Source organism: Pipistrellus hanaki (assembly GCF_964339955.1).
Source record: "Pipistrellus hanaki genome assembly, chromosome: 7".
Taxonomy (NCBI): domain Eukaryota; kingdom Metazoa; phylum Chordata; class Mammalia; order Chiroptera; family Vespertilionidae; genus Pipistrellus; species Pipistrellus hanaki.
This window is the reverse complement of record NC_140509.1, coordinates 42,439,897-42,584,075: the sequence shown is the minus strand read 5'-3', so window position 1 is coordinate 42,584,075 and position 144,179 is coordinate 42,439,897. Positions and strand designations below refer to the sequence as shown.

Genomic DNA, 144,179 nt, shown 5'->3' with positions numbered 1-144,179 from the left:
AAAATCACTCAGTGACAACTTGATCCTTTTTATTTTTTTAATTAATAAGAGTAAAGAGGTCTTTTATCACTACTTGGGAAACAGTGGCTCTTCAGCATTTCAGAAGAACTGTCCTTCAGACAGTTGATACCAAGATCTTTTTGAGAAAAAAAAAATATTTTTATTGATTTCAGAGAGGAAAGGAGAGGGGGCGAGAGATAGAAACATCAATGGTGAGAGAATCATTGATCCCACTGGGGACTGAGCCTGCAACCCGGGCATGTGCCCTTGATCAGAATCGAACCCGGGACCCTTCAGTCCACAGGCCGATGCTCTATCTACTGAGCCAAACTGGCGAGGGCAATACCAAGATCTTTAGCAAACCTCTGCCGAGCACTGTGCACACCAGCGTTGGTATGTTAGTTACAAGATTTGGGCAGCTGCCTTATTTTAATGTCTGCTCTATTTGAGGTTTTGTGTTTTAAACTTTTGTTTCCAGTTTTCCTTTAAATCCGTCCTGTGCCTCATTTAGGCAGGTTTTCCTTGCGATTAGCCCACATTAAAGCAATTTCTGTGAATACAAATGATTTTTTTTAAACTGTTAACACAGCTGCTATTGACCCAGCGGGCTTGTAAAAGCGGAGGGAAGCCCCTGGCGCAATGTAATGACCTTGGAGGAGAGACTCCGGTCTATAATCGCGGCTCTGGCTGCTGCAGCTGCTGAGGGTCTCCGCTCTGCGGCCAGGATGTCCCCAGAGCAGCCCCTCAAGGTGTCTGGAAAGTGGTCTCTTCCCTTAGGGACCCCCAGAACAGTACTAAGTCACCCAGGAGGAAAAACCTGGAGCCCATGTTAAAGATCCGAGTCTCCTTTGAAGGCCTGGAGGATAAAATTCCGTGGAGGCTGATCACAAGACAGGCAAACACCACCGCCACCTTCCCCACGCACAGAGAGATGGCAGCTGCTTCCTCTCCAGCCCAGAAAGGAGGGGAAAGGGAATCGTAGCAATGTGCCTGTGGCCCAGAGGCATCAATTCCATTTTGTCTTGTTATTATGACAAAAGAAGGAAGGTCTCAATTCCTCTATTCTTAGTAAAAACTGCCACTTAAAGACGGTACTTAGATCTAATCAGTTGTCACAGAGCTGCTGAAGAAGGGGTTTTCCCTGCGCCTTCTCTGGGCACCCGTCCCCTGGCCTCCAGGGCCTCTCCGCGGCTCTGGTCTAGGCTTATGTCCACTTTCTTCCGATGGTGGACTGTTATTCCACGGTTCTCACGTGTCTGCCTCAGGGGTGCGGACCATCTCCCGAACCTTCTCCCAGGCCCTTTCTTTCCCTGGGAACCGAGCTGCTCGCATATGCAATGTCCCTACGTTCTGGTCCCCATGAGTCTTTCTTCTCACCCCCGTCAAAGTCCGAGTCGGAGGTGGTAAAGGAAACTCTATACACAGGCCCATCCACGTGAGAAAATTCTAGAGACACATGTTCTAGGAGATTCAAAGGACTGTGGTAGCCCAGGCCTTGGTGCTCCGAGTCTCAAGGTGACTGTCCTCGGCAGGAAGTGACCCCGTCCACATCCTGCTCAGTCTCCTGGGGCCCATCAGACATCCTGTTCCTGGCTGGTGGGGCCCTCCTGCCACAGCCTTGCTTTCTAGGCTGGATGGCCCATCGGGAGCTCCTCACCGCAATTTCTGTGTCAAGCTGTGAGGCAGATCGCCTCGGGAACGGGCACGTGCCAGGCCCAGCCTCACGCAGCCTTCCTCGCCCTTTAACAAGAACTACATGTGGGCAACCTGCATGTCCCGTGGAAATGTCCCCCACGTTCAAGTCTGGTAGGAGAGTCTATCAAAGCTGCCGGATCCTTGTACAGAGGACCCTATTCGTCCTACGGTTTTTGACACTCACTTGGGAAACAAGTTCCAGAAATTTCCCCGTGCTCTTGTCTCTAACTCTGCCACCCACCCATTTCCCTGGCCCCCTTCCAACAGGTCGGAGCAAGATGGTTCCCATGGTAGGTGGAGGCTGCAAGGATGTGCCTTGGAGTCATTTCTTAAAGGACTGAAGGGGTGATGGATTGGTGTGTGACTGATTGGTAGTTTACTATTACCAAAGGAAAAACTGATGCTCATTGCAGAAAAAGGGTTCCTGAGCTATGGGAAGGAAGGGGTGCCCAGATGCTGAAGGTAGGAATAGCAAAGGGGGGATAGCAGGGGCACTCACAATACAAAAAGAGATATGAAGACCACACTTATGAGTGCATATAAATTTACATATACATGCATATATTGAATGATATTAAGAGGTTTGGCAAATGTTCGGGGAGTGGGGGGAGGGGGCAAGGGGAAAGAAAATCTACAACTTTCCGTCTCAGAAAGCATACTCCATAACCCTCTGGTGCATGGCATCATCTCGTTGGTTTTATATCAATGGAATCTAAACTCTCAGTTTTGTAACATGTTCTCTTTCCAGTGAGTCGTACGTCCCACAGACCATTTTCATGTCTAGCAGCTGAGGGCCCGAGGCAGGGCTGAGATCCTGACGTCACCCCGTGGACGTGGGCGGGACTGCTTACGGGTTCTATGACTTATGCCGTAGCATTTGGTTTGGCCCTGGGTTCGGTGACGGACTCCCGCAGTCCTCAGATCTGCAGAATGACAGCCGGTTAGAGCTGGAAAGGACCACAGCGATCCTGGAAGTCACACCCCTCATTTCACAGATGAGAAAACTGAGGTCTGAATGGAAGCCAAACACAGCGTTCACTGCTCCTGTGTACCTTCCCCACACCACGTCCAGAGCACGAAGGAGCTCTCCTTTCAGCAAACAGCCCTCGAGAGGACTCAAGCTGGGAAGGTGTGCAGCCTCACCAGGACTTTATTTATTTTTTATTGGTTGCTTGCTTGATTGGTTGATTTTTAGAGAGAGAAAGGGGGAGAGAAAGATGCATCAATGTGAGAGAGAAACATCCATCAGCTGCCTCCTGTAGGCACTGACTGGGGATCAAACCCAAAAACGTATGCATGTGCCCTGACTGGAATCAAACCTACAACCTTTTGGTGTATGGGACAGTGCTCCAACCAACTGAGCCACTCACCCAGGGCAGGGCTTTACTGAGTGACGTTCTCTCATACTCACTCAGCGGAAGGAGAGGCCTGGCTGGGGTGCATAGAGGCGGCTGAGCCTGGGCAGGATACAGTGGATCAACAGCCCAGCAGTTCTCACACAGGCCAGAGAAGGCACCTGAGTGTTCCAGGGAATGAGGCCTTAGACATCGGAGGCACAGCTCTGCCTTCTAAATGCGGACTTGGGACACTTCTCACCACCTCCTCACTGCCACCCTAGTCAGAATCACCTTCTCTCTCCTGGATTATTGCAGTAGCTCCTTACGGGATTCCTGCTTCCACCCTGCCCACCACAACCCCACACTGCTCTCCTACAACAGCCAGTGGCACCCTTTTAAAATGTTAAAACTCTGCTCAAAACCCCAGTGGCTTTCTATCTCACTCTGGGTAAAAGCCCTTGCAATGCACAGGGCCCTTCCCTTCCACCCACGTGCCTCCCTGTCATCCTACTTTCCTCTCCACTTACTCGGTCCTCCATACTCGCCTCCTTGATCCTTCTCAAATTGTCTCAGAGCCATTGTATTTGCTGTTCCCTCTGCCTGGAATGCTTTTCCCTGCATACAATCCCCGTTGGCATGCTCCACTGCTTTGGGTTTCGGCACAAACATCACATTCTTGGGGGCCGGGCTTTCTCTGAGAATTTTAAGTGAGGGCCCCACTTGGAATTTTAAATGTTTTCCTGGAAACCCCTGCTTCCTCTTTCCTGACTTCCGTTTCCCCGGTCTTCACCCTGACGTGACGTGTTGTCTGTCTCCCTCCACTAGAATGTCAGCTCTAGGAAGCCTGGGATTTTTATCCGTCTGTGTCATTAGTCCAGGTGCTTTTGATGCAAGTCAGAGACATCAGCTGCAGCTGGCTTAAGGGGAAAGGGCAGCAATTTATTACAAGGACACAGAAACCCAAGGGCAGAAGGCAAGCCGGTACCTTCTTGGGAAGGGATTGGGACCCAGAGAGAAAGCTCTTGTTCTGTTTATCTCTCCCCATAAGCCTTCTCTCTGTACATACTAGCGTTTCCTGCTTCTAGTCTAGACCATCTATCAGCGCCCACTCATTTAGTTGGCTACTAGTTATTGGATATAATACAGTGGTGCCTCACACAACGAACTTAATTCATTCCAGGAGCAAGCTTGTTATGCGAAAAGTTCGTTATGTGAAAATCATTTTCCCATAACAATACATGTTAAAAAAATAATTCGTTCTGTAGCATAAAATATGCTAAGATGACATAAAAAAAAATATGCTAAGATGACATATTTTTATTTAGATACATCTAAAAACATAATTTTTTTTAAAAAAAACACACTTTTTTTAATTTTAAGACAGACTAAGTAGAGTCTACCGAATCTTGCACATCTTCATCCATTTTCTGCTTTTTGGCCGATGGTTTCATGAAAAACCTGTCCAAAGTTCGCTGTGCGAGGCGTTCGTTATGCGAGGCACCACTGTATGTGCCAAGTGTTGATCTGGGTGCTCGGGAGGCTTCATGAACAAAGCAGAGCCCTGCCCTCATGGAGTTTACATTATGGCAGGAGAGACAGCCTACAGCCCCAATCAATGGGCGCTCCCTGTAGCACGTTAAGGAGAAGAATATGGAGAAACTAAACTAGAGCGGAGTAAGAGGGTGGGAGGATCTGGAGCACGTGGTCGGGCAGGTAGGCTGCAAACAGGCATTCGTGTAGACCCCAGGGAGACGATCAGATAGGAGAATCATAGAGCCAGGCTCAGAAACCCACCTCTGTATCCACAGAGGAGAAATCCCACTGGGGCAGCCCAGGTGTCCGCCCAGCCTGACCAACTACCACCAGGAAGGGCGGGGCCACACAGAACAAGCCTGGTTTCTGGGGGCCTGCTCTGGGGGATGAGATGGGAAGGAAAAGTCATTCTCAGAGAAAAGGAAAATGCTTTGCACTAAGAAAACACCTCCACATAGTTCTGCTACTAGAGATATTTAGGGACCCCTCTGTTCGTGCGACCAGCATGCCCGTGTTGACTTTGTAGTTAAAAAAGAAAAAAGTCCTCATCTGACTGAGCAGTCCAGGTGACCTCACCTGTGGAGGTCTGTCTGTGGTAAAGCGGCCCCGGTTTGCCACGTTCAGGGAAAGGCGTGGCACTGCTCACTTCCTGCTGATTGCCCGAGACAAGAAGGCAGAGATGGTGATATCACCGAGAAACTTGCTGAATGCGAGCTGACTCAGAAAACAAGGCGCCACATCCCCAGCTGTCAGGCTCCTCTCTGCCTCCCTGGGGAAGGGCTGCCCATGTTGAGGACAAGGCCAGCTGCTCCTCCTTTTACCCGCTTCTCATCTCTACCCTAAGGATTCTCTCCTCAAAAGAGCAAACACTCACAAAGCATTAAGGGAGGGAAAGGGAACAGGACATGAGACATTTGGGATGATAGAATGGCAAAAGCCAGGAGATTTGGGTTATTTCCTTCTGAAGGAGACAAAAATAGAAGTGGAAAATTTGATAAACCCCAAGTCATCTGCTGCTTTGCAAGAAAAGCCTGAGAGGATTTTAAGCCTGGAGGGCTGGCTCCGAGGACCCTCCTGAGCCCCATCTGAACTGTCAAGTCTTGGAAAGGGGGATGAGTAATATTTATAAACTTATGAATTTAGAAACTCCTGGGCCCCATTATTAGAACCAAGCAATCTAGGAAGGAACCTTCTGGAATTTAAAAGCTGTGAGGTCACAGCAGAGCTGGAGGCTGGCCTTGGAATACAGAAATTGCCCACCGTGCTCCCTGCCCCAGCAGCATTCGTAGGCAGTGGAGCTGAAGCCATAACCTGGGAGACTCCATGCCACAGGTAAGGTAGAGCGATGGCAGAATGAAAGAATTTTCTTTGTTTTCGTGCCCAAAAGAAGAAGAATGTGTTATTTGTGGCTCACGGTGCCTGGGGGGGTGTTATGGGGCTGAGAGCCTAAGTCATCCAAGCCTGACAATAAACAAGTGGGTTACCTGAAAGTCCTGATGCTGGCTTGTACCAATTGAGAGGAGCCAGAGGCTACTGGGAGTGCCCTCATTAGACAGAAGGGGCATTGTCCCTGGGTCACCTTTGATGATCTGCCCCCTCGGGAGTAAGCAACCGATGCACAATCACAAGCCAAATGGAGCATTGGCAAGCGCCAAAAACAGGAAAATGTTTTCTGATTTGCCTTTGAGTCTCAAGAGAATCCTAAGCCCTGACTAGCCTGCAGACACAGGCTCTCATTGTGCTTCCCTGGGCTCCAGGGAGTGGAACAGATCCCACCGTGCCTTCCCAGGCCCTCACCTCACCTCTGATGGCTCAAGGGGCCACACAACACGAGCTCCAAAGCATGTGGGAGAACCCTGCAGGTCATTACAGGCTGGTCTTTAAAGCTTGGGAATCCTGGCTTTATAAACCCAGCAGGGGTCTGTCCATGGGCTTTCTGGAGCAGACCACCTCGCAAGGCCAGCTGCTCCTCCTTTTATAGAAAATGCCATCCAAGGAGCTGCCCGCACTCAGTTTCTCTGCTACACCTGGGCTCATCTCCTGTGGATAAAACTTCAAGAAAGGCCCCTCTGGCCGTGGCTGGTGTGTTCAGTGATTAGAGTGTTGGTTCATGCATGGAAGGGTGTTGGGTTCAATTCTTGGTCAAGGGCCCATACCTGGGTTGCAAGTTCAGTCCCCATACTGGGAGTTAGGGCACATATGGGAAGCAACCTATCAATGTTTCTCTCTCCCCATCCTCTCTCTCTCTTTAAAAAAAAAAAATTATGGAAAATAATATCCTTCTGTGAGGATTAACAAAAGAAAAAAAAAGAAAAGAAAGGTCCCTCTGCCTGGGTGGGGAGGGAAGAGGGTAAAAGAGGCAGATGTGTGAAGAGGGGGCCCTCCCGGGGCCAGCCCCCCACAGGCTTGGGCCCATAGATGGCCAAGTGGCTGTGCGGCGCTCCCCACTCATTTTACAGAGCATCACTGCCCAGTTGTGGTCTCACCAGGAATCAAGGCTGGATCTTGCAGCTGAGAAATCTTTATGTGAAAGGTAACACGACCATAGCATTTCCACTATTCAATTTGCATGCCCAGGTATTTCTCAGCGATCTTGCTGAATTCCTGGAAAGATGGCAACAGGAAGCTGCCAAGCAGCAAGCCCTGCCGGGGAGCGCAGGGAGAAGGTGCGCACGCTCACACGGGTCCAGCGAAGAATCCCAGGGGAGTGGCTGCCCCTGCCCAGTTATAGACATCACTCGGGAGATGTCTTCACATCGAGATGGCTTTTTCCCCCTAGAATGATTTCAGGGAGTTGTAAGGGAGCAGATGTGGGTAATCGATGGAGCTTGCCATAAAAAGGGTGTGTAGTGATTATGAAAATCTATATTTCTTCTTGTGTGTGCATCACGCAAGGCTATTTCTGATCCAGGGATAGAGGCAGTGCCCGCTTTGAGAAGAGCATGGGCTTTGCTTTCAATTCAGATCCCAGCCCCATCACTTCCTAATGTGTGACCTTGAGCACACCCCGCACCCGTCCTGAGCCCCGGAGGGCCTGTCTCCTCCTGCATGGGGACTGGGATTTTCACTGAAGGGAGGGTTATTGCAACTGGATTGGAGGCAAGGTAGAAAAGTCAGCTCCCACAATGCCTGGCACACAGCAAGTCCATCACTAATGGCTGCAGCCTCCATTGCCACTTTTAATAAAGACAATGACAGTAACAGTAATGAACACTGAATGATTCAGATGGGTGTATTAAGACATTTGTCCTAATGAGGAGTTAGTGGATTAGGCATATGGATATACAAAAATATGCAGTCAGTCTTGGCTGGCTATTGCTAAACCCCTTTTCTCCTTGTGCCTTCACCATGGGGACGAGAAACGCAAACCAGTCAACTTTTCAACCTCCTTGGCAGCAAAACGTTGTCATAAAACCCAGTTCTGGCCAAAGAGATGTGAACGATGATCTTTCCTGGCAAAGCCACGGCTAGTGCCTCTCTCTTCCTTTTGTTTCTCTTGCCTCGAATGTGGACGTGATGCCTGGAGTAGAGCAGCTGTACTGCAGCCACGGAGCACCAAGCCCAGGTGAAGAAGCCAGAGGAGAACAGGAGAAGTGTTTTAGGGGCTTGTTGGCATCAATGAGTTGCTGCACCAGCCCCGGGCTACTTACTTTCAGATTTCTTAGTTTTCAGAAAAATACCCTTCTGTTTGTTTAAGTGACTCATGGGTTTTCTGTTGCTTGCTGCTGAAAACATTCTTATCTGATAAACAGCTTCCTGATAAGCTGCTGCAATACCTTGCTGACCTAGCAGAAAATTCCAGTCTCTGACTTCCTAATCAGTCTCTCCAGAGCATAAGCTCTGGAGGCATTAAGTAATCCTAAATATGTTAATGAAAATGGATATATAACTATGACTGTATTGTACACACATTTGTTTATACAGTAGCTTATGAAACCTGAGAAGGTTGCTTTAGATGCAATTCTCGACCTTCAGTGTGTGCAAGTTCAGCATAATCGCAGTGGAGCTGTGTACACATGCCCATGCCTGCTCCCCAACTTTGGAGAGTCGGGTGAGGTCAGGGCACCGAAAAGTTTGAAAGCTGTACCCATCCCTGGGAGGCATAGGGCCAGTCAAGTGAAAACCCTCCTGGAGGCTTCTTAGCTGAGACCTACACCTAGGAAATCCTGTCTCCTAGGTACTAATGCTTCTCAGAATGGAACGGTCAACTGGCCTATGGGCCGTGTGGCATAGCTTTGCTACTTTAATTCAACAGAATTATTCCATACAATTACCCCCCCCCCCCAAAAAAAAAAGTTATTAGGCCTCATAAAGACTGAATTTGTATGCAATCCTCTACTGCAGATTGCATAGGCTTCCTCTGAGCATAGCACCAAGTCAGGATAAACCAGCACTCAACCCACACAGGGACCAGAAATACCAGAACTGCTGCTCTATGCCCTTATTTTAATAACTTGGATAACCATAATAGGAACTCAATAAGATAGCATGGGGCTCATTGGCTAAGCCCAACACAGTCACATATGGACAGAGGAGAGCTCTTCCGTTGAGAAGGCAGTGACTAACTCCTTGTTTTTTGACATGTGAACACAGTGGGATGTAAAGTGCCCGCACGGTAATACCAGAATCACTCACATTGCTGACCCCACATGTTTACTTCGAATTTGTAGTTTTTCATTCTATCTGTAGTTTTTCTGTCAGAGTTACATATTTGCTTATATGTCCTTTTCAATGGAATGTTTATATGTATAAATAAATATGCATACAGTTTTTTTCTTTTAGCCAATAACAAAATGATTGTTTTATGGGCCATATCAATAGCTCATCAATTAAATTTCTATTCTAGGGTAGTTAGTGACAGTTGTTGCTAAATAATCTTAAGTTTATATGTAAGAGTACTGGGTTAATTTCTTTACCAACCAACTTATCTTTGAGAAATAATTGATGGGGTTCCCATTCTAATAGCTGATGGTATAATTGACAGCAGCCCATCCTCACATTGCATTCTCAGTTTTCACTAGTAATAATAATGGGATAGCATTAATGTGCCTTAATTGATACCAGGCTTTTAATGTGTATTATTTTATTTAATTATCACCACAACCCTATATGAAAGGGTACTGTTAACATGACTGTTTTATAAATGAGTAAACTGAGTTTGGGAGGTTAATTTACTTGTCTGAAGTTAAGAAAGCACATAGTTGGTAGAGCCAAGTTTTGATCCGAAGTAATTTTTACTTCAAAAACCACCCTCTTAACCACCATGCTATCTTAGCACCATTTATCATCCACACTTATCAATCATATTCTTCTTTGTGGCATGTTGTAAGAAACTTTTAACAATTATTCTATTATGAATCACCATCAACGAGCCCCTTTAGCCGTATTCTGCTATAGCATCATCTTTAAGACATTTTAAAAATAAATTTAGTCCTGGGTCTGAGTAACCCTTCATTTCTGTGGCTGTGCTTGTTGTCTAGTCACTTCTGCAGATGCTGGTGTAATGAAATGAACACGAGGTTTGAAGTCTGATGCTTGCCTTATGTGGCCAGGATGGAAATTCAATCTCTTTAAGCTACAGTTTGCACATTTGTAAAGAAGAGGCATTCATGCTACTTTCTTACTTTTTTTAAAATTGATTTTCTAAAGAGACAAATGTTGTATTGTTCCACTTATTTATGCTTTCATTGGTTGCTTCTTCTATGTGCTCTGACTGGAGACAAACCTGTAACTTTGGCATATTGGGACTACACTCCAACCAAATGAGCTATCTGGCCAGGACTTCATGCTTTCTCTTGTTTCTCAGGATAATGTTGATGGTTAAATAAGTTAGTGCATGTGAGAAGTGCTTTGAAAGTAATGGGGTGATACACACTTGTCATCTATAATAATAAAAGCATAATATGCTAATTAGATTGGATAGTCAAACTACCTTCCAGATGTCATCCTTTCCAAAAAAAAAAGCCGTGGTAGAGGCAGTTAGGGGCAATCAGGCAGGCAGGCAAGTAATTAGGGGTGATCAGATCAGGCAGGCAAGTGGCAAGGGACGATCAGGCAGGCAGAGGGGTTAGGGGTGATCAGGCAGGCAGGTGAGTAGTTAGGTGTTATCAGGCAGGCACAGGCAGTTAGGGGTGATGAGGCAGGCAGAGGCAGTTAGGGGTGATCAAGGAAGCAGGCAGAGTGGTTAGGGGTAATCAGGCAGGCAGGCCAGCAGTGAGGAGGACTTGATCCCAGTTTACAAGTCAGACATCCCCTAAGGGATCTCATATTGCAAGAGGGTGCAGGCGGGGCTGCAGGAACCCTCCCCCCACACTTAGGTGCAAGCCTTCTCACCTCTCCTGGGAATGAATTTTGTGCACTGGGCCTCTAGTTATTTTATAACTTTCTCTTCAACATAACTTTCCTGACTAGTTTCACTCTAGTTCATGGCCACAAATCTCCAACTGACCCCAGTACTGCCTGATAACCCTACCTGCCATACTCTCCACATCTGTTAGCTCTCCCACTCTTCAAAGTGACTACTTCACATCTCTCTCAACACCACCCCTCCCCAATTTTAGCTGAGGACCTTGCCTCACACTTCCTCGAGAAAACTGAAGCAACCAAAAAGGCCTCACTTATCACATCCCCCTACATACCACCCCGTGTCTTCAACGGTTTCCTTTCTATCACCAAGGATGGGGTGTCCCACTCTCCGAAGACCAACTGCCCTCCAGCTCCCCTCTCCCCCCACCTGCCTCAGGGACTTTGTTTCTTCAATCATTCCTTCTCTTCAGCATCATACATTCACTCTCTCTACCAGAGTGTGATCTTGTACCTTCCATATTAAAAAAAATTTGAAAACAAAACCCCTCCCTTGAACCCATATTCCCACATAGCTACAACCCTGTTTCACTGCTCTCTTTCACAGTACAACTTGCTGGAATAGCTCTCATTGCCACTGCCTCCACATCCTCATCTCAGTTCTCTTCCCAGCCCACTGCTGCTAGGCTGCTGGGCCTCTGTGCTTCCTGGTGCAGAATCCTGAATGCATTCCCTACCCTCATCCTACTCAGCTTCGCAGTGGAGGGGCAACAGTTTACTAGTCTCTCCCTCCTCCTTACTGTTCACACTCTCCTAGTTCTGTTTCCCACTCACTCTGGTTTCCCAGAGCGGGTTGCCTCCTGTCTGGCGCTTTCACCAAATCCCCTTCATTTTTCTGAGCGCTGTGTGTTAGAGTGGCCCAGGGTTTGTGCCCTGCCCGCTTCTCTTCCATGCCCTCACCCATTCTCTAAATAGCCTCATCCAGTGCTAAGCCTTTGAATATCATCTCTATATCCTTGCACCAGCTATTTGGGTAATTTTGCATTGTCACATGAGTGTTAAGCAAGCTTATGGCCAATCAAAATTCTTGATTCTCCCTCCCAAAATTTCTCCAATAAAAGGGTACCAACTGGTGCTATTAAAGGGTACCGCTTGCTCATGACAAAAATCTGGAAAACTTTGTATTGCCCCCCACATCCAGTCTCTCAAGTTCGTCTCTAAAGCATAGCCTGAATCTATCCATAGCTCCCATTCCTCGGCTGGCACACTTGGGTGCAAGCCTTCTCACCTCTCCTGGGAAATATTGCAATAGCTTCCTAACTGGTCTCTTGCCCACCCCATACTTTCTCCCTTTTAACACAATAAAGGACAGAAAGGAAAGCCCTTCCCTACAGTTGGATTCCAAATAAGAAAGATGGAAGGAGTGATGGATTTAGAAATTCACCAATGGATGCTAAAACTAGTAAAAGTAAGCAAGAAGATATTTACACAGTCTCAAAGAAACTCTCCTCAAGTTAGTTACTAACTACAAAGGGAGAAATAGCAACTTTATAGAGGAGAGACCTGGGGAATGTAACCACAGCCAGGTGATCAAAGCTAACACCTCAGGGATGGGGACAAACCAAATCATATGCCTCCTGATAGCAAGCGCTGAAATGCACATAGCAATACTTCTGTGACATTCCTGCCAAAGTCACACAGCCTAAATCTAATCACAAGGGAAAATTAGACAAGTCAAGAGAGAGAGAGAGAGAGAGAGAGAGAGAGAGAGAGAGAGAGAGAGAGAGAGAGAGAGAGAGAGAGAGACTGTACAAAATAACTGGCCTGTGTGCTTCAAAAATGTCAAGATTAAGAAGGACAAAGAAACAGGCTGACAGCTGTTCCCAACTGAAGGAAGCGGAGGACACGTGGCAAAGCGCAGGCAGTACCTGATCCTCGGTTGGATCTGGGACCTGGGAAACAGGAGCTGCAATGTACATTATTGGCACAACTGATGACATTCCAATATGGACTATAATGTAGAAGAGGAGTATAATATAAATATTAAATTTTGTAATCTTTGATAGGAGCCCTGCAGTTACGTAAGGTAAGTTTTTATTAGAAATAGAGTTTTGAAGTATTTAGTGCTAAAAGAGCACGATGTCTCCACTTTATTTTCTAGTGGCTTGGGGAAATATGTATACGCACGGATAAGACTGAGAGATAATGGTAAACAAACGGGGCAGAAAATGTAAGCCCCTGGTCCATCTGGACAACCGTTTATAGGTGTTCTTTGTACTATTTTTGTGACTATTCTAGAAGTTTGAAACCAGATCAAAATAAAGTTTTCAAAATGCTTTGCACATCTGATAACATCATTTCCCCGATTAATGCTCCTCCAATAGCTTCTCAACATGTTTATAATAAATTTCAAATCCTTTCCATGGCTTACGTGGCCCTTATGTGATCTGGCCCCTGCCTGCCTCTCACCTCACACCCTATCACTCTTTCTCACTTATGCTGCTGCTCGCACCAGGCCAAGCATCTCCATTCCTGGAACATACCAAGCTCACTGACATCTTAGAACGTGGAAGCTGTCTCTCTACCTGGAATGTTCTTCCTCTCAGCTTCGCATTCTTGGCTCTTCCTTGACATTCAGATACTGGCTTCAAGATCACCTCCCTGCCTGACCACACTGCCAGACTCTCTCATCCCATCCAATATTACTTTGTGGCATAGCACTTCCTACTCCATGTTTTTCTTATTTGTTTATTATCTAATTAGAGGCCTGATGCATTAAATTCGTGCACAGATAGGGTCCCCATGCCTGGCCAGTAAACAGGGCCGATTAAGGGTCTTCCAGCTGCCAACCAGGACCTTCCTTCATTCCGTGCTGCCCCCTGGTGGTCAGCACACATCATAGCAAGCAAGCAAACTCCTGGTCTCCCAGTCGAACTCCTGTGGGGACAATTTGATATTAGGCTTTTATATATATATATAGATGCCCCCACAGAACTGTAAGACCATAAAAGGAGGTATTTTGACATTGTCACAGTTATATCCTTTGTAACTGAAATAGTGCCAGCTCAATAAATAGACTTGCTGAATGAAGTTTGGTGTTTGTTATGTATTTTGATAATGCTATACATTGCTTCCATATTGAAATAAATCTGCTAGTAATAAAGAGAACCTCCCTCTCACCAGTCATGGGTACTCTTTCCTATGTAACTTCAGGGCTTTCTGTCCTGAAGATCATGCTGGTTATATTCCGAACAATAGGTATTTAGTTTCAGTTCCTTTTTCCTAGGGAGCCAAAGCTTATTAAGCCCCTTCCTCATTAGGATCCTTGGCAGCCAAGGCAATTACTAAGAGGACAATGGCATTATGTGTGCCCATACTTCCCAGAAACGATGCCTGCATCTCATAACCGGCAGGGCCTCAGTAGACAGCGATTATTTTTATCCTCATTGTTTTGACACTGCTGACGAATGTCTTCAGATGCCAGTTCTTAAGAGCCCTACAATAGCAACAGTTGTTGTAAGTTGGGGACCAAAGGAGAAATTTGATCCTACTGTCTTCGGTCAACTCCAAGTGGGTCTCAGATTTGTCCTTTGAGTTCTCTGTGGCAGCTGCTTCCCTTTGAATTTAGAGAGTGGCTCTTTCAACTCTGTGAATGAAGCATGGGGCCTGCAGGATAGAAACCCAGGCCTCCTTCCTGCGGGTCACCCATCTTCACAATTTCCTGTATTAGTCACATTCATGAGCCACAGTGAAACTCTGTGGACAATATGTTGTCAAAGAGACGCTTGATCTAATCCATAAAATTCATACCTGTCGACATCCTTCATTCACTCCAGGAGGCCTGTCAATAGGACTGCCCATCAAAATTGTCCCCAAACGCTCAGGAATATTGTGTCTCCCTGCTGACCCATGGGGGGGGGGGGGGAGAGAGAGAGAGAGAGAGAGAGAGAGAGCGAGAGCGAGAGCGAGAGAGAGCGCTATGCCAGAGAGAATGGGAGAAATGAGTGCTGACATAAAAAACGTCTCTCGCAGAGAGATCGGTGCTGCTTGCTGCAGATTCACAGAACAGATGTGCACGGTGAGGGGGTGCTGCTGGGAGGCACCGCCGGGCAGATGGACTCATTACACCCCCTAATGAAAAGCAGTGATTTGCTGTGGCCTGAGGGAAGGAAGGTTAGCGTCATGAAGAAGACATAGGCAGCTGGCACATGTGCATACAGAGATGTGCAGGTGGGGGAAATGACAGATGGTCCAGGTGAGAAGACGCGTGTGCTTCCCTCGGCACTGCCAGGAGACCCCCGCCTGCATCGGTCCCCATCCACACCCACTGCTGCACGGGGGCCACTGTGACCAGCAGCCTCAGGTGCCGGGACCAGCAGTAATCACTGCAAATTAAACAAACCCTCTTTGAAACAATGGATGGCGATAGGCTGAAGGGTACAATGTGGTGTATCTTATCTCCTATTAACTACCAGCTGGTGACCTTGGGCATTTTAATTAATCTCTTAAGCCTCAACATACTCATCTATAAAATGGAGGTAATAATGGTACCCATCTCATGTGGTTAATGAAAAGGTTAATGTACATGAAAAACCTTTAGCACCATGCCTGGTATAGGGCAAGCCTTTAATAAGTGTTAGCTACCATTGTTATTTTCCTTTTATAATTAGGCACCCAATAATTTCTGCTTCTTTCACAAAATTAAAATCCTTTTTGTGGCTTACATAGCCCCACATGAACTAACCCCTGCCTGTCTCAGGTTTTACACTATGCCACTCCCTCTTACCCACCCTGCTTGAACAATGTCAGATGTCCTTTTGTCCCTGAAACACACCAGGCCATTCGCAGATTAGAAAACAGGCTTCTTTGCCATATTTACATGCTCGGCAAGAAGTGTTACAATCAATATAATGAAGCCTGAATCCCAACACAGGATCCAAGAGAATATATTGAAGAAAGGAAATGAACATGCGTAGTGCAACCCACCTTGGATCTCGGTGCCTGTAAGTGGGAAATCTGTTCTACAGAGTTGACAGACCAAACATGGTCCTTAGGATCTCTTAGACATAAAGAGAAATACTGGATATCCAGCTGGTTAGCCCTATTTTGCCAATAAGAAAACTGAATTTTAGAAAGGTTAAACTTGCAAGAAACAGCTCATAACCAGTGAAGCTGGGACTTGAACCCATAATTCACTTCAAGAGCTCTTCTCTTTAACTATTAACCCCTACTAGCTGAAAGTTCTTTAACATGGGTTCTCCCCTATTCTATCTTATTTCACCCACGGGAAGAGCTTTCTAGCAAAGAGGGACCCTTCAGAAAGCCAATGCTGAATGAGTGTACACGTTCTGTACACATTGGTCGAATACAACTTGCCTTCCCAGAAAAATGTCTGAGAGGACCAGCCTGGCCCATTTCTTCCCCACATGCCCCTTGCCTCATCTACCACTGGCTCTGCTTTCCAAAAATCCAACTCCCCTGATCGTCAGCAGCCTCAGGGTCCCCACCCCAACTTTCCACCCAGACTCCCTTCCTCGCTCATTTCTTAATGCACCCCTTGTACACTCTCTCAACCAAAGATCTCCTAGTAGCCATGGTTTCTCTTGTTACTTAGAGTTCTTGGCATCCCCCAGGAGCTGGTTAGAAATGCAGGATCTCAAGCCCTTCACCTTCTGAACCTGAATTTGAGTTTTAACAGATCCTTGGATGTTCCATAGCCCCTGAAGGCGTGGGAAACACTGATCTTCCCCATTTCTGGACAAAACCTCTATCATTTCCAAAGGTAATAAATTTACCCCATTATTTCTGTCACTCTGATTTCCTGGCCAATGCGCAACCTGAACATCTGCCTCCAAAAACCTAAATCAGCAATTTTTTTTTTCTTTTCAGTTCCACCTGGTCTCTGCTGCCTCCTGCCTCCACAAGCCCAATCTTTCAACCCAGAGGCAATTAATTGGATTTTATGAACAAGAACAAAGCAGTGATGAGAGACTCTCCCTGATGGCATTTAGGAGTGTTATTCACAAGTCAACTGATAGGAGTCTCAGTCCCAGCATATTGTTGTTATTGTTGAATAATGTGCCATAGCTGGATGTGAATCCAGTACTCTGTCCTAGGATAGGGGAGCACGGTGATTTCCACTTAGGAAATAGACACAGCAAGCAGGGAGCTAGGTCACAGCTTCTCCTGCATAGTCCTAATGTTTTCTTGCTAATGATGCTTAATCTTATCTCGCCCTTAAAGTTCAATGGCCAGCAGAATAATATATTTTAAATTAAAGTTAAAGTGACTTGTATTTGTTACATAAAGACATTTCCAGAAAGGTTAAATATATTATTCAAGACTGCAATTAGAATTCAGAACTTAATTTCTTAATCCAAAACCTGTACGTTTTCTAAAAATAGTATTAGTAATAACAGCAATAGCAATTCAAAGATTGAAGTCACAATTTTTAAAACAAATATTGCCAGTTATTAAGAACCAGATGTTACTTTCATTTTTACTTTCCAGAAAACTAAGTCCAGCCAATGAAATGGTGATAATAATTGAACCTCAGTAACAGCTCAACCACTCAAACCACTACCTCCCTCACCCAACACACACACCTCACACACACACACATACATACACAGCCATTGGTATTAAATTTGGATTTGTTGCTAATGGGCCAAAATAATAATAATGTCGGTCAAATACAAGCACAGCAGAGAGTTCACTGGTGTGAAGTGAACTCTTAGAAAAGGAATGCACTGAGAGCTCAGATGGAAATTTCCCCTTTCCCACCCCCAGTGTATAACTGTATATCTCTGCTATTGGGGCCAGACTCCTCAAGAAGGCAGCTGTGGGCAAGAGTGGTCACTCCTCTCTGATCTACAGAAACTGTTTTAAGAAAAGAAACATGAAAGTAAGTGCAAGGATTCATGGAGGTGGGAGTCAGGTAATTTTTCACCGTCTGAGGTCAAGTGTAGGAGACATAATTTATTTCCTACATAAATCTCAAGTTAACTTCCTAATGTAGAAAAAAATAAAATAAAAAGGAGAGTGGTTTAAACTGACTCTCTGGCCCTACACGATTTTTCTGTTCTCTTTGTTTGCATTATCTATCCAAATTAACTTGTCATCCCTCAGAAAAAGTGATGGGAAAAATTAGACAATGTCTTCACAGCCATTAATAATCAAAAAAGTCCACATTTCTCTAATGCTAATTTACTTTTTCTTGACAATTTGACTGTTAATAGAGCTCAGGCAATAAACTTGTACTTTGAGGTAAATATTAAACTAGACCAACCCACCAGTGAGCAGCTATTCCTTTCCAGGAAATGAAGTGAACAATTAGGAAAATGGAGAAACATTTTCCAAAGCCCTTGCTCCCTGCTTTCTCTTCCTTCTTTCTATTTAATTTCCTCAAAGTACTTTTTATGATGCTGGTTCTTAATGAGGAGTCCTATCTCTTGCCCTGAAATAACTGACCAGGTAAAGGGAGTTCTCTGTTTTAATTCTGTCTCTTGGAACATTGCTTTTGTCTCCTCCACTTTTTCTATTCTCTCTTTCAAAAGAATTGACTGAACATCTCAAATTTGTTTTGTTAATATAAGAACACATGTTCAAATTGTTTCACTCTGCCATCTTGAACAAAAAGCCTATCCAGTAAATGTTTTCAAATGGCCATTTATCTACAATTTAACATTAAAACCATTAAATATAAGATTAACCCAAATGAGTTCTGGGGAAGGGAGATATCAGCTTATTCATAGTAGTCTTTCCCTATTTCTTATTGCAGCTGAACATTCATTGCCTTCCCCCATCTTCCTCCTCATTTTTTCCATCTCTGCAGGATGGATATTAACTCTGAATGTGTGAGGAAACAGACTTCAGTATTTTATTTTTATAGCTTACATTAACTCAACAATGCAATGTATAGTATTTACAAGGAGCCTTCTGTGTAAGCAATTGTAGCTCTTCTGGGCGGAGTACCAGCCCCAGACAGTTTATTTCCCATGAGCCCTTGATGAACACAGCACCAGTGCCCCAAACAGAATCTGAAAAAAGCAGCCAAAGATATCAAGCTTGCTTTTTTTTTTTTTTTTTTTTTTTTTTTTTTAAATCAGCACTGACTTCAGGTTGGCCTAGCAGTAAAGAACAGATAGAAATTCCACGGAGAAGTTGGCTATCACCACATGGCTGGTTCTTGGAAACTGGTGTTCGTTTCCGGCTTTTAAGCATTGCAGATGCATCGCGATGCCTCGAAGCATTCTGTGCATGGAGCATTCTGTGCATGGCCTGAGCTCTTACAGAAGACCGGCCTTGAGCAACTTCACCTTTCCAAGTGAACCTGGATCTGGAGGTCCACGGCTGTGCTCTGGAAGACCCTGGTCTGAGGCATGTCAAGAAAGAAACTTGACCTGGTAAGAATCCCTCTTGCTGTTTCAGAATGAGGAAATGTTAGAAACCCCAATGCCATTTGATTTGGGGGCTGGAAGGCCCTGACCATAGCCAACAACACACATACAAGATAATCTGACCATTCATAACAAGCTTTGGTGAATTCAGACTCGAGCACTGCTTTTTCCATAATTCAACTTGAAATTGTTTTTTATTTGATTCCTCTTTTCAAATAAGAGTGAGATCTATCCTTCAGGCTTTACATTAAAATCTATCCTTCAGGCTTTACATTAAAGCAAAGCCACATGTTTTACTAAAAGACCATTCAAAGCTCAAGCCTTGTATCCAGGTGATAATCTCTTTTGCTTGTCTACCTGTTTCTGGGCCCAAGCTCCTTAAGGTGCCTGTGACCAAGGCACAGATGAAGAAGTATGCTTGCCTGAGGACAGAGAGGACAGGGACCACAGCCCACAGCTGGGTAAACATAAGAGTGAAGGAAAGGAAAGCTGGAAAAGACAAATGCCCAGTCTTACAGAATATTGTCATACTCAGTGTACAACCCTTATTTTTAGCACTGGGACTTAAAATAATAATGAAACCCATATCACTCCAAGTCGCAACTGCAACCCCTCCATCTATACTAAAACCAGGTCAATTGTCTGTCCGAACTCAGCAGCAGTGATGGCTGTTTTTCTGCATGACATGCTCTCCCATCGCCCTCAAAGTCTTCCCACTTCTTTCTGTGTGTCACCTTTTTTCTGTTCCAAGGCCAGCACTATTATTACTAAACATGAACTATTGCCCCAGTTTGTCTGCCTCCAGTCATTTTCTTTGTTCTCTCCATCCTATATCCCATCATCGAGCTATTTCCCTAAAACTCCATGTTTTTCATCATGTTAACTCTATGGATAAGGACAGCAATGACTTCCTACTGTCCACGGTCTTCGGTCCAGTTAGCGTTCCAGAGTCCTCTTTCATCCAGAGTCCTCTTCCATCTGGCTCTGCCCTCATTCCTACAGGATCATCCCCACCACTCCCTTTGCGGCACAGCCTCCCTCCCATAGTCCATAAGGATGTTTTTCTATTGTACATCTGTCACATTGAGATTCTGAGTGGTCTCCCTGAGGAGTGGTCTCCCTGGAAGAGGACACACCAATGGCCTGAAAAGGGCTGAGCTGGTGCATGGAGCTAGGAAAGAGCAGCCTATCCTTGGACTTAAGACCATCTGATGTCTTTGCTCTGCTAATGAGGTGAGAGTAGCGATACCTACTACATCTGAGAGTGGAAACAGGAACTCAGTGGGGCGTTCCACAGGAGAGGAAATAGCCTTTGGTTGGTAGGGCAGGGCCCAGGCAGGAGGCACATGGCTCCACTGGCCACAGGCTTCAGGGAAGGCAAGTCTGATGTCAGCTCAGCTGCCAACACAGAATCATGGGGACAGAACCAAGCATCACCACCAGAACAAGCTGTGCATGAATGCACTTCAGGTAAACTTCGCAAATGTCTCTAACCTTACGTTCTGTCTGTACGGCCTCCACTGAGCTCCTTTAGCATCCCACAGTCACCTAACGCATAGCACTTAGCTCATGGAAAGCACTTATCTGTGTCCTCACCTGTTTTCTGCGCTTTTGTGAGAGTGCATCACACAATGCCTGCTGTGCGGAGCAGCTCAACGGAGGGACCCAAGCCATCCTGAAAGAAAAAGCCAGGGGGAGAGTAAGGTGGGTTGGAAGCTTTTCTTCTGAGCAGAACTTGGCCGCACACATCTTTGGTCCACAGAGCCCGGCTCTGGACTGCACTCAAAGGAGGCAATTGCTGAGTGAGTCAGTGACTGATGAGCTAAGGCTTATTCATAGTCCAGTGTCCCTTTCTTTTCTTCCTCAGGTTAAATGTGGAAGTCCAACACTGTTACTACCAAAAAGTCTGAGGGCTTTGTTTTCAAAACGAATGGTTAAGATCACGCCAGTCACATCTTCACGTTGTACAGCTTTAGTGCCACTGTGTAGTGTGACTCTGGAGCACTCGCGAGGTTGGCTGTGACTTGACTTCCAGACGGGGCCGCAGCACCACAGCAGCTCTCCTAATTGGGCGTTCAGCTAGTGCGAGAGGGGCTCACACTGCCTTTTCGCACAGTCTGTCTCCGAGGCACGTGTGCTCTGATTTAGAGCACAGCTTAGACGGCCGTTGGGGAAACTTGGCCGGGTCTGACTTCAAACACGGAAAGAAAGAGAACTCCCATTTCTGGTTTCCACTTCGGCCCTAACTAGCTCCTATTGTGCTCCATATGGCAGGACATATGTTTCTTGCTGCACAAATGTAAAACATCTGAAAATAATATTTTCCTGATCGCACCCATTAGGGATGAGGCAGCATTTTCAGAGCAAAAGTTGAGTCAGTGGTAAACCTACGAGGCAGCATTGCAAGAACCAGGACCACCACTCCCTGTAGGAACTACCTACAACCTATGCGTCCATGGGGCAGGAAGCAGAGCAGGGTCAGCTACCACTCTACCCTCCCCGCAGGCCCACTGACACATTTCCCTGCCTGCAATATAAGCTTCAAAATAAAGAACAAGTCATTTATATTCTGTAACAAGTAGTACTGAAATATACATTTATTTTTTAAACGTTCTTACTGATTTTTAGAGAAAGAGGAATAGAGAGGGAGAGAGAGAGAAACATTGATCAAGAAACATCAATCAGCCGAAACCGGTTTGGCTCAGTGGATAGAGCGTCGGCCTGAAGACTGAAAGATCCCAGGTTAGATTCTGCTCAAGGGCATGTACCTTGGTTGTGGGCACATCCCCAGTAGGAGGGTGTGCAGGAGGCACCTGATCGATGTTTCTCTCTCATTGATGTTTCTAACTCTCTATCTCTCTCCCTTCCTCTCTGTAAAAAATTAGTAAAATATAGTTTTTAAAAAAGGAAAGAAACATCAATCAGCTGCCTCCTGCATGTCTCCTACCAGTGATTGAGCCTTTAATCCTGGCATGTGCCCTGACCAGGGATGGAACTGGCCACTTTTTGGTGCAAGGAACGACACTCAACCATACTGGCCAGGGCTAAAATATATATGTTTTACTCCATTCATGTTTGTGATCTTAACTGAGCCAAGGCAGCTGAAGTAGCATCCTCGTGACAGGCCCAGGGTGTTTTTTCATAAAATAGTTTTAGAGCCCTCCAGAGTCTCATGTACATTGTGAGGTGTGGGTGGAGGTGGAGGGTGAAAACCCCTTCCCATAAATTACCCTGAATCGGCCGGCATCAGGCCTGGCTAGAGCCTGAGAGACAGGCAGCTCAGATGAGGTAGTTTTGCTGATGGTGAGGTCATGTAATTCCCTGAGAACTAGGAAGGGAAGTTGGTTGGCAAGGAGATGGAAGGCCTTGAGCAGGAGATGTTTTGGAGATTTCTGGGCCAGGAAAAGGTAAAATGCAGAAGCAACTCTGGTAAAGCTCAAGATAGCCCAATTAACATGGACGCCGAGCCAGGGCAGCTGAAGCAGCACCCCCACGACTGGCGACAGGCCGTGTGAGGGGGGACGCTCTTGGAATTCCTCATTCAGGGGATCTGCAGGGTCAGCAGGCAGCCACCTGGAAAAGCAGTTTCAAGAAAGCCAAGAGAGCAGCCCAGCATCCACACTGGAAGAAAGAAGGGAGAAGGGAAGAGGAAAGAGGAAAGGAAGGAAGGGAGAGGAAGCGGGAGGAAGGAAGAAAGAGAAGAAGGGAGGCAGGAAGGGGGGAGGGAAGCAGGGAGGAAGGGAAGCCATACAAGGAAGGCCTGGGAGGAAGGTCAACATTCAAACCCGCTTCAGATGGTGAAGCAAGGGCACTGTGTCCTCTTCCATCGAATGTGTCCCCTGACAGTTCCCATGTCCCTGCTGTACTTTATTTCTCCTAAGGCACCACAGATTTTTCTTACTTATTTTTCCCTCCCTGACTAGAACATTAACTTCATGAAGATAGGGAATAGTATTTATTTTGCTCACTGCCCTCTAAAAATGAAGTGTCAGAAAAATTGCTCTCATTCCAGATGACTTTCCTGCCCTTGAGCTGATGGCGAAGGTGCAATCAATCAGGCGCAGGCGAGGTGGCGGAGGTGGGCAGGGGACTCCTGAGAGCCCCGACTTGTAAGAAGACTTGTAAGAAGACGCTTCTCTCCCCAGAGGAGGCGGTGACGTCAGCTCCCACCACAGCCCCACACTCAGTGGCCTCCTGGCCAAGCTCAGACGAAACACTGCACTCACATTATGTCACTCAATTCTCACAGCAACCCTATGAGGCAAGCACTATTTTTAACTTGATGTTTTACTTAAGCTAACTGAGGAGCAAAGAGGCATTGAATGAGGTTGAGCCATATGAAATTGCCATGTATGTACCTTAAAAAATGATCGAATATCGGCAATATTATATGGTTTAACTATTTTGTGTGCCCAAGACAATAGATTTCTCAAGTGGCAGAATGCAGATGCAAAAGTACGCCGGTCCATCTGACACCGGAGCCCACGTTCAAGGGCAAAGCCATTCCTGAAGAAAGAACACCACCCAGAAACCACGTCATTAGATCTTGTTAGAATATTCATACAATGAGGCCCAGGAGAGAGAAGAGAGGATTGAAAATAATTGCCTGTGTGAGCTAAAGCCATATGGTCTTCCCAAAATACTTTCATTTTAAAACGAAGGCTCCTTATTCAGCCTTAAAAGGGAATGAAATTCTGACACATGCTTCAACAGGGATGAACCTTGAAGACATTATGTTAAGTGAAACAGGCCAGACATAAAAGGGCAAACGCTGTGTGATCCCACTTATATGAATTACTTAGAGCTGTCATGTGCATACAGACAGGAAGTAGAATGGGGGTTGCCAGGGGCTGGGAAGAGAAGGGGAGAATGGGGAGTTAGTGTCAAATAGCTGTGGAATTTCAGTTTGGGAAGACAAAAAAGTCCTGGGGATGGATGGATGGCCCTGATGGTGACACAACAGTGTGGGTGTACTTAATGCCACTGAATTGTACACTTAAAAAGGTTGAAATGGAAAAATGTATGCTGTGTTATTTCACCATGATGAAAAAACACACACAAAAATGGCTTCAGTTTTGACCTACAAGCATTGTTAGATACTTCAATGCTAAAAGGCAGATATAGATTTTTTCAAATCTATGCCTTTATCACATAAAGTGGATGTTTATACAAATATATTTGTGTGTACTATATGTAAACACTAATAATAATAATAATTATAACTAACATCTATGGAGCACTCACCTCAGGCCAGACTGATGAAATGTTGTGCACATATTAACACATTCAAAGTTTACAAGTGTCCTACAGAAAGGTACTTTAGTGATCTCCATTGCGCTTCATGTGCTCCCCGCAAAGCGCATATACCTGGTAGAGTGCAGCCACCTTTCTCTCCCATCCTGTGGGGATTCCCTGGAGAGCTCCAAGAACAAAAGACTGTCTTGAAAATTATTTAGAAACAGAGGCTTGGAACAATCCCTGATTCAGGTCCTCAATAAATTTTTGTTACGTGAATAACCACATGACCCCAGAAGAATTCCTCAGGCTTTCTGGTTATATTCTTTAATGTTTGTATCACCAGAGCTTTAACTATGGGGAAGTAAAGGAAAACAACACAAAATGACATCACAGTGAAAATTGCTGCCAAAATGCATTCTGATATTTTTACTAAGTGGAAATGTGACTCACTGTAGCCCACAAAAGCTGGCTATATTGAGAATGGCTTTTTTAGTTTGCTTCGCCCAACATGTAGTATCATAAAACTGTCTCAGTCTTTTCAGATGAAGGAAATTTCATGCCACGGTTTTATGTAGTCTCACCGTTGTTTCTACGGGGGAATGTGACCTCCCCCTCTCTACTCTCAGCCCAACGTGTTAGAAGCAGAAATCTCTATAGTTTGACCACAGGATATTTTTAGTTCCTTCTGACATGACTGGAACTGGGCGTAGGATTGTCAGCTAACAGTTCTCTTTAATTGTCACACCTACTGCACGGAGGGGGGCACAGGGGGGTGATTGAAGTCCCAGTCACAATCTTCCTGGAAATGGTGTGATGTCTGTCAGCTCTTCAAAAGTTAAGCAGCATATCTTGCACTTTCAAAGCCCATTGTTTTGCAAGAAGACTTAGGTGAAAACAATGAGACAAAAGCATGCTTTGTAAAAGACAATGACATCCATTCAAATGCCTCTCATTATACTCTCCTATTTTGCAGAGCTGTTGTATCCAGAATTATCCTGTTCTATTAACTACTCTAATATAGTCTCAAAAAATGCTATTTTTCCCCCCTTAAATGTGGAGTTGGGAAGTGGAGAAAAAAATTAGAGCAGAAAGGCATCTCATTCGATTCATTCAGTCCCAGCATTTGCTGGTGGGAGAGATTGTTTCTAGTCACAGTCCCTTTCAGCTCTTTATGGGAACAGCTCAAAGCTTTCCAGAAGCTCAGATTCCCAAGTGCACACTTGAGGTTTACAATAACTCACGTCCCTAAAACTGAAGTAGCCCCCATGTTGCACATGATTTGTTGCAAAACCCTGGAAGTGGAAGGCAAACGGTTTATTGGGTATCTGGCCTACTCTGTTTCCATTTCCTTCAACACATTCCTCAGAGATTAATTCTATCACTTCTTAAATATGGTGAAGGAAGTCATGCCCACCACTTCCCAAGTAGCCAACCTCGAAATTTATGAGTTTTTGTGGTCAGGACATTTAAACTTTTGTTCTGTGGTTCACGCTTATTGCAGTTCAAGTTCACAGGGCCCTGAGCATGAGGGAGATGGATGGCAGGAAAAGCATCACATAGCGGAGCTGGCAGTGAGAGGAGCAGCCAGGATCACTGAGCTGGGGTCCTCTGTGGGGAGGACAGGACCTCTTCCACAGAAAGAAGTTCTCAATACTTGGGTAATGGGCCCTCATGCTCTTGGTTACTTCTAGTGATGGTTAATTTTATGTGTCAACTTGGCTAGACCAAGGTACCCAGATATTTGGCCAAATACCAGTGTAGATGTCATTGTGAAGTTTTGTTTTTTTTTTAGGTGAGATTAAATTTAAATCATGGACTCTGAGAAAAGTCCATTACCCTGGATTGTGTGGGTGGGCATTATCCAATCTGTGGAAGGCCTTAAGAGAAACAGACTGAGGAAGAGACAGTGCTTCCTGAAGACTACCTTCGGATTAGAGCTGCAACATCAGCTCTTCACTAGGTCTCTAGCCTGCTGGACTTGCCAGTCCCCACAAATGTGTGAGTCAACTCTAAATAAAAACTCTCTCTCTCTCTCTCTCTCTCTCTCTCTCTCTCTCTCTCTCTCTTATACACACACACACACACACACACACACACAACCTGTTGGTTCTCTGGAGAACTCTGACCAATGCACCTCTTAACCTGTGACAGATATATAGTACATCTAGAGAACAGCTAGTCCAATTGGACAGAAAGGTGAAAAGAACTATTAATGGCTTTTCAGATAAAGAATGGAAATAAAATATTATTCAAATAATTTAACCATAAGGAAACTATAGGATGTTAGAGGGAAACTAATCCATAAAGTTGAAAGAAAATGAAGCAAATGAAATTTTGAGATAATTGTATCCTAGCTAATTAAAGGGTGATATGTAAATTAACTGTCACTCCATCACAAAGATGGCGGCATCCATGGCCACAAGATGGTAGCACCCAGTCCTCTCAGCCCCGCCAGAGTAAACCAGTCCGGGGGGAGAGGGGGGCACTGAGAGTGGGCAGTGTGAGTGGCCTGGTGGAATATTTGCTTTGTCGCTGCAGCGATGAGGCAAGCGTTCTGGCCAGGCTGGGGTGCAGAAACTTGCATTGTTGCCCCAGCAATGAAGAAAGCGTTCAGCGCCTGGCTGCAGATGGGACTCTGGGCCATGGACAGCCTCTGGGAAGCGGGTACAGAGTGGCCAGGCCCCGCAGAGAGCTACTAGTCTCTAAATAAAAGAATGTAACTTCTGACTCAGCAATGAACAATAGTTACGTAGTCATAAAATAACAATATTAAATATGGATTTTACTAACACTTGTAATACAAAGATATGAAAGTCCATATAAAGCTAAAACTGTCACCTATAACAGTAAGTTAGAAGATAATTAAGTATTAAGGGGTGGCAATATCCACTTATTTTTAAAGGGTAATATACAGGTAAATACCAAAAGGAGCAGCTTAAAAAAGTATTTAATGGCTCAGCATATTTGCTGAAAAAGAAGGTAGTGTGTTCACAAGAACCCACGTTTAAAGAATTCTTAGCTAGTTCAAATCACTACCAACAGAGTTAAATTCAACAAGGGTAGAGAAAGGTTAGGAAATGTAAGTGGGAAGACTAAATCATAATGTTGTGAGATATAGAACTGGTTGCATATTAAGGACAACTGATAAGATCTTGGGTTACTTTAGAAATGCAGGGAAATAGACTGAAATAAAAAATTCAACTTCACCTTTATAAAAGAAACATGAACAAAAAACATAACATGATGGAGGAAATTGCCCGTGGTTTATGTGACAATTATGAGAAGCCAAACAGGCCTGGTATATATCAGATTCTGACACTGATGCATCACCTGTATTGAACTGTTGTCTTAGTCAACACCAGGGGAATGACTATAAATTTTGCTAGTACTTGCTACTATTTTCCTGATTCTTCTGTCTCCAATCGCACTGCCATCATTTTCTACAGTCATATTCAATTACAGTAACTGACTTAAGGAGAGTCCAGAAAATTTGAAGAAATATTCCAAAATATTGACAGTTTGGTAAATAATTCCTAAGAGAAAAATGAAAAGAGCTTGACCCAGTATGTCACAAGACAAAAAAATAAAAATAGATAAAGTTTTTTCTTCAATTTGTATCCAGACTTACAAAAGAATCTATGTGATCCTTCTGCATAAAACTAGAGGTCACTGGTTTTTAAATGTTGCTGCTTTGTCCATCTGTTAACTTCCCAGATTAGGTTCCCATGGCTTCCTAATAAATTAGTCCTAATGAAATGAAACAAATTCTAAAAGGAAACAGTGTCTCTCTCCTAGGATTATCTCTAGGTCTCTAAAGACAATTGACAGAACAAAATAATAAGGTTACTCTCAAGATTTAATCTGCACCAAAGAGCTCACATATTATTAGTTTTCAAGTATTACATTTCCTCGAGCAAATAGCGTGTACTTTCTTTCCAGTAACTTGGTGCTAAACTCCATCTTCAATTTTAGCAATATAAACATGACTTTGAATGAGACAGGGGATTTCCATATTTTCCCATCTTCTCTTTTAGAAGATTCCTCAATTTTATCTAATAGCACTTTTAAAAAAAAGTGCAGACTCCAGCTCAAAGAAATGTAGGAGTAAAGTGTTGCAGTTTCATAGAAATTTAAATGTAAAGTTTCGTAGAATTATAGGCATCATTCATAAAACTATATATGAATTTTAGAACTTAAATTAGACATAAACATTTATCAAGAAGGGAGGAGGGGTGAGTAGAAAGAAACAACTAAGGCTAGGACTATGGTGGCTTAAATTAGAATATTTAGTAGTAGAAATAAAAACTGAAAGCATTCAGTAATGTTTTGGAAGTAGGTGAATAGTAATGGGGAGGGTAGGAGATGATGGTAAGAGAAGAGACAAGGGTGATTCCTGTTTTTAGTTCAAGTGGCTGGGAGATAAGGTGCTATTAACTGGGATATAGACCAGGATACAGATGAGATGGGGCCATTTTAACTGTGGGCATTTTCATTGTGAGGTGCCTAATAGACTTCCGAATGAAGATGTCAGGTAGGATGTTAGATACATGACTTTGAAGTTTCTGAGTGAGGACCGAAGGTTTAGATGTGGGAATCATAGACAAATCGACAGTATTTAAAGCCAAAGGCCCCCGTGAAATTACTTACAGACAGAGTGTAGATGGAAGGGAAACTGGGGTGAGGATCTAACCCTCAGACATAGCACAGTTTAGAGGTTTTGCAAGAAGGAGGCAGCAAATGAAACCAAAGAGGCATGACTAGAGGGGAGGAACACAAGAGCATGGATGATGTCACAGAAACCGAGAAAAGAAACTAACACATGCTGGTAAACGATGGAGTAAAATGAGAAAAGAAGATAACCTCTAGCTTTGGCTACGCGAAGGTCAGTAGGTCACCGGTGGCATCGACAAGAACGTTGACATGAGTCAAGGGAGGAGCGGGACTGGAGCTGAATGGAAGGTGAGGAAGTGAAACCCTCTTTCAAGAGGTTGGCTTTGTTGTTGTTTTTACTTTTAACGGTGGAAACATTCCTGCTTAGCATGCACAGCACCAGAGATTAATATTACGTACCTCATAAACTCAGCCCTCCAATAATTATCATTTTTTTCATTTCACCTATTGCCCCATTTAAAATTTTTCTAAAATTAAGATATACTTCTACACCTAAATTAATGTAATATTGATATTGTATGTCAACTGTAACTGGAAGGTAAGTTAATCCTTTTTAAATTCCAAAACAAAAAAAAATTAAGCTATAATTTGCATATAGTAAAATTTATTCTTTAAATTTATGTACATGCATATAGCCATATAACCACCACCAAAATCAAGACAAAGAACACTTAGAATACCCCCCAAAACTGTCCCTCACTCCCCATTATAATCATCTCCTCCTCTCACCCACAGACCTTGGTAACTGCTGGTCCATTTCTTGTCACTATATTTGCCTTTCCAGAATGTCATATGGTAAATGGAATCATAGAGTATACCACCTGTCTGGCTTCTTTCACTAAACATAATGCATATAAAATACATCTATGCTGTTGCATGTATTAGTAGATTGTATTTTTTTTTATTGCTGAGTAGTATTCTACTGCTTATCTATCATAGTTTATCTATCCATTCAATAGTTGTAGGACATTTGACTTGTTGCTAATTTTTAGCCATTTTGAATAAAGACTCTATAAATATTTATGTAAGGTTTTGGTATGAATATATGTTTTTATTTATCTTAGTTAATTGTAGAAACTAGAGGTCCAGTGCATGAAATTCATGCATCGGGGGGTGGGAGGGGGATGTCCCTCAGCCCAGCTTGCACCCTCTCCAACTGGGACATCCCTCTCACAATTCAGGACTGCTGGCTCTCAACCACTTGCCTGACAACCTGATTGACGCCTAACTGCTCCCCTGCTGGCCTGATTGCCCCTAACTGCTCTCCCCTGCTAGCTTGGTTACTTCTAACTGCCCTCTCCTGCAGGCCTGGTTTGCCCCAACTGCCCTCTGCTCCCCACTGTCTTCCCTGCAGGCCTGGTCACCCCTAACTTCCCTCCCCTGCAGGCCTGGTCATCCCCAACTGCCCTCCCCTGCAGGCCTGGTCCCACCCAACTGTCCTCTCCTGCTGGCCATCTTGTGGCAGCCATCTTGTATCCACATAGGGGCAGCCATCTTATGTGTTGGAGTGATGGTCAATTTACAAATTACCTCCATATTATATAGAATAGGACTTGAAGGTCTTATGGTAAGTATATATTTAAATTTACAAAAACCTACTAAACTATTTTCCAAAGTGGCCCACCATTTTATGTCTACCTATAATGCAGTGTTTTTCAACCTTTTTTGGGCAAAGGCACACTTGTTTCATGAAAAAAATCACGAGGCACACCACCATTAGAAAATGTTAAAAATTTAACTCTGTGCCTATATTGACTATATATAAAGTAATTCTCTTGAATAGGAATCAAATAAACACAAAGAAAGTATTTTATAATTACTTTATTATGAAATATTAAGTAAACAAAATAGTGAAAAATTATAAAATTCTTGTCTTGTCTGCACCTACGGCACACCAGGCAACATCTCGCGGCACACTAGTGTGCCGCGGAACAGCGGTTGAAAAACGCTGCTATAATGTATGAGAGTTCTGGTGCACAGTAGCCTTGCCAACTTTTGTTTTCTTTTTAATTTTTTTTTTTTTGTCCATTTTAAAACATGTGCTTGCAATGGTATTACATTATGGTTTTAATTTGCATTTTTGTAGTAACTAATGATGTTGAGAATCTTTTTAACTGCTCTCCCCGCCCCCCATCTATATATTTCCATTGGTGACATATATGTTCAAAGCTTTTGGCCATCATTTATTTGGTTGTTTTCAATATTACTCTCAAGTTCTGAGTGGTTCTTTGTTTTGTTTTATTGTGTTTTTTGTTTGTTTGTTTGTTTGTTTGTTTTGTTTTATTTTGTTTTTGTGTGTATGTGTATGTGTATTGTTTTTTGTTTTTTGTTTTTTTTACCATATTCTGAATACAAGTCCTTTGACACATATGTTTCACTAATAATTTTCCCCGATATGTGGTAAGCATGAATGTTTACCTTTTAATTCTCTCAACATTGCCTTTTATAGAGAAAAAGTTTTAAATTGACAAAATCCAATTTATCAATATTAATTTAGTTGCCTAATTCAACCAAGATCACAAAGATTTGTTTCTATGTTTTCTTCTAGAAATTTTTTTATCTATCCTCCATTTTTGGTTAATTTTTACCCAAGGTGTGTGATATAACTCAGGTTAAAAAAAATTTTTGGCATATAATGTTGTCCCAGCACCATTTGTTGAAAAGACTATCCTTGCTCCATTAAATTATTTGTGCACCTTTATGAAAAATTAATGGACCATATAGTGTGTATTTTTTTTTCTAGTTTCCTCTTACAGTTGCATTGATTCATCTACCAATATGGCACTCTCTTGATTACTGCTGCTTTATACTAAGGTTTGAAATAGAGAAGCGTGGTTCTTCTGCATTCTTCTTCTTCTTTTTTTTATTTTTAATTGTTTTAGCAATTCTAATCCTTTGGTCTTCCTATATGGTTTTTAGAATCAACTTGTCAAATTCTAAAAAAAAAAAAAAAATAACAACAACAAAAAAAACACACACCAACCTGCAGATTTTGACAGGGATTGGAATGAATCTCTAGCAATGCTATGACCTATACTTGGGAATTTTACTGAATGATAAGGATGGTAATCCAATGAGCTATAGCTTTTCAGTGACGCTTTGGAGGTAATTATGTCCTGCATGATGCCAGGTCAGTAGAAGGCACAAAGGACTTGATCTTTTTGGTAGCCGAGTTGAAATGCAGGAGGCAATGCTTCTAGTGGAAAACTATACCAAAGTAGCTTTCAACCAGTGCTAGCCAGAATTGCCATTTGGAAAAGGAAACTAAACACTTTTAAATATTTTTTTTATTGACTTTTAGAGTGAGAGAGGCAGGAAGAGGGAGAGAGAGAACCATCCATTGGCTGCCTCCTTCACGCCCTCTATTGGGGATCGAGCCTGAAATCCAGGCATGTGGAACTGAACCAGCAATCTCTCAGTGGGATGATGCTCCATCCCTGAGCCACACCAGCCAGGGCCTGAAAAGGGAAACTATTTAAATCAGTACTGATGGGAAAAGACCACTTACTGGGAGAGAACAAAGTACATAAATTGTCCAAAATGAGAAGGAAGGAATGAAGACATGGGAAAACAAGATATCCAGGAATGTAGTAAATAGAAATACATCAGAGGACTTAAATAGAAAAAAATTATTTAGAGAAAATAGGCCAAACCACTGAAACCAACTCAGTTTGACAAGGAGAAAGTGCAGTAAAGAAAGTAGGAAAAGGAAAAGAAATCACAATGTACTTTATGGCTTTTATTGTTCGGCTTTACACAAAAATTTCCTACAAAATATTAAACACATGCAATCATAAGTGACATACTGTAATACTAAATAAAATATTCACAACCTTCCAATAAAAAGTCATTGTATTTTACTTATAATCAATGATGCCTCATGATAGAAGCATCTGGAATATCGTATTTAAACACTTCTTGAAAACCAAAAACAATGAATGTTCTTGGACATATGTAGAACAGATATTACTGCATTACTTACAAAAGCATATGACTTTAACTTTCCACTTATTTTATTCCTGGGGCATTTTCAAGTACTGTCCTTAATGCACCTCATACACGATAATAGGGAAACACAAGCTGTGTGGGAATTAATTATAAGAAATTAGAGGGAGTGGATTGCCTATTTTTAGCTTCTCAACCCAAAAACTACACATCTGATATTTAAAAATTAGAATCTTGCACAGTTCCCTTGGATGCCTGCCTCAGCAACTGCCTCGCACATGATCATTTTGGCCACAGCTCTGCTCTCAGCCTGTCTTTACATGACAGTTTTTTCTCCCTGTTTTCAAGCATCACCTACTTCCCAGTCTCTCTGGACCCCTCTAGGCATATTGTGGTCTGGCTCTCACCTCCCGGCCCTGTAATTATGTTGTGTGCGGGAAACAGGATGGGAAGGATGGCATCTGTAGACATGTCTGCCAGCAGATGAGTGAACATGTGCCTTCCCTTGCCTCATGCACTGGGAATATCTCTGACGGAAAAGAAGAAATAGACATACATAGATATGACCTCTGTCGTGCTGTCAGGGCAGGCAAACCCGGTGTGATCTGCTCGGTAGGAGTCAGCTCCCCTACTTTCTAGAGCCTGGAGGCAGATTACGGTTCAGCACTCCAATGTAACTGGAAGTCATCGCGAGGAAATGTAAGCCACATGCACCTGTTTGCCTCCTTCCTCCATTTATCAAGATTCTATATGGAAAATTTCAACTGTTTTGATTTCTATATCCTTATTCCGTATTTTATCATTTTAAAGTCTCCCCCAATCACCAGACAACAGCTCAACATACTATTGCTGAAGCTTGAACAGTCTCTCCTAACAAGATGTTGTCACATTAATGATCCTGTGACCTTTGGGAATAAGGAATATACATACACCAACTGTTTCCATTAGGAAGTGTGTTTTCTTCCACCATAAAGAAAAATATAATGCTCACATTTTGAGTGTCATGTAATGGAAGGCCCATTCTACGCTTGGAGAGAAATTGCCCTGCATTTGTTGTTATAATGTCTGAAGTTATCCAAGGAAATTATCCATAAAATTCTGTGACTGCAGTGAACTAACCATCATGATTTCTAAAAAAAAAAAAAAATTGGTATAATTTCCAGTAAATATGGTATATTTAGCTGACATACTCAGGCCAACTTCCTGCTAAAAACACCTAGAAGTGCTGAATGAGATAAAGCAAAAATGATTTATCTAATGCATAGTTGAGTTCAAATGAAAGAAAGGAACATTTCCAGGGACTGAGAAAGAAGCAGGCACCTAAACCTACAGTGGCAAGAATTGAAGTGTAGGAGGCCACACGGCAGGCAGACCCTGGCCTGGGCCTTTGGGGCTCCTGGGTGTCGATGGAAACGGATGTCTGATCATGCAGCCCACGGTCTAAGATTGGATGGGCTCTCAATAATCGATTGTAAAATGGAAGTGATATATCTGAGATCAGGCTCAAGGGGTCCAGAAGGCATATGTATGCTGCCTGATGAGGTGACCCAGGCCTTGGTGACACCTTCCTCTGTTACACTCCTGCCTCTCCCTCAGTTCACACCGATGGCATCATGCGTGTGAGGGGCCCCTTTGACCAGCTATGGAGAAGGGACAGCCTGACCTTGGTTCACAGAGGAGTGCTTTGCTATGTTGGTACAAGCTGAAAATGGAATGCTTTTGCACTTACAGCCCAGCCCAGGGTATCTGAAGGCAGTGGGTAAGAGGGAAATCCCTCTGATGAATAGACTCAGATGGTGCACTTCATCATTCATTCTGTTCGGAAAGAGAAGTAACCAAAGATAAAGATACCCATGGACTCACAGCAGTGGCAGATGACTAAGCTGATTAGTTAGGGTCCAGAAGGAGTAAGATTGAAATAATGGCATAAGGAGGACCAAGAAAGAGACGTGGGTGGACCTGTGTGAATAAGCACAAAGTGTGAGATCATCCACTTCTGTAGAGAAAGCATACCAAAGATAAAAGATAATCAAAAGGTGGAGAATATATCGCATGCAAAAACCCTTAGAAATCCTACCTTGCATGCCAAGGCTGTCAGCATTTGCCATTTTAAAATTCTTCCTTCCACTGAAGCACCAGCATTAGCATTTCTAGAAGCATCATACACAAAGCCTTCACCATTTTATCCCAAGAGATAATCCATATAAACTGCAAGCACAGAGAGACTCAAAATGGCAGCAGAGTAGGAGGATGCTGCATGGATAGGTTCCCAGGAACAAGCTAGAATTCCAACGGAAATAGAGAAAGGCTTCCGGAATAATCAACGGAAAACTCACAGGAGAGAACCCTGATACCCGAGGACCTAAGGTGGAGACTGCATAGAGACTGGTTGGAGAGGTGACCAGGTGCCCACAGATGGCAAGTGAAGTCCCAGAGAGCTATCTCAGCTCTGGGGGAAGGTGGGGTGCCACTGACAACTCTGGGATCTAATCCCAAAACTGCACCAAACTGAGGAAGGTACCCACATAACATCTAGCTGTGAAAAGTGGGGTGCTGTCTGTCAGGGAGTTGCAGCTGAAAGTTCAGGCACCTTCTTCAAGGGCCAGCACATAAAAATTCCCTGTGGAGCCACCCACCTTATGGTCTGGCAGAGGGAGTGTGAAGTGGACTGGAGCGGTGAGAGCAGAAGCCAGGACTGGGGACTTGTGGGGTTAGAGCTCAGAAGTCAGACATCCCAAGTTTTCTGGGCTGAGTCATTCCCTCATATAGTAGAGGACATCTTCCCCACATAGACAACTGCCTTGCCTGGGAATAAGAGAGTTGACATACCCTATTGGAAAACACCTTCCCCTGAGGCTACTTAAGAGGTTAAAAGTAACAATTAACCTCCAGGAAGAAGCAACTGCCCCACCTTGTTGAAAAATATTTCACCACACCTGAGAACAATTGCCTGGGGGCAATTCTAATTGGAATCTATTAGTCTGTAGACTGAGGCAGTCTCTGGAGGCTTTAAATCTTTGCCTGATCCAATTAGTCAGAAACAGCCTTTAACAATGTCCTGTGCTAGAGATTGAGAGGTGTAGAGGATCTATCTAAAACATAGTCACAACCCCAAACAGACTACCAAAATGAGGAGACAAAGAAACAACCCACAAATGAAAGAACTAGAGAATTCTCCAGAAGTGATAAATGAAGCAGAAATAAGAAATTTATCTGAAACAGAGTTCAGAGTAATGATGTTAAGAATGCTCAACAGTATGAAAAAGGAAATAGTAACTATGAAAAAAGAACAGTTTGAGACAACAAATGACATAACACAAATAAAGAACACATTGGAAGAAATACAGAGCAGATTAGAAGATGCTGAGAATTGAATCAGTGAATTAGAAGACAGAGTTGAAAATATCACTCAATTAGAGAACCAAAAAGAAAAAACAATTAAAAAACAGGAGGACAGCTTAAGGGAGCTGTGGGACAATGTGAAATGTAACAATATTATAATAGTAGATGTGCCAGAAGAGGCAGAAATGAAGAAAGGAATAGAGAAGGTGTTTGAAGAAATAATGATAGAAACTTCCCTAACCTGGTAAAGGAAAAAGTCACACAAGATCAAGCAGCACAAAGAAACCCAAACAAGAAGAACCCAAACAGATTTCTGCCCAGACAAATCATAATTAAAACGCCAAATATTAAATACAAAGAGCGAATCTTAAAGGCAGCAAAAGAAAACTGTTACATACAAAGAAATTCCCATAAGGTTGACACCTGCTTTCTCATCAGAAACTCTACAAACCAGAAGGGAATGCCATGAAGTACTTCAAGTAATGGAAAGCAAGGATCTGAGACCAAGATTACTATATTCAGCAAGGCTATCATTCAAAATAGATGGTCAAATAAAGAGCTTCACAGACAAAAACAGGCTAAAGGAGTTCATCAGCACCAAGCCAGAATTACAAGAAATGCTAATGAGATTACTGAGAAGAAGAAACAGAGAGAGAAACCTAGCCATACAGAATTAAAATGGCTATAATAAGTACCTCTCAATAATAACCCTAAATGTAAATGGATTAAATGCTCCAATAAAAAGGTGTAGGGTAGCTGAACAGATACAAAAACATGACCCAACTATATACTTTCTATTGTACAAGAGACCCACCTCAAAAAAAAAAAAAAAAAAAAAAAAAAAAGACACACATTGGACAGCTAATTTTGAATAAAAATATGATCAAAGGCAATGAGAAGCAGCTACAAAAAAGGACACTCACAGGATTAAGTGAAGAGATGGAAAAATTTTCCCCATGCAAATGGAAAAGAAAGAAAAAGTTGAAATAGCAATACTCATATCCAAGAAAATTGACTTTGAAAGCATCATGCTAAGTGAAATAATTAAGTCGGAGAAAGATAAATATCATATGATCTCACTCATTTGTGTAATATAATGAACAACATAAACTGATGAACAAAAATAGAGCCAGAGGGGGGAAATATTTTAGAATATAATAGAAGTAATCTTGTTATTTGTAGATTTTTAATATTTCCTTTCCTACAACTTTTGTGCTATCATACTACGTTAGTACAGTTTTGGTAATATTATTATACTTAAAATCCTTTTATTCTTGAAATATTAATGTTTATTGCATGTAATATTATCATATGCAAGATCATTTTTCTTGAATAATTGGTGTTTATTGCCTGTAACATTATCATATTTAAAATTGTTTTCTTGAGATATTAAGGTTTATTGCATGTAACATTATTATACAATATTTAAAATTGTTTTTCTTAAAATAAAAAAACTGAAAAAAAAATGCAAGCAGAGAAAAACTAGGGGCATGTCATTCTCACACCTCACTCTTTATTTAGAAAAATAGCAGTTTGTAGATTTGCTTCTTTATAATGTTTCTATTAAGAAAAGCTTACTTCTCAGCTCTATATTAATTTATATTTCACTGCTTTATAAAAGATCCAACTAGCCATAGCCAGATGGCTCTATTGGTTGGAGCATCATCCCATACCCCAAAAGGTTGCGGGTTTAATTTCTGGTCAGGGCACATACCTAGGTTGTGGGTTCGATTCCCAGTCAGTGCATACGAGAGGCAGCCAATCGATATTTCTCTCTGACATCAATGTTTCTCTATCTCTTCATTCTTCTCTCTCTACAACCATTTTTTTTTTTTAAAAAGAACCAACTAATTAATTTGAGCCTGACATAGAGAAGGACATCATTCGTGTTCTTGCCAAACAATCCTGAAATATCTACATAACCAACAAGTCTCACTGCCCAGAGTGCTTGAAGATCTCTCACAAATAAAGAAGATTAAGAAAACCCAAAAGAGAAAATGGGGTAACAATTCACAGAAGAGAAAAATATGCATGGTCAAAAGCACATACAGTGATCTTCACCTTTAATAATTATCAGAGACATGCAAATTAAGATAATGCAAAACGTTAGTCAGACTTCACTGAGTACTGGCAGGATGGTCGGGGAATGAGAACTCCCTGACAGAGCCGGTAGGTGTGTGATCACTCTGCAGAGCAACTTAGCACAGCCAGGAAGTTGGAGCTTTGCATGCCACACACAAATGCACAGGAAGACACACACAATAGCATTTTCAGTCACATTGCTGTCATAGGAAAAAATTGAAAGCAACCTAAATGGCCATCTATTGGGGAATAGAAACATAATTTAATGCATTCCTAGATGGGAAACGATATAGTAATTTAAAATAGGAATAAACTACTTCCACAAGCATCAAAATAGGTAAATCTTGGAAACAATGTTGAGTGCAAACAGCAAGATACTGTTTATGTAAACATTTTAAATTACCCAAACAGCACTACATGCAGTGCTGTTTGTGAATCATACATATGCCATAGATAGGAAAGCATGGGTAAGGAACAAGAACCAATTTTAAAAAGCGGTTAGTTCTGGGAGGGAGAAAGAAGCAATTTCTGTTTCTTCTACATGTAACTTTTTATAGCTTAAAAAAATCTGAAGCAAGTATAGCAAAACATCAATAGTTGTTAAGTCTGGGTGGTGGCTATTTTTATGATTATTTTGAAGTGTTTTTGTTTTGTCATTTATTAATAAAAATAATTTGATTGAATAATTAAAATAGAAGGTGAAATAAAGCAGAAGAGCCTGCAGGCCTGCACCATGGTGACGGAGCCGTTCTGGGCCCGAGGAGCCATGGTGACGGAGCCGTTCTGGGCTCAGGCAGCCACAGGCCACTCAGTGTGGGCTGAGGGCCGTGGCTGTGGACATGAGGTAGCCACGGGGCTGGTGGACTGTAAAGAGTTAAGCCCATGGGCCGGATCAGCCATCTGGGGTTGAGGAATAGGAGTTAGGCCCCCAGTTTTATTCTCTCTAGGTCTGGCTGAGTCAGGCTGGTACTGGGAAAGCATCTGGGCTGAGAGTCAAGGCCCACGGGGGAAGGTGCTAGGGCTGACTTATTAGGACCTGTTCCCCCCTTGTCTCCCCTCCAGCATCACCCCTGCCTCCTCGCCTCCCAGTCCCCCTCCACACACAGGAGACCTCTTTCCCTTTCTCCAGCTATCGGTCACGGGCACCTCTCTTTTTTCAGTGTTCATACTCATGTCTATTTTTTTTTGCTCTGTTTATTAAGAGGCTGGTCACTTAGTCTCATTATTTTTGTATCAGTAAAAATTAAAATATTTAAAAAAAAAATTTGTGGCTTCCAATAGATATTCCCTCATTCTAGCCCTGCTCAGTGGTCCCTGAGGAGAAAATGGGCTTTCCTTCTAATATAGACTTTATTTCACATATTTTCTAAAAAGAGTAAGTCATTAAACATCTACTGTGCACCAACCATTGTGTGAGTTCAGTACTTTACATGAATTGTTTTATTTAATTCTTATAAAGAGACACAAACAATCCCATGAGGTAGTTTATCCCGGTGTTACGGGTTCTTCTGTCTCATAAATGTGAAAACTAAAGTGTAAAGGGGTGAAGAAGCTTAGGTGAGTTCTAGAAAACGGTCCAGCAGACATTTAAACCCCCTCAGCTTCCAGAACTCAGGCTCTGAGGGAAGAATTGTTCCTGACAGGAAGTCTGGACAGGACTTCTGGGCATATGATTTCACTCGGTACTATCACTTTCAAGAAACCTTATTTTCTGCTAAATTTCCGGCTTTGTGTCTTCTCAGGGTAAGGTCTCAGATGTTAAATTTTCAACAACAAAACCATTTTATTATGAAGGTGTCACATCCCCCTCAAATATGAAGCTATATTATAGAATAAACATCAAACATCTAATGAATAACCCATCTCTCTCTCTCTCTCTCTCTCTCTCTCTCTCTCTCTCTCTCTCTCTCTCTCTCACACACACACACACACACACACACACACACACACACACGGAGACACCCACTCTCCCCTATCTGCTAACCTAAATCAGTAGGCTAAAGGGTTTCTCAGAGACTCCCCTCAGCATTAAGGATGCTAATTGCTACTCTAGCAGTTACTGGAAAGATCAAAGAACCGCCCACAGAGCAGAGCTGCGTTTCATCTTCCACAGACCAAACACTAGTACTGCCCATCCCCCACTGGCCGCCCCCCCCCCACACCCCCGCCCCCCTCAAGCTGCCACATGGGACCAACTCCTTCCCTCTCCCACACAAGCGTGCCCCGCCCCTCAAATAGCTCTGAGCCCAAAATAAACACTCGGAAAAAAATGTTTGGAATGAATGGAGAAAGGTGCCTTCACTATCATTATGTTTTCCTTCTAATTACCAGGGTTGTCTAATGATTTGCTTGTTTGTTTGTGGTGGTGATTCAGAGACCCATCACAGGAACGCTCCCCCCGCCTGTCTCCCTGGAGCTGGGGCAGGAATCCTGGGGCCTCGCCATGCCTGTGGCACAGCACGGGCACTGAAGGCGCTGAGCACAAACCTCATCACCACCCCATTCTCCTGCCCCCTTTCTTTGGCGCTGCAGGAAGTCCAAGGGCTTTTGCTCAGGAGAGTTCTGAATTTTGCTGGAGGGAGGGCCGGGCTATGAAAGAGGGTCCCCGTGCCCTGGCGGAAGACATCACCCTTCTAGAACCGGCACCATAACAGGAGGGGCCTTCTGACCCCGCACTGCAAAGTGGATTTGGCACGACCAGAGAGATTCGATCACGCTCATGGTGTCTGTCCTAGAGCGGATGAATCTCGCCCAGTTCTACAAAGAGGAAAAATCAGAGGAGACTAAATGGCAGTCCAAGGAGCGCCTGGGACTCAGAGAGGCGAGAAGAAATGGGGAGTCTTAGAAGAGAGGCTCCCTTGAGGGCCTGGGTCAAGGGGACAGGGAATGAGGCTCCCTGGTACACCAGGTACATCAGGGGCCCTGACCAAAGGCAGACTTCCTGGTACTGCAGGGTCTTCAGTAAGACATCATGCAGCACCCAGCTGGGTCCCACTTGTACTGGGGGCCACTTCCTCCTCTCCCCCCCCCTCCCACTGCCATCCCAGGCAGTCAGGCCCAGCTCTTCCAGTCCCAGTCACATATGGGGAGCAGGGGCCTGGCCCCACATTCACACTTGGATCCCTGACCCAGGCAGAGCCCTGTTCTCAGCCCAGCCTATTCCAGCACCATGAGGCTTCTGTGTCCTGGGGCCACATGTTTTCAGCCCTCCTCCAAAGGTGTGCTTCTAAAACCCATCCACACCTTTCCACCTGAGCCTCAGTCCCTCCGGTTCAGGGTTTGTCCCCCTGGGCCCATCACCATCTCTGGGCGGGCTTTGCTCTCCCAAATCTATTGGAAACCACTGCCAATGCAATCTTTTCCAAGGATACTCTGTGCATTGCACTCCCTGCTCAGATGGCCTCAATGACCCCCATTTAGTATGTATGCTATGTCAAGGAGCACAGAATGGAGGTGTGTAAGGGAACTATCAATTCTGAGTTCTAATTTGTAGGCTTTCTGTCTGGGCAAGTGGACTTGGCCACAGGGGTGCAAGGTGCAGAAAGGTTCTAAGAGCCCGGGAACAAGATACAGACTAAATGAACAGTTGCAGCTATCAGCCATCAAGACTCAGACCCCTGAGCTGCTGCTGAACAATAACCATTCCAAGGCAGGGTGCTGAGTGGAAGAAGAATGTACACTGACGGCTAGAGATTCTGATTGTTCTGGGAACAGTGGTTAGAGGATATCTGAATACATATATACAGGGCAGAGCTGTGTAAATTGTCTTCCATTCAAAATTCTTCATCCCAATCATCCCTTCGAGTGTCAGCTTCCCAGAATAACAAGTGAAAGGAAAGATGAGATAAGAAGTGAGTCGAGTGAAAGATGAGAAACACCCAACCTGCTGTCGTAGAGGCGATCCTCTGAGACAGGACATTCCTGCATTGCAGAGGCAAGAGGCAGAGTAGCCAAAACCTCACTGTGGAGGCGGCCACCTGAATGACAGAGGCAGCCACAAATGCTGGCATCAGCACTGCAAGCCCAGGCCACTCAGAGAGTCATAGGAAAGGCCAATGCTCAAAGGAAAAGAGAGAAAAGAGATTACTGTTGAGTTCACACATGAGCTACCCCAGGGATCTCTTGGAAGGAAAGGCAACATTATAGGCTGATCTTTTCTAGGTATGATCTCAGTCAGTTCCACTGTAGTGACAGGGATCCCTCATTTACATAATCAGGCCAATAACCTGAGGGAATATTGGTTACAGTTGAGTAACTCATAAATTGCACAAAGGAAGCCCCTTTTCATTACCCCTCTAGCCTCTCAGACCAAGTATAATCTGTTCTACTCTCAGGGAACACCCCGCAGACTCATCGCCATCATGATTTTGCTTATGCTATGATTAGTTGGGGTGCTCTTCCTTCCTCCTCTTCTCTGGCTTTAGTTTTTATAACAGTACCCATCCTTCAGTGCCTAACTTAAATGCCACCTCTTACACGAAACCTTCCTTGGTTGTCTTAGTTCTGAGTGATTTTTCTTTCATGAATTCACCTGGCCATTTCTACTTGCATTAGGATCCCTACCCCACCCCACTTTGTGATGGAGCTATCTGTGTGAGTCCAAGGTGGCTAAATCCTATGGGCATTTCTAGTTGTCATCTTACTTGATCTCTCAATAGTATTTAGCACTATGGAATGTGTTATTCTTCTTGGAATATGCATCCCTTTGACATCTGCATAGCTATCTGGGATGTTGCCTGCCTCACTTCTCTGCCTTCTTCAGGTAACAGCACTCTGATTTTCTTTTGAGGAACTTTCTGTCCACAAGGCATGGGCACGACTGATATCAACTCCCTCCCTACTCATAGGTGAGGTTATAGCCTAAGCTTTGCCAACAACAGTAATATGTGGTGTCTTATTGAAACCAACAGAAAAGAGATGTTTTACTTACCTTAGATAGGATTAAACATGAAACAGGCCACCATGTAGGATGACCCACTTAGCAAAGAAACACATTCAGAAGAAGGCAGAGCTGAGACAAAGAGAGAGGCAGGTCCCAGAGGGCCTGTTTGAACACTCGGATCTAAACAAGTCTGACTACTTCTGAGTTTAGGTTATAAGAGCCAATGAATTATTTTTTATTTATTTATTTATCTTTTTTAACCAACTGAAGATGGATTTGAAAGCCTCCATATTCAGCCTCCAGGTCGCTACACTCTCCGTCTTTCCTCCTGCCTGGTTGTCCTTTCTCAATCTTCTTCACTGGCTAAATGTGAAGGAGACTTTAAATGTCATAATCTACCCAAGACTGGTCCTTGTCTCTCTTCTCTTTTTTATTCTCTATGTTTTGCTGGGCAATCTCAGCCACACCCATGGCTTCAATCACCATCTCAAATGTTTACCTATAAACCTGGTCTCTCTTAGAACTCCAAATATACTCATTCATCTGTCTACTCAGTGTGTTTGCCTGAATGCCTCAAAGGCAGCTCGGGCTGGTTGCATCCATCTTGAATTATGACCTTTCCTCCCTAAATAGCTCCCCTCTTCTGTTCCTATTGTAACCAGCAGAACAAGACAAAAATCTAGGTTTATCTAATATATTCTCCACAAATCAGATCATGTCTGTTTTGTCTAAATGCTTCCAATCCCTTCCCATTACCCACAAGATATGTCCAGCATCAGTAACCTGGACCCAAGGCCCTGTCCAGCATGCCTCCTGCACTTCATCTCCCAGTGCTCTCCTCCTTGCTCGCTGAGCTCAGTCACTCTGCCTCTTATCGCTTCCTTGAAAGTGGCACACTCCCTCTCACCTTAAGGTCTGGGCACCTGCTGTTCCCTTTGCCTGGAACCTCTCCCCCATCTCCACCTGGTCCCCTGAAATCATCCTCAGGTTTCAGCTAGAAGGCCTAAGAAGCCTTGCCTTCCTCTTGCCACTTTCCTTCATCAAACTCACAATATCAGTGTGATTAATATCTGTTTCTTAGGAAACTAAGTTTCAGGAGGCAAACACTATGCCTGATTTTCTCATTCATGTTTCCTCAGCACTTAGGCCTACTGTATAATGGGCAGTGGGCTTCCATGATATTTGTCGGATAAAGTGAATGAATACTGGATGTCTCCTGCTAAGTGAATAGTTCTGTAGGCACGTGGAAGCGGGTGGGTATGCAGGAGCAGTGGGCCTGCCAGTGATGAGGAAAGAGAATGCAAAGAGGAACATCCAAAGGAAACAGCACCCAGTGGGTAGACAGAAGCCTGGAGACCAGCAGGGGCGAGGCCAGGCCTAAAGGAAAGTCACACTGATTAGGGGAAGTAGGATGCCCACCATCACAGGGCACTGCATTTGTAGATAGCTATGTGCTTGGCTGGGCTGTTCAGCTGAGAATGGAGTGGAAAGTCCCAGGTGATGTTTTCTAACACAGATGAAATTTGAGGATAAGCACTTATTACCTAATCAAAGAGCTTCTACCATGTGTGTGTGATGTGTATCACATATAAAATTAAAGAGTAAGATGTGGTGTGGGCTTGTTGTGTTCAGTTTAGAATTACATAATTCTGTTATGTAATCTTAAGATGGGTGATGCTCACGCTCTCATTGAGTGTCAGAACTTCAGAAGGAAACGTGACCTCGCGCTGTTGGAAAATTAATAAGGCGGGGCAGAGCGGCATCGCTTTCTGTAAACTACCTGTGCCGGGAGCTGCTCGTGTGCTACTGAGCAGTACATGCCGCCTGCACAGGGAAGTCAAGAGCAAAAAGAAAAGGTTACTTTTTTTCTAATGTCATAAGTATTTACTGGGCCCTTAAGTGATGCCATTCCTGCCACTTCCTGCCATTTGCCTTCTTTGTGTCACAGTCAGATTGGGATTTAAGGTTTGTTAGAAGGTTAAATAGATAACAATACATTGAGGGTCTTACAAACAGTACCGGGTGCAATCAAAACAATTCAAAAATTTAAGTATTATTATTTTTTATGCTTTACTGCATCCTGGGCCCTTTCTAGGAACTGAGCCTACAGTTGTGAAGAAGACAAACAAGATAGGACTCTTGTGAAGTTTCTATTCCAGTTAAGGTGGAGACGGATGAGTAAGTAAACTAATGAGCAAGATCCTTTCACAGAGGGATAGATGCCAAGAGCGGTGATGGGGTGAAGGGTTCCTGGAGGCAGAGGCCACTTTCAAAAGGGCAGTCAGGAAAGACCTCTCTAAAGAGGCAACAGCTGAGCTGAGTCCTGAAAGGTAGGAAACATGCAAAGAATCCAAGCAAGGGCATTCCAGACTAGGTGCACAGCAAGTGCAAAGGCCCTGAGGCAGAATGGAGCTGAAGTGCTAGAGGCAGGAAAATGCTGTGTGGCTGTAGTGTGGTAGAGAAGAAGAGAATGGTATGAAATGAGGTCAGCTGTGATGAGATAATGAAAACCCACTGACCAAAGAGCAAATGGTCAGAGTCCTGATGGGACATTCCTGCTGGTAGGAGACTACAGTTCAACAGTTATGACTCTTAGGTTACCAGGAATTAGGGCCCTGAGTTTAGCAGAAGGCACAGCTGGTCCTGAGGCAGAGTCTTATCACAGTGCCAGGCCTCAGAGGAACCATGGCCTCTAGAAGGCAGGACCTCTGTGGGCCATCGATCTCTCTCTCTACCTGCTATGGCAAATATAGCTGGTTGCCTATCCAGTGTCCATTTCTTCCTCCTGCATTATTAGCAGAAGATTAATATTGTTTATGGCAGTGATGGGCCATCTGCAAGTGAAACATAGTTAGTCTAACCCAATCAAAACAAGCCTGCCACCTGAAGCCAGCGGTAGAAGACGTGTCTCGGACCCCAGCCCCAGGAAAGCTTCTCTCAGGGGTGAGAACCAAAGCCATTTGCCCCACACTCAGCCTAGACACTGAGAACTGAAACTGCCCCTCACTGTCTAAACACACACGATGTTAGTGTCTCACTCTCTTCATTGGTATGACTATTCCTTTCTAGAACTGTCCCACCGGAACCTCACAAAAGACTCATCAACCCTTCGTGGGAAGTGTCAACAGACAATTTTCAGCCCAAATTCTTTGCATCCGTCCTCTCAGAATCCTTACCTTGCTGTTTCCACTGCTCTCACCTTTCTTTAACCATCTTCCAGTTCTCAATAAATTCTGATGTCACTTTTCCTGCCCTGAGACACTGCCAGGCTGTGGAGGTGGTGTCTCCAGATCCTGGTGAGCAATCACTCTGCTTTGTCTTCTCACGAGCGGCGGTTGGAAATGATTTGGGAGCCAGCCTTTGAAAGTTCTGTCTTTCAACGAAGCTGTGCCTAATGTTATCTATAAGTAACCACATACAGTTAAAGATAAATTTCGAAAGCTAAAGAGTTCTGCATGGCTAAAAGAGGCTTGACTTTAATATTTCTTCAAAATTTGTTCAAATACCTTTATAAGAAAACCAGACTATAAAGCTAGTTCAGTTTCCAGAAGTTTTAGTAGGAGACCAAATGCCATAAATTCTTTAAAAACATTTTTTTATAAAAGTTCAAAATCATTAATACTGCAGGCTCTTATCTTTCCTAAATCAGGACAAATAACAAATACTAAAAAATATAATATACTATATAATTAATTGATCGTTATTAGTTTTGATGCTATTAAGCTCAGTAAAGCATGTTAACAACCTCACCTTTAAAAATAATTTCTACATTTGGAGTTCTGGACAATGGTGTATTATTATTTTTATTATTTATATATAATTATTCTTTGGTTGATAGCCAATTCATTAAATTAGGTGTTTTTTATCAGTAGACCAGGTTCCATGATCTTGGCAGATTAAACATTTCTTTGAAGAATGAAACAAAATGTCATTTAACATCATCTAAAAACAAAAAATTCAAGAAAGAAACCTTGACAACTGCTTTTATAATGTACAACAAACTCACATCATTGAGAGTTTCACTCTGAGAGGCAGACACGTGAGTGAGAACTTGGGGTGAGGGCGAAAGCACGGAAGACTGGGGGCCAAGCTGCTGTCCTGGGCCCACTGCTCTCCAGCTGCCAGAACCCAGACATGGGGACAAGCACTTTATGTGGATGATCTGAGCATCAACACCCATGACCTAGGAACTATTTGTGTATCTTACTGAATAAAAAATGTAGGCACAGAGAAGTTAATAACGCACTGAAGATCACACAGCTAGTAGGCACTGGGGCCAGGATTCCAGCCGAGGTCATTTGTCATAGCCTCCAAGAAATAGCACCTGTTAGTGGTAGTTACGTGGCAGTCACAGAGGAGAGTGAAAGAAAGCCAAGTGAGCGAAGGCTAGGTCACTTCTGGGGAGCAGGTGCGTAGGCTGGGAGGCTCATGTTACACATTGCATCAAACCCGAGGCCAAATTCCAGGAACAGAGATATGATCCCTCCTGTTTCCAGCTGTAAGACTTGGGCCAGACCCAGAAGCTGCCGCTGTCTCCTGTAGCAGTCTCATATTGAACATGCTATGTCAAGGTGGTCTTGTTAATAATGCAGGCCCGTAACACAAGCAGGATGTCATTTTTGAAGAGACACCTGCCACCACCCAGCTCCCCTGGCTGAACACAGATAGAAGAAGGATGACAGCAAGATATCCAAGATGTTAGGTGAGCTGTAGGCAATTGGCTGCCAAGAAAGTGCTGAGGATTCCATTAGGGTGTCATGAGGAGTGAAGTCCAAGGAGACGGCAAAGCCAAGGACATCAGAATGTGGTAGAAGCCAGGAAATGGTGGGGAAATGCCAATCACAAATGGACTGCCTATTGAAATGAACTAAGAGCAAAAGGCAGATGGTAAAGAGCAGCAGGTAAACACTGGGGAAGAGTCATGGGGAAAACCGATGTGCAGGGATCACAGACATGGTTCCCTTGAGGGGATAAATAATAACTTGGAGATAGAGTCATTAGGACAGAAAAGAACCCCAACTGGGGCCTGTTGTGTGCCACATGGTTCTAAAATGACACATTCACATGATTATTGGGGACCACTCCTTATCCCACATTGGAAGTATGATTGGGTGCCTCTGCTCCCACTATCACTGACATATCTGTGAGGATGGCAATTACATGATGGCCAAGACCATGATTTTACTCACCACTGCATCTCCAGGACCCAGCATAATGCCTGACTGTGGAACATGATCAATGGATATTTTTATAATTAAAAAAGAAGAAGAAGAAGAAAAGAGAGGGAGGGAGAGGGAGGTAGGAGAGAGGAAGGGAGGGAAAGGAAGCTGTGACCCAGGGGCAGCAGGCTGTGCCCGACTAGCCAAACTGACGGGGCTACATAGCAAATGATGTCTTGCCTCTTATTTCGTCTCCACTTCTCACAACACACACACAGCAGTCCCATGCCACCTCTCAAACACAAAAGAGGGCCACACAACCCAAGGTGTGCATAGCAAAGCACTAAGGAGGCTTTGGGGAGCCTGCACCCCCACCCCTAGGCCTCCTGGGTCATCCAGAGGTGTGCTAGACCAGCCTCTGTCGTGTCTTGGGTCTCTAAGGTTCCTGCCCTGGAGTTGGGACCTCTGGACCTTGGGAGCCTTTAAAACAAAACCCAACCAGTGAGCTGTTTTAACAAATGCTCATAAGTCCTCCACTGCTCAGTGAACCCAATGCCACACCAGGGGGCTGATGGGGCCTCCCTCTCTTCAGACAAATACTGCCCCTGCTCCCCACTTTGGCATAGCCTTCCTATCGTGGTCAAGGGGAAGAGGTTGGGGAGGAAAGTTGTATCTTGTGTTTTAGTCAGGATAGGCTAGTTTATGCTGCAGTAACAACCCCAAAAGCTCACTGACTAAAAAACAAGGGGTATTTCTCATTCACACTACCCATCTTCAGCGATCACAGATTGGCTGAAGGCTGAATTCTGCATTGACCTTTCTCCGAGATCCAGGCTAAAAGCAACCACCACGTATGTATGCAGTTTTCTCTTGCAGAGGTTCTCACATTAGCATTTAAATTCTTCATGCTGGAAGTCACACACATCACTTCCATGCAGCCATTGCTAGAATAGTCGCTTGGCCCCTACAGCTGCAAGGGGTCTAGGAATACAATCCTACCACAGAGGTGGGGAAGACAGAAAGTTGGAAATGGTGACTTCAGTTTGGAACTGAGCCCAGGAGGTGTGACCTAATTAATCCCAAACCTCTTCACCTTAGCAAAGTGCTAAGGACCAGACACCTTCCACTGGGGGAGAAGTGTCTGGTGGCTTAGCCCAGAGCGATGGAGGTGCTTCCTATACAAGTCTGATGCTCAGGGGACCCTGTTCCATATGTTCATACTCAGGAGTTTTCACCTGTTCTACAGTCTCAGCTCTCCCGATACTGGGGCAGCCCTAACGAGGACATTTGTCAAGGCAGCCCTGCTGTCCTCCCAAGACCCCAGCCAGGGGAGGGTGGTCTTCTCCACAGCGGATTCCCATTGGGGTCCAGTGAGGGTAGCACTGCAGTAAACAGCTACACCAAAGTAACTGGTTTGAGGATTCATTTTCTTTAAAAAAATAATAATAATAACAGAAGTTTTCCCTTATCTTATTTTGGTAATCCAGCAACATTGTTCATAACTACTAGTAAACAGTCCACCTGTCAATGCTGACATTTGTATCACTTGCCATAATGGGTTCTAGGGGAGGCAGAGTGGGCAGGGGGAGGGGAGGCAGAAAGGCAAAGGGGTTGCTGAGGAGAGACGTGGTCAGGCAGAGGAGGGAGGATGTGGCAAGCAGATAGGCTTGGGCGGGAGAGCAGGGGATAAGGAGAAAGGGAGGGAGGGATGAAGAGACAACCTGAGGGGAGAATGTCAGAGATACACTTTCTCCAAGTCACCCCAGCTCTTTCCAAGGCCAGTGTGCTATTGAACAAATGTTTGTGTTTCTCTAAACGCGGATCAGAGAGTTTGTGATTGCTGGGGCTGTGGGCACCTGAATCAAGAGGAGGACACACATGGCCCCAAGGCTGAGGAGCCCACCTCTGAAAGGAGCCCATCATGCAGGGAAGCCACAGAGAACTGAAGGCTTCACGGGGCTGCCATAAGAGGCAGGCCTGGGAAGTCAGAGGTCACTCAGGGGGCTGGCCATGTGCACGGACTCCTCCTAGCCCAGGTGAGGCGGATAGCTGAGGAAAATCTAGAGCTATGGGTCTTCATACATCACATCCAGCTCCGTCTGGTTTTTGGTCCAGACCTCAAAAGAGTTGAACCAGGTGACTTCTGCTGGGAGTGGGAGGTAGGGAGTGGGGAAGAGAAGGGGGTATTGTTTTTACTGCATGCTTATTCTATGAAAAGCTGTGGGTCACAGGTTCTGGAACCTTCTGAAATCTGCCTAACCCTGAGGTGAATGGAGAAAGCAGAAATCTCAAAATATCTTTTATGAGAAAGACACCACCTCCTCACTGCCCACACAGAAGCCAGTCCCCAGCGCCCCGTGCCCCACGCTGCAGCTCACTAGCCAGGCCAGATTTTTCTTGGCTTGTGCTGTGCTCTCGGCCCAGGGACAGTGCTCAGAAATAATCAATCAGGCTCCGTCAAGCCCGTGCTCCCCTGGAGGACGCCTAAGGTTTTCGCTTCCCTACTGGCTTTCCTCTCTGAGCAGCTGGGACCTGGTGCAGCTGTTGCAACTCTAAGAGAAGCTCAGGAAAGGTGCTGGACTCTGGAGAGAACAGCAGCGTGTGGTTAGCCAGGAGGGGGGCGCTGGTGCAGGGCAGCCGGTAGGCTGAGGCCGCGGCTGGGTGGCTGGGTGGCTGGGTGGCGGGTGACTGGGTGGCTGGGTGCCTGAGTGGCTGAGTGGCTGGGTGGCTGGGTAGCTGGTGGCTGGGTGGCTGGGTGGCTGGGTGGCAGGGTGGCTGGATGTCTGGGTGGCTGAGTGGCTAGGGGGTTGGGTGGCTGGGAGGCTGAGTGACTGAGTGGTTGAGTGGCTAGGTGGCTGGCTGGCTGGCTGGCTGGCTGGGTGGGTGGCTGGGTGGCTGAGTGGCTAGGTGGCTGAGTGACAGGGTGGCTGGGTGGCTGGGTGGCTGGGTGGCTGGGAGGTTGGGTGACTGGGTGGTTGAGTGGCTAGGTGGCTGGGTGGCTGGGGAATGCCCGCTCCGCCACGTGAGAAATTCCGTGGCGTGGAAATCTTGATAAGGTGGCAGCGTGGCCCGCAGCAGCAGCATCCTGAGGGCTGCCTGCCGCCCACGCACCCGGCTGTCATCGCCCAGGCGCAGGCCTCGGGGACACTTCATTACCAGGGAAGCTGAATCAGTTCGCACCTTCTATGCCAGCTCCCGATTTCATTTGTGGTGTCGCTTTTTTCCTCCCTTTTCGTAACTCGGTGGGATGGATCTGAGAGATGCACAGAACCGGGTTTCCACCGGCAGGTCTCCAAAACGGATATAGAGCTGAGGACATTCATTCATTCCTCCTCTCATTGACTGAACAGCTCTGTATTGAGTGCCTGCTGCAGACCCTGTGCTTGATGGGAGGGGGATTCTCATATTTGTTTCCCAGGGAGTAGCAATTGGGTATTGGGCAGCACTTGCCGTATCTGTCCGTGTTTGTTGGGGGGGAGGAGGAGCTGTAATATTTGGACAACAGAATGGGGCAGATCCGAGGTGATCCCTGGCCAGAGGAGGCTGCCTGGCTCCTGGGGGCTGAAGGGACTGGTAAGTGTTCCCAGGTGGCTTACTCAGGCGTAGAGCTGGGCTTTTAGGTCATTTCAATGAAGGAGACATGAGGTCGTACCTCTAATCTGGGTAACCTGGGCTTGGAAATCTCCTTAAATGTGCTTGAGGAAATCTTCTCTCCTGGGGCCATTTCTCTTTTCTTTTCTTTTGAGAGCTGTTGAAAGCGAGTTTGTCCAGTGTAATGCTGGCCATCCGGTTAGCTACATCATGAAGGTAAACGACTTAAGACAATTTTCTGCAATTGGGAATCTCAAGTCAAGTCTGTGGAGTCCTTTAAAACATAGGAACTCAGACTCAAGTTAGTGGGTGTTTTTTGTTTTGTTTTGTTTTGTTTTTGGTAGAATAACGAATACAGAATTATTTAGAAAACTGGCTGGAATGGATATTCCCAAACTCTTGGTCTTCCTGGTCAGAAATGTCTTCTCAGACTGGTAAAGCCTGAGACCACAGCTCTCTCGGAGAGTTTGCACAGTGTCAAGTCCCAGAGCTGGAAGGCTCTTCCAGTTGGACCCCAGGGACCCCAGAGGAGGAGACGGCCTCAGGGGCTGCTGGGAATGGGCACTTTTCACCCTTCTCCTGCTTCACTCAACCAGAGAGGAGCCATGGTAACATCCTTTGTGTATATTAATTTTCTTTTCTTAAGAGATCTCTTAAGGGATTTGAAGGGAAGTTCCTATATTAAGAGAAAGAGAAAGAGAGGAAGGTGGGAATGAACAAATGAATGACCAAGGGAGAAGAAAGGAAGAGAATGAAGAAAAGATGAAAGGAAGGGAGGGAGGGGAGAGAGGGGCCAGACGGGAGAAAGGGAAGAATGGGAGGAAGGGAGGAAGGGAGGGAGGAAGGAAGGGAGAGAGGGAGGGATGGAAAGTCCAAACTATATAGGCACCAGAGGAGGAGACTGAGGCCCCGGAAGGTCACAAGGCTCCCCAGGCTTACAGAGCCGCACAGAGCCTCACTGGAGTGCAGGCGGACTTCCCACTGCACACCCACATTAGCTTCTCTGTTCTGCCAAAGATGACAAGACCTTTGATTCTGCTCACATGTTTTTAAGGAGCATGTAACATACTGATTTTTGCCTATTTCTCACTTAGCATTTTTCAGAATAAACTTCTATTGGACCTCTACTGCTGTCGCTTTATTTAATAGGGAGATTCTTGTGGGAGAAAGCCCTAGCTAGATATTTTTATCTGGATGAAGACAAAAACAATCTTGCTATGTCGAAGTTTAGGTGCTGTGATGAAGCCCATTCGTCATACCCCTGTTGTCACCTTGCAAAGCAGGCGGCACAGGGGAGGTGGCTGCGGCCTGGATTGAGACCCCCAGCCTCCTCCACAACGTATTGGAAGATGACCTTTGTGGGTGCGAGACGGAGACAGGTGCTTGGGCTGAGCCAACCCATATAATGACAATGTCTCATCGATACAAATGATTTCCTTTTCAACGCCCCCTTAGTAGTCAACTTTTCCATTATTGCTCAGCTTTATCTTTCTGTCAGCATAAAAAAAAATATCGTCATGAGGTAAAATGTGCAGGATATCCACATAAATGCATATTGTCAGGAGGTTTCACTGCTGTACACTTGCCCTCACATTCCCCCCACTTCCGCCCTGTCCGTGCTTGCATTCGGATGCCTGGCAACCCTGTGCATGATGCGGTCGCAAGCACAGGGGGAGGCAAGAGGTGGTAGCCCAGGGGAATCCCCGGCAAAAGGGCAGATCAGCCAAGGACCGTTATCAGATGAGGTGGAGGGATGTGTGGTGACTCAGACACTGTGAGAGGCATTATTCACTTATAACTATGCTTCATCAGAACGTGCGCCCTTGAAGTGCTGTGTGTAAGCAGAGTTCTGCAATCCAGTCCTGTGTTAAGTGGGTTGAAGAAGCTTGCTATTCAAATGATTCCTGTAAAGCAACCTTTATCTATCAAAGACTTCATTCATTCATTTGTTCTTTCGTTCAGTTGACAAACATGCATGCATTCAGGACTTTGAGCAGGGCACTGGGTTAGGCATTGGGAATACGGGAGGAAAGAAGACAACCTCCCCCCCTCCCCCGTGGCGATGAGCTTCAGAACATTCTACAACTATTGCAAGAGAAATAGAGGGATGCGAACTGATCTTTTGCAAAAAAAAAAAAAAAATGGGTCTTCAGAGAAAAATGGCATATAACAGACTGGTGACTAAATAGAAGTAGGTTCTTTGGGCAGCTGCCCTTCCTCCCTGACCCACACTCCTGCCATCATGTCAGTTTGTTCTTCCAGACCAGAATCTCCACCTCCCCTGCAAAAGATTTAGTTTTAATTTTGTGATGACCCACATTTCTTTTCCTTAGAGCCTATTTGAAGTGCAATGTGATCTGTTCAGCTTGGATCCCAAGCACACATGGGAAAATTACCCTTTGGAGAAAGAACAAGAGGTAAGAGCACCTAGTTTGGGGCAGGGGAGCGGGGATCACTAGAGACATCTCATGAACACATATGTCTCTGCCTGTGTACCATCAGGTACCTAACAGAGTGAGGAGAAAACAATTGGAGAAAGGTTGAAGGATCAAGCACCGAGGTTTATCTAGCTCCTGCTGCTGCCAGTGTCTGAGCTCTCAGCAGCAGATACCAACCAGCACTGAGGACCTGATATGGCACCATTCCCTGAGGAGACCAACCAGCCACTTGGAGGTGAGTGGTTATACCAGAATCCCCTCTCAGGGTGGGAGTGGGGCAGTCATTTGTCCTTCCTGAGATGGATATGTATTCTAGGTATGAGTATAATTTCCTACACACTTTGGTTGGCCCACCACCTGAGAGCTCCCTGAATATCTAATTTGTTGACATGAGATCACACATCGTATTGCCACAGACTTGGGGCCCATATTGCAGCAAAGGAGGTACCAAAATGGCTAAGGACCTCCGGAGCCATTATACTTTTCATACTCAGCACAATATGCCAGCTTGGGGGTGTCAGAAAGGCCTCCACAGGGTCCAGCTAAGGTGTCAGGTTTAGAATAAAGCCATCATTCAAGATGCACAACATACTTTGGACAGAAGTGGCCCCTCTTATCACTTATCTGAGTGATCTAAGTCACTTATCTAAGTGACCCCATTAGGGAATTTGTTATTTCTATTCCTTAAAAGCAAGATAACCAGAGGCAATCAGAAGCTGACTAAAACAAGGTAACCAGAGGCTCAGATCCTCAGGGGGGAATTTCATGGTTATCCCACTGGACAAGCAACGTAGACCAGCAAAACTGCTCTCCTTCAAGATAAATATCCATCATTCCCAGGGCAGCATCAGGAACTGTAACTGTCCTACCAGCCCTCCTGTTGTAAATCTTTTTCTTTTTTTTTTTTAAATTGAAAAAGGAAAATCAGGTGAGTGTGGGGTGAGTCACCACCTGGAAGAATCAGTGACAGGACAGCGTAAATTTAACCTGGGGCATGAGTGTATCTGAGCAGTGTGAGGTAGACTGCAGCAGAGGCTGATCCTGTGCACACCCACCAACTCTTACTGCAAGCACCTGCCGCTCAGAGCTTGGTTTGGACTTAGGAGCTCACTTGGCCCCTGCATGAGCAAGCCAGAGGTGCTATGGAACTGATGCACCTGGAAACAAGCTTCAATAAAGTGTAGCAAGAGTAGCTCAAAGAACCTGGAACCGAGAAACCTACATGTACCTTCTACTCTCTGAGCATGGAAGATGAGTAGAAGTCAGCTAGACAAAGAGGTGGAAGAAGGGTGTTGACAGGTACATAAGTAAAATACAGGTAAGGAAACAGGAGACAGAGAGTGGCAGGAGAAACAGGCAGAGGTCATATCATGAAGGGTCTTGGGATCCTTGTTTTGGAATCTCAGTTATTTCCTAAGAACAGAAATCCATCATGGGATTTTCCATAGTAGATGACATGATCCTACTGCTGTGTTGAGGTGGCTCTGGCTGTTGTATGAAGAATGGTTTTGAGGAAAAAAGACTGGAGACAAGGAAAGCAGATGTCCACTGACATTGGGACATGAGTCTGGTGTTCAAGGACCTGTGACCAAGGATGCAGCAACTAAAGTCCACTGTGGAGGGAATGATATTTTCCAGAAGAATGAGAAGAAGAAGAAGAAGAAGAAGAAGAAGAAGAAGAAGAAGAAGAAGAAGAAGAAGAAGGAGGAGGAGGAGGAGGAGGAGGAGGAGGAGGAGGAGGAGGAGGAGGAGGAGGAGGAGGAGGGGGAGGAGGAGACAAGGATCTTGAAGGAAAATGTAAGGGCAGAAGAGACTACTAAGGAAGCCAAGGAAGAACAACAAGAGAGGTAGATGAAAACCTAGAAAGGATGGCACGAGGAGCCTGGGGGAAGAGAGTGTTTGGTTAGCAGTATCAGATGCTGTAAGATGATAAGCAAGAGAAGTCTCATCCACTGCTCCTGGCAGGATAAAACAATACAACCTTTTAGGAAAATAATCGGTCCTGTACGTCAAGAACCATATTCCCAAGAATTTATTCAGAGGAAGTAATTGTGGAGGAAAAAAATCTACTCATATAACTATGATGATATTATTAATAAAGGTAAAAAAATGGATTGTAAAATATGTTTAATGCCTGTGAGAACTGACTCAGTAAGTTATAAGACAAACTTAATGAAATATTTACAGCCATTAAATAGTATAACCATGACTGCCATGAAGCAGCATGAAAATATCCATAAAGATATCAAATGAAAAAAGCAAAATGCAAGATTCTGTGGAAAAAAGTAAATATGCATATGGATAAGATTGGAAGATCATGCAAAATACAAATATTTTAGGTGTTAGAGGAGTGGGATTGTGAATATTCCTTATTATTCCCAGTATTACCGTTACGTATGCTCTTTATAGACAATAAATTACAACCAGGAAGAAAAAGAAAAACATACTATGGAGCAACTTTATAAGAGGTAGAAAACCTAGAACAATGCTAAACAATGTCCTGTATGAGTAAGGGTGGGAGAACAAAACATATATTTTACCACATACAACAGGTGTTTGTGGAAGTATTTATTGCTTTTTGGACCAAAGAGGGTCACACAACTTATATACTTAATTCTTAACTAAAACTAACAAGTGTCCAAATAGCCCTTAGCGTGAAAACTACTTATTATTGGAAGCTATACAAATAAAAGAAAATTAAGTTAATGGCAGAATGATATTCACAAGAGATGCTACATACTCTCCCATTTACAGGGAAAGGAGGAAGGAAATCAACATTTTGAGTGCCAACACATGCCAAGAATGCTGCTGGTCACTGACGCACAATCATAGCTCAAACCAACCTAGGAAGCAATCACCAATTATGATCTCCAGTGTCAACAGGCATCAAATTCCATAAAATCTGTCCCAGCTTTGTTCTCCCCTCCTCAGCTCCCCATCGGGGAATGAAGCGAATTTCAGGGGCCATCTGCAGTACCTCAGAAAGGCTGCTTGACCTAGTGGACACAAGGCTTTCTTTCCCTAACTTACAGAACTTCAAAGTTAGGGTTGTATTACCACTTCTTCCCTTTATATTTAAATGCCTACCTTCTCTCACGGTTGCTCTGCCCTCATAGTTCTAAAATTCATTCATGAATGAGCCTACGGCTGAATCTGTTGTGTGCTGTTCCTTTATTCTGACACTTAATGTTCTTTTCATCTCACCCACGTACAGCATTTGAGCTCTATGCCTACTACAATGTTGTGGAACATTGGGGCACTTTCTTCTAGTTGACTACTTAGTATGGGGGGTTTCATTTCATATCTTAATAATCACATCTCCAGTTTATTCGCTTTTCTAATAACTCTATTAGGATGTTTATAAGATGATGTGCTTTTAATTGTTTCCCTCACCCCATAGATACCGAGAGTAAGTTTCTCTAATGGGCTCTGTAACTTCCATCCTTTATTTTTATTGCTAATGGGCTCTCCAGTAATATAAAATGACTGATGAGGGCAGTCAGAGAAAAGCAGAAAAATCAATACTTGTCCAGACTCCATATTAGTTAAAAGCAGGTGAGGGGCTGAGGCTGGCAGACAATAGAATTTCCTCTGGCTCCCGGGTATCTGAAAGGAGGAAAATTACCTCAAAGGGGCTGTACACACAGGGTGTCAGAACAAGAAACTACCAAAATAGTTAGGGTGTTTCTTAGAAATCTGTGCCAACTGTCTCCAGTAGAGGGCAGTGGTAGCCGCACACTCTGACCTGGGGCATTGCCCAATTAGAGCTGCCTCTGGAGGCTTTTCTCCTCTCCTCCCAACAGACCATGTATGTTGAGGTAACTGGCAGAATCAAAGTAAGTCCCTTGGTCAGACGTGTTGGCTGTTAGCAGAGCCTCTGCAGCTACAGGTTCACATTGATAAGCTCGGTTCTGCATAACAGACATACTATGTACATTGTACATGTGCCATCTTATTTAGTCTTCACAACAACGCAGGTGAGTACTAATAGTACGATATGGGTACTATTATTGTCATCCACTCCATTTACAGGTGAGAGAGTTGAGGTTAGCTTGCCCAAGGGCACCCCGCCAGCGGTTAGAGATGTTATTGGAAGTGGCTCTATTGTACAACCCAAGAGCTAAGCTGTCATGCTATCAATGGCAGGCCTTACTATGTTTCATTCATGTGTAGAATAATATCTTACCCAGGAAATTGTTTTTTTATTTATTTTTTTATTATTGATTTCAGAGAGAGGAAGGAAAATGGAAAGAGGTAGAAACATCAGGGATGAGAGAGATTCATCAATTGGCTGCCTCCTGAACACCCCCTCCAGGGGATGGAGTCTGAAACTTAGGCATGTGCCCTGACTGGGAATTGAACCGTGACCTCCTGGTTCATTGCTCAATGCTCAACCGTTGTGCCACACCTGCTGGACCCTAAGAAATTTCTTGATAGCAGGAACCTTACTCATCCTTCTGTTCATCTGCAACTAACACAGAGCTTTGCATATGGTAGGTGCTCAATAAATAATTTTTACTGATGCATCAGTCAAAAGTGTTGTAATTTACCTTTTATATACATATACATATACATGTATATATATATTTTTTTGTTTTTGTTTTTGTTTTTTATTGATTTCAGAGAGGAAGGGGCAAGGAGAGAGAAAAATAGAAACCTCAATAATGAGAGAATCATTGATCGGCTGCCTCCTGCATGCCTCCTACTGGGGACTGAGAATGCAACCCAGACATGTGCCCTTGACTGGGATCGAATAAACCTGGGACCCTTCAGTCCACAGGCTGACGCTCTATTCTACTGAGACAAACAAGCTAGGGCTTTAGTATGTCTTTTTACAGTATTGTGATGTGTGGAGTAGGTTCAACATACTCCTGTTTGTCTCCTTTTATAATCAGAGACAAGCAAACAGTGATGACACACATGAATCTGCTGAAGACATGGACAAGTGAGGAAAAACTAGAACCAATACCTAATTGGCTGTAGTTTTTAGCATATATATATATATATATATATATAGCCAAAAAATTAAGATGATTTTTCTATGTATGTTTCTTTATCCTTTCCACTTTGCTATCCCCAGATTTCTCAAACTTTCTATTAAAGCCCAGATTAGTTACAACTTCTAATCACTGTCTTCAGAATTTTCTGCCAGCTGCCATCCCCAGCGCAGGGTAGGTTTGGGTGGGTCTCTGCACCCAGCTTTCCCTTTTAAGATTTAAGCTAACCGCCACTCCCTTAGTATCTCTCAGAGTTTAATTCCCCTCACCCCAGAACACTCACTCGCATCACTGTTCCTAATAAGGCAATGAGATGGAATCCATGCCTATCTATAATTTCTTATCCTTGATAAGACTACACTGGGCGGGGGGGATGCGGGGTAGAGGGGGTCAATGGGGGCACAAGGAGGATATCTGTAATGCTTTCAACAATACAGATAGATTTTTTAAAAGACTATACAGATATGTGCATTTTAATGCATCTACATGTCATCCCTTTTGTCATCTCCATTACTAATGGGGCTTTTATAGCAATTAACCAATACAGTGCTACAGCCTTAAAAAAGACTTGATGGTTAACTAAAGTAATCACAATAGAATCAGGACATATTTTTATACTTTAAAGAATTAAAGAACACTACATTGTAATTATGTCTAGAAATAGAAAGAGTTTAAGTGTAGAGATTTGAGTGTCTGTTTCCCAAACTGGGGCTCACAGAAGATTGTTTTAGAGGTCATGGTGACCCCTAGAAGAGACTTGTGTTTTTATTATATTTCATGGAAAAACTAATATAAGCATATTCTGGATGGTTACCTATGAGAGGTTATACAATCCAGTGGTAAAGAGCCTGGTCTTGGAACCAACTGCCTGTTTTTATATCCAGGCTTTGCTCCTCACTAGCCACGTGACCTTGGGAATTCCCAGTGCTCAGTTTCCTCATCCACACAGTCGGTTACTTCATACAATAGTAATGAAGGCTATATGCATAGAGTGCCTGGATCTGGTACACAGTAAGTACTTTGTAAATATTAGTCATTGTTTTAATTATTACTAAGAAATGCCATATGATTTCAAGGTTTGTATCTTACCTGTGTATTTAATCATATAATCACTAAGTAGAATAACTTGAACTTCATAGCTGAGAGGGAAAAGAAGGAGCCTGGGTACATAAACAATGTGCTCACATTAAATGAAGTCCAAATATCACAAAACGCTATATAAATATTGATTTTTAGGAATTTGAATGGAGAAAAGAAGTGGGAGAATTGAGTCACTCCTCAAAGCTCACAGTAGTAGAGAAATGTTGAACTCAAAGAATATGTATCATTGTAGGCAACACTGTATTCCTATGGCAAAAGGCATTTTATTCTCAGCAAAACCTCATTTGTTGATATTAAATTAACATTGTGAATTTAATTTTCTTTTGATTAGTTTTATTTATAATTTGTTTTGAATTGTATAAGAGCTCTAAGCATGAGTTTATGTCTCATTTTTCTTTAACTTATTTAAGTAACATTATTTTATATTAATACTGGGACTCCCAAGGTTTGTTTTTTTTTCCCTAAGAAAAATTTTCTTTGAAAAGATTCCTAAGTTGCTCAAGTTGAAAAACACTGCATTAATTACTATTGCCTTTCCCTTTCTGTTTGGTTGGCAGACCTAAACTCACTTAGGTCTAAGGTTTACTCTGCCTCTAACATTCCCTCCTATTCGTGTGAAATTTGAAGCATATTTATCCCCACTAATATATCATGACCATTCCCTTACTTACATATTTGATTCAAAGTCATTTAACTTTTAAAATTTGAAAATGTTCTCAATCCTTGGAATAGCTTTTCTTACACACTATATACTCATTCAAATATGTAAAATTATATAAACAAATAGCAAATAGCAGCACTGTAGAGCATACTCCTGAAGAATTAAAAAAAAAATATATATATATATTTTAATTGATTTCAGAGATTGAAAGGGGGAGATAGAAACATCAATGCAATGATACGAGAGAATCATTGATCAGCCACCTCCCTGGGGATTGAGCCTGCAGCCCGGGTATGTGTCCTAATTGGAAATTGAACCAGATCATGTTGATAGGTCGACACTCAACTACTGAGCCATGCTGGCTGGACCAGCTTCTATACTTTTCATCAGGAGAATTCAGCTACGAAGCCCCCTGAACAAACCCGACCTCCAGCTCCAGCTCCAGCTCCAATTGATATTAGACAGAAGTTGACTGAGATATCAAGACCAACCTCATGACCACTCTGGGTCCTTCCTCATGCCTTGTAATTTGGCTCCATTTGGAAGGCTCCTGAAAATATAAAGGAATAGGGACACTTACATGTTTTAGTATGCCTTGTGCTTTCTCACCTTCTCCTAGCATGCATGCATACCAAGTGTTCTGGTGCTGCAGAGGAAGAATTGTATTTATAGAGGCCTTGAAGCTTTAATTAACTGGTCTAAATTGTTGAATAAACGCTGCTGCCTCCCTAAGGATCAAACCCCACTTGAATAAGGGGAAAGAAGCTAAGTGCACGATGGAGACAAATTCCTAGGAGTAATATCTAATTAGTGGCTTTCTTTACCCAAGTAGCAAAGGACTATTGGTGTCACCATAAAATGTGAGTTTTCCTGAAACAGTGAGTAAAGTAGACGTGTGATCAGCCATTTTCAACATGAAGAATACAAGCCAGGGGTGATATTCAAATTAGTTAACAACTGGGAGGGGAAAGAGGGTCAATCAAGCCAAATCCCTGAAGGCCCCAGCTGTGCCAGGTGTTAACCCTTCGGTTGTGACACCCTGGGGACTGGCCAGGTGGTCTGAGAGAGGGTACCCAAGGGGCTCAGATCACAGTTAATTACCAGCCGATAGGAAAATAGTATACTATAGTAATGTCAGCTGGCTAAATACCAGCCTGAGTTTACTACTCCTTGTGCCCCAAGCTGTAAAGTGTGACTTGATGAAACAGAGGAAGAAGGCCTTGGCTTGAGGAAGGCCTGGCTCTGAACAGCAGTTTAGAAACTTGCTTATTTTCCATTAGGACAGGAACATCTCTCAACACTAGGCAGTTTTGACTAATTGACTAAAGGTAAAGAAGGCAACCTCAACACAAAAGGGTGTGTCAGAATCTACCTTATTTTGTTTTTGTGGTTTTTTTAAAAACATATTTTTATTGATTTCAGAGAGAAAGGGAAATGGAGAGAGAGAGATATATAGAAACCTCAGTGATGAGAGAGAATCACTGATTGGCTGCCTCCTGTATACCCCCTACTAGGGAACGAGCCCGAAACCCAGGCATGTGCCCTGACCAGGTATCAAACCATGACCTCCTGGTTCATAGAGCGACGCTCGACCACTGAGCCACACCATGTGGCAGAATTTACCTCATTTTGAAGACAAGATCCTAGAAGTCATTACTCCTGAGTAGACGGTGGGCTTTAAACCACATGAGAAAGGTAGGATTAATATTTCAGTGCCAGTTTCCTCTTGTATGCGGAATCAAATAAAATCCGAAAGCATTTGCGTTGTGGACTTTCCTCGTGTGTGCTCTCTAGCTAATATCAAGCCAGTCACAAAAATAAATACCCGTTGATCAATGGAGGATGAAAACCAGTATTTCTTCTGGGGATAAATTGAATTTGCTGCTGGCCTAGAAATCGTTTTTGTTTTTTTACCTCTCTTGCCAGCAGCAGCCACTTTAGGACGGGACTTCAAGGGAGAGGAAAGTATGCTCATGAGAGGAAGAAGCCAAGGTAAGCTTGTGTGTGAAAGAGAAGTCGGTGTTTTTATGAATGGGAGGGTGGGTGTTCCAAAAGTAATTACTTTCTGATCTGAATGATTGAAGGAAATGACTTTTCTGAACCAACCTTGCAAATAATTAAGTCAGTCAGGGCATAATTCCTTTCCCATGACATGGTTCACCCATCTACCCCACCTGGAATCTGCGCAGAACAACCCAGGCCCACGTGGAACAACAGCGCAGGAGAACAAAGGAGCTCTCACCGGATCTGAGGTGGTAAGCTAAAATGGTCATTATTCCAAATCACTTGTCACCTAAATAGTTTTTAGTCCAGGCAAAGTTTTTATGTTTTGTTTTTTTTAAATGAAGTGTCTCAAGCCATGTTATTTGAAGCAGTCATCCACGCCTGTCATTCAATGGAAACAGTGTTTAGATGACCAAGATGGAGATCTTTGAGTCAAACAGCCCTTTAACCAGAAGAAGGAAAGGGAAGGAAATGCTCCCCATGTCTATCCTATGAGTTTGAGGGGAGAGGGAGAGGTTCAGAAAATCTCCCCCACCCTCTTTGGTGCTGGGGGTTGGGGCACAATGGCTTTGGCATGAAAAATCCCACCTCCTAATTTGCAGTTAGTGAGAGATACACCTCACCTACCCTTACCCTACTCCCACTCCCCAGGTGCCTAAGCTCAAGTCTAAGAAAAGCCCTGACAAGATCTTTCTGGCGACTGTGTCATGTTTACAGTCTCAGAAATAGGTTTAATTGTGCTCTGGGAAATGTGTGGTCTTGTGTTGAAAACAGGATGAAATTAGGCTGTCTCTTGTAGGCTTTTACCTGGGCTTTGCTTTGCTAGATATTGTGGACATGCTAATTAGAGGTGATGGAGGGAGCCACTTGAATGATCCTGAGATGGAGAAGCAGAAGGAAGAAGCTGTCCCATTGCTGCCTCCTCCCCTCTCTTCCGTGGCAGCCAAGGCGCCCACCTGAGTGGCTTCCCCAGGAGCACCAAACCCCAACCAGGGAAGTGTGTGCTTGGACATCCTTTGCTACTGACCCTGGGCAGCCTGCCATTCAAAACCCCTGTAGGTCTCCCCTCTGATGGCTCTTTCAGAGAAGAGAAGGAGGTGGGCATGTGGTAAATGCCTCTTCAATATGTGGCAGTGGCTTATTTACCACCCCAAGCTATTAAATTACTTTCCAGACGAGGAAGCTGAGGCTCAAAGAGAGTTAAGGTCAATTAGGGAAAATGAACAAGAATATAGACCAGAAAGAAAAGCACCCCCCCCCCTAAAAAAAACATACAGGCAACACCAAAAAAGTCCAACTCTGATGTCCAGGCAACACACACCAGACCAAGAGTACTGTGTTTTTCTAGCGGCGCTGACCCGGTTGGAGGCTGGTACACAGAACTGTGAGGCAGCATCTTACACCCTACATGCTGTCTGCTAACCAGCAGACAATTCACCCTAAAAGGGAACCTGTGGCTCCCCAGGTTTGCTTCTTCCTCACACCCCTCCAGGGGTTTTCTCTGTCTGAACCCTCTACGCACAGGGTCCCTCACCCCATGAAACCCAATCCCCGGTGATTTACTTGTCTGGATACAACTTCTAAGTACTCTCCACTGCCAGCTATTAAGTCAGGAAAATAACCATCGGCCTCACACCTCCAGATTTTGCATGTTAACTTGTTAATGGTTTGGCAAACCCCTCCATAAAGTCTGAAATAAAACTCTGTCTTCTCTTTCTGTCCTTTTTAATTTTTTTTCTTTAACTCTAGCAAAAAATTTCCTGTCTACTAGAAAGCTAATATTTTCTTTACAATAACTATAAAAATTAGCCACTTGGATGCACTGGGGGGAAAAACTAAACTGCATATGTCTCCGTCTCTCTTTTTATCTAGCCAAACCGTGCAGTGCTACTGGGACACAGATGCTGGCTCCGTGTAAGTGATCGTCATATAGAGCTTGGCATCCCTCATCGATCACTGCCCTCTGTGCATTTGCAGGGCTTCGAATAATCACATTTGGAGGGCTGTATACGTTCTTGTTGTCCAAGTTCATTTCACAACACATTGGTTAAAACGGATTTTTAATATGTCATCCAGGTTAATGTCAGTGAGTGAGTCTGAGGGCCTAATGAAGGTGTTTCCGTAGACAGAAGACTGGCAAAGTGGTGCCATATTCCCCTGGGGCTCTCACTCTCAGAGCAATTCCGCCCCAACTTTATAAGCACACTTTCCATCCAACCTCCCTCCAGTCAAGGCTGTCAGTCACTCCCAGCTCAGCAGTGGTTTTATGAAACGCACAAAGGGTAATTACAGAAAGACCCCCACGAATTTCCATATGTAATCTTACCCGAGGACTGGAACCCAGGCTCCCACTTCAACTGTTCACTATGTAACTGAAATCTGGCAAACACAATAGAACAAAACTGCGTGGAGGGAGAGAAGGAAGCAGGGGGTGGAGGTGGGAAAGGGGAAGTTCAGACTAGCACAGCCCTGATCTTGAGGATTATTATAAAACCTTTAGCACCGTTGAAACAATTAGATCACTTGATTGGCCTTAACATTCCAAATCCCATAAATTAGCCTGGTGGGGGCCTCCTACTGGTAAGCAATGCATTATATTGTTCCAACACCAGCATCTGACTAAAGGAGAACAGACCAATTTTAATTTTAGTTCTAAGAAATTATACCTATTCTGGTCCCTGTGACAACCTCCATAATGGTTATGTAGAAAGGTGGCTTTTTTGTCACTAACATTTTATTTTTTTAAAATTACTTTTGCTTAGGTATAACATAAATAATGTTTTTTGAACTCTGCTGAGTTTCAAAAGTTTTCTTCTTCAAAATTTGGAAGTAGAGATATTTAAAATGGTACATTGCATACAAAATAGTTTTTTCAAACACCATCTTTTACAAGTTGCAACTACTAATACTTCTGAGATGCAAATATTCACACAGCATGAAGCCCCATGCTCTCTACCATTACAACACTAAGACAAATAGAACATATGGTCCCCGATTCTATATAATTCTCCTGAATTTTAAAACCAAATAGACAAATGAGCACATATATGAACCAAAAAAGACGTATGTCGAGTTCATCATTAATTGTCTCCTATATTCCCACATAGACAGTTGAGACAAAGAGAGTTATACAGAAAAGAGAAAGGGAGAGGGGGAGGGAAGACAAGGAGAAGGAGGAAAAAAAAAAAAAAGCAAAGAAGTCAATCACTGGGTTGCTCTAGCAGAGCTGCCTCTGGGGAAAGCCAGGACCCCATGAGAGGGAGGTACCTGCCTCCATTGCCTCCCCAGATGGGCAGAGGCAGCAATGGGCTCTCACAAGGTGCAACCAAAGCTGGCTGATTTTGCAACAACTAGAGGCCCAACCTAAGAAATTTGTGCAAGGAGCTCAGCCCTCGCAGCCCCGGCTTCATCTGGAAGGTCATTGGAAGGTCATACTGACTGTCGTTCCATTGCTTGACCGTTTGGTAGATTTGCATATTATGCCTTTATTATTATAGATAACCACCCTGATGTAATGGTAATTATGTGCCAGGCACTCTAAATGTATTAACTTTAATCTTCATAACAACCTGATGAGATTTAAACTGATTTTCAACGAGGACATTAAAACACAAGAAGTCTAAGGAACTTGCCCAAGGCCCTGCAGCCAGAAAAGGGCAGGGTCAGGGTTAGAACCCAGAGGCAGGCTCCCAAGAATCTGCGCACTTAGCAGCACGCTGTGCTCCACGGTCAACACTCTAGGACTTACCCCAAGTTAGTGCTACTCCGCCAGACCAGTCACCTGAGAGGCTCTGCCTTTGTCCGAGAGACACTGTCCTTGCTCAGCCTTTGGGTCGCCCCCTGTACCACATTCTTTTGACTCTTCAGTGGTGGCAATTTTTTAACTGCTTGAGAGGGGATTTAATTTTTTGGAACTGCCAAAAATCAGAGCCATGCATGGTTAACAGGTGAGTTGTAGAATATATATATATATATATATATATATATATATATATATATATATATATATATGTTTTTTTTAGATTAAAAACTAGTTTCTTTTTAAAAAAATACATTTTATTGATTTTTTTACAGAGAGGAAGGGAGAGAGACAGAGAGCTAGAAACGTCGATGAGAGAGAAACATTGACCAGCTGCCTCTTGCACACCCCCTACCGGGGATGTGCCTGCAACCAATGTACATGCCCTTGACCGGAATCTAACCTGGGACCCTTCAGTCCGCAGACCGACGCTCTACCACTGAGCCAAACTGGTTTCGGCAAAAACTAGTTTTTTTGTGGGGCCCAGAAACTACTTTGTAGTATCAATGGAGGAATTCCACATGTGTTATAGGCTATTGTATGTTACTAAAATTTGCATGCAAGGATCATTTGGATCTTTCTAAGAAGTTTGTTTGTTTTGATCACTTTCCAGTCAATGCCAAACTGTCACTTCTCAGCATGTCTGAGCAACGTTTCCATGTAACTGTAATATTTATCTTTAGTGTGGTCTTTGTAACCTCAGCTTTTCCACAAAGGCATCTACAGCATTCTTGCCATTTCTGATAAGCAGAGAAAGTAACAAGCATAATGACTTTTGTAGAACCAAAATAGGAATTGAGACCTTTTAAACTCTGGTATCTTTTGAAAGATGCCAAAAAGAGGTAAAATGACTTCAGTGACCAGACTCCACAGGCTCTAGTGCTCTGGGAATTCCCAAAATCAAGGGCAGAATTGCTGGCTCCAGGACCTGAATTCATTCGTTCATGCAGAGTTATTAATCAGGGTGAGAGAAACAGACCCACACTAAACGGTACACAGTAGAGACTGATGTGTAAACCAGAGCATCCATTTATCTGCAGGGGGGGGGTTGCCCTTTCCATAACTATACAACCTATTGTTCCCAAACACAGTGTATTTCCCCAGTGTGTTCAAACTAAACTCTCTTTCTCTGGATTTCAAGAAGCCCCTTGATCTCTTGTTACCACCCATCACTTCAAACAGTGGATAGTAACATAGGTGACTAATCCTATGTTAGGTTATTTGCATTATCCATTTTTTTTTCATTATCTTCTATGTTTGGGAATCTTAAATAGACTGGCTATTTCCTAACCCATGTACAACTCAACTCTTGATTTGGAGAACCATATAGACTTTCTATTGATGTGTTAAAATTAAATTTTACAGTAGCAGGTTTAAATTAAACTAAATAAAAAGAAGAGTTTAACTCTTCCCTCTTCACAAATAGCAATAATAATAATAGTTTACATGTGTTGAGTTCCTACTATTACCCAGGCTCTGCTATAAGCACTTTTCAGGTATTAACACATTTGACGCTCATAACTCCCATAAAAATGGAGGTAGCTTCCATTATTATCCACATCTCACAGATGAGAAAACTGACCTGAGAAATAACTTTCTCAGGGTCAAAGGATTAGTAAGTGGTGGAACTAGATACAAACACAGTTTGATGCTGACACTCTTAACCACAACACTAAATTACCCTTTTAGCCTCTTTGCTACTTGGGTGTTACGACTATTAAAAATAAAAACAAAAAAGGAAGCAGCTGTTTTTCTCACTTGCTCTGACTTTAGTTAACTGTTCTTGACCTTTTTTTTTTTTTTTTTTTTTTTTTTTTTTTTTGCATTTTTATCCATGCAGAACAAAGCTATATTTGTGACTAAACTCCATATAAATAAGTACCTGTTTTTAGCAGGGCCAAAAATTTGAGGTTTAGCAGAAACTGGTAAAATATTTAAATCCAACAGTGTTCTAGATTGAATGTAAAGATTTTTTCCTGTGTTATCAACACCTAGGGATACCTGTAGGTTCATTCCATTCTGTACTTCCCTCGTTGTTTACACACACACACACACACACACACACTCACACACACACTAACACATGCACCCCCAGCTTCTGGGGCTACACCTTGGCATGAGAACAGGACAAGCAGCCAGATGAGAAAAAAAGACAACAAAAATGTTGGACAGCTTCAACTGTCCATTCTGACTGAGAAATCTTAGGCAGCTCATTCCATTGTTCTGCCTCCGTTTTTCTCTTTTAAATGGCGTTATCCGTACTTACCTTATGAGAGGAGTTTTGAAACTAGAAGGCAATGTTTAGAAACCTTTGTCTTCTTCAGAATGTATGATCCAAACGTGTTACGTGTTTTCTGCTGCGGTATACCTGCATGAGACTATATTTAAGCTTGTTTCTTTTAGCCAATTTACAGCACCTGATAGATTTGGGCTGTTTGCTACTGCCTTAAAAAACATTATTGAACAAAGCAAACTGCTGTGCTGGCGATAGTTGAGGCTTAGTGAAAAGGACTCGGGGGTGAGGTCACAGCGCTTGGATTTGCCTCCTGAGTGCAGGCCCTACCATCTGAGTTGACTGAAATTGAGAAAGTCATTTTTCCCCCCTCTGGGTCTCAATTTCTTCATCTATAGAACAGGAGCTCCGTTTGGGAGGTGTAGCGATTAAATAGCAGAATGACTACGAAAGGGCTGTCTTGGTTGCACAAATCTAATGCCCACTCTACTTTCCTTGGTTTCGAGTTGGACGAGATCTCAAACATCACCTGGTCTGAGCCTTCCCTTTTGCAGGTCAGAAAAGGAAGTCTCGCGGAGGTCAGATGACTCCTCCAGAGCTTTGTCTCCTGGCTCCTGCTTCGGAGTGGCTTCTTACAACAGAGAGTGCAGGCCACCTCTGTGGACAGGCAGCTCCTGAAAGAATAGGGGGACCATGGGCACAATCAGGACGCTGGTCCCTCGCACCTCAGGTGCATTCTCTAAGTAAAGGAGAAAGGTCTATGCTCAGGCAGCAGAGAGCTTGGAAGAAACAGACTCAGCCAAAAAAGTAACCCTCACTCACCCCAGCGAGTGAATGCAGCCCATCCATATGGGAACCCGGGAGGGACAGAGCAACAGGTGCTTTGAAAGGATTAGAAAATGTTTTTGCACCAGAGCCATGCAAAAGCCATTTTCCAAGCCAACAGGAAGGGCCTTTATTATTGACATTTAACATTTAATAAATAAAGAGTGTTGCAGAGCGTGCTCTCATAAACCGAGCCCGTTTTGGCTACGTGCACAAGCTTTTCAGATGCCTGTAATTTCTTCCTCTTACTTACAAAGATGCTCATTGAACTACAAGGGGTAAGTAAACATCGGGGGAGAGCTCAGAGGAAACCTGTCGAATGGTTCAAGGCTCTCAGTGTTACAAGGAATCAGATATCTGACCTTTAGTGCATCCCAAAATATGCCAGCAGAAGGACTTAAGAATGTTCAGACTCCTGGTAGACAGAGAAAAGCACAAAAGCTCCAGAGTTTGAAGAAACATTACGATTAGATGCCTGGGGATCTTGTTAAAATGCAGATTCCGGTTTAGTCAGTCTGTGGATGGATGCCGAGATTTTGCATTTCTAACAAGCTCCCAGTACTTAGCACCACAACGCCTTGCTCAAAGTAAACCTCTAATAAATATGTTTTGACTGAAGAAGAGATTGAGTAGCCTACCGGAGGAGGGGGTATGATGATAGGAAAAACTACTGTATTTTGTATTGGTTTACATAGACAAAACTACAAAGTAAACTGGATAATTTATTATTTTGCCCTCAAACAATTGATTTCTTATCATTAAATTCAGCCTTAAACGTTACCCAGTAGATCTTCAGATTCAGCCTCTGACCTACATAAAGGATTGCTCTTGTTAGGAGGCTCATGTGGCAATCAGTATGTCACCTGGTAGGACCATAAAAACTCCAGCTCTCTAACTAAGGTCTTCTCAAGACAGCTGACCCAGTGTGACAGCAGACCAACAAAGAGAAAGATGCACGGGCCCTTAGAGAACTGCACAACCACTGAGTAAACAATACGGACTACTTTGATTATGAGCAAATTTATCCCACTTTTCCTTTTTTTGTTGATTATTTCTTATACATGAAATTCAAAACACCATTTTTTTTTGCAATTGAAGAAATAACTTCAATTTTAAGATGATAAATGAAAAAAATAAACACATTTTAAACCATAAACCTTTTTATTAAACATTGGGTGAAATGAACTAGGTTAAAAACAATAGAAGTGAACCTCAGAGTTTAAACAATGTAATTATTTCATACGCAACTCAGTCACAAAGATCTGTACACAGTTTTTCCTTTTTAAAAAATATATTTTGATTGATTTCAGAGAGGAAGGGGGAGAGAGAGAGAGATAGAAACATCAATGATGAGAGAGAATCATCGATTGGCTCCCTCCTACACACCCCCTACTGAGGATTGAGCCTGCAAGCTGGGCATGTGCCCTGACCGGGAATCGAACTGTGACATCCTGGTTCATAAGTCAACACTTAACCACTGAGCAATACCGACCCAGCTGTGCACAACTTTTTCTAATCATCTTTATGGAGGTGTGATTTAAAGTGTGCAGCTTGGTGAGTTTGGACAAACATGATTGCCGCACTACAATCTATATATAAAAGGTTGTGTCATTCCCAAAATTTCCCTCCTTCCCTTTCATGGTCAATGCCCACCCCATTGCCAAGCTCTCCCCTGACAACTACAGATCTGCTTTATGCCACTGCTTTGCCTTTTCTAGATTTTTATATAAATAGAATCACAGAGTACATAGTCATTTTTGTCCAGCTTCTTTCACTGAGTATGCTGCTTTTGAGATTCATCCGTGTTGTTGTGTTTATTAGCATTTCATTCATTTTTATTGCTAAGTAATATTCTATTGTATGAATATCTCACAATTAGTTTATCCATTACCCAGCTGATAAACAGTTGGTTGTTTCTAGTTTGGGACTATTGTGAACAAAACTTCTATGAACACCATGTACGGGTCTTTGTGTGGGCTAATGCTTTCATTTCTCATGGGTAAATGCCTAGAATTGGATTGATGAATAATATAGTAAATGTATATTTAACTTTATGAGACATTGCCAAACTTTTTCTGAAAGTGGCTGTGCCATTTTGCATTTCTACAAGCAGTTTGAGAGTCCCAGTTGCTTTATACTTTTACAAACACTTGGTATTACCAGCTCTTTTCATTTTTGCTGTTCTAGTGTATGTACAATGGTATCTCATTATTTTGATTTGCATTTCCATAATGACTAATGATGTTCGGTATCTTTTTTAGCCTATTGGCCATTTGTCAATTCCCACATTTATTCTACAGAGCCCCTGAGGCAACGTACTCAAGGAAGACATGAGAGGTTTTATTAAACAGAGTCCAGAAAACTAGAATGTCTCAATTTCCACAAGTTTTTATATCACTGAGAAAGAGAGAGAGTGAGTGGAAGAGAGAGAGAGAGAGAGAAAGAGAGAGAGAGAGAGAGAGAGAGAGAGAGTGTGTTTTTAACACAATAAAATAATTTTCAAATGAGAAAGAAAAAATAAATCCTAAATTAAACAAGGGGAAAGACAATCTTTTAAAATGTTAATTCATAATAAAAAACAAATCCCAGCTTTGTGCCAGACTTTTGACATAAAATGAATATAGTATGCTGGTTTAGACTAGAGTGTTGGCTCAAAAGTCAGACAGTCTGGACTCAAAGCCTGGCTCTGCCACATATGTGCCCGTAAGCCAGGTTATTGTACTCTCTGAGGATAATGTCTTTATGGATAAAATGAAAATAATAATAGTTACTACAAAGGTTTGTTCAGGTAACACATGTGAAGCATTTAGAATGGTTTCTGGCATATATTAAATGCTCAATAAATATTAGTCATTATTATTATATAGACTCTTAAAAACATGAGGTTGCAATAGGTACATAAAATCTTCTGAGCTTAAAAAATATTCAATTTTCTCTATAAATAGATCTTTTATAAAACTGACACTTGGGATCAATCCAGATGATCACTATTTGGCACGAAGTCAGTCTATTTTCCATCTCAAAACATGTTTAACAGGGACCCGTTTCTGCAAAATCATCCCAGGTAACATGCGAGGTGAATTTTCCTTCTTTCTAACTCTTCCAGCGCCAAGAAAAAATGGCTGAGGGCATGGCTTCCTGAAAATAAACCATAATTTGATCCTCTTCAACCCAGGTAATTGGCCAGTGGCTCCTAAGGATTCTCTTTGCAAGACATTCTGGATATAAAGACAATGACTTGCAAGAAGAGCAGCTTCTACCCGTAGCTATATTAAGGTAAAAATAAATAATGATTCTCTAAAAAGCACCAATAATTTGACATTGTATTTAAATTAATATTTTGGTGATCATTTCAATTATCTACCTACTTGGGAAAAATAGTACACACACGTAGGACAGTTATTCATTAAATCAGCTAAAATGATTGGTGACAACCCTTGCAATCGCTCCAAATGCTCCCAAATTCTGGCTCACAGATGGGGAACCTCCATGCCAAAACATACATGCAACTTTTCTCAACCCTGGCTCTTCTGAGAGGATCGTCCCTGTTGTATTCCGTGATGCCCTCTTGCATTAAGATCATAGCAATTTCCCCAAGTGTGTTGTAATTTATCCTATAGAATGTGTGTGTGACCCAGACAAACCCAGAAAGACTGCCCAATTTCTTCAAGTACAGAAATGTTGTCTGTGTTCTTGACTGTGCTCTCTGGCACCTTCCTTCTGATGTTATCTGTAACTGGTCCTAACTGGTTTCCGCCGGGCTGCAAACTGGAACGATATTACCTGCTTACTCAGTGAAGGCACTCAAAGTCCTGGACTTTTATTCCTCTGCATGACAAAGACGAGACTTTTTTGTTCCCACGTGGGGATCACAGGTGTATCTGTACATATTATATTTGAACCCCTTCTGAGCCCCTAGGAGCAGCAGTGACTTGTGGGGTGAGGTCGTGTGTGTCGTTCCCGCCCCCCCCCCCCCCCCCCCCCCCCACTGTCGCACCCATTCCTCTACCATTCACACAATGGTAGAAAGCCAATAACATTAATGCAGGAACGGAGGTGAGTCAGCAATGAATCATTCTTAAGCAGCAAAGACCAACTGGTGGTTTGTCTTTTTAGTGAATTCCAAAAATCTGGAGTCACTTGAGTCCAAAGGGGAAACTTGTGAGAGTGGGGGCTGTGGGAAGCAGTGAGAAAAATAGAAGCAACAAAAATACGCCTTCGGTGTTCTCACTGCTCATTAGAGTAGCACTGAGCCAGTACTCCTATGGCCTGAATAACTGATACTTTTTATAAGTAACTGAAGAGCTATAAAAAGCTTAACATTTAAGAAAATAACAAACATCTGTGGCAAATGAGCAAGAACAATCTACAGAAAGAGCCTGTCTGGGTGGCAGGAGGTCATGCTGCTTCATGAGGAAGTGCTGAAACACACGAACACTAGCTGCATCAGTATGTTTTCCTGGCTGGTCATGCTGCTCTTCCTTTCACCTCAGCCCGCTTTCCTATCAAAACAGCAGAGCAAGTGCATGTCACCAGAATGCTCAGCAATATTTCCTGAAAACAGCATCTCTTTTCTACGCATCTAGCCATGTGGTAGGCAGTGGTCCACATGAGGAGTTCCTGATCAACAGAGTGAACAAACCCTCTATGCATTCAGGCTGAGCCTCACTGCCCTGGGACCTCTGGGCTTGGCTCACGTATGCCTTGAGGTACCGCACAGCTGCCCTTCCTTTCAACGGAAAATGCCATCTGCAGGTACCACAGCCAGCAAAGGGAGTAACAGCCCTCACTGCTTCCTCTCGTAATTGTCCATAAACCCAATGATGAGGCAATAACCAGTGGGAGGCAGGATGGTAAAGTGATCAAGCGTATGAGCTTGGGCTTTAAATTCTAACTAGAACACGTACGCCCAGGTAAGCTTGGGCAAGTTAACTAACCTCTCTGCACCCTTGTTTCTTTAATAGTAAATGGTAAGTCAAACAGAGTTATCTTCCCTGACTTTCGGCTGAGCCTTAGATGGACTTGTTAAACAAATTTTCTAGGATGACGTTCAGAGGGTACACAGCTATCTTTCCTAATTTCCAAGCTTTAGGTAGCTTTTCTTAATAGTGCATAGGAGCCGAAACCGGTTTGGCTCAGCGGGAGAGCGTTGGTCTGCGGACTGAAAGGTCCCGGGTTCGATTCCGGTCAAGGAAGGGCATGTACATTGGTTGCAGGCACATCCCCGGTAGGGGGTGTGCAAGAGGCAGCTGGTCGATGTTTCTCTCTCGTTGACATTTTTAGCTCTCTATCTCTCTCCTTTCCTCTCTTTAAAAAAAAAAAAATCAATAAAATATATATTTTTTAAAAAATTGTGCATAGTAAATGTTAGTTGGTACAAATAGAAATTGAATAGGAAAATGGTAGACCTAGATCCATTCACATCAATAATTACATTAAATGTTAGTGGATTAAACACTTTTATATTTTTATTAAGGTATTATATGTGTACATATCTTACCATTGCGGATTAAACACTTTTAATTAAAAGGTAGAGATGGTCAGAATGAATAGAGTAACATTCAACTATAAGAGATATACTTTAAAAATAAAAATTTAGACAGGTTGAAATGAATCGGGGGAAAAGATTATGTCATGCAAACAGTAAGGATAGAAAGGCTGGAGTGGCTATAACACCATCAGATAAAGCAGACTTCATTACAAAGAGTTTGCCAGAGGAAAAGAGGGGCTTTTCATAATTCCACCGAAAGAAATAAGAATCATAAATGTATATGTACCTAATCACAGAGCTTACAATACATGAAATAAACCAGGCAAAAGGAGAAAGCGACAATTCTACAGTCATAGTTGGGGATTTTAACATCCCTCCCACACCACCCCCCCCCCCCATAGTAACTGATAGAATAACTAGACAAATAAATTCATAAAAATGGAGAGAATTTAAACAATACTATTAATAAATCTTGGCCATAATTTTCTCTTGATTTGATTTACATTTTCAGACACTTACAAAGCTGACATTTCTGGGCACCCTACCCCCATCAAGGAAGCCACTCAGGCCAATGTCCCTTCAGGAGGCACAGCCATGTGGATGGCATCACACTGCAGAAGCCTTTCAAAGCTGAGTGTATGTAGAAAGTTCCGAGTGCTGGAAGGTGGCTACATCTTTTATTTACCCCTTCTCATCCTGTTTTATATGAACCAGCTCTGGAATCACCAGCCTGTTCTTACAGCCATCCTGCCATCTGCAAGGCTCCATAGCCATTGCTGGAATTCTCAGAATCCTTCCCTCAGGTACCTGGAATGTTGCCACAACAGATGTTTAACCACATTTCATACACGTTGCCCAGGGCAAGACGTCCACAGGAGGAGAATGATGGCGGTCACGTGGAGTATTAACATCTTTTTGCAAGTGTCCACAGCAAAAGAATTTCTACTTTGGCTCTCGCCTAAAGGTGAGCTATAAACAAATACAGGATGGGGCAAAAGTAGGTTTACAGTTGTGAGACACAAAACACAGTTTATTCTTGTATTATCATTCATTCATTGTTGTATTATTTTCCATGGGCACAACTGTAAGCATACTTTTGCCCCAAACTATATAGTCCTCATGTATCTTTATATCTATTAGCAATTGTTCAGATATAATTAAAGATTATATGTGAAGGGGAAAAAAATAAATGACAGAATATTTGTCCTTTTGAAGAATGTGAAAATCCAGTTTGCTTCTTAGAAATATTTTTTTTCCTGCCCCTTTCCTGCCTAAGGCAGCATTCCATTCCACGGAGCATCTGCAGAATGAGATATGTGTGATCAAAGGACCTTGTTATCCCAGGTGAATTGAGAAAAATCTTCCCCAAGTAAGCAGCTTCTTTCTCATTCACTTGAGGACATGAACCTCAGGTAGATGAAGTTTCAGTTAAAAAGTCTGCCTGCAGAAAATTAGATGTTTCCAGGGTTTGTGGATTCCACATGTTGGCCTCTCTAACCATCGTAAATCTCCTTTCCAGCGGCCATTCATCCCAGCAGCCCTTGCCGTGCCGAGGCCAGGATGGAGAGCAGAGTCTAGAGAGTATGGATGCGGGACAGGAGGAGACCTTGGCCAAGGTTTTCTTTAAGACACATGCTTAAAGGATCTGTTCAGGAACAGGCTAGGGCAATAAGAGGTCATGGCATTCATGGAGGCAGAGAAGCCCTTTCTGAACAGCAAGGGCTCCTCACCTCAGAACGCCCTTCCAACACGCAGAGGCTCCTGGAGGGAAAAGCCTGCTTTCCCAGTCCATTTGCCCCCAATCCCATTAGCAACTTTGGATTTTTCTCCTTAAAGAACATCCTTACACGTCGCCTCCTGAACGGCAGGACCAAAGCCCAGTCAGCTGCCGAAGACTGGCCACGGACAGCGGGATCATTCCCCCTTCAAGATCCTGTTCACCTGGATGATGGACTCTCCCCCAGGATACGGAGGCCCCATTTAAAAAGGAAGAAAGTTATAAGATTATCCCCTTCTTCAACAGAGGATTATTCCTTGCTGACCAGAAAGAGAATGCGGTTCAGGCCATGATTAATCTTTCCAGGGCTCTTGAAGGGCAAATATGTGACAGGCACGAGGGGGAAGCACTCCCAGGAACACATTTTTTACTGGAACTTGTCCTATTGCAAAGCTCTTCTGCCAGATTCCATTAGGAAATTGCAGGCAGCTTCATATGTCCCAGGGCTTCTCTCTCTCTCTCTCTCCTACTCATAAATATATAGACATCACATGGGAGGGGGAGAAGGCTGCCTCTCTCGTATGGCATACCCTTGCACAGCAGACGTGAAGGCAAATGCAAATACCGAATACAGTAGCTCGTGCATATGTGCATATGAATATATATCATGTTATTACTCCCTGGCAATGAGATTCCAAGTAGCTACCAGAGAGGGGAGGGGAAAGTCATCATCAATACAGCTGCACTTCAGAATGTCAGTTGAAGGCAGACAATGATAAGAAGATAGGCAGGCTGTCCCTAGCAACATGAAAATAAGAGCCAGGGCCACCTAAGGATTGATTCAGGACTGGGCCAAATTCCAGCCCTAAACGCATCACAAATTATGCTAAGAGCTCCCTAGGGAAGGCTCCAAGTGGCATTTTTGAGCCACACATCCCATTATATATTTTTTTATTTTATATATATACACAGACATCAGGACTGCCTGGGAGATGACGAGAATAAAAAGCCCAAGCGAAAAAAGGAATTTGGGGAGAGCTGCTCTCCCATCCAAATGCTTTCAACTTTTCCTGAGAAACCCTTCAGCTTCTTTAAAACAAGCCAATATTATCATTCCACATTGCCATCCAAGTCCCTAATGAAGGGCAAAGCCAGTGTGCAGCGAGATAAAGAGAATCGTAGATGAAAATGTCAGCAGACAAGTCGGAAGGCTGCAGCACGGCAGAGCCGTGCATCTGGAATTTTTAAGGGAATAACACTTTACGAATTTTTTTTTTTCTTTATTCTTCCAGGAACACTTCGGTCTTGTCTTCTTGTAGACAGAGACATCCACTTAATCACAAGCATATTGTAGGGAAGAAAAATGTATAGACCTTCTAGACCCCCAAAATATATAGCAACGGTTCCAATTTTCATTACCAGAAATAACGGGAGGAAATGAGAAGCAGGTGTGGGAAGGCTTGCCTGAGCGATGCCAGGGCTGCGTTTTAATTCGGTTGTGTACGGCCTGCCGCTGCCTCCCGGCCTCGCCGCTCACACACTCGGAGGTCAGGCTATTAAAATCAGGCAAATACACTCACATTAATTTCTTTTAGACCCCACCCCTACACGGCTTGCCAACAGAGCACTTGGCCAGCTCTGGCAGAAGCAGCACTAAATCTCTGCCGTAGGAAATATGGTTTCTTCCTGGGATGACACGAAATATCTGGAGCATAAACCTTAAAGATCTCAGAATGAATCAAAAAGAGCTACTTTTACACAAAGCATGAAACTACTTTGAGGTGGGTGGTATAAATCTAAAATAAGTTCCATATTGCCTCTCTTGGTAAATTAGCTCGTAATGAGAGAGGATAGAATATATGGCTTGTTGATATTGGCAGTTGTTCATATCACATAAATATTTGATAACATCCTGTGAGGACTACTATGAGGAGAAAAGGAAGGGTGAGGTACATGTGAAATGTACCTTCTTTTTTTTTTTTTTTTTTTTTTTCCTTTTCACAAATAACCCACTTTTGCTTCCTTTTGCCCTTTAGGCAGCCCTTTCAATTTTTGGAAAATTTAGAATTGTCCACAAATTAAAAAGAAGTCATTAGCATCTGCTTTGAAGATATCTACCAGAGACCAGTGCCTGCAGAGAAAGAAAACAAATAGCTGATTCACGGGACAGGGTTCTGTGTGAGAGCCTATTTAGGATGGTTCTTTGTTAGCTTACAGCCCAGCTCTGCATTATCATACATGGCAGTCTCAGGAGAGGAAGGAGGGTCAGAAAACGGGCTCAAACCCTGGTTCTGCCGTTTCCTGGTTGCTGACCTTCGACGAGTGACTTAACCTCTATAGAACTTAATTTCCTTATCTGTAAAATGAGGGCTTGAACTGGATGATTTCCAAGGCCACCTTCTGCCATAAAATTTTATGATTCTTCCCTTCTAGCCTGCTTGGAAGAGGCCTGTCTGGCAGTACTGGTATGAATTTGCTATACGTAGCGCTATAATGAGCTAAAAGACCTTAAAGTAACAAGCTATTCTAAGTGACAATAAGAGGGTCACCCGGATCCTAATGAATGAATTTGCTCATAATTCATCTCCCTGTGAGGAATGGAGACACAATGGCAGTAATTAGCTATGGTGGTGGACTGTTTGGGGCCAGGGACCCCACCCCCCTTCTTAAAGCAGCTCCCACAAGCAAGACCAGAACCTCACTTGAGGTGCTGGAACTCACCTCCCAGTTATTCTATCCATGCTGTGTGTTAAGAACGCCACCTCTCCCTTACTAAGCCTCTCACCCAATGAGGAGGCAAGCTGTGACTTCACCTAGGGATGTGCAACAAGGCCCTGCTGGTGGGATGGGTTATTACATCCACAGTCAGGCATCTCCAAGGCCAATATGCTCTTGTTTTGTGCTTGGAGTCAGAGATAGAGGTCCTCAAGAGGGAAGTCAGACGCCTTGTCCGATGCCTTCCTGGGACTTAGAACTCACCCCCAGGACTCCATTACACTTGTGCTCTTGTTCTTTACCTGTGGTGACTCAAGCGGCACTCTCTCCCTGACTGCCTGGCACACCCTGAGTTACACGTGAACCTCTAAGTGTTGGAAACGTAAGTAGGCACACTGCACTCTTGGGGTGTGGGGGCACCTAGATTTGCTCACACAGGCACACACTCCCTTGTTAAGGATTGGTGTGTGTGTTGAGGGGAGGGGATAACTTCCTTAGGAAACCTCAAAGCTGAAGTTTTAAAGTCTTGAAGTTTTAGCTACCAAATTTGTCTTCTATTACACAATTTTGTTAAATTAAAATTTCAGTGTGGCTCAGTTGTTGAACATCCATCAGGAGGTTTCAGTCCAACCCCCAGTCAGGGCACATGCATAGGTTCTGGGCTCATTCTCCAGTAAGAGACATGCAGGAGGCACCCAATCAATGATTCTCTCTCATCGTTGATGTTTCTATCCCTCTCTCCCTCTCCCTTCTCTCCTGAAATAAATAAAAATATTTTTAATTCGTATTTTGCACTATTGTTTATAGGGGATGCTTGTGTGGTGTTTGTATTTATAAATACCAATGTATTTACACAGCATTATCCCCAGATAATTAAAAACTATATTTCTTTAGCTGAATTACTCTGTTTTTGGTTAGAGAGCCTCTTTAATTTTTAAATGATTGCTCCTTATACACGGGTGGGCAAAAGTAGGCTTACAGTTGTTCATATGGAAAATAAAACAAGAATTAATAACTAATGATACAAGAATAAACTGCATTTTGTGTACTCACAACTGTAAACCTACTTTTGCGCATCCCTGTATATATGAAATATATTCAAAATCTTTTAAATTTTTTGAACTTTTTTTCTGGACTTAATAAAGAGACTAATATTGCTACAGAATTTCAAATGAATCCCTTGCTTTTGTAATATATTACCTAACTCTGATAGACAGGTAACTGTTATAGGTTGAATTTTGTCTCTATCCCTGAATTCATATGGTGAAGTCCTCTAACTCCCCCCTTCCTCCCAGCATGTGACCTTGTTTGGAGACAGGGTCATTGCGGATGTAATCAGTTGAGATGAGGCCATCGTGGAGCAGGGTGGGCCCCTAATCCACTCGGACTGGTGTCCTTACAAAAATGGGGAATTTGGAGACAGATACACGCAGGGAGCACATCACGAAGGTGAAGGCAGAGATCAGGTTGATGCTACAACCAGCCAAAGAGCACCACAGCCTGCTAGAAGCCACCTGAACCTGTTAGGAAAGAATGAAGCAGATTCTCTCTCACATCCCTCAGAAGGAATCAGTCCTGACAACACCTTGATCTTAGACTTCTAGGCTCCAGAACTGTGAGAAAATAAATCGTCTGCTGTTTAAGCTACTCTCTTGATAGTGTGTGGTTATGTCAGCCTTAGAAAATGGAGAAAACAAAAACAAAATTTGGAAAGTTTCTTCTCTAGGTTTTTCTTTACATTATCTTTACATTATCAAGACAAATGCTTCTAACAATTTGTATAGGTCTGATTTATTCATTCTGCTAACTACAAATTCACACACACACACACACATATCACACACATACACACACATACATCATACACACACATCATACACACACACATATCACACACACACATATCTTTCACACACACACACACACACACACACACGACCACACCCAAACACGGTGATAGGTGTCTGGACTCAGCCCTAATGCGCGTGGTTGTTGGGAATGCCCTGGAGACCATGCTGTAATTGTAGACGTCAACAGTTGGTGGGTGTTTTCTTACTCTCGGTCTTGAATCAGTAAAAGATGAAGAAGAAAAAAAAAAAAAGCACACTTGCGTATGCACTGGTTTAGGCCCAGTCATGATTCCTTTAAAGATGCTGCCAATAGATTTTAGTCACTCTCTGGCAAAGGTTTCTCTTCCACCGCAAACACTACATAGTTGCTGAATGAGTCACCACCGTGAGTAATCTGATTCCTTGACCAGTGCATGCCTGCCGCTTACAGCATACGGTGGCGTCTTTAGCGTTGTGTTTTGTATTGCTCCGCTCTCTGCAGCTTCTTTAATACCTCCTTACAGGGAGGGTTAAGGGTTCACTATGAATCCTTAGAAGGGGGTAACCTTGCTTACTCAGCAGCGTGTGCCCTGGCTGGTCATCAAGAAACAAAATGTTCGGTTTTACTAAGCTTTCTCAGGCCTTGAGCTAAACTGGATGAGGCATTATTACTTAAAAAAAGCAGTAAATGTGGGCCCAAAACTGTTTTTCCCCCCAAGCTAGGTGTTTTTGCTAAATAATCCGGGGGGAGAGAGGGAGGTGAACAGAAGGAAAGAAGCAGAATGCTGCTCCAGGAAGGACAGTGGAGCCAAGCCCACCCCATCTCACCAGCCAGGCTCACACAGACCGAGCCTGCATCACCAGACATTCTGCATGTCTTCAGGAAAAATATAACAAAATTACCATCAAAGAGTTATTTCTGCCAGTAAAGTTTAAAGCAAATAAACCTCTGAGCTTATTTTTGCATGCTTTAAAAAAAAAAAAAAAAAAAAAAGTGCGCCTGAAAGATATTTTCCCTATCAACATATTGTAACCATAAGTTGTTTTGTTCTTTAACCAGGAAATATTGTTTTCTCCATGGCTGGTAGATTGAAACATTCTGAATATTTGTAACATTTTTTTTCTCCTAAAGAGAATTTTTTTTGGTATTAATATCTGGCTAGCTCTTCTTGATTTCCTTTCTCTTTCTTCTGTTCCCAATCACTTCATAATTTTTATCCTTCCATAAGTAGATACCAATAGCATGAAAACAGAAATTGGAGAAATGAAACTATCAACAAAGTCAAAAGGCAACCCAGTAAATGGGAGGAAATATTTGTAAATCATATATGTCTGATAAGGGGTTAATATCCAAAATGCATAAAGAACTCATACAGCTCAAAACCCCCACAAATAATCAAATTTTAAAATGGACAGCCCTAATTGGTTTGGCTCAGTGGACAGAGCGTTGGCCTGTGGACCAATGGGTCCCTGGTTTGATTCTGGTCCAGTGCATGTACCTTGGTGGCAGGCTCTTCCATGGCCCAGGCCCTGGTAGGGGCTCATGCAGGAGCAACAGCTCAATGTCTCTCTCACATTTCTGTCTCTCTCTCTTTCTCCCTCTCTCCCATTCTCCCTGAAAGTCAATGGAAAAATAGCCTCGTGTGAGGGTTAACAACAACGGCAACAAGTGGACAGAGGACCTGAATAGACATTTTTCCAAAGATAGCCAATGGGTACATAAAGAGATGCTTAACATCATTAATCAGCAGGGAAATGCAAATCAAAACTTCAGTGAGATATCATCTCCTACCTGTTAGAATAGCTATTATCAAAAAGACAAAACTAACACATGTTGGTGAAGATGTGGAGAAAAGAGAACCTTTATGCCTGCTAGTAGGAATATAAATTGGTGCAGCAACTATAGAAAACAATATGGAGGTTCCTCAAAATTTAGAAATAGAACTACCATATGATCCAGCAATTCCATTTCTGGGTATTTAGCTAAAGAAAACAAAAAACACTAACTGAAAAAGATATCAGCACACCAATGTTCATTGGGGCATTATTTGTAATAGCCAATATATTAAAATAACTTGTGTCGATTGGTGAATGAATTAATTAAAAAAATATGATATGTACACATCCTATATAATAAAAGAATAATATACAAATCGACCAAGCAACAGAACAATGGGTTGGCAGGAGGCAGGGCCAGCAAGCAGGTGGCACCAGGCAAGACAAGTGCCAGTGGGCAGAGGGAGGGAACAGTGATGGGGGTGAGGGGGAAACGGGGACCAGCTGCTTGCCGCCCCCACCATCCCCTGATCGGCCTGCCCAGTCACCTCCCACAGAGGAAGGACATGCCCTGAGGGCTCCCGGACTGCAAAAGGGCCCGGGCTGGACTGAGAGACCCCCCACCCCCTAGTATATATATAAAATGAAATATTATTCAGCCATAAAAAAGAAAGAAATTATACCAATTGTGACAGCACGGATGGACACAGGGTATTATGTGAAGTGAAATAAGTCAGACAGAGAAAGGCAAATTCCATATGATCTCACTTATACATGAAATCTAAAAAAATTAAAAAAAACATCAAGCTCATAGACACAGAGAACAGATTGGTGGTTGCCAAAGGTGATAGACAAAATGGGTGAAGGGAGGGTCAAAAGATACAAACTCCCAGCTATAAGATAAATAAGTGATGGAGATACTATGTACACTGTGTCTACTATAGTTAATAACACTGTGCTGCATATTTGTAAGTTGCAAGGAGAGTAGATCTTAAGAGTTCTCGTCACGAGAAAAAAAATTCATTAACTATAGTATATGGTGACAGATGGTAATGAGACTTACTGTGGTGATCATTCCTGAATATACACAAATATAAAAGCATTATGTGGTATCCCTGAAACTAATATGGTGATGTTTGTCAACAATACCTCAATAAAATATAAAAGAAATTAGAGAAATGAAAGTTCTTTAAATTCTATTCAACTGTGCTTCCCTACCTTACCAAAGACAGCAGGAAGATACCTTACAGGTGTACTCTAAACGGGGATGCTTTCAGAACAAGCTGACGCGTGGCTGCGTCACAGCATTACTCATAGCTTACGTCTGCCTGGCCATACACGGCTCTCACAAAGCCCACTTCATCCTGAAAAGAGCCCTGAGAACCAGACCTGTTACCACTGAGGAAACGGAACCCAGGACCTACGGAAGGTGGTGGAGCTGGTAGAAGGGAAAAGTAGCGAGGTGTCTTCCAGGTTGGATTGGTGTCTGATGATAGCTTTGAAGAATGTTCTAACAGGGAAAGAAGAATGAATACCAACACAAACTAATCTTGAAAATCTAATCAGTCTCTTGCTGTGAGCAACTACTCCTTAATTTAATAAGGTAACTGCATTTTTCTGTGACTTAGATCATCTAAATAGAAACATATATCTTTACATATTGCCTGAGGGGCGTATAAATTACACACATCAACACTCACGTGAATGGAAACTGCTGGTTGGTGTTTATGTATGGTGATGCCACCTGGGCCAGTTCCTCAGACTTGCTTTCAAAACTCTGAGATGTCTCGGCGACTTTCAGAGAGGAGGGAAACTTAACCTTGGGAAGGTGGACGTAGACAGGCATCCCAAAATGCTTGGCAATGTCTGGTTCCTTAGCATTTCAGAAGTAAATTTGTTCATCATTCTCAAGCGTTTTATTTTCCTCTTAATTCTTTTCCCTGGGAGGTCTTACAAGGGCTGTGATTCAAATCTTGGATGTCCTGCCAGGTTTGCTTTGCTATTTCAGAACGTAAACATGTGAACATGTGACTTGCTATTGTATGGGAGCTTTAATCATCAATGAGCATTTAGTAAGTGACTGCTGCGAAAAGGCATCATATAGGGCAATGTGGTTGATATGTAAACCTCCAATCAACTCCAAACAACACTCCAGCTATATACGATGCAATGAAGATTTCAATTAAAAAAATTTTTTTTATTCATTTCAGAAAGGAAGGCAGAGAGATAGAAACATCAATGACGAGAGAATCTTTGATCGACTGCCTCCTGCACGCCCCCTACTGGGGGATGAGCCCACAACCAGAGCTTGTGCCCTACCTGATCAGTTAACCGTGACCTCCTGGTTTCTTAGGTTGAAGTCCAACCACCGAGCCACACCAGCAGGGCAAAGATGTCAATGTCAATAAAGCCCAGCTCTTGTGCTTTATAGACAAGTGAGGGACGAGGGCATAAAGACAATCACAGCACGATGTGAAAAGTGCAAAACAACCAGCAGAGCTGTGGGGTTCCCCCTCTTCACACCCTTCCTGCTGGGCCGGGTGAACGGATGTGGTGGCGATGGCTGAGCACCTCCCGGAGGAGCGGGGCAGGAGCTCTGGTGCCAGCCCAGCATCCCCCTGAGAAGACCCCCTTCCCAGCCAGGGGTGGGAATGCAGCCCAGCAGCTGGACTCCCTCGTCTGCTCCTGCTCCTACAGGGCCCACTTATTTTCTTTCTCATAAGAATTATCCTGTGGCTCTGAGAAAAAAGCCTGTCTCTGGGACCTCTCACTCTCCTAGATGCTCTCCTGAGTGTCATTTTTCTTCCCTCCCCCTTCCCAGGCTGCTGGTGTCTTTGCTTTCCTTCCTCTCCCATTGTTCCCAGGCTGTCATCTCCTCATCATGCCCACGGCCCCCCTAAAGGTACCTTGCAAACAGCCAACTCCCTGGAACACATGGAAGCATTTCTCTTCTGCAATGCAGGAACTCAGCTGCATGTGACAGCATTTTAAAGAGCTTGACCCTATCATATTTACATTTTGCATTTTTAATGGAAGTAAAAAGCTATAAAGAATATCTCTTTTAAAGACTATCAAACAGTAATTTGAAGAAAACCTATGAAGAGCCCTGACCTTTTAAAACATATGAATCTCACCCAAATGAAAGCATGAGGAGACGGAAATTCTATAATTATGAAAACTTTCTCACTCTTTCAGGATGTATACTTAAAAAAAAAAAAAACAAGTAAAGAAACGGAGAGTTCTGTAGGAGAGGAGCTAAGCCACGGGGGTGCATTACTTTCAGCGGCTTCCCCCTCGGGTGCTGCGGCTCTGGGTGCTCTGTCCCTCCCTGGGGGAGACAAGAATGCCATTGTTGCTGTCACCACAGCCCTGGGGGTGAAGAATAGTAACCGTCTTTATTTTCAAGCCCAGCATAATCTCTGTATTCAAGGCCCACATTTCAGAAGGTCCCCGTTGGAAAAGCGGATCTCGGAAAACCCCATGTAGTCATCGGGAAGAAAGCTGGAGCCTGGGGAGCAGAGGAGATGGGGTGCCCCAGCTGCTGGCCGTGTCTGTGCGGGAGCTAAGCCAGTGCTCGAGGCCGGGCAGTCTGGTCCTCCCCGGCCCAGGCCCTCGGGTGACAAGGCGGTACTGTGGCTCCAGGGCGGTGGGGGCGGACACAGAGGCGAGAGCCTGAATGATGGCGGGCACACCCTGGCTCCCCCACATACTCATGGGGCTTTGAGCCAGCTACTTACCTTCTCCGGGCCTCAGTGTCTTCCCTGGGAAATGAGAAAACCATGGAACCTGCCTCCTCGGGGCCTCACGGGGAGTGAGTTAGTATGTACAGGGTTCTCATGAGGAAAGCACTGTGTGCATGTTTACTGTTTGGATTCCCAAGACTCCAGGGGAAATCTAGTTACTGGCAGAATGGTCTCCTTTATGTAGACACAAACCACGAGAGACTAGCATTTAATGTGCGTAAATCTCAAGTCAGCTTTTAAAAGGCACAATTCCCGGTGACACTATAGCGGACACGCAAAACAGCAGTGACAACGCAACGTGTAGGACTCCACAGAGCCAAACACTGAGTCTGACCCAGCAGGAAGAGGGCTGTGCCATGGTCCTTGTGGGCACTGCCATTCAGCACTCAGGTGTGTGTGTATGGGGCTTCATACGGTGGCCCCAATGAGAGGGACAGACTTTCTCCCCAGATTCCTGGGCTCAGAGAAACCCACAGTTCACCACGGCAGTTTGCTCAACTCTAATTAGGAATCTGATTGCTGGTTGGCCTCGCACAAAGGACTTTTAATTAGGGCTGAGAACGCTTAGAAAAATCCACTTGGCAAGTCGACTCCCTCCCTCTATCTCTTTTTTAACATCTTGCCAAGATCATAAGGAAAGGGAGAGAGCTTAATTACAGTTGGTGTATATATCTTTAAGAAAAAAAATACATTAAGTGCTTTAAAATAGGCTCTCTTGGCTCTGTGATCACAAGGATTTTACTCACTTCTTATCCCTGATTGGTCTCATTCTCAGTTACAGATGAATCAGACACATTTTGAGCAGCTTTAAGATTTGCTTTTCATCCAAAGCCAAGTAGGCAAATGGCAGTGAATTCACAAGCTTTTCCAAATGATCTCATAGGTTCCTCTGGCTCCGCTGTGGGGGCCGTGTGCACTCTGCAATGCTGTTATCTTACGTTCCCCGGCTTCCTTGTGTCCAAGAAGAGGCTGCAGCCCAGGGCCCAGCGAGGCACTGCACTGTCTAGAAGGCCAGTGTGAGTCCCTTCATAGATGCGTGAGATGGCAGCCAAAAAATTGGAAAAGGAGAATCAGATAAGCACATGAAAGACCCTGAGCCGGGGAGGTGGGCCGGAGGAGGGAGGGGTGCACATAGAGCCTTGTGGGTGCATTCTGTCCTTAAATCCCTCTCGAGAGCATCTTCTCTCTCTCTCAATGCATCAATCGAGCCCCCTTCTCATTAAGTCTCCCGGCCTGAAAACAGGTGACCCACGCTCCCCTTCCATCCATTTGAACCTGGCCCTGGCAGCCAGTAACTTTTTAATTATTTATCTGAAATATCTGATAGGACATGGAATAGCTGAACCCGGGGTAACATGCTCCGGGCGACGCTGTGAAGCTCAAATCAGCCACTCGAATGCATGAGATTTTCCCAACAGAAGTTTGATTTTTTTTTTTTCAATCCTTTAGTCTCTGCCTTTTTCCCCCCTCCACGTCTTTGTGTCTCAGAGTTAAGGGTCCCTTTCATCTAATCTCAGGAATGTGAAGCTCTGCTATTGAATTACATTTCCTCACTTAGTATTTATGTTTGATGCGAAAATAAGAAGCCGGGTGGAAGCAGAAGATGCTGTCACTTACGTCTGAAGGGATATGCCGATCATTCCTGAGCCCAGTCCAGCCCTTTCACACTTTTTCAACGTGAGGCTTCTGTGCAGCCTCTTGAGCTTGGCTCCGTGAAATTACCTTAGAATCCGGGCACATCCTCTCTATTGGGCTTATGCAGCTAGTGGTCAATAGCAATTTTAACGCCTTCTGCCTTTTGACAGTGATTCTTAACCTTTTTCATCTCACAGCACACTAAAATTCTGCAGTATGCCAAAAATATATCTTTACAGTTCTGACAAAAGAAAAAGGTATAAATTTGATTCATTCACACCAGATGGCTATTGTTGTGTTGGCTGTTTTCATTTTTTAAAATTTGACAATCTAAGGGAAAAGAGGTCAGTGCCCCTGACTGAATGGTCAGGTATTGCATGTTTTGAAAATTCTTGTGGCCCTGGCCGGTTTGGCGCAGTAGATAGAGCATCGGTCGGCCCACGGATGAAGAGTCCTGGGTTCAATTCCAATCAAGGACACGTACCTCCTTTGCAGGCTCGATTCCTGGCCTGGTCGGGGCTCGTGCAGGAGGCAACCCATCAATGTGTCTCTCTCACATCAGTGTTTCTCTCTTTCTGTCTCTCTTTCCCCCTTTCCTTCCACTCTCTCTAAAAATCAATGGAAAACTATCCTTGGGCGAGGATTAACAATAAACAAACATTCTTGTGGCACACCACACCAGTTGAAAACCACTTAGACAATTGGTGAGTGGCAGAGGAGCCAAGCTGCTTTGAAATTGTTCCCACCCGGGGAATATATGATGGCTACTTGACTGCTCTCAGACAAAAACACCTTTCTAAGGTCGTTATAATTCTGTAGTAGCAACCACAACAAATACACTTAATGATTGTATGGGGAAATGTCACTGGACTAAAATCTAAGAAAGGTAAATTCTAATATCTAAGAAAATATGGAGGGAGAACAGCTAATCCAAGCCAGGTGAATTTCCAAGATATTCAGTTGCTTTATCATACACCATATGTATACTTCTCCTTAACATTGTTTTTACCCTGCCTTAGAGATCAGACATCTATTCATCACCGTTATAATTTCCGTGCTATTAAAAATAATCAGGCTGATGTGTTACCTTCTTTCCCAACTGCCAAGGATGCTCTCCAGAACTCCGCGCGAGCTCTGCTGATGAGCTGGAGAGGGAAATGTCATTATCCCCGTTTTATAGAGGGAGAAATCTGAAGCACAGGAGACTGTTTTGCCTAAGGTGGAAGTGTTGTTTTAATCCTAGACTTTTATTTTTATCTCTTCCTGAGGGTGGTAATGAGCTCGGAGGATTCATCAGGATGAACCCTTGTCTGAAGACTTGTTTATAAAATTATTTCAATAAAATCCGAAATCAGATCGGCTGGGGTGGGTCTTCAAACCCAGTGGCTTCCCTAATGAGCACACTGAGCAGGGCGGCAAAACCTCGTTACCAGCCGGCTTCTCCCACACTCTGTCGAGGCGGATGATGAGGGTTGGTGTAAGTTTATTAGTAACACAGACCAAAGCCCTAAGAGCTTTTATACAAGAATCTGGTTTCTTTTTCATTTGTTTAATTATTTAAAAAGTTAGGTTGGAAGATGCTAATAGCGTGACTTCAGAGAGGGACGGCTTGGCACATCCCACTCATTAGCTTGGAGGTTGCTTCACCTGGGACTTTGCTCAGTTCGCTGCTGTCTCCTCATTTCCCTTCCTGTGGTGGTGCTGTTTGCCTCTCTGATTCCTACCTGCCTCCCGACTTAACTCACACACTGAAGTTACCATACAAAAGACTGAATTTTTCACGTAAAGAGGGATCTAGCAGGAGGCTTCTGGATACTCATGGGCCTGGGCGCCAACATGGGTGGCTACTGGGTGGCAGCGTTTGTCTTCCACATCTGTGATGATTTGAAACAGACTCTATGGTTATTTACCACAGACATCACCACTGAAGATGGGAGGCCCTCTATAGATTGTGGGGCTAGGTTCTCAATGGCCCCTCACTCCACGGTGAGAAAGCACTTCCAAGTCCTAAAGATCCACCACTGCTGCAAATAAACCTATGCACACCGAGCTGACTCGGTTGTCCCTACGCTGCCTTTGACATGGGAAGAAGGTGAAGTAGGATAGAGCTCAGCATTGCCTAATGGAAGCTCAACTAGTCAGGATTGCTATTAGACCTTGTACTTCCTATTTAAAGCTTCTTTTGGTTCAGATGGGGAGAGTTACAATTCATTTCCATCTTATTCATTTTTGTTATCTTTATAGCATTTTCAGTTTTCCAATAGAATTTCTGATTTGCAAATGATAAAGCAATAATGCTCACTGTCAAGAATTTCGATAAAACAACCCTCATCCAAAGACACGTCAGTGGTTCCCAGTCTTTGGACACGTAAGAATTGAGGCAAAGAAATGTGAATTTTGAGAAATCTGGGGACAGCTTGCTCCCTGCTGGCTCAAGATCAACATCCCATATAAAAAGAAAAAAAGAATTTAGATAAAACAAAACAAAAAGCATTGGAAAGAAACTTACATTATCCACAATTGCCTCATCCAGAAAAATTAATGTCAACATTTGGCCTAAGCCTTCCCAATCATACATAGATACCTTTTCCATATATACCATGCATATAATATTCTGTGTATAGAATTTGGATCTTGCTTTTCTTTTCCATTTGACATTATTTCTTGAGCAACTTTCTACGTCCTTAAATAGTCTTGGAAAATATGATCTTATCAACTATGTGAATTGCATTGTTTGGTGTACTATCATGTACATACCCATCACCCTAATGTTGTTAATATTTAGGCTGTTCTAATTGGTAATTAAATCATAAAGAATTCCATAATTCTTTAGAACACACATCTTTATTTTTGAGACAGATTCCTCAAATGGAACTAATGAGTCAAACCTATTAATATTTTGAAAATTCTGTTTTCCAAAATCATTGTAGCAATTTATATCCTGATTACTATGCATGATGGTACCCTTCGAACTGAATCTTTGCCACACTAAATTTTTTTTAATTGAATAGATGTTTACCTCTGTTAATGGAATCTTTTGTATTATTTTTTTAATTCTTTATTGTTGAAAACATTGTATTATTTTTTGAGAACTAGCTATTTTTAACAGCTTCATCAAGGTATAATTTATATATCATAAAATCTGATTATTAAGGTACAACTCAGAGATTTTTAGTAAATTTATAGTTTTGTAACTGCCATAAATTTTAAAACAATTTTAGGACATTCCAATTTTATAATAGCCCCCATAACCTCTCAAACATTTCTGGAGCCCATTTGTAGTCAATCCCTTATCCCTCTCCTATCCCCAGGCAATCCTATATAGTAAAAGGTTAATATGCAAATTATCCCCTCGAGGGTTCAACTGCTCGTTATGATATGCATTGACCACCAGGGGCATTGTGGAATGAAGGAAGGCTCTAGCTGGCAACTGGCAGGAGGGGTGGTGAAGGGGAAGGAAGGCCCCAATTGGCCCTGACCGCTGGCCAGACCTAGGGACCCTACCTGTGCACAAGTTTCGTGTACCAGGCCTCTAGTTATTGATAAAAACAAAACAAAGCAAAGCAAAACAAAGTGAAACCTCTTCCCCTTATGTCTATAAATTTGTCTTTTCTAAGCATTTCGTTGCAATGGAATTATATTTTCACATAACATAATGCTTTTGAGGTTTATCCATGTTTTAGCATGTTATAATAGCACATATTTAATTCATTTTTATTTAATATTTAATTCTGTAGTGTGGATGTATTGCATTTTGTTTCTCTCTTCAATAGTTGATGAGTGTTTGGATTGTTTTCAGTTTGGGGCTATTATGAATAATGCTAGTGTGAACATGTGCATAGAAGTCCTTATGTGGATATAAGTTTCATAGCTCTTGTAAATTCTAGGAATGAAACTGCTGTTTCTCTAGTTTTTAAAATGTGCATTAACAGTGAATGGATAAACAAAATTTTGGTCAACTTCAAACTTTATGTTTCTGAATGGTTTACAAAGCATAGGAATCATGTTTTCTAAACCTTGAAAATAATTTTTGATAAGTCATCTGAACCTGGAGATTTTTTTTAAAGCAATTGTTCAATACCTTCTCAAGATTACTGAGGTTTTTTTTTTCATAGGTATACTTTATCTAATCAATTTTAACAATTTCCAGAAAAATCATTCATATATCAATATTTTACATGATCAACATACAATATCTTCTTCTATTTAAATCTCCTTCATAATATGTTCATATCTCTTTTCCACTTCTAGCATTATTTGTTTGTATTTTCTCTTTTCCTGGATCTTAAAGTTGAAAAATATTTCCATTTTGTTAGCCTTTAAAATATTGAAAACACTTAAATTAATCAAGTACATTTTTTTCTATTTAAGAAATTGCTATATTTACTTCTCATATATTTCTACTTGTTAGGATTTATACTTCTATTTCTCTATTTTGGTTATATGATTCATCTAGTTTCATTGTTTCTTGTTAAATAATGAGTGTCTTTGAGACCCTCAACATACTTCATTGTACTGATCTGGCCATATTCCATGATGCTTGCATATAATATTTCAATTTTCATTTACTTTCTAAAAAGCTTTCAATTATAGTTTTGATTTAATTTTTATTAAATCCTTGTCAAGAATTTTTTAAATTTCTAGTAATTGGGGGTCTATATTTTTATTCTTATTTAAACTTATATAATATTTTTTAGTTTTGTTGCATTTTAAATAAAAGTTTTCTTTGGCTTTATATATTGTTTGTTTTGATCAGGGTTTCAAATATTTTAAAAACAGCTTATTCTTTGTTGTTAAGAAACAAATTCAATATTTGCCTATAAATCAACTTTAATAATTATAGTATTTCAAATTTTGGTATCCTTTTTTTTCTCTTCCTTTTTGATTGTCAAAATCTGGTGTTTAGATCTCTTAATGACAATTATTTTTCTGTTGATTTCTCCTGTCAATTTTTATAATTTATATTTAATTCTAGGCATTTTTCACATGACTTTTATCATTGTAATATTTCCATTCTTCATGGTACCTTTATGATAAATTCTCCTTTGTTCAATTATTACTGCCATTCATCTTTTCTTTTTACTTATACTTGCAGGGTAAACATTTGGCCACCATTTATTATATTTAACTACTTAGAATTAAGTGAAATGTTCATTGCAGAAATTCTAGCAATTATAGAAAAGCCTTCATATACAAAATCATCCATTACCATATCCAGAATTTTCTATTTTTCTTTTCTCTTAAAATTGTCTTCGGTATGCTAAAAGAAAGCCAGAACAGCCTACCTCAGGGCCAGTGGTCACAGGCCAATTCAACCGGAAGCCGGATCATTCCACAGTCCAGAGCATGAAGAGACAAAAGTATCAAGGAAACAGATCTCATATCTATTTCATTTCTCGGAATTTAAAAACAGCAAATCACATTCCTCTCTTGTCTGTGGGAGTGAAGAAATAAAGCGATTAGATTGCCCGGGTTTCAAAGCTAGAATGACGTGAATCTGCTGTGGACAGGAGCAGGAATCCCAGGCAGCTCCCTGCACCAGGCGTTCACAGAGGTGATTCCAGAGGCTGACACTGAAAAGCAAAACCTTGCATGGCCTCAGCATGGGCCTGGGATGTTGGGGTGTGTGTGTTATTGTGTATTCGTGTGTGTCAACTGTGATATGTGTGTATTGTTAACAAAATAATAGAGCATTTTAATAAAAACTAATATTTTTTTCTTTAACATTAACTTACCAGACACTGAATAACTGCACAAATCAATACAAGTAACATAAATAAACCTATTTTTCTTATTCTCTGAAAGCAAAATATTTCCTGTTGAGCACACCAAACAAATCAGTCCAAGACTAATGACTGGCAATCAGCTGTTAAAATATTCACTGCTAGTATTAGTGGAGAGAAATGGTGCGCCTGCACATAAGGGAAATGAATGCAACACGATTATAGTTATCAGTCATTAGCAAATGTTGTAGCTTGTTATTAATAATTATGTATAGCAGGATATTGTAAAAATTAAGTTATGAAATTTTAATTAAAACATTTCTTACATATTGTTTTATTGACTGGGCTGTGAATTTGGCATGGTTGGGATAGAGTTTCTGTTTGAGATGAAGAAAAAGTTCTGAACATGGATAATGGCGATGGTTGCATAATATTGTGAATATAATTAATGCCACTTATAATCATACATTTAAAATTATTAAAATGATAAATTTTGTATTATGTATGTTTTGCCACAATTTTTTAAAAGCTCCATGTGATGTAGGGTTATTGATGTTAGACTAGAGAGTGGGATTTGCCTAGTATTTCCAGACAGAGTCTTGATCAGAAGGAAGGGCTATAAAAATGTCATTCTAAGAAGAAAGATCTGCAGCCATGAGGCATAGAACCTTCGACCAGAACACTGGCTTAGGGTTTGAGCTTTCAAATCAATGAGGATGAGGTGCTGTGAGTGCCAGAAAGGGAAAATGAGGAGGATTTGTGATCATTGGATCAGGAAAGGCATTGGGGAGCCAGGCAGTTGTCATGCTTTCAGCTTTTCCTTTTCCTTACAAAATATTTGCTACAGTGGTTGATTTCTATTTTTAACAAGCCAACCAAGTATTTCCTTCCTAATATTACCTAACTTTACCTTTCTCAATTGCTGCCGCAAATAGAACTCATCAACAACAAAGTCTTTAGAAAACTGTCAGCCTCAGCCAATAAATTGTACTCAACCATATGGAAAAAGTGGGCGGTCATGACTCAGACAAGGTGACTCTGCTTTTCTGAATGGAAAAACATTCCATGTTTTGATCGTGAGCAAGAATGTTTCTGAATAGAACTCTAAGATCTCTTTTTAGGCGTTTTATTAGTTTTTTTGTTTTTTGTTTTTTTGGTTTTTTTGTACTGCAATGTTTCCTGTTGCATATATACTTTGTCAAAGAGACAAATGTCAAGCTCTCAGCTGATCAATATAAAGCTATTTTACAACTTGTTTTTCAGGATCTAAATTTTACTTTTTATGTTTTTGTAACCCTGCTCTTTTGATAATATATTTTTTAAATAAACTTTATTTCTTTTTTTCTTTATTTTATTTTATTTTATTGATTTTACACAGAGAGGAATTGAGAGGGACAGAGAGTTAGAAAGGTCGATGAGAGAGAAACATCGACCAGCTGCCTCTTGCACACCCCCCACTGGGGATGTGCCCGCAACCAAGGTACATGCCCTTGACCGGAATCGAATCCGGGACCTTTCAGTCCGCAGGCCGACGCTCTATCCACTGAGCCAAACCGGTCCCGGCTGATAATATTTTTATTTGAAACTTATTTTAAATACACACACAACATCTAAAAGTACACACTTAATGTAAAAAACTCACGTTTATGTAAGTTCAAAAATGGCTTGCTGCTCCCCTAGATACAGCTTAGATGTGTCTTATTATCAAAGAGGTCATAGAATCTCTTACCCATAAATGAAGTTATAGTAGTTACCTGTTTACCCATCTAACCAGGGCCTTTAGAAACTGGGAAAGGTGGGAGGTACATTTTGATAAAAAAGGAGAAAGGCCCGACACTGGACCAGGTCAGTGCCTAGCAGATCAGCCTGAGGGAGTGCTGCAGTGAGGAACTCTGAGCAGCTCACAGCAGCAGATAGGCAGCCGAGAGAGTGAATGTGGTGGTTGAGTGTGAGGTAAGAGGCTTACTATATAAATCACCTTGGCCTGCATTGCCCATGTGTTCCATGTGTAAGGGAAATCCTAGCTGGGCTAGATCAAACCAGATGACTGACAGCTGGAGATGGGTGATACCTCTCTAAAACATCTATTTGCATCCACTGATCTATATGCGACTTTGGGGGCCTTATAGGAAAAATAGCTGAACCATATCCACCTTTGCCGGTTACACGTGGAATACGATATATTCATTCCACAAATATATTGTGCCAGACACTGTGCATAGTCTTGGGGATAGAGTTGTGAAGACAAGAGCTCTGCCTTCCAGGAGTTTACAGTCTTAATGGAGGAGACCAAAATAAATAGAATAATAAGTAAACAATATAATTAATGATTGTGATAACTGCAAGGAAGCAAAAGAACAAGAGTGAGGAAGTAAAGAGAAACGGTTTTAGGGCACTTCAGATAGGGGGTTCCAGGATGTCCTTAGAAGGTACAACTGAGCTTAATCATCCAAAATGAGAAAGAGCTGGCCAGTCTCCCCTTGGGAGTGTGGGTGGGGAGAGCAACCTAGAGCCATGGTCAGCAAACTGTGGCTCGCCAGCCACATGTGGCTCTTTGACCCCTTGAGTGTGGCTCTTCCACAAAATACCACAGCCTGTGTGAGTCTATTTTGAAGAACTGGCATTAGGAGGAGTTTAAGTTTAAAAAATTTGGCTCTCAAAAGAAATTTCAATCATTGTACTCTTGATATTTGGCTCTGTTGACTAATGAGTTTGCCAACCACTGATCTAGAGGAATTCAATTGCAAAGCCTGGGAGCATGTGTTCAAGGTAAAGGACAGGAGCTGGAGTGGCCTAACGTGGTGACTATGATAGAAGACCCATTTTGCAGAGCTGGCAGATGCTAGATCTCACAGGACCGTTTCAGCCATGTAGGGGTGGTCAGTAGCCACTGAAGAGTTTTTAAGCAGGAGAATAACATTTTTTTATTTACATTTTTATAAGTACCGTGTGCTAACTGATTACGCTACTGGAGCTCTGTATTTACATTTTTAAAAGAACACTCTGGCTGCTGCAAGGTGATAGAGGTAAAAGTGAAAGCAGGTTCGTTAAGAAAAGCAGCACAATAATCCAGATAAGTGATTATGGCAGCCAACACTAGAAAAGTGGTTCTCAAAGATAGGGGTCCCTAGATCAGCAGCAGCAGCAGCAGCATCTAGAAACCTGTTAGAAATGCGAATTCTCAGGTCCTACTCCAGCCCCAGTGAATCAGAAATTCGGGAGGTAGGACCCAGCAATACTGTATTAACTCCTCAAGGTGGTTCTAATGCACACTGAAATTGGACAACTTCCAGATTGGGCAACTTGTAGATTATGGAAGTAGAGAAGGTGCTATGGACAAAGTGTTTGTGTCTCTCTGAAATTCAGAGGTGGGAGCCCTAACCCCCAGTTTAACTGTATTTGGAGATGGGGCCTCTAAGGAAGTAATTAAGGTTAAGTGGGGTTAACTGAGGAGCATTAATCCATTAGGATAAGTGACATTATAAGAAGGGAGTTTTCTCTTTCCCTCTCTCTATCTCCCCTCCCCAACCCACCCTCTGAAAACCCACAGAAGAGGCCTCAGAATGAAATCTGTAATGCTGGCACCTGGATCTTGAACCTCTAGAACTATGAGGGAATAAATTTTTGTTAAGTCACTCAGTCGGTGGAATTTTGTTATGGCAGCCAGAAAAGACTAATACAGAAGGGAAGAGTGAACTGCAATGGGATAAATTTTGGAGGCAGAACTTGGTAATGCATTAAATACATGTAAAGGGTGAGTGAGCTCACAAAGTCACTATAGAAAGCAATAGCTGTGGACTCCTTCTTAACCAGATGAGAAGATAACTCAGAGTAACCATATGTACACCCCCATCTGTGAACTCTTCAAAATATGAAGGAGAAGCCCAGCATCTGCACCCCTTCCTAATTCAAAGTATCACCTTGTATGTAGATCCTAGTAAGTGACAGTTCCATACCCATATCAGTATACAGAAGTCAAAGGGGAACTGGTTCTCTCTCATAATTCATGGCAACCCAGAGCTTGGAAAGATGACCAAGGCTCAGACAATCAGATGCTCTCCCGGGATTTGCCTCTGGAATGAGCTTGTTCATGGCTGTGGCAGTGTAGTCAGGATAGTGAGGAAACGTGGCAGCCCCAACCCATAATATGACCTTGGCTGAATTATTCTCCCCATTGGTTTTTCCACAGTTCCCACCCACTTATGAACAATAAGACATGCTTCCAATAAACTATTTTTTTTTGTTTTAGCCAACTTCCATGAAGGATCAAAAGAGGAACTCTATAAAGACTAGACTTCCTATGTGTTCACAGGGAATCTGAGCCCTTGATATCTGGGTATTTGTTTTAATGTGGTGGCATTTGTGCTCACAGGCTATAGCCAGAGACATCTGGGTGGCAGGTAGCAATAGGCAACAGCTTCACGCCATTGCTTCCCTAAACTAGTGTGTCTTCATGTAAGTGCAAACCAATAGGCAACCGAGATTTTAAATAACAGCTTCCATTTTCTTTTTAATACCTTTGACTCCATCTCATCTTCGAGCCACTGGCCCACATGACTGGGAACGGTCGAAGTGCTCTGGATCATCTCTGGCCTCCTCTGGAGTCACTCTTCCTGCAGTGGGTCATCCTAGAGCCATGCCCTGGCCATGCCATGCCCTGTTCTAACATCATTAGTAAAATGTTCAAAAGAAAATATGAACTATTTAGTTGGCTATTTAAGGGACTGCACAATTTTGTTTCTCCCTATTTTTCTTAGCTTACCTTTTCGTACTTTCTAACATACTCCTTATGCTCAAAATAGGCTGGCCTATTCATGGTGCCCTGGACATGTGTCATGCACTTCCACTCTCCCCCAATCTAGAATGCTTCTCCTCTCCTCTTTCTCTCCAGGTCCTTCCCAATCCTCATGACCCACTTCTATCCCCACCTCTTTGGGAAATACTCCTTGAATTTCCTGACCCACAGTGATCTCTCCCTTCTCTAAATCTTCAAAATCTCCAATGTTTGTGCCAGCCATTTGATGCTCTTCAGACTGGTTTTCTTTTCCTGGGCTTGTGCCTCATCGTTATCAACCAGATTAGTAACCCACTTAAAGCAGACACCACACTCTGCAGAGTGACTCACTGCAATGATTACCTGACCTCTTGTGTATTCTAGATGAGCCATGACCCATGGTGCAGATACACAGATAAGCCAGGATATAATCCGCAGGTCTCATTGTCTGCCCCATTCATGGCCTCCTTTAGAGAATCTGTTCTGCATCCCTCTGTCCCCCATGACCTACCACCTAACCCAACCCAGCTGTTCCACTGTGAGAAAAGCATAATATGGTCTGACAAGTCTCTTCCCTATGAGAGTTCACATGAAGAGACTCAGAGACTGTTGTCAGTTGGTGGTGGTTACTGGAGCTTGGAGATCATGATGCAGAGTTAGACTGGCAGCTATGTTAGATGAAGTAAGCGAGACGAGGAAGTGGACCCGGTTAAGAGGTCACTAAAGAAAAAGCTCTTTGGAAGTGGAAAGAGAGACTTAGCTCCTGGTGGCCTCCTGCTTCTCAGGCCCAGCCTTTCTCTAGGCAAGATCTGGCTGTATTTTCTATCCATGAGATTCCCTTTAACATTTCAGTAAACTGGGGCTAGCTTGAGTGGCTTTTTACCTCCCCCTTTCCTTCCCCCAGGCCTTTCACAGCAAAGTGTGACTACTGAATTCATAGCTGGAAAACCAAGAATCAATTGCTCAGATGCTGTCAAAAAGTGACATTCAAGTTTGAGTGACAATGATGTCTTTGGTGCTGTCCCTCTCCACTTTCCTATTTTTAGTTCTGTTCCTGCTCTCTGCAATTACAATGCTTAGTGCTTAAGCAGTTGCCAGGAGTTATTTAGCAAGTACCTTGCCCTTCTTTGAAGAGGATGCTTTGATTTTGAGCTTACATCTTTCTCTCAGTGACAGACTTCAGAATGTGCCATTTCACAAGACATCAAGTCTCTTCTGGTGTTTTCTTTGAATGATGGGCTTAAGCTCATTGATTGATCATAGAAATTGGAGCTCATCAGAGAGAAATTTCCCCAAACCTCAGTGTCTTCACAAGTTACTCTCCATCTATAAAAACAGAGCTCACTTGGGCAAGCTTTCTGAAGGATGTCAGCAAATATACCAATATAATGAATGGAAAGTATTTTGTAAATAAATTCCAGAAGCATTAGTATTCTAATTTTCAGTGCCCATTTATCTTCAAATATATTACTCAAGGTGCACAACATCTAGAATATATTGCCAAGAGTTACAGATCCACCCCCCCCCCCAAAAAAAAAAACAAACCAAAAAAAAAACAACCCAGACTGGAGCACAGGAAGTGTACTGGGGGGTAGTTTTGGGAACCGCACCTGTGGGACAGTGAAGAAAGCAGTTTTGGGCAGGAGAAATTGGACTGCATTCAGGCACAACAAATGCCTCAGCTGATCCCACAAGTCCATTCTTAAGCGGGAGTGACCCTGTGGAGCTGACCCAAGTGAGGGTAAGAGGTAGAGCCTCTGTACCCTCACCTGTCCGTCATCAGGTACAAGCTGCCCCCAGGAGAGGGTACCGGCTCTCTTCCTCCACCGCAATTTCTGGAAGTTGTCATTGTGTTTTCTCATGTGTCAATGAAATAAATGACTAATAGGGAACCCCATGAAGAAAGGTGTTCTTCCCAACAGTATTCTTGTCATTCCAATGGCACAGTGTAAAAGCAGGAACATACCCCAAACGAGTTTGTATCTGACTAACAGGACTAAAAGGAGAATCTGCACCAGACACAGGGGAGCTCCGACACTGTCCTGCACTCACACCCCAGGCCCAGCAGCACTACACCGTGGCTCCTTAAACCATGGGCTGGCCTCCTTTGTCACCGTTATTTAATTCCAAGAGCATGGTCTTGGCCTTCACTCAGCTGGAAGGATTATTTTTGTTTTTCAAGCTTGCCATGTCCTTTACCACATACACCTGAGAGTTGACAGCATTATTTTGAAAACAGCTTATGGTTATTAAACTGAAATTGAAAGATATTATCAGAATCAACTTGTAGATTTAAAAGATCAAAAGTAACATTAGAATACTTACAATTCCCCCGTTAAATGATAGGATGTGCTAAAAGTTATCTACACACGCTTTTGCAGGAGGAATCCTTCCAGGATTTCTTAAACTATTCTAAATATTCATTCCTTAGTAGCATTTTTAATAAAACTTACAGGGGAAAAAAAACATGCAAATTCCCTGATTTTTGTTAAAACTATGTTTTTCTTATAAATCCTAAGAAAGGGCACTTTCTATCTCCTAATGAAATTCTAAGGTGGCAGTTCTAATGGTCTCTTTGTCCTGTCATGTTGATTACCTTAACTGAGAAATTTATCAGTTCAAGAAGATGTATTAACTTCCTAGTTGATTCAAAGGCAGTTTTCTGTGATTTTAGCTCACCTATAATGGGCAATGTGTCCAGGTTATTATCTCCTAAGAGGATCACCATTTAAGCTTTCCCTGAATGCTCAGTTCTTCTTTGTCCATTTGCTGGCATTTTTATCTTCAACCAGGAAATAAATGTACATTGCCTTACATTAACTGTTTGGCAGATTGTAAACAACTATTGTTCCTTTATCTTTTTTATGTTCCTAATATTATTTAAAATGACTTTAACAAGTATTTTGGGTGTCCCAGGTCCTCTTTAACTTATCACTGTCATATTATGGATGGACCTAATTGATAGACAAATAACCATTTATTTTATGCCCGAGTAGGACACCAGTTCCTATCTGCACTCGTTAGAATGGGTTGGGTCTCAGCTGTGTGTGAGGCTATATGACTGACGAGAAGCATGTATTCTTGAGCTAGAGTGTCTGGCTTCAACTCCCACCTCTGCCACTTAGCTCTGAAAAAAAATCAAAACTTCTCTGTGCCTCAGTTTCTCCTTTTATAAAATGAGAATATCTACTCATAGGGTTACTTTTAGAATTAATTCATGTAAAAGTAGTGCCTAAAATGTGTGTGCATGCACATGTGCGCTCGCACACACACACACACACACACACACACACTATTATTGCTTTGCTATTTTTACCAAAAAAAAAATCCAACACCACACATTTAAAATTGTTACCACTTATGTGGCTAAATTATGGCACTTTAAAAATAGCAGCAGAAAATTTGTGGTTAGTCATTCTCTTATGCTATCAATGAGATCATGTTCTATACCACACAGGCACCAAAAAGATGATATCTAAGCAAATTAAAATACTCATTCATTTACTCCATAAACATTGAGTGCCCTCTCTGAGCAAGGTCTTGAGCTGGGGGAGGGCTCCAGGCATGATGAAGACAGGGGCCCTGCCCTCAGAGCACCATTCCTCCCAGAGGTCCGTAAAAACTAGGCTTTCATGGAAGCGAACAGTGAGCTTTTCAGAACATTTTCTTATCTCCCATTTATTCTCAAGAAATCATTTTAGCAAATGCCTTCAGATTCTGGGTAGAAAGCTTCCTTTCAGGTAATTGAAAGCTTAAAAGAGATACATATTGTATATTAGAGAGCAAGAGGAGATTTCAAAGAAAGGATTTAGTAGATGCAGTGGTGTTCCTCCCTAGCAATATCTATGATCTATTAATATAGGCAAATGCTACATTAATAGCACCACTTTCTACACATCTGCAACAAAAGAGAACCCATAGAGCTAATTTTTCCCTTTGCCCTTATTCCTTGGATACTGAGATTTGCTTCACAACATTATTTGCTTAGTTTGAAGGCTTATTGGTGCCATCAATACCGGTAGTTTTTATTGAGTTTATTATTGATTAAATCAAATGTACTAAGGCAATGCTTATTGTGTGGTAAACATCATACTATCCAAGATATAGGAAATAAAAAGTACCAAAACACAAAGATATTAACCAAAATTTAAAAATTAAAAACAAAAGTCATCAGAGCATATTGGATTCAATCAGGGAAAGCTTTAGAGAGGTGAATTTTAAGACAGAAAAATTATATGTGTGGTCAGGTGATAGCAGAGGAGAGGGTTCTGATATCCAACAGGCACAAAGGAAGGATTTAGAAAATCTGTGCAGTGGACATTCCTGTGGTGACACCCCTCCCTCCCACATACTCTTCTGCCCTTCCAAACTCTTGTTTGTAGGCAAAGACAACCAACGAGTCCATGAACTTGGTGTATTTTCGTGGAGTGTCTGCCACATGGCTGAACAGAAACTGCTGATTCTGTGGTCCTGGCCCAGGTGTTAACCTTTCAAGTTCCCTAGATAACTGGAGTGGACATTTAGGAATCCTTGTGGACCCCAGTGGAGCTCTTGCTCATCAGAGGAGAGTTCCAGAGGCTGGAAATCATTTGTCATTGGCTGCTGAGTAGTAAAGGTAACTCCCTGAATAGCTCTTGCCTGGGGAATGTTCTCTAACACAATAGAGAAAGTATTTCAGGGCTGCCCAGTTCAGAAATCTGGCTCCAACTAGCATCCAAGGGGCTTTAAAACTGCCCTCCTGTGGCCATGAGGTGAGAGAGAATACAGCTGCCAGAGCAGCCACACATTGAGGGCTCAATTAGGAATCAGACAGTCAAAGCACCCTGCTCCAGCGTTCACCATTAGCAAGCGAACACCAAATGCTCTCCAACAGTGACTACGAGGGTAGGAGGGGAGACAAGACGCAATGTTCACGTAAGCAGGGAGACACGCCTGGGACACGGACAGCCTGGGCACATTCGTGTATCTGACAGGACCACCAAGGTTTCCAGCACCTCCTGCATGAGGACAGACGATGGCCTGATACTAAAATGATGAAGGCACAATCTATCCTAAGGTTGTGCCTTTGCACAACCTTAGGATAGAAAGCAAGTTCAAATTTTTTCGACAACTTCTTTGGTCTTCATCAAATTTCTACTTTAAGGAATCCTTTTAAAGTATCATGGTCTATACTTACCCGGACCCAGTGGTAACTATCTTAAGAGTGAAATTTCCAGGGCCTGAAAACAAAACAGGCATCTCCCCACATCCTCCACCCCCCACCCTCCACCCTTAGGAACTGTCCTAAGACAGTGGTCGGCAAACTCATTAGTCAACAGAGCCAAATATCAACAGTACAATGATTGAAATTTCTTTTGAGAGCCGAAAACTGACTTCTGCGCATGGGCCACAAAGTATCAATCGCACTGTATGTGCACGCCAACACGTGGTGTTTTGTGGAAGAGCCACACTCAAGGGGCCAAAGAGCCGCATGTGGCTTGCGAGGACCTAAGAGAATGATCCCTGCTTTGGTGTGCCACACCGCACAGGGACACATGCATGGAGATGAATCGTGGTCCCTCATCAAGCTGGACAGGGACAGCCTTTCAGGGACACTCTGAGCACCAAACCTTCTCTAATCCTGATAATCCTGAACTGCAACTCCTGGCTAGCCAAGTCATTCTGGTAGGAAAAAGGAGAAATCCAGTCTCTTAAGTATTTCCTCAGCTTTCCTAACTTGAACTTGATTCTATATTCATTCATTCAACTCAATTCATTTACTAGTATTTCATAGGCTCATATACTGGTGTTTACCATAGGCAGGGCATTGATCTAAGCACGTTATGGATTATCCTATGTAATCCCCACAACACCCTGTCAATCGTGTGGCTTCTGTAACACACACACACACACACACACACACACACATATACACACACACACACACAGAGTTTCTTGCCCTTCATGTGTGTCAACTTCTTTACTTGTCTGTGTCTTTTATGTAATCACGTTATAACACCCTTTTTTAAGTTTGTGTCATCCCAAGCTGGATTTCTGGCTCCCAATAGTCAGGAACTCTGACTAGAGGCTGTGACTCCCAGGGATGTAGACATTCGTTTCCTCCCTGGAAACTGTTGAAGAGGATGCTACTTGCCGTTGCTGCTTCCTCACAGGAGCATATCCTTCAGGGTCCCCGAGAATAAAACAGCTTGTTCCTCCTTCCTCTTCTCTGGGGGTCTGTCTGTACCATCCCCTCTGCTCAGTTAGGAATCACATCCTGCTGTTTCCATGCCTCTCCCTCCTGCCCCCCAGGTATCTCAGCGCCCCTGGGCATATCTCGAAAGACCTTTTTTCCCCCCGTCAAATTGCAGGGCTCTGTGGACAAAGGCTAGGGTCCCAGCAATCTCCTCCTGCACCCAGGCCTGGCTCTGCCACACTCGGCCCGAACTCAGCAGTGAAACTCTCTTCATATGGTGCTTAAAGCAGCACTGTGGCAATTAGGGGCTTGACAAATGCTTTTTCCTGATGCTGAAGCCGAAGATCAGAGAAACAACATATTCCTTGGGACAAAGGGGCACATTATAAGTGAATTCACCTTTCAAAATAGGGTTTCTGGCCACCAAACCCCTCTGTGACCAGCGTGTAGGGAAATAACACTGGGACATGAACACAGGGCTGGGCACCCAGAGGCTGGGACCAGGGTACCGAGTGCTTTAGCACCAAAATGTCTCCGCTGCACAGACAGAGGGACTCTGAGATGCTACATTTAATATCCACGCTAGGAAAATATTAACTGGCATAAAGGATTAGGAACTCACAAACTAGCCTGAACAAAAACCCCACAGATTCCTAGCTCAACAGCAAGTGTTTATGCAAAAACACTAATTAGTGGGCCAAATGCGGGTTCATGAAACAGAGCGCTTAAGAAAGTGAGGAAGGATGGAGAGGGCTGTGGGGGGCAAAGGGAGACAATTTCCCTAGCGAGAATGATGAGAGAATTGCTTGCTCAAGGGCAAATTTTATGGAAAATCATGATCCAGTGCTAACAGAGGGAGAAACCTTTCCAAAGAGTTAATGGAGCAGTTAGAGAAATTCAGGTTCAGTAAATCATGAGGACGGGGAGTATTGATCTGAACGTTCCGTGGATGAAAATATGTAGACGAGCTGCTGACCAAACTATATAACAGAACAGCTCTTCCACAGGCACCGGGGAGTTCAGCTGCTGAGTTGATGCTAGAGTCTTGCTCACAAAGTTCTCCCTCCCAAGCTGGTTCTCTTCAGAAATTCTGTCCTGGGGGTTAGTAGAGTCTCCCAGTTATACAACTGCACCTCTCATCTCTGTAATGGTTTCCAAATGCATAACTTGCAGCCAAATCTGTCATCCGAGATCCAGGGGGCGTATTTCCAAGTCTCTCCAGGTCATTCCTACGCAGGCAACTCAATATCATAGCTAATTAGACACCCATCATCCCCAATGCCCTCACCACCAGAACCAATGAGAATACAAAACAAAGCAACAATACAAATCACACAACTGCCCCTGCTGGTTTGGGTCAGTGAATAGAGCATTGGCCTGTCAACCAAAGGGTCCCAGGTTTGTTTCTGGCCAAGGGCATGTATCTTGATTGCAGGCTCGATCCGTGGCCCTGGTCAGGGCACATGTAGGAGGCAACCAATCAATGTATCTCTCTCACATTGATGTTTCTCTCTGTCTTTCCCCCTCCTTTCCACTCTCTCTGAAAATCAGTGGGTAAATATCCTTGGGTGAGGATTAACAACAAAAAATCAGACAATCATCCAAATGGTTTCCCCTGTCCTCCAACCTTGGAAACATGGAGACACCTGTGATCCCTCCCACTTCTCAGATTCTCTTCCCAATTTGCCAATAATGTGAGCATTTAACCTTGGCCAGTGCAACCCACCTCTCTTGGATTCCATTTCTCATCTGCAGAATGCAAATAATAGAGGGCTGATAGGAGGGCTGAACAAGGCCGTGTATGTAAAGCTTTCAGAATGATACCTGGCACGTAATCACACGCAGGAGCCATCATTTTCACCAGCACTGGCATTACATTAAAATATTGTTTTCATTTCTTTCCCCTCTAGACTCCACCAGCATCACACCAAGGGCTTCAGCACCTCAGCTCTACACTAAAGCCCAAACTGTTAGAGCCATCCTATTCTCAAGAGAAATAAGGACCAGTCCTTACTGTATGTCCAAGTCTGCTGGGAGCTTTTCAAACCTACAGATCCCCAAACCCCACTCCTAAACTTAAATGAATCAGAAAATTGGGGGGAGGTGTGCCTGGGAGTCTCCCCAACAGCACTCTGTGTCTCCCGATACGTAGTCAGATTTGGGAACCACTGCCCAAGACAAGCCCATTGAATGTCCTCATTTTATAGACGAGGGAAATGAGGCAGAAAGAGAATCAGAGGCTGGATCAAGGACACAGAGCAGGAAGTGACAGAGCCAGGACAAGAACCTCGATGATTATTCTCAATGGACAGTGCTTTCCCTTCTCCACACTGGCTCCTCCTGGCCTGCTGAATGTCACAGCTCTCTCCCCGCTCTTCGCCACCTCCTGTGTCTCCCCCTCTAAGATTGGAAAACCTTACCCTCTACTCAACACCCACAGTGGTTCTCTAGGGCAGGTACTTGGGAAGTGCGAGCCCTGGGAAAACACATTTTGAGGGGCACATCTGCATACACTATTTCATTAGAAAATGGGCCCCTGCGATGTATATAATTTACTGATGAAGATTTAGAATAATGAATATTTCCCTGGGTGAAAATTCTTGTTTCCTTCATTACTCGAGAATGATGGTTACCCCAACTCAACATCTCAGCACCATTTTAGAGGTTCAATGTCATGCAGTCTTATAAAAGAAATAACTTACTAGTCAATGTCAGTGGGAACATATGCCGACCAGGCTGCCTCCTGAACTGGGACCCACCCTGACTAATATCTTACAGGCTGGAGTGGGAGTGGAACAGTGCCCTGAGGGGAGGAACTGGGATCTGGCTTGGACACTCCACCCAAATAGCAGCGCAGGCTCTACCAAAGTCCTTCTAGGAAAGCAACCAGTTTGGCTCAGTGGATAGAGCGTCGGCCTGTGGACTGAAAGGTCCCAGGTTCGATTCCGGTCAAGGGCATGTACCTTGGTTGCGGATGCATCCCCAGTAGGGGGTGTGCAGGAGGCAGCTGATAGATGTTTCTCTCTCATTGATGTTTCTAACTCTCTACCCCTCTCCCTTCCTCTCTGTAAAAAAGAAAAAAAATCAAATCATGGGGACCCCTAAGGCGTGGAGCAGTCCACCCATGGTGAAGGGCAGTATTGTCACATCAGCTGGTTCAAAGATTGGGATGCTATGGAAGAACACTTCGGAGCCACTTTCAGTAGCTTTATACGGACATCTGGCCAATTGCATCATATGTTAAATAAGTAGGAACTTGAATGCATTAAAAATTAATAGGAAATGGCATGAATAATAAATCTGTGGTAGTGTATAAAATAATCAGGCATTACCTCCAGGTTAGACAATGTATTTCTAAAATGGCATGAGCTAAGTGACCTTACAGTCTTTTCACTGGTGGCCTGAAGAGAACAGAGACAAAGGAAATAATAAATAAAATCTGGGCTGGGGGACGGCCATTCAGCTGTACAAGTTACTTAGAAAGCAACATGCCTCGGCGTCTCTCCCCATCCCTTCTTTCTCAGAGACATGCCACATGGCCCTGCCTCCCTGAGCCTAGGCAGCAGATGATACAATCCCTTGAACCCAGCCAGGCTCCTAGGATTGAGAGACCCCTTAGGATGCAAGCCAAGCAGGTCAGGTCAGCCATCCTGGAGCCATGCCAGACAGTGATGTGGCTGTAGGAATTGCATGGATCTGGTCTGGCCCACAGAGGTTCAGGCAAGGGGAGACTCAAAAATAAGGTGTGTTTACCAAGGTCCCACTTCCATACTTTACCACCACTTCCATGTCAAGCCTGCTCTGGGACTTTCAAAGGAAAATGTCATAATCCATGTCCATCTCCAGCCTCATGAGGTCATTTTCCAAATGTTTGGTAGTTTCCCACTTTTCCTTCTCATCCTGCCAGTATCCAGTTACTTGGTTATCACACACACACACACACACACACACACACACACGCACACACACACGCACACACACACGTGCTGGTACATTTTGGCTTGCAGAGTTTTAGTATATGTTGGCTCAACAACAAAAAAACAAAAATCAAAATGAGCATTTCCTGGCAAATTAAAGACAAGCAGAGCCTTAGTAACACAGGTGATGGGTGAGCATTTACAATGTCTGCCTCCCCACGCTGCTTCTTTGATGCAATTCTTTTTTGCCCTAAAGGAATTCTATGGTAATGAAATCTGTGCTCAAAAATAAAGCCTTCCTAACTGGAGATATCTTGGGACTGTTTGTTCTCTGCTGTGTAGCTGTGTGTGGCATGACCCTGTTTCTGAGTGTGTGTGTGTGTGAGAGCATGTGTGTTGGGGGGGGAGGGAGAGGGGAAGAAGGGTCAGGATGTTGCTATCAGTGGATGATCCCAGTCTGCTTTGAAGCTGGTCCCAAGGGGTAAAATAAGATATGGATCTAATTTGGTGAGATATTAAAATCTTCTGACCTGTCTTGTCTAACAGAATTCTGGTGCTTGTTTTTCATTAGAAAGATCTGGGGAAACAACTTTATTCAGCGCTTGCATTCCTCCCACCCCAACCTCAAGTCAAAGATGCTGATTTACAAACAGAGGTTTAAGTACTATTTTTAGAACAATGCTGTACCAGATTTATAAGGAGGGTGGGGGGAGAAACTACAGTCACTTCTGAGCAAAGTAGCATTTCACTGCATAATAATGAAGTACTAATTGCTCTTTGTCATCACTTTTTATGCAAATTGCCTTAGAGCATTTTCCCAATATGCATTTTACATTTTAACAAAGAAAGTGGAGTCTTGACAAACAAGAATTGTGTACCCAAGCAAAAATAAAAATATCAGCTAAAAAATAAAACTGCTTAAGGTGCATTCTCTAAGGATATAAATTTTTCTACTATATCATCCCCATTATTAGATCTATTTGACCAATAAGATTCCTTTGAATCTAAAATAAGGATTTATGTGTCAAAAAAAAAGTTTATGTACAAAACTTGCATATTTTACTCATTCTGCAATTTACAATGGAAGTTTTAGATGTTTCAGTTATTCTAACTGGTTGCCATTTTCATGGAGACAGACAAATCATTAACAAAAAAACAACATGATTTGCATGTTATAAATCCTTAAGGTGTGTGTTCAAAGTCTGTCTGGAGACCATTCCTGGTCACTACCATACTGACACCAGGCAATAGGGGATAAAAAAGAGAAATGTTGACTGGTAAGTTTTCTGGAACCTTCAGAGAAATGTAAAATTCAAACCTGGCCTCCAAGTCATTATAAAGATATATTTGTGAAGATAAGAGGGTAGAATATATTTTATTTAACAAACTGTTTGCCTGCTCTATACCATTTAAATATTTAAACATCTGGTGTGTGGACTTCCATTTTGTACTCTTGCCTCAGGCCCCACAAATATTAAGGGCAGGTCTACCTCTTAGAACTGCTCCCCCACTTCCAACTCAGAAGCTTCAATCAGACCTATATATACATGGAATGCAACCGACATTAAAGGCTGCTGACTTGGAGGGCCTTCGCCTACCTATGCTATTCAGTAAACCCACAGTTTACAAACTTAAAAAATTTACAATATGTGACAAGGTGCTATTTATGAATCAGTAGAGGATTTCTTCCCAAATGCACAGAAATGAACGGTTGCCTTGTTAAATGACCATTGAAGAGTGTTATTTCCAAAGTAGGATAATTCAAAAAATAATAATAATTACACTGTGAGCCTGTTTAATTCCAGACTTCAAAGCCATTTGCAGTCTAAAGTAATTAGTCCACAGTCCCTTCTTCTGAACTGGATCCATAAGATGTTTATCCACTCAGTTTTACAAGCATCCAACCCCAGGCCCAGAAGAGCATTGCCTAAGGTGATTGAATGAGTCAGGGGCAGGAGGAGTGTGGAATCCTTACTCATGGTCTCAGATTCTCTCCTTTAGACAGCCTGATTATGCAATGAAATACTGGTAAGCATGAGCTTGTGTACCTGGGAAGTGCACTGTGAAGGCCATAATAAATTACTTATGCTGTGTAGTATATGTATAAATCATATTAAAGCATGCTGAATAGTACATTATCATGCCTCTATTTTGCATTACAAAAGTAACTAATATAAGCTACAAAGTGTACTTTTAATCCATTATTCATTTCTGAGAGTAGTCAGACCTCTACTCAAGTAACATAAGAGGCTACCGGCATTAGCAAACCTGCTTTTCAGTGTATGGAGATGAAAAAGCAAAAATTTTAAATTAATTTTAAATAAGTCAAGTTGTATTTATCAAAACATATCAAATATATACATGCCTCATTCAGATGGAGGAATTATGATAAATCATATCACCCCCCGCCCAAAGAATTGTATTTCTCAAGAGTTGAATCACTATAATGACTTTTATTTTGTGTGATTCTCTGATATTGTTACCATGTTTCCCCGAAAATAAGACATCCTCCGAAAATAAGACCTACTTACAGGTTTCCTTCTGAGTGAAATATAAGGCATGCCCCCGAAAATAAGGTCCCCCCCAGGCTAAACATGAGAGATTTGGTCCACTGATTCTGAAAGAAATGGAGTCACAAGAAATTCACCAGGAAATTCAGGAATTGGATTGTTATGATGATGTTCCAGAAGATGATGACATGATTGTCATTGAATAAAAGAGTAAATTCTTGATATTGTAGGATTCACAGTTTGTCTGGTTTGTGTTGACAACTACCGTACTACCATACCATATACAGGTAATACATTTCCTTTATTTTCATTTAACAATAAATGTGTACCGTATTCTTCTTCATGGAAAAATAAGATATCCCCTGAAAATAAGACCTAGCGCATTTTTGGGAGCAAAAATTAATATAAGACACTGTCTTATTTTCGGGGAAACAGGGTAGTATTACCTCACCTTTAATACTTACGTTGGGTCAAAATCTATTTTTAGTTTCTTTTTTTATTTGGGTTCAACTGTACACATTCTGGTTTTGCATAGGGACTACCTCATTAGTTCACATTCTTCCATAAATGTCTCCCCAAAACACAAGCGAGGAGTTGGGGTGTGTCTATTGGCCCTGAGTGCCCCAACTAAAGTACCCCTCAAAGGCCATGGTTCAAAATCCAGAAGCCATAAAATAAAAGATGATAAAAATTGATATAAACAAAATAAGCACAAAATACAAATGACACACTAAAAAAGTGTTAGCAACCTAAATCACAAAGGGCTTTAAATAAAGTTTTATTGGATCACAGCCCTCTTCATTCATTTAAATATTTCTAAGGCTGCTTTTATGATATCAAATTGTGATCAATTCTACCTCATGCTGAGCAGAATCAATAGATTTTTTTCCCCACTCACTCAAAGTCATTATACCAACTCTACCTCATTCTGAGCAGAATTAATATAATTTTTTTCCACTCACTCAAAATCATTACCTTTATCTGAACATTAAGAACCAACACCTGAATGGAAAAGTTATACTGGTTCCTACATGCTACCAGAGCAGCCTGGTACAAAAATTTCTTCCCAGCCACCAGCTTAGCTGTTCGCAAAAAGAAGGGGCAGGTTTGCCTTTCCGAACAACGCCCCTGCTCCAGGAGCAGCTGGCCAGCAGGTAGGTGCATTTCATTCCTCTCCAGGGGTTCCATGCACCACCGTCAGCACCAGGGAGGCTAGCAGAGAAATCAAATAGCCACCTAGCCCAGACTCGCCCACTGGAGAGACTGCAACCTCATGACCGTGCTTTTCAGCCAGAAGGTAGTGATTTTCACATTTTTTTCTAGGAAGGGTGAAATACTTTCCAAGCCAAACTTGCGTCTTTATCCTTTGAATCTAGAGATTCTATATTTCTCACTTTGAAACAACAGTTCCTATGGGAACAAAGTATCAGTTTCTCTTAGCAACCGCTGCAGCTTTTATAACATAGATAAACTTGGTTTCCACATGAAATGCTTTCACTGAGAGATTATTGTTACTGTAAATTCTAAGCAGGATACAAAATTACATATATAGTGTGATACGTATGTACAAAATAACATTGGTACAGAACACAAAGACTCCAAAGAAACGACTAAAATATTAACTCTTTGTTCTTTGTGTCCATATGTTACAACTTTTTGTTTTGTGCATAAAAAAAAAAAAAAGCCATGCTGAAAAAAGATAACTTGAAGCACAATGCAATTGGGTTTCAAATTAGAGCTGGAGGATGGAAGTATCATGAACCCTAAATGGGGAGTCAGAGCATTCTTTTCTTGCTCTGGCTTCATGACTGTATCGCAGGACGGCAGAGTGCAAATCACTAAACCATAGCCTGCAGGCTCTTCCCATGAAAAGTGATCTCTAAGTTTCTTTTGAACTCTAAAATTCAATGATTCTAGTTTTACTTTCCCACACAATTGTATGTGGGGGGTTGACCCAATATTGGAACAGTTTACAGATTTTGGAGAGCATGAAATCACCCGGGAAATGAGAGACAGCAAAGTGCTGGCGAGGATGTGGCGAAAGGGAACCCTCGTGCCCTGTTGGTAAGATTGTAAATTGGTGCAGCCACTGCGGAAACCAGTATGGAGCTTCCTCCAGAAGTTAAAAATAGAACTACCATATGATCCAGCAATTCCACTTCTGAGCATTTATCCAAAGGAAATGAAGTCGCTATCTGAATGGTATGTCGGCACCCCCACGTTCACTGTAGTATTACTGAGAACAGCCAAGACATGAAAACAGTGTCCACCAACAGATAAATGGATAAAGAAAATGTGATTATATATATTTAACAGAATATTATTCAGCCACAAAAAATAAGGAAACCCTGCCATTCGCAACAACATGGGTGGACTTTGAACATAAGGGCGCTCTGTTAAGTGAAATAAGCCATACAGAGACAGGTAACACTGTATGACATCACTTAGGTGTGGAATTTAAGAAAACCTAACTCATAGAAGCAAACAACAGGTTGTGGTTGCCAGAGGCAAGGGGTGAGGCTTTAAATAGGGGATTGGTCACTTACTAGGTTTATAATGTTGGACATAGTGAACCTCTCTGAGCCCTGGGTATTCGTCATAAAAGAAGGGTAATAAAACCTACTTTGTGGGGTTGTTGTGAAGATTAAGTGTACAATACATAAGAAGGACCGGTTCAGTGTCTGCCTCAGGTAACAGTCATGATTGTTGTTGTTTCTGCCCCAATATGTGAACTTTTTGAAAAAATAAAATTGTGCTTCCATTTGGAGTTATTTAAATGTATTTAAAGACAAAATTAATTTGATTTTTTTTTAAAGTTTTATTTTTTTTCTTGGTAGCACTAAAGCTATTTTTAGGGCCACTGTGATTACTTCATGCTGAGAGCGTGTGATTGGGCATTTTCCCTTCAAGTATTTAAGAATGACGTGGGGCATATAGTCACCTCAGTAGGTAATAAATGTTGACACTTAAGCTCTTAGCTGTTCATATAAATCCAGATGTACATGGCTTTCCGTTTGCTTTACAACAGCTGCCAGAGTAGGATTGATCGCTCTTGTCCTGGTGCCCTCGGGAGGAAAGACAAGGTGAACATGTTTCTGTCATCGTGGGAAGTTGTTTTTGAGCAAACACTAGCTTTAATTTTTCTACCCAAATCAAAATATGAAGTGTTTCTTAATTCTGGATCTCAATTCCACATATATACACTTAGTTAAATACTAGGGATTCAGTATTTTGTGAAGGTTTTTTTTCCCCCCACATAAATCACTTCTATCATAATCACATGCTATTCAGTTAACATCAAATAGATTCGTATCTTCAAAAGTCTTTGTTTATATATGCAGAAATCTATAAATATGAAAACCCTTTAAAATAACACTGGAATCCCAGCTGGGTGGCTCCGTTGGTTGAGAGTCATCCCAGACACCAAAAGGTTGCAGGTTCCATCCCCAGTTGGGTGCATATGGGAGGCAACCTATCAATGTTTCTCTCTCACATCAATGTTTCTCTCTCTCTTCTCTCTCTCTCTCTCTCTCTCTCTCTCTCTCTCTCTCTCTCTCTCTCTCTCTCTCTCTCTCTCAATAAAAGATATCCTCGGGTGAGGAATAATAATAATTACAATAATAAAAAGCAACGTTGAAGCCCAGATTGAGCCCACTCATGGGAGGAGGTTCGGGGTTGAGTGGCACTCGCCTTTGTTTGCCCTGCTGAGTGAGAGTTGAGACTTGGTGAACTGGAACAAAATTGACCAGGGGCAAGCTTGCCATTTCAAGTCTCCCGGATTAAATTGATGTCTTGTTTTTAATTTCATTTCCTTTTTTATTTTTAAAAAAAGAACTTGTTATTCACATTTTGAAATTATGCTAAATAAGTTAACTGTCCCAGTACCGTCTCTCCGCCTGGCTGCTCACTGGATAAAACACAAAAATATATGATCAGAAACAGCCTCCTCCTGGGCAGCCCAGCACAACCCGCAGTGTAGGCTGACAGGGGCTCTAAAGGAACGAAGGAACCTTTATTGAGAATCGCCTACCCAGCACTAAAAACAAACAAACAAAACAACAACAACAACAACAAACACAACAGGATTTTTACACTCAAATCCATTGCACGCATAGGAAAACAATAGCCGTTTAGCCTCTGTATTGGGGAAGTGGAATTAGTCTGATTTGAGTGAAGATTCCATGCTAACTATTCTGGGACTAACCTTGACTATTATTGAGGCTTTGTCATTCTCAGCAAGCCTTTGTGACTCAATTTCACCATCTATGGCACAGGAATCAGACACGCCGGCTTTATCTTCTGCAATAGCTATCCCCTTGAAAACCTGTGTGAACTGAATTGCAGAAAATAAAATTGCAAGCTCTGAATATAGTAGAAAAAAATTAATTATTTAAGAAACTGGAAGATAAATCCCTCTTGTCAAGTATTCCTTTTGTACCCTATTTTTAAAATAAATTCCGTTTTTGGTATTATGTTCTTTAAAACTAGGACCCGTTTAAAGAGAGAAAGTCTGGTGATTTCCAGGGGTATTCTGTAATGAGTCAAGTCCCAAGGATTCCTTCCTTTTCCCCTTAGGGTGTCTGAATATCCACCGGCTTCCAAGCTTCAGTTCCTGTTTCAGTGCTGGGGTGGCCTCCGAGGGGTATGTAATTGCAAAGTGATTTCTCTGGGCAATTAAAAAACCCCTCTGTGTTGGTGGGAGGATTAGGGAATGGGAAATAGAAGTGAGAACTGGAGAGATGGGAGGTAAGGAGAAGAGCTGGGACTAGGGCTGGTGAAGGGGGTTTGGAGCAGAACTGGTAGAGAGCTTGACGTGTCTGAGAAACGAAAAGATGGGTGTGGTGGAAAGATGGGCACTGAAGGGAAGAATGACACCAAGTTGGAGAGGCAAGAGCCCAGTTACGCAGACCTCACAGATCGTGACCTGATGCGTACATTGCATTCTTACCTCAAAATAGACCCAGAGGCAAGGAGGCATGGAACAGACTGACATATCTGAGGGGGCAGAGATGGGGTGGGGGATGGGGAAAGATAACCCAAAGAACATATGCATATATATGCATAGCCCATGTACATAGACAATAGTGTGATGAAGGCCTGGGGCGGGAGGGAGGGGAGGAGGAGCTGGGCAGAGTCAGGCAAAGGCGGGGGTTGGGATACAGACACAATCTCATTATCCCTGTTATTTCAGCTCTAAGTGTATTCGTGATTCTCTCTCCAGGTCTGCACCCTCTCCTGAGCTCCAGACCTGTATTCCCACCTGCCTGCTGTACACCTAATGCACATCTCCTTCCTTTCCTTTCTCTAATCCAAAGGGGACACAGGTTGTTTTTAACATGTGCTTCCTTCTATGTTGCTCCCCAACATCAAAACCATTTTTGCAACACTGCCTTCAAAACAGCAGCCAGCCCGCTCCCCTTTTCTTTTCCCTCTGCCCCTTCCTTATCCAGGCCCCTCGCCTCCAGCCTAAACTGGGATTAGGGTCTTGTACCTTACCCCACCCCCCGTCTGTTTGCTCTCTCACTCTATCCTTAACACTCCTCCAGGTTGCTCTCCTAAAAGTGAAAAATCCCATTTTTTCACCCCTATGCTCAAAAATTATCATCATTACCCTATTGATGAAGAAAATTGAGCACAAACATCTATGTTTCACATTCAAGATCCTCTGCCCCATAAAAACGGGGATATTTGAAGCCTACTGTCCGCAGAGGAGGCATGCCGTTTGAACATCTGGAGAGAACAGGCAGAAGGGGGTGGGCATTGGGGTTGGATATGAGCAGACTGAACCTGAGGCTCCTCTTCAAGAAGGCCTTCCACGGAATCTCAGTTCATGTCGAAACTGCACCCACCCCAGCTCAAAAGAAGGGCCTCAGGAAACCCATGGTGGATGCTAAAGAACAGCCATTGCTTTGAGTTATGATTTTGAAGAAACCAATACTAGACTGAAGCCATTTTATTGCATTCTGTTACACACGTGGGCCCAATTCTCTGCGCCTCCTCATTGGGTGAGCACGGCTTGCCTCTGATCAATACTGACCCTTCCCGGCTGTGACAGGCACCGTCCGGGAATGCTAAACGTGAGGCGGGTGGCCCAGTGGCATCAACGACCCTTCCAAAGGCGCCCAGTTTTCTCCCGGAAGCAGTGTCAGCAACAAAAGGCTACCACCGAGCCATTTCTGATCAGCAATTAGCACATATCAAATCAAGGCATGTTATTCAAGGTTTTTATACTGTTAAGAGAGATGCAGCAGGGGTTACCCATTAAGAAGCATCTGTGAAAAAGTTCTGCTATGATTATGGAAGCAGTGGGCACTATTCAAATGGAGGCAACTCAACCATTTAAATCAATGTGTTTTTAATCATAAAATGTCACTGCTCTGCAGACCTGATTTCCCTATTAACGTGTCGGGGACAATGCTAATGATGTTTAGTTACCGTTTTAAGAGCCGCTGAAGGCTTACTATGAAAGGCGGCATAAAAGGACGCAGCGGTTTTACTCTGAAGCTGTGGGGCCTTGTTTATCTGTGTGAAATCAATGGCACTTAAACCTGTAGGACAGTCACCTAAGCCACAGAAAACATAGACTTTGATGGCATCACAAGGTGTCCCCCGAACACTCGTCTGCTCTCCCGAACTTTTCAGACCCTGAGAAGACAGAACGTACCTAAGTTTAATGTGGATGTAGCGGGGGAGGGAGGTCTCAAGTCAACATTTCAGGAAACAGCTCAATTTTGGAGTAAGTTGGGCTGGAAGAAGCCACAAGGACTTGGTATTGGGAGAGAAAGTGGTTTTAGGTTCAGTCTGAGGTTCTACCTTAAAGCCACAATCTCCCTTCTCTCCTGCTCCGGAGGCCTATACATAATACAGCTGAAATAACCATGTCATTTGCCATGGTAAGCACCCATCCTTAAATCACCTAGACAGAGCAGACTATAAGGAGAAGGCGTTTTCTGGGAGAGAGGTGCCCACAGATAAGAGTAATTATATCAGAGGCCAGGGCAGGTCAGCACCACTGTGGGGCAGCTTGGGCCTGAGCAACTATCAAACCTCAATGAGGGGGAGAGTAGCAGCCAGAATTGGGGGAGGGGGTATGTGGAAGGTAGCTGTGATGGTTAATTTCATGTGTCAACTTGATTGGGCTAAGGGATGTCCAGGTAGCTGGTAAAATGTTATTTCTGAGTGTGTCCTTGTGTTTCCGGAAGAGGTTAGCATTGAATCAGTAAATTACGGAAAATCAATCTACACCAATGTGGGTGGGCACCATCAGGTCCATCGCGGACCTGGGTAAAATAAAAAGGCAGAAGAAGGGCGAGTTTGCTCTCTCTCCTTAGGCTGGGACCCCTGTCTCTCCCTGCCCCTGACTCTGTAGCTCCTGGTTTTAGGGCCTTTAGTCACAAATGGAATCACACCACCAGCTTTCCTGGCCCTCAGCTTGCAGAGAGCAGACTGTGGGAATTCTCGGCTTCCATAACCACACAATCCAACTCCTATAATAAATCTCCTTTTATATAGATCAAAGCTCTAGATCCTGTCGGTTCTGTTTCTCTGGGAAACCCTGGCTAATACAGAAGCTAAGTGAGTAACACACGCGCCCCCCCCATCCCCCCACGTCCCTCAGCCTTAAGGCCTTAACATACCCTGTGATGGGGGCAGAGTTGAGGTTTTGCCACTTGGTAAGTGGTGACTATAAATAATAATGAATCAAGGAACAACTTATCTAGGTTTATTTTCCCCAGTGCTCAGAATGATGGGGCTAAGGGGCTGTCAGGAGTCCCTGAGAAAGCTGGTCAGTAGTGAGGAGGATGGAGCAGAGACACTCACAGCAAAATAGAGACCACACCGCCCTTGAGAGACTGATTCTAAGACTATGGACAGCGGTGAAATTCCTGTTTCAAATTGAGTCCCTAAGTTTCTTACTATAACTCACCCCCCACCTCTGTTCCTCGCCTGTGACCCTCCCTCCCCATCCTTGGGCCTGTCCTGATAACTGGTTCACACTCTGTTCAGCTGGCATGTGCCAGGCTACTCGCCTCGGGTCTGAATCAAGTTTCAGACGGGTTCTAGAGCTGAGAAAAGTATACTTAATCAAGCACCAAAGATGCTCAAGATGCTTTGCTGGTTGCCGTTACACTGCCTCCTTGACTCTTGTCACTATGTGAGTGGTGTTATAAGAGTAGTTTCATCAGTGAGGAATCTGAGCTCACACAGTTAAATGGTGTGTATGGGAGGTGAGAGCAGAGATGAGAACACAGGTCTTGAGGCGGCCGCAGCTTGTGTTAGCTGTCCCAGGCCACTCCCGGCTATGGGTGTGCAGGGATCCAGGTTGATCACCAAGTACTTATACTGACTTGCTGTGGCCTGTGAGTTGCACTCCCAGGATAGTGCTCCTGGGAGTGGGAGGGAGGAATAGAAAAAAAGGGAGGAAATGAAGTGGAGAATAAGTGCACAGAAGTGGAAGAAAGGAAAGAGAAGCAAAGAAGCAAAAGTTCAGCAGATAAGGTGTCAGCTAAGCGGGGGCAGAAGACCTTCAAAGAGAGCCCATCTCACCCTGACCCTCCCCATAAGCAAGGCCACTCTGGTTCCTGGCCTCCACTCCCACCAAAATAAAAGGCACAACCAACATTAGAATACGGTGAGGCACCAAATCCGAGAGCCGCTGAGCCTAGAAAGCAATCTCTGGCACTTTGTCAGCAATAAAGTATGAGTTTCCGTTTTTAATTTTGGGAAATTTCGTGTTGCACAACTTACTATTTCCCCACAGCCACCAGTGCTATTTGCCCTCCATTCAGTATCTGGACCAAACCCAAGCATTTACTGGCAGAGGCTACATTTACTGGTGTGGACAGCATTGCTCATTGAAAAGGAGAACAGGTCCTGGAGCTGGGCTTTACGAGTTCAAGTCCTGCCTCTGATGCATGATGAGGTGTGTCTTCAGGAAAGCACTCCACTCTTCTGTGCCAAATTCCAACTCCCCAAGGTGGTTCTGAAGCTAAAACAGGGTGACTAACTCTCCTGGTTTGCCTAGGGTTGACGTGCTTCCCAGGATACTGGACTTTCAGAGCGAACACTGGGAAAGCCCTGGGCAGACTGGGATGCGTTGGTCACCCACGGATAAAATGACATGTGGGAGGGGGGTAAAGGATAAAATAAGACATTCTGGGTAAAGCACTAAACAGTGAGTGCTCAACAAATGTGAGCCATGGATATTATGTGAACCCACGGTGCATATGACTGTTGTAGGGGTGTCGTCGTCTCCCCTGAACTTGGGGGTCTGGGATGAGGAACCTGGCCTTTTCTGAAAGTCAACAGCAATTTCTCCCGAAGCAGGACATCAATGAGGGTGGTGTGTCTGTGCTGACAGCGAAATCGGTACCCAAAGAGAGGGTGATTCAGACTCCACACTCCTCTTCTGGCCTGGAATAAAGTTCCCCTCACTCTCCCCTCATGCCCTCCCCACTCTGATGGGTGCACCCAGACCATGCTGGCCGTCTGGCTGGTCTGCAATGGAGACCTACATATAGAGCTTGATCGACTGTGTGAAGACGTTTAGTCTTTGGAATCAGAATTTCCCCAAGAATTCCAATTGAATTTCTCTTCTTTCCTTTTTCCCCCTCCCTCCCTCCCTGCTTTCCTTCCTTCTTTCTTTCTCTTCCTTTTCTCCTCTTCTTCTTCGTCATCTTCATATTCCAGAAAAATTGATTTGTTGTCCACATATTTATGCATTTATTGGTTGATTCATGTATGTGCCCTGACTAGGGATCAAACCTATAACCGTGGCATGAGCTGCCAAGTGAATTTTTGAACAATCAAAGGACCATCCCTGAACACTCTGGATCTGGCATCCTTGGAGGTTCTGTTTCTTTCAAACTCTTCAAACATTCGATCCCTGAAGGGCTTGTGAGTTTCCTCACTGACCTGGTGTCAGATATAGGAGAGATCGTACATGGGACCACTTAGTGCAGGGCTTCGGTACTGAGGGATCCTCTTGATGACCATGGGCAGCTTACCCTCTTTTAACCTCTGCTCCCACAGTTTGCCAACTTGAGATAAGAATTGCTAAACACTATGTACTAAGCAACTGGTATACAATATCTTTTAAAAAATGTTTTTTAATTGTAAAATTAAATGTTTTGTTAATGTAATTCAATTAGTTGTGACTTAATATATAAAGGAATTGCATTTGCTATTGACAGAAAGTATCAAGATTTTCAGCTACAAATGTTCAATTCTCTTGTCAAACATCTAATTTTGAGTTTATAACTTGTAATATTTTAATCAAACTAATACAAATTGCACTGAAATAACATTTTTATTTATTTATTTTAGTCTATTTTTTCTTTATTTATTTGAAAGTTTTTCTTTATGTATTTTGAGACTATTTTATTACGTACATAAAATTTTTGAATTGTTATATATTTCTGATAAAATGACATACAATACCTTGATTAATTCTTAGGATAAACCAAAGGGGTATACATTTTAGGGATCCTATATTATACAGAAATCTGAGGCACAGAGTGAAGTAACTTGTCCAAAGTTACACAGCTTACAAGTGTCAAAACAAACTTGGGCAATCTGGTTCCAGAACCCAACGTTTCAGTGAGGTATATTATGATTCTGTGCCCCCCTCACTGTGCTGCGAGACAAAGTAACACATACAAAGACACTTAGCATATGATAAGAATGAAATACATATGAGGTGTTATTTTTTTTTAAGGAAGGAGGGCTGAAAAAATAGTCAAAGCAAAATCTTCATTCACATATAAGAATAGACACACTATTTGAGAGTATTAACAAGTCTTTATTGAATATGTATTCAGTGACTACTGCCATCAAAGGAAAGTTGGGTACAGCTGTGAGCAAAACCAGACACTGTTCCTACACTCCTGAAGCTTATAGCTCAGAGAAAGAGATAAAAATTGAACAAATGGTTCTACTAAAAAAAAAAAAAGTGGGGAAATAAATGAACAATCCAAAAAAAATTGAAATTAAAAAAAACAATTTCATTTACAATAGCATGAAAAGATAAAATACTTTGGAATAAACTTAGTTAACCAAGAAGTCAAAGATGTGCATACAAGAAAACGACAAAGCATTGCAGGAAGAAATTTAAAAAGACACAAATAAATGGAAAGATGTCCATGGATTGAAAGACTTAATATTATTAAGATAATACTACTCAAAATGACCTACAGATTAAATGCAACCTGTATCAAAACCACAATGTGTGTATTTTTGTTGTTGTTTTTTGCAGAAATGGAAAAATCCATCCTAAAATTCATATGGACTCTCAAGGGACTTAAAAGAGCCAAAATAATCTCGAAAGAGAAGACAAATTTGGAAGTCTCACATTTCTTGATTTTAAAATTTATTACAAAGCCACAGTAACCAAAACAATGTTGTACTGGCATGAAGACAGGTATACAGTGCAATGGAATAAAATAGAGAGCCCAGGAATAAACCCTTGCATATATGGTCAAATGAATTTGGACAGGGTAAAAACACCATTTAATGAGGGAGATGACAGTCTTTTTTTTTTAACAAATATTGCTGAGAAAACTGGATATCCGCTTGTAAAAATAAAAAGTTGAACCTTTACCGTATACCATATACAAAAATTAATTAAAAATGATCAAAGACCTAAACGTAAGAGCTAAAACTATAAAACCCTGAGAACAAACATTGCGGGAAGCTCCTTGACATTGGATTTGGCAATGATTTATTGAATATGATATCAGAAGCACAAGAAACAAAAATAAAAATAGATAAATTGGACTAAACAAAATTTAAAACTTTGATATATCAAGGGACATAATCAACAGAGTAAAACAACAACCTATAGAATGAAAGAAAATATTTTGCATATCTAATAAGGGGTTACCGTATTTTCCAGCGTATAAATAAACAAAATAAAAAAAAATATGTTAGGGACTTTAATAGATATTTCTGCAAACAAGACATATAAATGTCCAACAAACACATGGAAAGATGCTCACCATCAAATACAAATCAAAACCACAATGAGTTAACACCTCATTCTCATGAGGATGGCTACTATCAAAAAACAAACACAAAAATACTAAGTGTCCGTGAGTATGTGGAAAAACTGGTATCCAGTGTAGTCAAATTCATAGAGAAAGGAAGTAGAAGAGTGGTTGCTAGGGACTGAGAGGAGAGAAAAAGGAGTTGTTTAACGGTATCGAGTTTCCCTTTCGTAAGAGGAAAAGAATTCTAGAGATGGATGGTAGTGATGTTTGCATAACAATGTGAGTGGACTTAATGCAACTGCACTGCACACTTAAAAATGGTTAGGATGGTAAATGTTATGTTTTGCTTATTTTACCACAATTAAAAAAAATTTGAAAAGGAGAGTGGAATAAAATTGTAATGAATGCTGTGAAGGATTCAGGTCCAAGGCACACATAAAGCAGATCTGACCTGGGGATTGGTGAGGGAAGCTTCCTTAAGCCAAGAGCAGGATGCGAAGGCAGCTCCTGGGTTAGGGCCAGAGGGTAGGGTCCGGGTGGAGGGGGACAAAGGGTGAGAAATGGAAAGGGGGGGGGCATCTGTAATAACATCAACAATAAATATAAATAAAAGGTTTAAAGAGAGGCAAAGAGGATAGTATAGCAAACTCCTGTAAGGTGAGGGAAACTCCATCCATCTGGGATGCTTTATTAACTATGGACTAGGTATAAACACTTGTTTTCACCTTGTTACTTCTGTTTGTTGTTTGTTGTTATAGTTATACATAACTTACAAAGGCTGCACAAATTCAAAATGAACAGCTTAATAAATTTAGTTCCAACACTTTGAATCAAGTAACAGTCGAAAGAGGTATTGTCATGCTTCCTTTTCCCCTTCATCCCTCTTCCCCTGAAGTGGGCGCTGAGGAGACTCAGCAGGGAGCTGGTCCAGATGGAAGGAGACTAACGATATGACAACTAATACTATAACCTAGGGGTGTCGAACTCAATCAGAGAAGGGGCCAAAATCTAAAATCCAGCCTAAATCGCGGGCCGAATGGTTTACTGAACAGTCATAAACTGACAATGTCATAAACTGACAGCGGAGTGCAGTGATGACAGCGCAGTGCGGGCCACATTGCAAGGCCTGGCGGGCTGGATTTGGCCCGCGGGCCTTGTGTTTGACACATGTGCTATAACCCATGATTCTGAATTGAATCTTGGACCAGAAGGGAAAAAGATATTGTCGGGACCACTGGTGAAATTTGAATAGAGTCTGTGATTGGATGGCAGTGTTATATCAACACTAACTTCCTGGTTTGCATCTGCATTGTGGTCTTGTAGGACAGTGTCCTTGCCCTTTGAAAATATGTTCTGATGCACTTAGGGGTTGATGGACAGCATGTTGAAAACTTACTTTCAAATATTCAGAAAATAATAATAATAATAATGAGTGTGTAGGAGTGTGGATAGATAGATATCTATAGCTAGATATATATAGGGAAGGAGGAGAGAGGACACAAATATGTTGAAATATTAATAATTGGGATATCTGGGTGAAGGTGATATGAGAGTTCTGTGTAATACTCTTGACACTTTTCCAAAAATTTGAAATTATTTCAAGATAACATTTTTCAAAGGTATTGTATATGTTTGATATGAACCCACAGGTGAGGCTGTGGGTAACAGAGGATGAGACTAGAAATGAAAATGGACATTTTGTTTTGAAAAATTAAGTTTGAGGGCAAAGAATTTTTAGTGTTCCTTTAACTCTCTCCATAGGGAAGTAGGCTATCCTGCAAGTAACCCACTTGTGGTTATAATCAATTCATAAAAAAGCATGCTGGTTTGGCATCTGCTTTGGTTAGCAAGAACTGGTCATCAGATCTGGGCATACAGGTCCCTTCCCTGGGTCATGGCCCAGCACCGATCCTGAGACACATTGTGTACCAACCCGCCTCCCTGACTCCACCCTTTCTGGCTTCAGACAAGTAAGGATGAAGGAAACCTACCAACAGGACCTTGCCTGCAGTGATGACAGACCTGGGCAAAGCTGTAAATCCAGACGGTGCTGAAGTGAAACTGGAGCAAACACCGTGCACCTCGATGTCTTCATCCATCTGCAAAATCAGCAAAGGCCCGTTCAAGTCTGGGCATGAACCTCTGGGTTTCCACACGCACCTACTCCCTGCAGTGCAGTGAAGTGCTCCTCGGTGTGTGGCACTGTGGGAGGTTCATGTGGGAAGCACCTTGGGAAAATGGAGAGACGGAGGAGGCCCAGACTCTGTGATTCACACAGGTGTGGTGCTGGGCGAGCACACCTGGGGACAGGACATCTGTGCTGACCAACACAGCTGTTACCAGTGTTCAGGTTGGATGCCCTTGTGTAATTATACCACATAAACAGTTTTATTTGTGTGTGTGTGTGTGTGTGTGTGTGTGTGTGTGTGTGTTTTAATAGATTAGAAACTGTAAGTATAGTCTTACATATTTTTGGGGAAATGGCTATAGAGTCAGTGAATTTAACTCTGTGCCCCTCAAAAAATCAGAAGCTGGGTTGAGAAAAAAAAAAAATCAATTTCAAGTACATCTTTATTAGAATAAAACCAAGGCTTTATTTTTACAGTGATTCCAAAGTTGTCATATTACTTCTGTCTAAAGCCAAACTTTGTCATGTTTCTTAAGCATGGTAACGATAGCTGAACACAATCAGTTTATTGACTACCACATCTTTTTGAGGTGGGCAGAAGGAAGTGACAGGGATTTAAATTTTACTGACATTTAAGAAAAGGTGAGGCATCACAATAAGCTTGGAGTGGGGAAAGGTAATATTGTTAGAGTTATATTTTTACAGGGAACAGGAAAGCAATATTGTTATTACAACTACTACTATTATTATTGCTTATCTAAGCTTTGCACTCATCACCTCCTTCCCAGGTGGGAAAAAAAATCCAGCTTTCAACCCCAAATTCTTTACCTCTTATCTCTAACTCTTGATCCAGAGCATTAATATTTGAGTGTTATCCTATCTTTGATTTTCTTATATTCCAGTTTTCAAGTTTCATTTTTCAGGGTAGAGATCTAGATGATCCTTACCGTGTTCCCCAAATTATGTTTAATTTTCAAAATAAGCACAAAATATCTGCCTTTCTCCTGACCCCACGGCTACTATCCCTTGTTAGGATTGTGGGTTCTCTCCCTATTTCCTCCTCCACATCCAGTGTTCCTGCTGTTCTCCGCTCCATTCCCTAGTCTTCAGCCTTTTCCTCCACTCACATTCCTTCCTCCCCACTCATCTATCCCTCCAGGGACCCACTTATCCCATTCATTCTCCCCCTGGACTCCCACAGTGAGTCTAGAATTCCTTGATGTCCCGCCAGACTTTTCTTGGTTATACAATGTGTTTTCAGGCCGCTCTTCCTTGCTCTCCTTGATTTGCCAGTCTCCGGACCCTCTCCCCTCCTGAATGCTCCATTCCCATATCCTTCAGGAACTCCTCTCCCTTTGTCCCCCCACCCCCCCCACCCCCAACACAGCTGTTCTTCAAAGTTCCATCCTTGGCTCCCCTTCCTTTTCATTTCACCCCTTGCCAGAGTGATTTTAGTCTCTTTGCGTGTCTGTCCCAGGATTGCTTCTTCCTCCCGGTCCTTTCTCTCTCACACATCCCACATGCAAAAAAATGACTCTCAAACCCTGATCATCTCTCAATCCACCTCCTTCCTCTCTGTCCCAGCCCCACTCACTGCCTTGGTTGGGCTCTTAAATCTAGTATTTTCTCTATCCTCTTCAAGCCTCTTCCCACAGCTAATGCTGTGTTCTTCTACAACCAAATCTGTTTATGGCTCTTTGACAATTTAAAACCAGTCAGTAAAAGCCATCCAATTTTTCAGTTTGATACAGTCCCATTTGTTTATTTCTTTGGTTTCCCTTGCTTAAAGAGATATATCCAAGACTGACATTCAAGAGTTTACTGCCTATGTTTTCTTCTAGGAGTTTTATGGTTTAACATTCAACATTTAATTATTTAATCCATTTTGGGTTTATTTTTGTATATTATGTAAGAAGGTCATCCTATTTCTTTCTTCCTCCCTTTCTTTCTTTCTTTCTTTCTTTCTTTCTTTCTTTCTTTCTTTCTTTCTTTTTCTTTCTCTTTTTCTTTTTTTGCAGTTTTGTCAACCCACTTATTGTCTTTACACCATTGTATAACCCTCCCTCCTTTGTCATAGGTTAATTGACCATATAATCGAGGATCTACTTCTGAGCTCTCTATTGTATTCCATTTAACTTATGTATCTGTTTATATGCCAGTACCAAACTTTTTTTATTATTGTAGCTTTGTAGTATAGTTTAATATCAGAAAGCATGATACCTCTCACTTGTTCTTTCTCAAAATTTCATTGGCTATTCAGGGTCTTTTGTGGTTCTATGTAAATTTTAGGACTAGTTGTTCTAATTCTGAGAATGTTATTGTTATTTTAGTAAGGATTGCATTGAATCTGTATGTTATTTTAGGTAGAAAGGATATTTTAACAATATTTTTATATATTTTTATTGATTTCAGAGAGGAAGGGAAAGAGAGAGAGAGAGAGAGAAACATCAATGATGAGAGAGAATCATTGATAGGTTGCCTACTGTATGCTCCCTACTGGGAATTGAGCCCACAACCTGGGCATGTACCCTTGACTGGAATAGAATCCAGGACCCATCAGTCCATAGGACAATGCTCTATCCACTGAGCCAAACAAGCTAAGATTATTTTAATAATATCAATCCTTCCAATCTATGAACAAGTTATATACTTCCATTTATTTGTAGCTTGTTAAATTTAAAGTTTTTAGAGTACAGATCTTTCACCTATTTGGCTAAATTTATTCTTAGGTATTTCATACTTTTTGATGCAATTGTAAATGGGACTGTTTTCTTAATTTCTTTTTCTGATCAGTCGTCGTTACAGATTTCTGTACATTAATTCTGTATCCTGCAACTTTACTGAAGTCATGTATTAGTTATTATAGTTTTTTGGTGGAGTCTTTAGGGTTTTCTATATGCAGTATATATCATCTGCAAATAATGAGAGTTTTACTTCTCCCTTTCCTATTTGGATGGCTTTTATGATTGCCTTGGCTTAGGATTTGTTGAATAGAAGTGGTGATAATGGGTGTCCTTTTCTTGTCCGTGATCTTATGTAAAAAGCTTTCAGATTCTTGCCATTGAGTATGAGATCAGCTGTGGGTTTATATAAAGCTTTTATTATTTTGAGATATTTTCTTTCTATACCCATTTTGTTGAGAATTTTTACCAAAGGATGTTGAATTTGGTCAAATGCTTTGTCTGCATCTACTGAGATGGCCATATGGTTTTTATCCCTTAGTTTGTTAATGTGATGCATTGCATTCTTTGATTTACAGATGTTGAACCATTCTTGCAACCCTGGAATGAATCTCATTTGGTCACGGTGTATAATCACTTTTAATGTGTTGTTGAATCTGGTTTGCTAATATTTTGTTTAGAATTTTTGCATCCATGTTCACAGTTTTTTGCACAATGAAGAAAACCATAAACAAAAACAAAAAGACAACCTACTTAATGGGAGAAGATATTTGCAAATTATACATCTAATAAAGGGTTAATATCAAAATATATGAAGAACTTATATAATTTAACACAAAAAGCCCCAGACAATCCCATTAAAAAATGAGCAGAGGACCTGAATAGGCATTTCTCCCAAGAGCAGATACAGATGGTCAACAGACATGTAAAAAGATGCTCAACATCACTAATCTTTAGGGAAATGCAAATTAAAACCACAATGAGACACCTGTCAGAATGGCTACCATCAATAAATCAAAAAATAACAAGTGCTGGCAAGGATGTGGAGAAAAGAGAACCATCATACACTGTTGGTGGGATTATAAATTAGTGTAGCCATTATGAAAACAGTATGGACACTTCTCAAAAATTAAAAATAGAGCTTCCATTCAATCCAGCAATTCCAGCTCTGAGTATTTATCCAAAGAAAACAAAAACACTAATTTGAAAAGATCTATGCATCCCATGTTCATTGCAGAATTACTAGTAATTGTCATGATATGGAAGCAAACTAGATACCCATAACACATAAATGGTAAAGACGATGTGGTACATAAGCAATCAAAGAAACAAATATGAAATCTTGCCATGTGTCACAATATGGATGGACCTTCATGGCACTCTGCTAAGTGAAATGAGTCTAAGAAAGACAAAGGCCACTGATTTGTGGAATCTAAAAACACAAACAAATGAATAAACAAAACAGAAACAGACCCATAAATGGATAGATGGCTGCAGAAAGTAGGGGACATAGGAATGGGAATACAAAAATAAAATTTTGCCAATTTGCTGAATAAAATGGATAACTGACTGTCATTATAATTTACAAAAAAAGAAAGAATGAAAGAGAAAGAGAGAGTAAGAGAGAGAGAGAGAGAGAGAGAGAGAGAGAGAGAGAGAGAGAGAGAGGACATTCAGCCAGTCTTTCCAGTGTCTCCAAGGAACTGTGACCACACAAATTAAACTGAGAGCATTTTCCCGCAGTGAATGAATTTTAATCAAAGATTTTGAGTGTAGGAGAGTAATTTAAATCCTGATAGTCACAGATTATTTAAAAAGATTTTACAGTAAAATCAACCCATATACAATATAGAGAGCAATTAAAGTTCAGTTGAATTTTGAACATATAACAGGAGAATTCAAACACATTTTGAGCATAGAGAAGGCAATTTGGGGCCATGTTCTGGATCCTAGTTGATTAGCATTCTATCTTCTCTGCCATTTCAAGCACTTCCCTGGAAAAGTTCAAGGGGCATTACACCCTATGGATAAAATTAAATCTTCACTCTTCTGGTCCATGTCACCATTTCTAGTCCCACATTCTGCTAGTGGCTTTTATTTATTTATTTATTTATTTATTTTTTGTTTGTGTTTGTTTGTTTGTGTGTTTGTTAATCCTCACCTGAAGTCATTTTTCCATTGACTTAGACTCTAAGTCTTAGAGAGTGGAAAGGAGGAGGATAGACAGAGAGAGAGAGAAACATAGATGTGAGAGAGACACATCTATTGATTGCCTCCCTCATGCTCCCAACCAAGGCCGGGGATTTAGCTTTCAACCAAAGTACATGCCCTTGACCGAATCGAACCTGGGACACTTCAGTCCCTAGGCCGATGCTCTATCCACTGAGTCAAACTGGCTAGGTCTACTGGCTGTTACTTCTAACTGTCTGCAATTCCTGCACTTTCACCACTTCCACTTTCCCACCTAGAATGACCTGCCAACCCCTTCTTTTAACAAAACTTCCTCAACCTTCATAATGTAGCTCAGCTCTCACATCTCCTGGGAAGCTGTCTCCAAACTCTCCTAGGTTGGCTAGTTGCTGGGTGCCTTTTATTGCTCTATTTGGGCCCTTAGTGTGGCTGTGATGACTTGTGTACCTGTCCATCTTCCCTACAAAGCTCCTGGAGTATGAAGGTGTTGCCATGCGTGTCATGTCTCCAGAGGCCGGAAGAGTGTTTGTACATAGTCTGCATGTCAAGGAATGTCTGTGCTCAAGGAATGTCTGAAAAAAGTGAAGACAGGAAGAAAAATGGTTGTTTTTTAACAGGTCTTGGTTAATGGGAGGAGAAAGGAAGAAAAGCATTATATTTTGAGAAAATAAATCACCATAACAACTGCCCTTTTTGGCTGTGGTACTAGTATTCCATGCTAGCCAGCAGGCAGGGGTACCACCTCCAACTTCTGACCTATCTTCTTGCTGTCACATCTTACTCTTGCCCAACCTTCCAATATGTGGATGCTTTGGTCAGACAAAAGTCCAGCCTCTGGGGATCCTCTTATGTTGAATGTCCAGCCACTTTTCCTCCTGTCTGAATCCTTCCCAGCTTTGACATTCAACTCAAATTTCACCTTCTCAGTGAAACTTTTCGTGGCTGTTCCAAACCTCATAAATTTTTTTCCCCTCTTAACACCTACAACACTTAAGTTCTTATTAGAGTTTAATTACACACATCTTGAATTTTATAACTTTTACTGGCTTTCTTTATTACAGAAGTAATACATTTATATTAGAGAAAAAAAATTTAAAACCAGTAAAGCAAAAAAGAAAAACCACTCATAAGCTCTTCATCTTGAGCTTAACACTGTTATATATCCTTACAGACTTTTCTCTATGCACACTTAGACAATTTTCCACAAATGGACTGATGCTTTTTGCAAATTATTTTAAGATTTTACTGATAAAACATTAAAATGTCAATATACATACTTCATTAACATCATATTTGATGAACACATGACATTCAATTTTAAAAACATGTATTTTTATTGATTTTTTTAAGAGAGAGGAAGAGGAAGAGAGATGGAAACATCAGTATTGATCAGCTGCCTCCTGATCGAGCCCACAACCTGGCATGTGCTCTGGCCAGGAATCCAATTCAACCGTGACCTCTTGGTTCATAGGTCAACACTCAACCACTGAGCCTTGCCCACTGGGCTATGGCAATCAATTTTATATATGAATCACTATTTATTCAGGCAATCTTCTACTGCAAAGCATTTAGACTTTTTCACTTCTTTTTGCCATTATACAAAAAAATCTTTCTGTACATGCTTAATTTTTCATTAGTATAAATTCCCATAAATATAATTTCTGTGTAAATAATGTTAAATGTTATTAATTATGAGCAACTCATCAAATAATTAATACAGGTAATTAAATATAAAATTGTTAGATTATTTGTTAGTTGGTTCATTTATATTAGTTTTGAGTACCTCTTAGAAATTTGTAAGTTCTTTGAAAATAGGATCCAATGTTTTCTCACCAGTACATTAGATGTTCAATCATGCATGTTGAAGAATTAGTTGATTTATATCATTTAAATTTTTAGTTGATAGTGGTACCTATTCTTTATTGTAGAAGTGGGTCTTGGGCTATGTCACTATAAATAATTATATGAGAATATCCTTCTGTTAAAAGACTATTTCCAACATCCTTCTAGGGAACTAGTGTGATCTTTGAGGGAGATAAAGATATGGAACAAATAAGAGAAATAGGTAGTTGAAAGGGCCGCCAGCCCAATTTAATAATAGCTGGAAGTAAAATTGTTGCGTGAGTCTAGTTACACTGGAAAATTACAATACTCTCTAGTATGGAATACCCTGATTATTTTTCAAAACTTGCATAAGATTTTGTGCAATAAGAAATAAATTTTCTTGGCAGTGGCTTGCCTATTGACTCTAGTAGTAATCCTCAGTTTTCTCTGTGCGCCATAGCCCTGCTTGCCCCTGCAGTAGTTGAAATCTTTTCTGTCTCCCACAGTCTTCCCTCCTCCACCATTGGCTGATGATCTCACTTCTTAGTCCACTAAGCAAACAGAATCACTCAGACAAGGACACCCCACATTTCCCACCACCACAATCCGGCCTCCCCGCCCGTCCCCACCATAACTTCCCTCATGTTGCTAGGGATGAACCAGCCCTACCCTTAAATAAGGCTCACTTTCTGACTCCAGAACTTCACTCCCGTAGTTATCCCCCCTTTTTACATCAACTGTTTTTCCCTCTTGGCAGGATTATTCCCACCAAGCTCTAATTTATCACAGGACCCTCTACCTATTTCCCCATTTGCTTTCATAGCAAAGCTCCTCTAAAGAGTAGTCTATGCCCATTGCTTCCACTTTCTCTCTCTCTCTCTCTCTCTCTCTTTCTCTCTCTCTCTCTCTCTCTCTCTCTCTCTCTCTCTCTCACCCACTCTAGCAGGGTTAGTTCCTACCACTCTTTTCTGTCAAAGACATCAAATTTAAAAGTCATTGATGTGTTTTCATCTTATTTGACCCAGCAGCATCATTGGTACAACCAATTATGCTCTTCTTCTCAAAACATTCTCTCTTCTCTTCTCTCCCCTCCCCTCCTCTCCCCTCCCCTCCCCTCCCCTCCCCTCCCCTCCCCTCCCCTCCCCTCCCCTCCCCTCCCCTCCTCTCTCCTCTCCTCTCCTCTTTTCTCTTCTCTTTTCTTCATCTTCTGACCTCTAAACGTTAGGGTGCCTCTGATCTCAATCCTCATGATTTCTTCTCTTCCCCACCCATGTTCCCAGATTCTCCATGCTGATGACACACAGATTTCTATCTCTAGTCTGGACCTCTCTTCTGAAGTTCAGATCCCCGTGTCTAATTTCCTGTTCAACTTTTCCACTTAAATGTCTGATGGGCATCAGAAATTTCCTATATCCAAACCCAAACACTGGAGCTTTCCCCACTTACCTGCTCCTCCTATCAGTAAGTAGAATCGCCATCATCACCTATTCAGGCCAAAATCCACAATTTCCTTTGACTCCTCTTTCTCTCATATCCCACAAGTGAATTAATACGTCCTGTTTGGTTTATTTTGAATGTATATCTAGATTCCATTTACAGTTATCATTGTAGTCCAAAATTACCATCACCTCTTTTAGTCTATTTCTATTCCTCTGTATGGTCTCTGCGCTTCCACTCTTGTACTTCCTTCCACTGACCACACAGGATGCTCTTTTAGGAGTCAAGACCAGGTCATGTCCTTTCTCTGAAGAAACCCCTATAAGTGTCTTTCATTTTCCCCTAAAATATAAGCCTGTTGGATATCCCTCTGGCATCGTTTCCTGCTAGCCACCTTCTAGCTCTTCTGCATTAAACACAGTGACCTCTTTGCTGTCCCTGGAGCATGCCAAGTTTAACCTGCCTCAGGGCCTTTGCACTTGCTTTTCTTCATACCTACAAAGATTTTCCCCAGTATAGCTACAGAACTCGTCCCATAACTTCATTCCTATCTCTGCCCAATGTCCTCTCCCCGGGTTGTCCTCCCTGACCCAAACACCCCATCAAAAAATAGCCCCACCCCATCACTCCTGAGCTCCTTACTTTGTTTTCACAGCTCCCTTCACCTCCATACTCTACATCAGTGTTTTTCAACCTTTTTTGGGCAAAGGCACACTTGTTTCATGAAAAAAATCACGAGGCACACCACCATTAGAAAATGTTAAAAAATTTAACTCTGTGCCTATATTGACTATATATAAAGTAATTCTCTTGAATAGGAATCAAATAAACACAAAGAAAGTATTTTATAATTACTTTATTATGAAATATTAAGTAAACAAAATAGTGAAAAATTATAAAATTCTTGTCTTGTCTGCACCTACGGCACACCAGGCAACATCTCGCGGCACACTAGTGTGCCGCGGAACAGCGGTTGAAAAACGCTGCTCTACATAGAGTCTACACGGTATGTGATAACATATCAGATAGATGATAGATAGATAGATGATAGATAGATGATAGATAGATAGATAGATAGGAGACTCGGGTTATTGTCTGTCTCCATCCTCATCCTAGTGTCATCACTAACTTAAGAATCCTACATCCCACCTTATAAAACAGCGCCTGCTACATATCAGGTGGCTCAATAATTGTTGAACAAATCACCAGCTGAAATTATTCAAATTTCATCTGTTGTCCCAAGTGTCACCAGTGCCGTAATAGCTGAGGTTTTATGGCTAAGGTACACTTCAAAACCTCTGGGTTTTAAATAATAAAACCTTAGTCATAATTCTGAGTAATTTGTCCAGTGAGTAAAATTCAGTTTCTTCTTAACAGAACTTCTGTCACTATGTTGGCTCCTCTTGGCTTTGGCATTCTCTCTCTGGCCCTCCCACTCTGATCTCTCCCATTGGTTGCTAACTTTGCCCTGCTATGTCTTACTCAAGGTACCATATTTAAAATTCTGCCTACGATTCTGCCTTACATCATCAAATACTGTAACAGGATGCCAGAGAGCAAGAAAATTAAAGACCCCAGAACGGCTTGCTTCTTTCTTTTGTCTTCCTCTCCTCCTCTTTTTGTTTCCAGGATATTTTAATTTTTCCTATTCTATAAAATCAAGGTGATTTATAGAAATAAAGTTTCAATGCTATAATACAAAGTTATTGTCTTGGAAATTATATTCTGCTTAGAAATGTATTACAGATGAAGTCCGTGTTCTGGACCAGCAAACACATGTAATTTTGCAGGAAAAGTATATCAGAGAAGGTTGACTGTTGCAGGCATGGGAAATAAGTTGACCTCTACTCAAGTTACTGCCGTGAATACACAGAAGGAAGGACCTGCATCTGTTTCTCATTGTAAATGCCTGCAGTGCCCAGAGCAGCACCACAAACCCCAGGAGTGGCCAGCAAACATCCTCAACGAGGGTGCTAAGGCTGACCACAGCCTCATCCCTGTGGTCATATTGTCAAAACAGTGTCCAGCACTTGACTTGCCATCCTAAGTTCATATAATTCTGAATAGGCTTTACAGGCTTCAACTCAAATAACCCACTTCTAACTTTGAAAATAAAAACGAAAGCATTAACCCCCTGCTGGACTTTAAGCTCCTCTAAGGCAAAGATTTTGTCATATTCCCAGCCACAGAGGCGCATGACTGCGGTACTGGATGTGTCTTCGAGGTCAACTAGTCCTAATTCAACCTCCTTGAATGAGTAGATAATACAACCTATCATGGTTGCATTCCTTGTTTGTTTGTTTTTTTCATCTCTAATTGCTGTCCCATCTCATACTTAAGGATTTCAAACTGAAAACGCTCCAGCTTGCATCTTTGGCAAGTGAATTGAAATGACCACATGCATAGCCTTTGTCATATCCACTTGGGACCAGAAACAAGGTGGTAAGGTCAGCTTGCAGCAGCATCTTCCCCCCCTACTCCCCCTTCCCCAATGCTGATGTGCCTAACTCCACTCACAGCCAGGCAGCCATGGCCTGCTTGAAAAGAAATGAATTTACATGACATTCACTCTTAGGGATCTTCTCAAGCCTGGCTCTTGTGAGTAAAACATGTAGCGGTGCTTATTACAATGCACAAAGTTATCGTGTTGACACTCACATACTTACAAAAATGATGAATACAGAAACATCACCATCCATCAGATTATGGCCTCACCAGGGCAGACCAGGGATCAGTATTCTCTGTTCTTGTCAGGAGGCCAGACAGGGACCTCAGAAGCAGGGTGTTCCATCAAAAAGGGCCTCGGACCCCCAGCCAGTGCACCTAGTTCTGAGACGTCTCCCTACCTGAAGACTAGAGAGGCTAGTAGAGAAAACCACCCGGTGGGAGGGTCTAGACTGACACACGGAGGCTCTGCTATGCTGTCAGAAACAAGTGAGCTTGCCCCCTCAGCTTCCTTTTCACCATCGCTTAGCTTTCCACACAGACATTCAAAACGGGGCCTTTTATTTTAAAAAAATATATTTTATTGATTTTTTTTACAGAGAGAAAGGGAGACTTAGAGAGCTAGAAACGTCGATGAGAGAGAAACATTGACCAGCTGCCCGCAACCAACGTACATGCCCCTGACCGGAATCGAATCTGGGACCCTTCAGTCCTCAGACCTACGCTCTACCGCTGAGCCAAACCGGTTTTGGCTTTTTTTTTTTTTTTTTTTTAAGTTTTTTTATTTTTTATTTTATTGATTTTTTTACAGAGAGGAAGGGAGAGAGATAGAGAGCTAGAAATGTCGATGAAAGAGAAACATCGACCCAAAACGGGCCTTTTAAATCTGTCTTCACAGGAAGGTGGTTCAGCGCAACACTTTGGCTGATACCACAAAGCTCCCAGGGCAGTGCTTCGCTGCCTCCTCAGCATATGCCAGTGCCCATTTTACAGGGGGGATTTATGATCCTCCTCTCAGTAGAGCGAGTCAAAGTTTTATAATATTCATTAAAAAATCAGCACCACACGTAATAATATGGAATACTGCCTGCACACAGGGGGGCCGGGTTATAGGTGTTCGGGGGAAACGTGGCATAATTTCCTGGCCTTGGCGGGGTAGATTTGCAGGCACCAGCATTCTACTAGCACAACCGTCTTTTTATTGCAAATGTTCGTTCCGTCTAAGTCCTAATTACTTTCTGTAAAACCTTAACCACACCATCAGGCTTTCTTCTGACAGGGCAGCCACACGATGGCCTTCAAGTGCAGGAGCAGCACCCGGGCAGCCTCCGGATGGAGAGGCTGGAGAGAGGCTGTGTCCCTGCAGAACTGGAGGCTGAAGCTGGGGAGACTGGCTTTTCAGGGATGCTCCAAACTTCTGGCTTCCCCCCCAAAAAAACCCTGGTGTGGGGACTTAGATGCTCCCTCAGTGGGACACGTTGAGACCCCTCCACAAGGACCCAAACGCCCCCATCCTAGCCAGGAGCTAACCTTCTTCGCCCCATCCCCACCCCAAAGGGTAGGCTTGGAGGGGGGCCCGTGTTGCATCTTTTCTTGCCCCTCCTGGGAAACGCTAGACAAGGCAGCAACCCTCAGGGACTAGAGGTCCGGCTCCCCTTCCAGGATCTTGTGCCCAGAATTCTGCCCCCTTCGTACTTGCCACACCGGCCCTCTCCACACTCCACACTCCTCCACAGGACCCCAGCCCTTGCCTCTCAAGGCCCCGGAGAGTCCCGGGCCGGGCTGGACGGGGCCTGATGGTTAGCCAGGCCTGGAGCAGCGGGGGGGTCTCTCCGGGCCGCGCGGCCACACAAAGCGGGGAGAGCCTTGGCGGCGGCGGCGGCGGTGCGAGGCGCGCCCCCTCCCGCGAGCCGGCGGAGCGCGCGTGCCCGCCCCCGCCCGCGCCCCCGCCCCCGCCCGCGCCCGCGCCCCGCGCCCCGGCCCTCGGAGCGCCATTCGCGGAGCGCCTTACGCCGGCCGCCGGGGAGGTGCGCCGCCCGGCTCCCGTAAAGTTATTGTGAATGGGGAGCGGTGACGTCAGCGCCCGAATGTCAACAATGTAGCGATTGAGAGTGTGGGCGTTCCGGGGAGAGCGCGAGCCGCGCCGAGCCAACAGCGCCGAGCCGCCGCCGCTCAGCCGCCGCCGCCGCCGCCGCCGCCGCCGCCGTGCAGCCCGGGCTCCGATCGCAGCAGCAGCGCCCGCCGCCCTCGCCGCCCGCCAGCCCGCCTGCCCGCCCCCGCGGCCGCCGGGCTCCCGCGCTCCCCCGACCTGCCCGCGACCCCTCCCCTCCCCTCCCCCTCCCCCCGGCACACTCTCGGGGAGCTGGGAACCAGCTGCCATGTGATGCGCGTCCTCTCCTCGAGCTTTTGGTGACCCCCGAACCGCCCACCGCGCCGGCCGCCGGGAGGGGGCTGCGGGCTGGGAAGACGCCGGGGAGAGGAGGCGGAAAAGGGCGCAAAGTTCTCCGCGGAGGTGAGTGCCCGGGCCCGGCCCCGGCGCCGGGCGGGGCGGCGGGGCGGCGGGGCAAGTTTGAGGGGGGCGGTGGGTGCGCGGGGAGGCGTAGGGGGGCGGCGCGGGGAGGAAGGCGCTGTCCCCCCCGCCCTGGCGCGCAGCGGCCGGCCGGGCGCCCCGCCGCGTTCCCGGCTTTTTCTAGGAACGGGAAGGCGGTGGGAGCCGACCGTGCGTCCTCTCGCCGGCTTTTACGAGGCGGCATTGTATTGGGTTCGCCTTGTCGACGACGGGTGTTTTGGAACGGCCTGGGGAGGAGGAGCGGAGGGCGATAAGTCAGGCGCGGGGAGGGCGGGCTGCAGGGAGGCGCGCGTCTGCGGGAGCCGGAGCAGCTGTCAGACCCACGGCCCCGGCGAGGCCCGGCGCCCCGGCGCCCCGGCCCCCGGCCCGCGATTTGCTCGCGGGGCCGGACGGCCTCCAACCTGCCCGCGGCGGCGGCGGTGCCCGGGACTTGCTCCGGGAGCCCCGCGGCCGCCGGGCTCTTTGCGCTCAGCTGTCAGTGGCCGCGGGGTATCCGGAGCCACTGAGCCCGGCGGCGGGGCATCGAAGCCCAAGTTTAGAGTTCCCGGGAAGAGTCAGGTTGGGGTCCCCCAGCGCCAGAACTCGGACTGATCGCCGGATGGGACACCCTCCTAGCCAACGGCCAGGTTATCGGGATGCGTCCCTGGGAAGGCAGAGCGAGAGGCTCCTGCTATCCGAGAGGGGGATCTTGCAAGATTCTGCATGAAATCAAAGTGCAACACACACCCCCTTCTCTCTCCCCACACACACCCGTCTACAAGCCCCAGAAGCTCCATCGAAGGAAAGGGTTTATCCAGGGGACACCTCTCCGTCTCGCCCCCTGGAGGCGCGGGGTTGGGGGTCTCCCCCGGCGGGTGCTCACTCAGGAGCCGAGCGCCCCCGGAGACAGGGCGGTGGGCGGCGCTCATGGACTACCCCGGCTGCCCACGAGAGGGGACTCTCGCCAGCTTCTCGGTGACCTCCGTCTGGCCGAGGATTTGCAGGAACTCGGACCGTGGGAGGAAGCAGGCAGGGCCGGGGTTTGTGTTTGTGTGTGTGTGTCTGTGAAAGCGGCCGCGCTCCCCTGACTCGGTGGGTCATGGATGCGCGGGGTGTCCCCGGCACGCTTTCGTGTGTGTGGGCGAGTTTGACAACTTGGGGGAAGTTGGAGCCCGGCGCTGTCAGGATGGTTGAGTCTGTGTAGCTCCTTGCTGCTCTGCTCCTCGGAGACCCGCGGCCCCTGGGAAACGATAAGGGACGAAGACTCTTCACACCCCCATACTCCCTCCCGGGGGAGCCGCGGAGGGCGAGAGCGGCGTTCCTCCGTTTTCACTTTCTGTCTGGTGCTGCCGCCCCTCCCTCGCTCTCGGTGTCAATGTTATCTGTTGAGTCTTAACTAAAAAGGGTAATTGCTTTTAGATAAAAATCCTTTCCTGCCTGGTGGGAACCTTGGCGGAGCTGGTGCCTAATGAGATATTTTGCTTTTGTCTTTTTTTAAGAGTAAAATTAGAGATGTTAGCTGATAACGGTTTTCTCCGGTCATTAAAATGTAACGTGTAGGAAAGGCATGCCGGGCTGCGAAGGCTCCGGCCGACATGAAAGAGGCTGAGGAGCGGGAGAGGGCTGCTTTTGGTGAGACAGGAAAAGTCTCGCTTAAAATGTGAGGTTGCCCCACCCTGCTTCTCCAAGCTGCTCCCCAGCGAGCGGCATTTTTCATTCTTGCAGGTAATAATAAACGGGGAGTCAAAATGACATCTTGTTAGAATTAGTCTTTAAGTCTGTAAGAGCGATTGCTAAATTACAGTGTTGCATTGAGACTGCTCCCGTGAAAGGTCTGTCAGCGTTTTCATTATACATTCAGTGTTTAGGAGTTTATAATTTCACCACAGAACTTTGAGTGGCTGGATTTTTTTTTTTTTTTCTCTTCTAGTGTTCTGGTTTTAAAAAAATGCATTGGGGGGAAAATATGCATTGATTGCCCACTTCCATCCTATTTGCTATTCTGGAAACTTCAATATCATTCAAACAGGACTCCCAGAAATGGCATACACAGTCATGGAATAAAGTACTTTTTGTGAAAGCATCCTTTATTTGTGTAGAGCAGTAATTTTCATTCTGGATTTTGGAAGGCTTTTAGGTTTGCCATTTGGTAATCATAAATGTGTTGAGCTAATTCTTCTGGTATCTGTCGACTCTGCAGGTGGATTGAAATGTCAGTTCGGATTGTATATGCCAGGGTTATATTGAGGAATAGTCTCCTCATATATGAGTATGTCTGAACTGATGGCTAAATTATGAACCACCCCTGCTAGTGACTTCTCAGTGCTTTGTGTGTGTGTTGCCAGTGACGATCTGCCATAGAGAAGGAATAAGGCAGAACGTGAGGGAGGGAATCGGGACACCTCCCCCCATTCTCCCCTCCCCCCTCTCACTTTCCAGTATTACTACTGCCTGGGAGGAAGCCATTTATTCTTTCTATTGAATTATCCCTCTAAGTCAGTGTCTTCAGGCAAGTCCCTCACCTCTGGCTGCTGTGTGCAGGGCTTAATTATTTGCAAACTGCCTTGAAATCCCTGGTTGAAAGGCGCTGCCTAAGTGCAGAGTATTGTTATTCAGATATGGAATTTAATGATCCATTACAGTTCATCAGGAAAATGCACTTTGCAGGGATGGTAGGAAATGTTTCTACCTGATAGAGGGGGTACTAATAACTGCTTAAAAGTAGGCTCAGATTACGGATGAGACAATTAACTCCAGCCATGTGCTCTTCAATTTGTTGCAATTCATTTTTGTGATCAAAGTGAGTCGCAGAGAGAGCCAGATGGTCAGGTTCACGTTCAGATTTCTCCTAGACCAGCCCTTCACTTCTGGGCTCGCTGTCTGCAACAGCCGAGGGGACTTATTCATTAGCGCTTGTGAATTTGTGATCAAGGCTCCAGGGGTGCCAACAAAAGGGCTCAGATCAATCTGTATTGTTGGGCACAGTTTAATTTCACTTGGATTAACGTGTGCTTGGAGTCCCTCCTATGGGTCCAGCCTTCACCAGGGAAGAGAGAGCAGCTGCCAGTGCCTCTCCAGCTCAGTTGTGCAGGGGACCACTGTCCTACTTTTTGTACCTCGGATTCCAGGGGCTACGGGTGTCTGCTTGTTGTAAATGCTGGCTGATGCTGAATGGAAGACAGAACACCTAGGGAACTAAATACCTTTCCTGTTTGGCTGAGAGGGTGGGAAGCGGGACCAGCTTCATGGGCATGTGACCTGCACCATTGCACAGAGCCTCTCCCCCCCCCCCCCCCCCCATCTGCTCAGGAGGACCTCACGCTGGGCTTAATCTTCTGCTGTTGCCTTCTTGAAATCTTTGGTAATTCTTGAGCATAGAGCCCTTCATTTTTATCTTCCACTGGTCCTGGTGAGGGAGGTGGCAGGTAACGGAGACCCTGTCCCAGCTTCTTTTTGTTGACTTTTGCCAGGCAGGAATGGGTTGGGAATACTGGCTTTGTGTTGCTACGTTGACTGATTTTTTCCAAGGGAAGCTGGGTGTCTAGATTTTTATGTGGAATCCCCTAGTTTTTAAAAACATTGAATCAACTTTTTTTTTTTTAAATGTGGGGTGAGAACATGAAATGGGCTAATGCATCTTACTGTTTAATATTTCTGTATGTAGCCATTTTCTAAAGGCCTGGCACATAGTAGATGGTTTGTGAGTCTCCACCAAGTGAATGACTACAGCTATTGGGGAAATTGAAAGATATAAGAAAAGCAAAACTTGAGTCCCACTCAGGGATTGGTAGCTTTCTCTTTAACAGAGAATATGAGTTGAAAGACCAACAATTAATACCAGGGGTGGCACCATGGGGTCCTCTGCAGGTAAATCACTCATTGCTTATGAACCATCTGCCCTCTATTTAGTTGTTATGGGCCAGATGGGGCACCTTGGCTATTTAATGCCTGAGGACCTCCATGAAAAGTTGACATTTGAAAGCGCCCACTAAAACAATAGCCGTGATTTATAGAATGCTCTCCATGTTCCATGTAACTCACTGACTCCTCACAGGAAAGCTGTGACGTAGGCGTGGCGCCCATTCTGCAGAAGAGGAACCTCCTCATTTTTATGTTGAAAAGAATGACATCAAAATGGAATGAGTATTTTCTTGACTGTCTAAGGGTTATTTGTCATCCTCTATACCCAATCTAGCCCTGAGGTAGTAATGACTGAGCGTGGGGTAGAGAACATAGCATACGGAGAACCTAGTCCCTACCCTCCTGCACAAGAAACAGAACAAAAAAGGTGAACGGGTTTGTCAAAATCTGCGATTCAGACAGCAGTCACTCCTTCCGCCTCCCTGTGCCTCTCCTTTCTCTTCTATTTGGATAGCTCCAGTGACACACGACCCTGTCAGAGACACCAGCAGCTCAGAAGTCAGGGCTGGCTGCCAGAATTGGCATTTCCCCTGAAAAAGAGGTAACTTTTGGCACACCTGGAGCTGTGTTAGGAAAAGCAGCACCGAGGCCTTGGGGGACAACGAAAATTGCTCCTGGATTATCAGTGACAGTGTGTGACCCATTCCTGCCCCAACTTTACATTTTACGTAAATATTTACAAATTGTTCAAGGCCCAACTGAAACCTGATGCATTCTGTAAACTCAGTAAGATTGCCCAGAATATTACTCCTTTTGGGGGTGGGGGGACCCGGGGTGA

At 43.1% G+C, this 144,179-nt stretch overlaps 1 protein-coding gene across 2 annotated transcripts in view; it reads left to right on the top strand.

The window, feature by feature from the left end:
• Positions 1-139,043: 139,043 nt before the first annotated feature.
• BACH2 (BTB domain and CNC homolog 2) overlaps positions 139,044-144,179 on the top strand; it is a 335,108-nt gene continuing 329,972 nt past the window's right edge. Inside the window, exon 1 of one of the 2 annotated variants that reach the window (XM_084890430.1) lies at positions 139,044-139,444. The gene's annotated coding sequence lies outside the window, so the exon portion shown is untranslated. The remainder of the gene's footprint in view (positions 139,445-144,179) is intronic. The other variant, XM_084890427.1, reaches the window with a different exon arrangement.